The sequence below is a fragment of the Acomys minous genome (assembly GCF_964271855.1).
Source record: "Acomys minous genome assembly, chromosome: 1".
NCBI lineage: Eukaryota > Metazoa > Chordata > Mammalia > Rodentia > Muridae > Acomys > Acomys minous.
Genome location: NC_140483.1, coordinates 60,970,909 through 61,092,804, shown reverse-complemented (window position 1 = coordinate 61,092,804; position 121,896 = coordinate 60,970,909). Strand labels below are relative to the sequence as shown.

The 121,896-nt window shown below is 42.7% G+C and overlaps 1 protein-coding gene across 1 annotated transcript; it reads right to left on the bottom strand.

Annotated features, from left to right (window-relative positions):
• Nucleotides 1-3,966: 3,966 nt before the first annotated feature.
• DARS1 (aspartyl-tRNA synthetase 1) lies at nt 3,967-56,204 on the bottom strand. The gene is made up of 16 exons (XM_084793239.1): nt 55,963-56,204; nt 54,176-54,233; nt 52,633-52,725; nt 43,835-43,937; nt 25,227-25,329; nt 22,277-22,357; nt 20,974-21,033; nt 15,129-15,240; nt 14,385-14,519; nt 12,286-12,433; nt 11,222-11,368; nt 8,898-8,940; nt 8,065-8,145; nt 6,449-6,560; nt 6,229-6,300; nt 3,967-4,609 (listed from the first exon to the last, which is right to left on the bottom strand). Exons 1-16 carry the CDS (start codon nt 56,026-56,028, stop codon nt 4,518-4,520), a joined length of 1,506 nt encoding a protein of 501 aa, XP_084649365.1. The 5' UTR covers nt 56,029-56,204; the 3' UTR covers nt 3,967-4,517.
• Between the last annotated feature and the right edge of the window lie 65,692 nt (nt 56,205-121,896).

Here is a 121,896-nt window from a genome sequence, read left to right as displayed (position 1 = left end):
CCTGTGGAGTTCAGATGCCCTGAAGCTGAAATTACAGGTAATTTTGAGCTGCCAGATATGGGTGCTGGAAATCAAATTGTGGTCCTGTGTAAGAACAGTACAGACTCACGAACCTGAGCCATCTTTGCAGCTTTTCTGTATTAGATATATAACTGTATATTTCTGGTAGTCTATATTATTATAAAGGCTGTTCATGTAGTTAGTGTATTGCCTCTGGACCCACAGGGCTTCGGATTAAAGGCATGTGCCACCATGCCAAGCTTTCATGCAGTGTATTTTTTCCAAATTTAATTTAAATATTAAGATTTTAAGCCTGGTGCAGTGGTGCACACCTTTAACCCCAGTGCTCATGAGGCAGAGGCAGGCAGATCTCTGTTGAGTTCAAGGCCAGCCTGGTCTACAAAGTGAGTTCAAGGACAGCCAGGGCTATACAGAGAAACCCTGTCTTGAAAAACAAACAAAACAAATATTAAAAAAAAAATTAAAGAGAGAATAAGGCAATTTTCCCAGTTTTGAGACAGGATCTTGCTATGTAGCCCTGGCCGGAATCAAACTTTAGACAATCCTGCCTCAGCCTTCCTAGTGTTAAGATAAATTATATAAAGGTGTGATCCCAAACCTGGCTAATCAGAGGAAAAACATCTTTTAGCTCAGGCTGCCCTGAAACTCCCTTTGTAGCTGAGGATGGTCTAGAATTTCTGATCTTCCTGCTTTTATCCTTAAATGTTAGGCTACAGGCATACACCACCATGCTTGGTTTGTACAGTGCTGGGGATCAAAACCAGGGCTTCACATAAGCACTCTACCAATTGTATTGTAGCTCTTAACCTTCGACTGTTGTGGTTTCTGCATGAGGGGCCTAAAATGGCAGAGCAGAACAGTACCTTCACATTTCTGGGGGCTCTGATGGTGTCTCCTAAGTAAAGTGTTAATTCTTAGGGAACAGAGACATCAAGAGCCACAGACTCTAGTGACAAGGATAACAAAATTCTCAACTGAATCACACTCACTCCAAGAGATGGTAAGCAAAGCTACTCCTTCAACTTCTGTATCCCGGACCCCTGAAGTTGACTTAAATGGTGGTTATGTATTATAAATTGCTTACTAAGGTATACGGTGCCCCTGCCATGTACAATATATCTGTCATACTCTGGGTAAGCCTTCAAAAGTCATACTCTCTTTTAAATAAAGTAGGAGTGTTCTAAAGTTTTGATGTTTCTATTAGTTATCATCTACAAATGAGTTGGGCCACATTCATAACTATTCTGGGGTGCAATATGGGTTTCAGGTTGGATATAGATTCTGGGTGGTGGGTGCAGTATATTAATAGGATTAATGTCAGAAGGCAGCTAAGTTGGGAGAGAGCTGTCAGAGACCATGACTGGAGTGAAAGAGTAAAGCCTTTAATGACTTACTGCAGCGTTAAGAGCAGAGGTCTAAAGCCAGAAAAGCGCTGTTTCACTTTCTCCATTAAATGGCACAGTTCCTGCAGTGAGGCGCCCAGCAGACAAGGGGACCTTGGATAAAATGCTCCGGTAGTTTCTTGGCCCCATAAATGGGGAAGATGAGAAATAAGAATAATAAGTCATAGTGGGCAAGAATCTCTATTCTGAGCTGGGTAGATGGCTCAGCTGGTAAAGTGCTTGCTGTGTAAGCGTAAAGATCTGACTTTGATTTTGAGAATCCATGTTTAAAAAAGATGTGGCTAGGCGGTGGTGGCATACACCTTTAATCCCAACACTTGGGAGGCAGAAGCAGGCAGATCTCTGTGGATTTGAGGCCAGACTGGTCTACAAAGCAAGTCCAGGACAGTCAGGGCTGTCTCAAAAGACCCTGTCTCAAAAAAACAAAAACAAAAACCACAACACAAAAAAACCACACACAGACACACACATACACAGAGAGAAGGGGGGGGGGGAAGCTGGAGGTGGTGGTGTGTGCCTATAATCCCAGAAACAGACAGGCAAAACCAGGCTCACTGGTTAGTTAATTTTGCAAGACCCTGTCTCAAAACAAATTCAACACCCAAAGTTATCTTTAGCTTCCAAGCACACATATATGCGTGCATACCTATGTACTTTTGGAGCCACATGATTATATGCATATACTTTTATATGCATAAATCCACATACACAGATTCCCTTTTTTCCCTCTACATGGTCTCTCAGTAGAGGTCCCTGAAGAGGTGGAGATGAAAGAACGTTAAAGGAACTCTTACTCATCTGAAGTGATTGTTGTCTCAGAGGCTTACTGCCTCCATCTGTTAACCTGGGTCTAGCCCTGGAAGCCTCTAGCCTTTGTAAAATCTAATCTAAGCCTAGAATGTTTTCAGCCTCTGAGATTCACTGCTGAGTAAGTTCACCCTTTCTAGCCTTTTTTGAACTCTGGCTTGCTAGTTCAACTCAGCTGTTCTGGCTCAAACTTCTCCAAGCTGACTGTTTCCATCTGGCTTCTCCCTCTGGTACTGACTGAATTGCTCCGCTTGGCCTCAAGCTAATTCCAGCACTCTGTTCTAATCTAGCTCCTTATTCTCTTGCTCCTTCTGTCTTCACCTGTGTCTAGCTTGCTCTCTGCAACCCATGAACTGAACTGCCATGAGGTCAACTCCACTGCACTGCCTCATCTGACTCCTCTGACCCGACTGAACAGAGCTCAGAGATCTGCATGCCTCTATCTCCTGGGTGCTGGGATTAGAGGCGTGTAGTTATTACCACAGCTGGACCTTAGCGTTTCTTTTGCTTCCTTTTTTTTTCTCTTTCCCCCAGACAGGGTTTCTCTGTGTTAGCCTGGCTGTCTTGGAACTCTCTTTGTAGACCAGGCTGGCCTCGAACTCACAGCAATCCGTCTGCCTCTGCTTTAATGCTGAGTGCTGGGATTAAAGGCGTGCACCACCATGCCTGGCCCTAAACTTTTCTTGAAACTTGCTGTACACCAGGCTGGCCGTAAACTCAAGAGATCGGCTTGCCTTTTTCCTGGTATTTAAGGCCTGTCTGTATTCCAGCCAGGGTAGCCATGTTGCTGAATTAAAATTTCTCTACAAAGAACCTAAATTCACTTATGGTCCAACTTGAGAAAGCACATATAGAAGTTTAGCTAAAAGTTGGCTCCTGATCTGTAGATCCCAAGGTATTGTGCCTTTGCTTTGTGGTAATGTGGGACCCAACCTAAACTAGCACAGGGTTCCATATTGGTATATAAGTCTGATTGGTCCTAGGATACTGTCTCTAGAATAAGCTTCATAGGCAGGAGGGAAAATGTAATTGGAACACATTTTTTTGTTTTGTTTTTTGGTTGTTGTTTTGGTTTGGTTTTTTGAGACAGGGTTTCTCTGTGTAGCCTTGGCTGTCCTGGACTTGTTCTGTAGACCAGGCTGGCCTCAAACTCACAGAGATCCACCTGCCTTTGCCTCCCAAGTGCTGGGATTAAAGGTGTGTGCCACCATGGCCAGGGAACATGTGTTGTGTCTAGGCTAAGGTACACTGTAACCTCTCTCCAGAAGGGAAGTGTCACCAAGCTTCTATAAAATGGATGTTTTGTCTCTAGGGATGGTGCTATAGTATAGCATAGCATTAACTCCTGCTGTTGGCAGACAAGTGACTGCACAGTCAGAGAAACTAGCACAGGTACGGTGAGTATACCCTACCACCTGGCTATTCTGAGTCAGCTGTGCTAGTGCACAGTGACCACGACAGACTAACTCATACTGTCTGCCAGTGCACCAATATATACCAAGATATTTACATGTTTCTGTAGATTCTCCACACGCTTACTTTTGAGGCAGGGTCTCATGTGGCAGAGGATAACCTTACACTGCAGGCTCCCGTCCCCACTGCAATGCACTCCCCACTCGGTATCACTGTTCACGTCTCATATTTATAAGGCTAGTTTGCTTTTTATTTTCTTAATGTATATATACCAACAAGCAGTCACAAAATCAGATTTCTACAAAGTCACACGAAACTATCATTAGCTTTAAGTTTTTATTGAATTTCAGCCTTAAGAAACTGTAACAATGTTTCAGTGTTATTGTTTGTAGCCAGTGTTCTCAGTTGCTTCACATGATTTCTGAAGGTAACTTTTAAGAACTCGTACTCTAATTTTCTATGACATACCAATTTATATTTGTTAAAATATGGGTAATTTCTCCAATTCTTTTTTCCCACAATGTCAGGAGTTAAAAGTTCAAATATTGAAAATTTAGGACATTAGTACGGTGGCCACCATAATGTAAAAAAGAAAAAAATCATACAATCTTAAACTGTTTAAATTCTCCTTAACATTTCCTGTAGTGAGAAACTACGAATTTCAACTACAGAAATTTCTCATTAAAAGGTTCAAGCACTTCCTATTGAAGGATATCTGAACTTCTAAAATGTTTTTCTTAAATTAATTTGTACTGAACTACTTAAAAAATAGTTGTGGCTCTTTAGTAAGACATTTCTTCTGCTGCGTATCTTAAGTACCTCAGGTATAACATGATCAGCAGCAGGTTACTGGAGAGAATAAAAAGTGTGGCTTTAAGGCGTGAGTCGTTTGGGGTCACGAGGAAACATGGAGGTCTGACGTACATTATGCAATCCTAAAAACAGCATAGTCACTCTTTCCAAGCCTGTGGACAAGAAAATGACAGTTAATCCCTATTTGAAAACCTCTCATTTACAAGTTCTAATAGCTGTTTGGTGGAACATATTGTTTTCTTTTATAAAACTGAAACTGTATGTATGAAATATTTTTCTTCCTCCCCCAGACATAGGCATTCACTAATCTATTCTTTGCTTCTAACCCTAACCATTCTACACCAGCAAAGTAGAATCGTACATAATTTGCCCTTTTGAGACTGGCTTATTTATTCACTTTCTTTTTAAGACTACTGGGCATATAGGTTGAACATCTTATTCCAAAAACCCAAAATATTCTAAAATCTGAAGTTTTGGGCGCATCAAACAACACTAAAGGATTCTCAATGGTAAAGTCTATGAAATTATTCCAAAATTCAAGACAATACAAAATCTGAATTACTTCTGGTCATGAACAGGTCAGACAGGATCCTTAGCCAGTACTACAGTCTGCTGGCCCATTTATCTATATGGATACCTGGATGGATATTTATAAGCATAAATATTTCTTTGAATATTCCAATTCTTTTGGGCACATACACAGAACTGACCTGCTAGGTAATGTGGCAATTCTTTCTTTACTGTCCATACATAGAAATTGACTGTTGGATCCTATGGTAAATGAGTCCTTATCTTAGTGAGGAACTACAATCCTGCTTTCTGCAGTGGGCATATTGATCCTCCACGTTTCCCTAGTGGTTATTATTTCAGCTTAAGGAGGCAGCCCCCCAGCCGTGTGAAGGCGTGCCTTGCGGACGGTTGGTGCTGCTGAGCACCTCTGCTCATGCACTTGCCACCCAACTGCACTGCACTCTCTTTTGGAACCTGAAATTTCTGTTCAGGTTCTTTGTCCACTTTGAACTTGAGTTTTTTATTGTGGCTATTCACCTCTTATCAAATATATAGCCTGTAAATATTTCTTCTTATGCAGGCTGCCTTTTTACTCTTATTTTAACTTCAGAGGCATCCTCAGATCCGTTGAAGCTGAAGTTTTAGGTGACTGTGAGCCCCCTGATATGGGTCCTAGGAACTCAATTCCAGTTGTCAGAAAGAGTAGAAAGTACTTTCATCTCAGCCATCTTTCCACTTGCCCCCTCCCCCACAGTTCGTGCTGGGGATCAAATGCAGGGACTGTGCTGACAAGACAAGCACTGAGCACTACACTCTAATTGCCTTTCCCTCCTTTAAGTGCTAGGAGTCAAACCCAACCTTGTACACACTAGGCAGATTATGTTAGCCTTCTCATTACGTCCTGGATCCATTTTGGGTTACTGTTTTTATATGGAGCTAGGTAACATGTAACTATCAATTTTGTACTAATCACTGTGGAAACACTGTTTTAAGGCATTTACAATTTGTTTATTTATTTACTTGTGTATGTGAACACATGTGAGTTTATTGCACTAACTATTATGTGTGCAGGAGCCTGCTGAGGCTAGAAGATGGGATCAAGTTCTGTGAAACTGGAGTTATAAATGGCTGTGGGCTGCTCTGTGGGTATTGGGAACTGAACTCAGGTCCTCTGCAAGAACAACAAGTTCTCTTAATCACTGAGCCATCTTTCCAGGCCTCTTATAGCCTTGACTTTACAAAATTAATTATAAGCAATTACCAATGCCTCCACCAGCATGAGGAGGGGCTCCAAAGCGGAAGGAATCAATGTAAGCTTTGATTTTCTCCAAATCTATAAAAAGAAAACACAAATTATTATCTATTATGAAACAAAGCAATCATTAAAATGAAGATTTGGGGGCAAGTCTTATGAGACATCTTTAAAATGCTTATAATGTGTCGTTTGTATAATATATAGTTTAGATATTTAAATTACCTACCAATTCCATGGTGTAAAGCCCTCTCTGTTAGCAACTGAGGATCATGTATTCTTTGTGCTCCAGACAGTATTTCTTCCCCTCTCATGAACATATCGTAAGAGTTGGACTGTTTCTGCAGAATAAAAGTGAGTGAGCCACCACCATTCTTCACGTACTATGTTATCACAGTTTTCTCATGATAAACATGTGGATTAAAAAAAACAAAAACAAAAAAACTATGCTATCTTTTCCAAGTTAAGGATTACCCTTTAACATAATTTTCTCTCCATGGCAGGATTGCTAAGGGCAGAATAGTTTTTGTTTTCTCTGTTCAGATTTTCATTCTCTCTTTACTACACCTCCCAACAATCAGAACTTCATCTAAAGCAATGGTGCTTGTTTTTATTTCACTTTATTACCTGAAAAGTTTTTTTTAAATTTAGGTCACTTTTTAATGCAAATTGTCAATAGATATTTAATCCATTTAAAAAAGCTCTTTTAAGCTGGGGCGCCGTGGCCTATGTCTGTAATCCTAGCACTCGGAGAGGGAGAGGCAGGCAGATTTCTGAGTTTGGGGCTAGTCTGGTTTACAAAGTGAGTTCAGGACAGCCAAGGCTATATAGAGACCCTGCCCCCTGCCCCCAGAGACCAAAAAATACAAGGAAGCTCTTTTAAGGAGTTAAGCTGAAACTGGATTAAGCTGCCTTAACTTGTTGCCTATCAGGCCTTTGATACTATCAGTTTGCCTTTCAGATAAACAGTGGCTCTGATTCCCAGATCATTTCAGCATCACTCTGAACTTCTTGTTACTGCTAATCTCTAAACCCTGCCCCAGAACAACGATCAGAAACCGGCAGAGGTCAGCAATGCCATCCAGCCTTTTGCTGGCGATGTCCACTTGGGGAAGCAGAGGCAGGCAGAGCTCTGTTTCCCATGCCAGCCTAATCTACCCAGCAAGTTCCAGGCCAACTAGAGATACACGGTGAATTAATAAATTAATGAATTAATACACATGAATTAATAAACAAACAAACAAAGCAAAAACAGTCAGACAAAAAATAAATCCCAAGCCCTCCAGATGGCTTATGAGTTCTAAGGGATGAGAACTATTGCAAAGCAAAAGCTGTAAGGCATCTAGATTATTAACTCCAAAATACAATGTAAGCTTTGGTTTTCTTCAAATCTATTAAACGAAACCACAATTTACAGGCTGCAGAAATGGCTCAGCGGTTAAAAACAATGGCTGCTCTTTGATAGGATGCAGGTTCAATTCCTAGTACCCATGTAACAGTTCACAACTGTTTATAACTCCAGTTCCAAGGAATCTGACACCCTCACACCTATGCATATAAAATAAAATTATAAAAAGAAGAAAAAAAAAACACAATTTGCCAACTTAGTGTAAAATTTTTTAAATGAACCCCCAATCCAAAGTCAACAATGAAATTCTCACTAAACTCCAAGTACCTAGTACTATTTAGCATTTATAACCTCTACCTCAATAAATGTTTAGAAAAAAAATTACCCAGAAATTTAATTTAGGTTCCCATGACTAATTTGCTATAACATTCAATTGTGGTTACTAAAAAGTTCTCTTTCTTCCCCACAAATAGGTGATTTGAGATCAAATTACTCACAGGATTTCTTGGGTCAGGCATGGTATAGAAAGGTCTTACAGCCAATGGATATTTATCAAGGACATAAAAGTCTGTATCATACTATTAAAAGAAGAAACTATGTTAAATTACATAATATTTTGTGGAAATTTTATATTAATAATTATGTCAACATAAAACCCCTGAATTATTTTCCTCATAATCTAGTTTTTGGTTTAGATACCTAAATACAAATGGGTAATGCTCTTCAAATGGTAACAAACTAAATACTGTTAAAGTGCTTGACATTTTTTTTTTTTTTACTACTTCACAGGATGAGTTAAAAAGCAATTGCATTTCAGCTCTTCCTTGACTACATAGTGACAGGATTGCTGAAGCAGCTGCCCTAAGTGTGTTGCTAACCCTGCAGGGCTTCCAGTAGCTTAACCGGGTCACGTGCAGCCAGCAGGAGGAGCTCAAGGACTTTGTAAACTTCATTAAACTACTGTCCTCTTTAATAAGAACACAGCTAAGAGAAGCTTTCATCTCTGTTGGTTTTTGTTGTAGAAAGTAAGAGCAAGAGTGCGTAGGTAAGACTCTTACAGCCCAGAGGCCCCTCACCACCTGGGAGCCTGCAGTGCCCTTTAGGGAGGCACTTTGGTGCGACTGCACAAATGTCACACCCTGAACTCAAACAGCTGGTCAGAATCTGCCTAAACATATTTTTCTTTTTCTAAGAACAAAAATATAGTTCTCTTTACTAACTCTGGAAACATATCACTGTAGGAAGATGGCAGAATATTCTGCTATTGTAGTCTCCTAAGGTACAATTAAAACAATTAAAAACAAAAACCCAACACATATATGAATCCTACCTTTTCTTTCACCAAACGACCCAACAGTTTTTCATTTGGTGTACTGAAAAAGAAACATGAAAGTAGTGTTTGAATGTGAAACAGAAACTCCTTTATTTTTAAGATTTGTCTTTAAATGTGTGGGTGTTGGGTCCCCTGGAGTTGGAGTTACATAGGCAGTTGTGAAGCCATCTAATATGAGTGCTGAGAACTAAACTCACAATTTTTAGAAGGTCAGTCAGAGCTCTTAAGCACTGAACCATTTCTCCAGTCCCCACCAAATAACAATTTAAAATACTTCTTAAATTAACAAAGCTCCTTTCTATTTGAGGTTCTCAAAGGATAATGAACTTTGATCTAAACATACTGTCAGCTGTCCACCTAGCTTCTTTTCTAAGACAAGCATTTCAGGAAGCCACCTACAAGTGCAGCGCCCCCCTCACCCCCACCCCACATAGTGCACATACAAACACTGCTCTAATGGTTAAAACCAGCAAGAGTTTAGTATTCCATTGAACCAGGAGAGATAAACTTTACTAATTATGTAAAATAAAATCCAGTGGGCCAGAAGGTTTTGTCATTAAAAAGTCTCCCTTTTCATTACTCCACAAGGGTTTGTAATAGAATAACCAGTATATTCAAGTCTTTAAAGGCAACCTGTGGTCAAAAGGTGCCTTCTCTAGTGTCTATGTTCCTTAAAAACAATTCCCAGGGGCTGAAGAGATGGCACTGTCTACTCTTTACCACAGGGCCTGGGTTCAATTCTCAGCACCCACATGGCAGTTCACAACTGTCTCTAACTCCAGTTCCAATGGATTTGACACCCTCATACCAATGCACATAAATTAAAATTAAATAAATTATTGAAACAAAAACAATTCCCAAAGCTGGGTGTATTCAAAAAATGTATTAATTGAATTGAACTAATTATAAAATCTATGGCTTCTTTTAGCAATAAAGGATATGCTGAAAGTTATATTTTTTCTTTAATAAACAATGGGCTTAGAGTTAATATATATTTTTTGGATAAAAAAATAAAAGCAATAGAGAAAGGCAACCATTACCTTTCAGTTCTCTATATCTACTACATACTGTCATGATGACTTAACTACGTTGGCCAGAAATCTATGAATGAAATGCATGTCAAAAGCAATTTTCTTTCTATCTTTACTATGTAATTAAAAAAATAAAGATTTGCTTATTTATTAAGTACACAGTGTTCTGCCTGCACACCAGAAGAGGGCACCAGATCACACTATAGATGGCTGTGAGCCACCATATGGTTGCTGGGAATTGAACTCTGGGCCTCTGGAAGAGCAGTCAGTGCTCTTAACCTCTGAGCCATCTCCCCAGTCCTTTACTATGCAATTTATTCCTAAATTATAAGGAGTATGAATTAGACTTAGGTAACAAAATATGGTATATTGATGAAAATTTTACATTCCCTTTTTTGTTCTCTACCACTAGGGATTGAGGCTAGGGTCTTATATTAGATAAGGCTCTACACTGAGCTGTGCCCTCCATGGCCCCTTTAATTCATTATACATGCACACACTTTTGTTGTTGCTATCTGTCTGTTTCTTGAGATAAGCTCTCTCTTCATAGTCTTGGCTGTCTGGGTTTTCACTAAATAGACCATGTTAGCCTTGACCTCACAGAGACCCACCTGCCTCTGCCTCCTGAGTGCTAGGATTAAAGGCTATGAAGAATCTTTAAAAGAAGCTTTTTATTTTATGTGTATGACTGTTTTGCCTGCATGTATGTATGTATGTGTACTACATGAATGCCTAGTGCCCTGTAAGGCCATGGGTCTCCTAGAAGAGAAGTTACAGATGGCTGGGAACCAAACCTGGATCCTCTGAAAGAACAGACACCTCTCCAGTTCTCAATATATATATATTTTAAAGATTTAAACAAATTGGTAGTGTGTGATTGTTTGCATGTGTTCTGCAAGAACAGCAGTTACTCTTATATACAGAGCCATCTTTCCAGATTTCCTTTCCATTCATTTTGAGGCAGGGTCTCACTAAACTCAGGCTGGTCCAGAAATTGTTCTGTAGTCTAGGGAAGCTTTGCATTAGTAAACTGCTTGCCTCTTGAGTACTTGTGATTACTGCTCTGTGCTACCTGGTTTGTCTTCCTATATTCTTCAAAGGGTTGTAAGTTGGGAGAAAAATGAAAAGTTACAGACAAAATTATTAAACATAGGCAGATAATACTAATATAACATTTTACTTTTTAGTGTGTAAAGTAGTAGTATACAAAATACCAAAGTTAATAAAAGTTATCAGATAGGTGGAATACATTTAACCTAAGCATCAAGAGCAAACAGAACAGAGACTGACCTTAGATCTTCCTCGTCACCCATGTCGACTCCTGCTTCTCTAAGCATGGCCAGAGCTTCACAATACTCCAGTCTTAGAGTTGGCTCCAAAAACTTGAATGGCTCACATGGGAACTGTTTATTTACAGTTTGAATTTCAGTCTGAAACCTGTATGTAAAATGCTTTAGTTAATAAGATGTTAAATGTTTCTTCCACAAGAGGTCACTATAAGCAATATACAATATCAGTCTTTGAACCTGTGACTGTACTAAGAAAAGCATTATCAAATTGTGAAGCATTAGCATGCTTAAAACATTTAATTCCATTTCTTGGTTTTGTGGTTTAAAAAAAAAAAAAACAATCACACTGACAATAAAGGATGGCAAGTGTAAGGCTAATCCGGGTATCAGAAAAAAAGAAAGCATTTTCCACAACAGAAATGCAGTTCTCTGCAGCTATCATTTTTCTTGGCCTACCATGTAGAGAGTAGGCACTGGACTGTGGGGCTATCACAATAGGAAAGCAGCAGCCTTCCTTAAATAACTCAGAAAGCACAGTAGGAATGGGAGAACAAGGCAGACATCTAAAAGTTGTAAGCCACCATACCTGGCCCAGAGATATTTCAATAAGATTTAAAAACTGACTCGCTCTTCTAGACTCTGAGGACACTTGCACTCACACATGCACAGACCCTCATAGATGCATAATTCAAAAGCAAAAGAGGTCTGTACTCCCACATGGGATTACAGGTGTATGCACACCTGGTAGAGTCACTGATTTGGAAATGACTGTCGCTTTGGCTGCTGACCCCGCTCATGTCTTAGTGCTTTGAGTCACTGACAGTCCTTATCTGTTCTGCAGCATAAACACAAGTGGGATGTGGCACCAGCCTGGTCGCCCAATTACAAGGGTAAGAAAAACAAATGTTTCTAAATAACTGGTAAAATAGAGAATGGCTATTTTTCAAACTGTTGACCCAATCACCCCTCCCTCAACCAAAAAACAAACAAACAAACAAACAAACAAACAAAAAACAAGAAGCTTCAATTGTTTTGAAATTGAGGTCATTTTAGGATAATTTTAACCTTTCTTGAAGTCCTTTGAATATTTGCACCAAGGTGTCAGCAATTTCTTCTACAACTTCATGGTAATGATAATTAAAAGCCATTTCAATATCCAAACCAACAAATTCAGTCAGATGTCTATGGGTATTAGAGTCCTCGGCTCTGAAAACTGTTAACCAAAGAAAAACACCACAGTGTTTTAGGTCTCGGGTAACTGATGACTTAAATGCAGATATCTACTTGCTAGTGCCAAGTGGTCCTATTGTCCCACCCCCACGAAGTGGGACAGGGCACTGATAGGCCATCTGTTTCAGCATTCTCCCATATGACAAATTCACTACAAACTCCCAAGTCCTAGAGAAAAACAGAACCAAATGCAAGTGAATAAAAGAGGCTCTTGAGAACCCCCAGGGGATGCAAGATCCTGAAGCACAACCTCAATAATTAAAAACAGACTTAATTATGACCGTTACAGTGAGCTTGTCTCCATTTTATTAAGATAGAGCACAAGCAGAATGAGGCTGCATGAATGAAGTAACACCAAACACTTCCCAGCAACCCCCTGCCTAGCTCCCACGATCTCTGCAGCTCCCTGCAACCGGCCGACCAGCTCGACTCACCTTTCACCACACTGACACAGTAGGATTTATATGCTACATCCCTGCTTGGAAACTCACAAGGGCTCCCAGAAGACTACTTTCACAAGACATAAAATGACAAAAGTCTGAAACCTTTATACTTTCTAATTTAATCTTAGTCTATACCTACAATTTCTAACCACTCTTATTTCTGTTTTCTCTGGTAATCCATGCTTTTCACCCATTCTGCTCCTTCTGACTAGAACAGCACCTCAGTTTCTCCATATCCTACTATATCCTGAAAGCCCACTTTAGTTTGAATTTTATTTCACAGTGATTCCAGCAAACACTCTTTCTACACTCACTGTTTACTGTACAGCACATTCTGATGCTTATTTTTCTTTTGAGACAGGGTCTCACTCAGTAGCCCTGTCTGTCTGGAACCCACAATAATCCTCCTGCCTCAGCCTTATGAGTACTGGGTTATATGGTTCCCTAACACAGACTTAAAGATTATGTCATTTACATATATATAATCATGGACTTATTTTGTAATTCATTTATGTATTCCCTGTGACTGATCTATGCATGCATGGCTTATTAAGTGTCAGAAGTGGGGATAACATTTGTTTCCTTTTTACTCAAGGCATGGTCTGTAAACCAGGAGTACCAGCAGTTATCGGGATGTTTGTGAGAGCCAAGACCCAGCATCTGATGAGTGCTGCTGACTCTTTTATGGACATAGCACCTACACAAAGTACACATGTAATACATGTCTGGCAAATAACTGTTTAGTAATTTCAGAAAGTTAAAACATTTAAATTTTGGGCCAATTCCTCTATAGTAAAAGCTTAAACTTTAACTATCAAAAAGCTTATGTAAAAATAATTTGGTAAATTTAAAAGACAATTTATTTTATATATAGAGAGAGAGTTTTGCCTGCATGCGTATCTGTGCATCATGTATGTGCAATGCCCACAAAAGGATCAAATCCCCTGGAACTGGAATCTTAGCTGGTTGTTGGCTATGGTTCAGCAATTAAGAGCACTGGCTTCTCTTCCAGAGGATTTAGGTTTGATTCCCAGCACCTGCACGAGAACTGCTTGACATTCATTGCCTCGGAGTCCTGAGATTAAAGGTATGTATCACTAGGCATGGCTGGTCCTCAAAGTACACATTTTAGAAATGAGATACAAACACAAACACACACACACACACACACACACACACACACACACACACATACACACACACACACAAACACACACACACAAACACATTGTCATTTCTACCTTGAAGAAATTGAGAACTGCATGGAAAGCTTTTTACATACTAACAAATGTTCTAATACTGAGCCAGCCACATCCCCAGCTCTTAAATTCTAATGTTTGCATAATTAGTAAAGAAAAGGATTTAAGCTTTCAAAGTATCTAACTGCAGCGTTTTAAATATTATAACTACTCTATAATTAATGGACTTATTACAATTACTTAACTCAATATGATTATACAATTAATAAATATATAAATGACAATATCTTACCTGGTCCAATGCAGAAAACCTTCTCAAAATCAGCGCAGATGCACATCTGCTTATACAGTTGTGGGGACTGAGCGAGGTAGGCATTATTTTTAAAATATGACACAGTAAAAACATTAGCTCCTCCTTCACTGGCAGCTGAAATACAAACGTTTGTATTATCAAATCAATTGTATGTTAATCCATGTAAATTCCTTTTTAAAATTTATTTTGTTTTTTGTTTTTCTGAGACAGGGTTTCTTTATGTAGCCGTGGGCTGTCCTGGACTCACTTTGTACACCAGGCTGGCCGCCAACTCACAGAGATCAACCTGTCTCTGCCTCCCGAGTGCTGGGATTGCAGGTGTGTGCCACCATGCCCAGCTCCCTCCATGTAAATTCTTAATTTAAAAAAGTAATTCACTTAGAGAATAAAGAAAACCTAGAAAAATCAAGAATTGCAGGTAAATGTTCCTTTTTCTGAACTGATTTCATATCTATTACTTTAAGGCTATATAAACTAAATGAATAAATAAAAACAAAAAAGGTATTCCTATTCCCTTCCTTCCTTCCTTTTTTCCTGAGACAGGGTCCCATCAAGAACGGCTCTTGGGGGAAGAATATGGACACTGTAGATGGGGTATTACTGACCTTGAAATAAACAGTCTCATGGCACTAAACCTTAAAGCAACTCTTGGGATTATTCAGTTTTAAAACAACATAAGCAATAAGAAAATTAAATTTTTTATAGGAGAATTATGAAGCATACCTGAGATAATTTTAGGTGTTTGGATTTCCACAAAACCTTTGTTAATTAACGTTTCTCGGAAGAGATGGCAGATGCCGGACTGGAGACGAAAGATGGCCTGACTAGTTGATGTCTGTAAGACAGCATCAAAATCTACTTAAATCAACCTGACACATCAAGCAATGACCAAGAGCAAGTCATATTATTCCTGTTCAACAGTTTTTAAGTCTAGTAGTACTGGAAAACATGGAACATGCAACCACCCAAGGCAGAAGGTGATGAAACATGCTATAAGCTAATGCATACATATGAGCACACCGAGCCAATCGCACTAGAGAGGCTTCCTGAGCAGATGCTCTCATTTGTAAGATTCCATTTGAGAAAAATAATCAAAATTGCCTGTAGATTCTCTTGGGTACTGCTCTTAAAGGTAAGCCATTGAGTGAGATGTTGTCAATATCTTTGTAGCATACAAAATACTCTCCTAAGAGTTTAGCATGGAGTAACAAATTACTGAAGACAGCACGGATGTTCATCTTCGTCATCACCAACTATATACTAACTGGAGATAGCCATGCATTTGTTCCACTAAACTAAGAAAGCGAACACACAAAAGGCACATGCATTTCACAACTCTGACCCACAATGGCACATAAAGCAGTGTGCAGCAGTCCTCTAACAGTTTGCTACTGTCACTTTTTCTATTTTCTTTCATTTTTCCTCTTTACCTCCTCAATTACCATGGCCCCCTTTGCTTACCTTCAGATTTAATCAAGATCGATCATAGCCAGAGCTCTCTAAAAATTACCTGTGCTCCAGTCAAAAGAAGTGGCTTATCATTAAGTCTTAATACATTTTAAAAAATGAACTGGGCGTGGTGACACACGCCTGTAATCCCAGCACTCAGGAGGCAGAGGCAGGTGGATTGCTGTGAGTTGGAGGCCAGCCTGACCTACAAAGTAAGCCCTGGACAGAGAAACTCTGTCTCGAAAAACAAAACAAAACAAAAAATGTTATAACCAAGTAGGTGTTTGGTAAAATGCCCGGCCTTAAACCACACCAAGGTAGCCACAGACTGCTGAGTTGGTATGCAGGCATTTCAACAAACTGCTCAATGGCCACAGCTATCTCTGCCTAGGCACACAGCACTCAGACACAGACACTAAGGATCAGGTGGCCACTCTGCATCTCCTCTACAGGAAAGGAGATCAGGACTAATTTTTGTTTTTCTAGAGAGTGTTTCTCTGTATAGGCCTGGCTTTCCTGGAACTTACTCTGTAGACAAGGATGGTCTTAAACACACAGAGATCCATCTGTCTCTGCCTCCCCGAGTGTTGGCAGTAAAGGTGTGTGTCACCACCACCACTGGTAGGCTTGGGACTTATTTTTCACCTTTTATTTATTTAATTTTGTGTTCATGTGTCACACCTTATGTGTGGAGGTCAAAGGATAACTTCAGGGCATACTTAATGTTATTTTATAATTTAATCTCAAAGATACAAATTAATAATTTCTCACTGTATATAATTTCTATTTAAAGCCTCTAAATAGTTATTTATTCACTTTTAATACATTTACATTTAAACTAGAGAGGATTGTGACTCTACTTTTTTATTTACTTGCTCATGGACTTTATTCATCTATTTTTTTTTTTTGTGCTATGCGACTTAAGGAAACACTGGTTCATTCAATTACCACAAACTATATTCTTCTGCATTCAAAACATAACAACCTATAAATCAAATACTGCTACACACACAGAGACATAGTTCACTGTAGTGTAATATACTCTGTAAGCGCCATTAGTATATTTCATAGCTATTTATTTCTTTTAGCAAGCATAACTCAATCTAATTTTTTTATTTCCCTGATTTTTAAATGTAAAACAAGCCCCCACACACCAAAAACAAACAAACACACCCCACCATATACTAAACCCCATTCTTGGCTTTCTGATTCTATCAAGTCTATCAATGTGTGTGGAAAAGGGATCCATGTTGTATGTAAGAAAACACATCTCCTTATCCCATTGAGTTCCTCCAAGTACCTGTTAGCTATTAGAAAAACAAGTATCTATTGTATTAGAAGGAACTGAGGCTATAGCTCAGGGCTGTATCATTTGCAGAGCATACTAACATACTCAAAACCCTGTGCTCAATTTGCATTACAAAAGGACACAGGAATGTAAGTCGGCAGTGGAGTTTTTGCTTGGCATGCACAAGACCCTGGGTTTAATCTCTAACACCACAAAAACAAAACAAAACAATACCAAGAAACTGAACACAGTTATTTAGATGATAATTCCAGCAGTTCCCAATTTCTATTTAGCACCTATAACCTAGAGAATATTCTCTGGGAAATTCTACCTTTTAGATGGTTCAAGATGATGACTGACTACACATGTAATGCCAGCTCTTAGGAGGCCGAGGTAGGGAGTGAGGACAGCCACAATGAAGAATGAGGTTGGTGAGAAGAGTTAGTCAGAACTTATTTTTTTTTTTTGAAACAGGGTTTCTCTGTGTAGCCTTGGTTGGTCTGGACTCTCTTTGTAGACAAAGCTGGCCTTGAACTCACAGAGATCCACCTACCTCTGCCTACCCAGTGCTGCGATTAAAGGTGTGTGCCACCACACCCGGCCCAGAATTTACATTTTAAATATTGGGTATTTTTGAAGAGCAATAAGAAAGAAAAAGCTTCAACGGAAATCCTCAATTATTTTGATTATCTGTAAGGCTGAGAAAAATTTTTACAAAGAGAAGCACATTTGCTACTGAATGTACGCCAGCTACTTTTGTACTTAAGACATAAGAAATGGGCTGGAGAGATGGCTCAGAGGTTAAGAGCACTGCTCTTCCAAAGGTCCTGAATCCAATTCCCAGCAACCACAGGATGGCTCACAACCATCTATAATCAGATCTGGTGCTCTCTTCTGGCATACAGGTGTACATGCAGGCAAAATACTGTGTACATAATAAATAAATAAATTTTCCCCCTGAGACAGGGTTTCTCTGTGTAGCCCTGGCTGTCCTGGACTCGCATTGTAGATCAGGCTGGCCTTGAACCCACAGCATCTACCTGCCTCTGCCTCCCAAGCGCTGGGATTAAAGGCATGTGCCACCACTGCATGGCAATAAATTTTTTTTTCCCCAGACAAGGTTTCTCTGTGTAGCCTTGGCTGTCCTGTGGCAATAATTCTTTAAAAAAAAAAAAAAAAAAAAAAAAAAAAAAAAGACATAAAATGTTACCACTAAGAAGCTTGAATATCTGTGTATGGAAACTTATCTAGAGGAAAACACTGTCCTCAAGAGAAATTGTGCTCAAGAGACCAAAGCAGAGCCAGAGAAACTTTTAAGTCAACTGCAGAGTCATTCCTCAGCATCCACTCTTCCTTCACAAAGCATCCTTAGGATATAAAAGGGCAGTGTGGAGTAACTAAAGTCTAAGCAACAGTAAAGGGAGTTTCTTGACCTTTGGTCAGAGTCATTCCAGAGGGAGAACTATAAATAAATAAATAAATAAATAAATAAATAAATAAATAAATAATTGGGCCAGGCAGTGGTGGTGCATGCACGCCTTTAATCCCAGCATTCAGGAAGCAGAGGAAGGTGGATCTTTCTGAGTTCAAGGCCAGCTCGTCTACAGAGTGAGTCCAGGATAGACAAGGCTACACGGAGAAACCCTGCCTCAAAAAACCAAAACCAAAACCAAAACAAACAAAAAAAACCCAAACAAGTCCAAGTTTACAATGAAACTGTTAATGGTACTGAATTTTTCAACATTCTGACAGTATTTTTCTGTTGTGTTTGGCTTGTGGCTTAAAAACAAAAACCAAAAAAACTCGATTACCACCTCAATTGAACCCACTATAGCTTTTGCTTATGGTCTACAGACTTCTTGCCAGCTAATGGCTTGTTTATGAAGCCAGTTTACAGAGACGGTTGTAAAGCTGGACTGAGGAGTGAGAGATGCGATGAACATTCCTTACCTGAAAATATGAAATAATCTAAGATCAGAATCTTTCTGGACATTGATATGATGCTACAAGCAAAGAAATCCACACCTAAAGACTAAGCTTTATGCAGAAAGTTAATTTATAACATCATATATAAAATTACCTTCAGACTATGTATACATATAGATTCAGTGAGTTTCATATTTAGACTTCAGCCCCATCTCCAAAGTATCTCACTACATACAAGTGCATAATTCCTAAATCTGAAAAGACTCAAAATATTTCCAGTTCCAAGCACTGCAGACAAAAGACATTTATTCTGTCATAGAAATTGGATAGAAAGCTATTTCTAAAATTATACCTCTTTCATTCCAATGAGCTTTTTTAAAAAAAATCAGGTTGATAGCTGGGCGTGGTGTCACACGCCTTTAATCCCAGCACTCGGGAGGCAGAGGCAGGCGGATCGCTGTGAGTTCGAGGCCAGCCTGGTCTAGAAAGTGAGTCCAGGACAGCCAAGGATACACAGAGAGACCCTGTCTCGAAAAACCAAAATAAATAAATAAATAAATAAAATAAAATAAAAATCAGGTTGATGTAGAATTTATAATCAAGTACAAGTAACCTGTGTAATAAAACTGGAGTCGCTGCTAAACTACAATTACATTACTATAATAAGGAAACCAGCAGAGCTCAGGTTAAATCCCAGCCAAGATACTCTAGCATGCAGGCACTATAGTATATGATAAAGGTGTCGCAGATTGAGAATGGGTGGGTTTGCAGCACCACAGTGTCAGGCACCCCTATAACACTCTGAATGAGTCAGGCCAACAGTTACCACACACCCAGAACACTCCTTGGACTACCTCAAATCTATGTTAAAAACCCATTAACACATGAAATAAAAGGTGTTTATAAGAATCAGACAAACAACATGAATGAAATAAATGCACAGTACTTCCTGGTGGTGTAGAACAAGAAGGGAACATACCCTACCTCGTATTTTAGCCAACATGGCCTTAGTACTACTAAGATCTCCAACTTTACAAGAAAAGTCATCTGGATATTTTATTTATTTATTTTGGTTTTTTGAGACAGAGTTTTTCTGTGTAGCCCTGGCTGTCCTGGAACTCGCTCTGTAGACCAGGCTGGCCTTGAAGTCACATAGATGCATTTGCCTCTGCCTCCCGAGTGCTGGGATTAAAGGCTTACACTACCATGCCAGGCTGACACTAACTGTGAACTTTCTAGGAGATTAGATTTTTCCAATATAAATTAAAATGGAGAAGATTTAAAAAAAAAAAAAAAGGGGGGGGGCAGAAAGCAAATAGTAAGAGACACTAAGTGTACTACACACAGAAGGATCAAAGTCAGAAAAACTTGGGGCAGCAAAGAACCCAAGCATGAGATAAAACACTTAAGCAGGAAGATGTGGTCAAACGTTAAGATAGAAAGATGACAGACCAATGATGAAACCACTGAACTCTTTCACTTGCAACCAAACCAAAGGGAAACAGAAGCCCCATGAGAGGACAATGTAAGCCATGACAGATAGTGACTTACTCCTTCATAACAATGCCTGTCCTCACCTGGTTGCACTAAATTGTATTAAGTTTCTTTCATGTCTCATAGTGATTTAATGCTGTCTAAGCCTGTATAAAACAGACATCAACTGGAAGCCACCCAAACATTGGCCTTATAATCATCTGTTATTTTCAAACAAATCAAGTCAGCACCCGGTGAACTGGTACTCACCTGCTTGTGTTACTGGCAGCTCTTTATAGGAGAAGGGTCAGTCAGAGAAGTAAGCTAAGTCTTGCATCATGATACTTACACATAGGCAAATGGCAATTAGCTTTATGGTACCCCACCCATCTCAGTGTTGACATACCACAACAACAAACAAATGAGGCGTACCCTGAGATCAATGACTCTGTTGTCTAATCTTGTATCCTGGTTAACAGTAGCTCTTCCTTCCTAAAAAAAGGAATGGGATGGTAGTGAGAAAACCAGATTTTACCAGTATTTTGAAGTACACAAGCATGTATACACCCCACTCTTAGAAGTGGTATTTCCTTTTTAGTGAGAGATGCTCTCTATGTTATGTTAATATTGTACATGGAAATCAAGGAGCTAAGATAATGAAGAGAATAAGAGGAACCCAGGGAAAAGCTGCTGTTAGAAGGCAGAGACAATGCTGGTGATGGTGTGGCACACCTTTAATGCCAGCACTTGGGAAGCAGAGGCAGGTGATCTCTGTAAGTCTGAGGCTAGCCAGAACTACATGTTAAGACTCTGTCTCAAATACACACACCATACACCAACAAAAGAGAGAACGGAGTGAAGGTGAGGGAGACTTAGACTAGATATGGCTCAGTGGGTAAAGTATGTTATTAAGGTATGAATATTGGACTTAGAATCCCAATTATCCCTGGCTGCACTATTGTGGAGCTAGCTAGACTAGCTTAATCTGTATATCCCTGGATGTACTGGAACTTGCTCTGTAGACTAGGTTAGCCTCAAACTCAGAGCTCCTTCTGCCTCTGCCTGGAACTAACAGTGTCTCTTTCCATTCTCACTCATGAGTGTGCTAGGAACTTTGTAAAAGCTATATGACTGATAATTTCTTAACACCATAAATCCACCATATGAAAACCTAGATGTACACATAGGCAGACATTTACAAACTTTGTCCATATCTAACATGATGTCCCTTATAACAGGAAAGTTTTGTTTTGGAAAATATGAAGTATGTTTTGGCCACTTTTATTTTTTATTTAAAATATATTCAATCATGCAATATATTTATACTAAATTTTAATAAAGTAACGCTTTAAATACGGTTTTAAACTTCAATCCTATAAATATCGATAGACATACTAATAAGACATCCCAGGTTAAGGGGGTTATCTTTTATATTTTTAAGAAAATAAAAAAGACTTGCTTTCCTCCTGGATTCTGGGACTCTGACTGCTAAATAAGCCTCTACCACTGGGCAATATCCCTAGATGTAAAATAAATCAGGACAGCAAAAGAAGCCTGGGATATGCTGGTGTAAGAGTAATTTAATTGAACCAAGGCCTCCCAAATGCTAGATAAATCCTCTATCACATCCCCAGGCCCTGACTCAATTTGTAGGTACACTTAACGCAGCCAGGGCACTGGATCTCCAATGTTACAAACTCCCCAGAGCACGCACATAATGTGACATAAACTTTACCTCTTCTCCTTCCACTTCAGGGCGAATGGCATCATCCAGCTGCAAGGGCAAGCGAGGTTCAGCCAAACTGATCACATAAATCTGAAAATGAGAAATTGATAAACATATTAAGAAGTAAACAACCTGGGCAGTGATGGCGCACACCTTTAATCCCAACACTTGGAAGGCAGAGGCAGGCAAAACTCTGTGAGTTTGGGCCAGCCTGATCTACAAAGTGAGTCCAGGATAGACAAGGCTACACAGAGAAACCCAGTCTCCAAAAAAACCAAAAAAGTATATAAAACCTGCTATCTTCTGTTTAAAAGGCAATCTACGTGAAACGATGTTTGCATACATCTTTAACTGAAACCACTTGATGAAATAAAATAAGATGATAGCCCACCTCCACATACAGGGCTTCTCTGTGTGACCCTGACTTTCCTGGAATCATTTTGTAGACCAAGATGGCCTCAAACTCAGAGATCCACCTGCACCTGCTTTTCTCAGTGCTGGGATTACAGGTGTGCACCACCACACCAGCAAGGATAGCCATTTTAAAGAAATATGTTTCTTTTGTTTTGTTTTAATGTGCACTGATGGTTTGTCTGCATGTATGTCTGAATGAGGGTGTCGGGTCCCCTGGAACTAGAGTTATAGATAGTTTTGAGCTGCCATGTAGGTGCCAAAAATTGAACTGGGGTCCTCTAGAACAAGTCAGTGCTTTTAACTCCTGAGTCATCTCTCCAGCCCCGATGACATCCATTTTTAATCTATGTGACAGAGATAACATTGTTGGCTCTATGGGTTATCTGAAGTCAATTAACATAACACAAATACTTTATAAGCCCTAAGTACACACCAACGTAATAAACAAGGCCTAGCTGTATCAACAAAAGCTGTGATTAGGGCAATCAACCCAAAGCATCAATTAAAATGGGATCTGTCACAAGAACCAAAGTGTTAACGTAGGAGTTGCTATTACTGCTGGCAGTACTCAGCCACTGCTACTACTATGACCAATTTCAGCCCCGCTAGGCCACACCCACCTTCCTTTCTCTATTCTTTCTTGTCCCCCTGACAGTCTCCTCTCATCAAACATCACACCTCATTTCCTGCTGTCTGGTCAGGAGCTGCCACAGAGGATGCTCTTTTATGTTGTTCAATACTCACACATGCTAATTTTATATTTTAGTGATAAAAATCAGTGAGTTCATGGCTAAGACAGGATTTTCTGAGCACCTTTAAAAACATATTACCTTACCACTTGCACCTGAACTACGGTTAGTAAACCTGGTGAGTCACAAAGGGGAATTACCTTCATTCAGAGACGTGTCAGAAGGCTTTACTGCAGCCACACTCAAAAGTAGAATTAGCTATCATGGTTCCCTACACCCAAGTTTTAGGCTTCCTTTTGTTAACAGAATTTTGACCTTCAAATCCAAAACTGGAGAACTCAAGAGCTACAACTTTCATAACCAGTGGAAATTCACCCTTTCCTTCACTGAGTTTGAGTTCACAAAGTACTTGGCACAAAATAAATACAAGCAGTAACTGTTGGTTGAATACATAAGAGTAAGAGACTGTCAATTCCTTATGATACAATTCAATACTTTGGAAGATATGAGGCTGGAAAGATGGCTCCAAGGTTAAGAGCACTGTCTGCTCTTCCAAAGGTCCTGAGATCAACTCTCAGCAACCACATCGTGGCTCATAACCATCTATAATGAGATCTGGTGCCCTCTTCTGGACTGCTGGCTCACATGCAAGCAGAATACTGTTTACATAATAAATCAATCAATCTTTCAAAAAATGATACTATATTATGGTAAAACTAGTATGTCCCTAAAAAAATTTTATTATTGACACTTTTAATGTGAGATATGTGCTCTGCCAATGAGATAGATCCCTCCCAGTAAGAACTGTAAAAAATACAAGTTTTTTTAGTTATTAAGTTTTCTTTAGTAAAGTACTGAAAACAGGTCAGCTGGAAGAGAGTGGTGGGGTATCTTTTCAATATAAATGGACTTAGACTCAACCAAGAACAAAATAATGTGTCAGCTCAGCTCAGCCTAAATACATGATTTTCGATATTTCAGAGTTTCATGACAATTAACTCCTATCAAATATAATTTCATTCCCAAACCAGTGTGGGCATAGATGTGCTGCTCTCTCTGGAATCTGCCAATCTGTCTGTCTTCTGCATGCAAATGAGTACTGCACTCCACCTCTGCAGGAAGGAGTCTCTGTGGATATGCTCATCAATTCCCTCAAAGTTGAGGGACGGAAAAAACCATCCCGTCTTGAAAACTACTTAAACAAACATACACTGATTTATTTATATGAATGTGTGCCTCATATGAGCACTTATGCTTATACCACAGGACACAAGTGGATGTCAAAGGACCATTTTTAGGAACTGGTTCTTTCCTTCTATTAAGTGGTTCCCACAGCACAAACTAACTGATTCAGTAATTTTATATTTTATAAACAACTTGTTGTTTTGGTTTGTTTTCTTCCAAGACAGGGTCTCACTATGTAGAACAGGTGGCCTCAAACTCACAGAGAGGTCTGCCTACCTCTTGCCTCTCAAGTGCTGGGATTAAAAGTGTGCACCACTAGGAGCAACTACAACTATCGAGAATATACAGAGCCGGGTGTGGTGGAGCACACCTTTAATCCCAGAACTCAGGAGGCAGGCAGGTGGATCTCTGTGAGTTTGAGGCCAGCCTGGTCTACAAAGTGAGTTCCAGGACAGCCAAGGCTACACACAGAGGAACCCTGTCTTTAAAAAAAAAAAAAAAAAAAGCAAACATACAGATTTGATATAAAACGATGTAATAATTACTGAAATTTATACATAATATTATATGCTCCCTCTTATTCTTTTCTTGTGGTGCTGGGGGGCCAAATCCAGGGTACCATGCAGGCTAAGCTCTATCTCTAGTTAGCACTGTACTAGAAAATGAGTTACCTTTTGGACATGCAATTCAACGTCCTGCTGTGTACAGCTTCCAATTTTCTGATTTACTTTTCTCACAATGCCTTCTACATCAATAATACTTTCTTTGTTGATGCTGTCAAGATAAAAAAAAACACTTCAATTTTAATAATCTCATTAGAGGCATCAGAATTCACTTGGTATTGAAGCAGCAGAGTGTGTCAAATCATTCTTCAACACAGGAGACACCTTCAATACAGCCAGCTTCTTTAACCTATTTAAAACAAACTGTACTACACAGTGCACCTTGTGAGACTCCTTTAAAGAGATGACTTTTTTAAAAAAAAAGATGCCACAGTTTAGTAACCATTTATAAGAAACTTGAGACATAAAAAGCAATAGGACCAAGTGAACTGTGAAACGTAGTAAAATCTCTGAATTATTAAAGAACCCTTTCCTTCTTATGCTTGAGATTCACTAAGATCAGCATTTCCTATAATAAGAAACAGTGGCTTCAATAAATGCAATTACTGTTATATAATGGAATTAAATAATAGAAGAAGGTCAAAACTAAAAAGTTTTCTAAGTAATAAGAATATTAGGGTGTTACTCTGCATCGTACCTTCACTGCCTAAGGTTTTTATGCTCACCTTGTCCCTGGATTGTAACTAATAACCTGACTGTGTTCTCACACTTAAAGAATGCTTGCATGACATTTAATATAATACAAGTATAAAACATCTGCATCTCAGCTGGGTAGCAGTGGCACACACCTTTCATCCCAGCACTCAGGAGGCAGAGAGATCTCTGTGAGTTCAAGGCCAGCCTGGTCTACTAAGTGAGCCCAGGACAGGAGGGCTATACACAGAGAAACCATGTCTTGAAAAGAAAAAAGAAAGAAAAAAGAAAAAGAAAAACAAACAAACAAAAAACCCCCAAACCAGAAACACCTGCATCTCCTAGGCGGTCCTTTAACAAGCCTGAGTTGCAAATACTAGACACTGAAATTCTGAAGCAGAATTTTAGTAAGTTGTCTATTAAATACCCAACCATTTTCTGATTATTTCATACATAGACAAGAAAAGGTACAATTTTAAATGATGATCTCAACTAGTTTTTTGTTTTGTTTTGTATATTTCTCTGTGTTGGAATGTGATAATGTATTTTGTTTTTTAAAAATGTAAAATTTAGTGGTGGTCATAAGCTGGGAGACAGAGGCAGGAGGATCTCTGTGAGTTTAAGGCCAGCCTGGTCTACAAAGCGCATCCAGGACAGCCAAGGATATACAGAGAAACCCTGTCTCAGGGAGAGGGAAAAAAAAAAGAAAGAAAAGAAAAGAAAAGAAAAATTAGTGGTCATAGAAGAGTTTCCTTCATTTTGATGGAGAATTGCCTCTTAGTAGTTGTGTTGTTACCAGACAATCTGGAAACCACACATTGCTACCTTTACACCAGAACACCACAGTGCTACAAGGTAATCTGCAAACTACCTTTTAAAAAGAGTTAGCAGGCCAGATAGTGCTGGTGCCTCCGATCCCAGCACTTAAAAAGCAGAGGCAGGAGGATCTCTGAGTTCAAGGCCAGCCTGGTCTACAGAGTGAACTCCAAGAAAGCCAGGGCTACTCAGAGAAAATGTCTTAAAAAAAAAAAAAAGAAAAAAGAAAAGAAAAGAAAGAAATTAACGGTACACGTGTCTTCTCTCTTGAGTATCCTGGACCACAGCCATCACTGAATTCCTAGCTACAGAAAAATCATAATTTGTAATTAAAAAGTAAGTGGTTACCTCTAAACCTGGATCAGGATCTCTTTACTATTAAAAGCATTTCCTGCCAGGCGTGGTGGTGCACGCCTGTACTCCCAGCACTGGGAGGCAGAGGCAGGTAGACCTTTGTTGAGTTCAGACCAGTCTACAAAGTAAGTCCAGGACAGCCAGGGCTATACACAGAAACTAAACAAAACTAAAACCAAAACAGAACAACAATAAAAAAGCATTTCCTGACATTGGCAGTGCAGTGCCACTCTGTCTTCTAACAGCTGCCTCATCTGCATGCATGAGCCAACCTGATCCCTGAACAGATTCAGGGCTTGTTTCATGTGTCTCCAGGAGGAAAGTTTTTTCCTTACTGATCAATATAGTACACTGGTAACCAAGCTACTCCAACCATAGTGCCAATCAATCTTCCTGCTGTTCCTAAGCTCATGGCTCTTTGGTTTTACATACTCTGACTCCCATGTACAGGCCTTTAATAATCCTCTGGACCTTCTGTTAGCAGAGAGCCTTCTTCAAAGCTACCTTTTTCCCAAACATGGGGTTTCATTATGTAGACTGACGTGGTTGTCCTTGAACTCAGAGAGTGCCTAGTAACAGTGCTTTAATAAAAAACAAAACAAAACAAAAAAACCCCACCACATTGACTTATTTTATATGCTTGTGTGTGTGTTGTGTGTAAACCTGTAGGAAGCCCTGGGGTAAGTCCTAAGTCAATGTGTGTTTGCTGACATGAACACAGCCGTATCAAGGACCTCAAAGCCTCAGACTCGGGAGAAAATAGCAAAGTCTTCCTCTGGTCCATGTGCAGATGTTGACAGTATGTACAGAAAATGTTCATCACAGCTTACCCCCCTAGGTATTTAGCCTGAAGACGACTCCTCCTAAGATGAGCTAACCCTCTCTCCTGGATCCAGCTATATACTATAAACCTTTCTTCCTGGATTAAACTGTATAAGCTGCCTTTCTGTTTACCTCTATAAAACAAACATGCTAAACTAACACCTGAGTGCTGAAGCTTTTCCATCAGAGTCCAGTTCACCCAATCCAAGCTTTTCTTTTCTGTGTCCCTGTGTTTGTCTTTCTTTATTCCCTCACCTCCCCAGCCAGGCCAAATACCTGGGACCATACAAGGACTCAGGTTATACAATAGCATGAGTGTAGAAGTCAAATGACAACGTGGGGAAGACAGTTCTTTCATGACCATGTGGGTCCAAGGGATCAAATACTGGTTGTCAGGCTTGGCAGGAAGGACCTTTCCTCACCAGACCACCTTGCTGGTCCACTCACTCCACTTTTTTTATTTATTTTTTAATATTCATTTGTGTGTATGAGTGTTTTGTTTGTTTGTTTGTATGTATGTATGTATGTGTGCATGCATGCCATGTGCCTACCTGGTGCCTGAAGAGGCCAGAAGAGGCCAAGTTACAGATAGTTGTGAACTGCCAGGTTGTGGGCACTGAACCTACCTGGTTCCTCCGGAGAGAACAGGTAGTCTTATTTACTGAGAAATCTCTCTTAACCCCCCAACTCTTAACAACTGAGTTTTACAAGTTTCCTTCCAGAAAGACACTGAAATGTGGGCAAAGATCCTCTGCTTAGAACTGGCTGGAGATTTCCTTACTAGTGCCAGATGCTAGGTCTCAAACCTCGGACAGATGGCTGAGGTGCCTATTTAACATATCAAAAAGAACCTGTTGGCCAGGAAGCCAGTTCTCTGGCTTTTTCCAGGGCTATCCTGGCAGGCATCCCCCACCTCCTACCATGAACTCTCCACTGCTCTTCCCTATATAATCCAACCATTTTGGTTACTCTTTCTTTGTATCTTTGGGCCTCTTGGCTGCTGCAACTGGTTACCCTTTCCCCTCTCTCCCGTCCTCACATGACACGGTCCCAGATGTGTCTGCCTCTGGCTATGTCTATAATAAATGTTCTCTCCACCATACCTAGGAGCAATCATGTTCCGTTTTTCTTTAGGATAATCGGTTTCTAGTATCTTTATACACCTAAATTTATGCCTTTACTTACCCCTATTGGCAGAAATCAATGAATTTATCAGGGGAAAAACCCACAAACAACAAGAAAATTCACTTATATCAAAGGACTAGCTTTAAAACTTGCTAGTAGAACCTGTAAAAAATATTTTTCTGTGGATTAGTATGTGTATATGCACATAGATGGACACTTACAGTCAACACAGAACTACCACCAATATAATTTTTATCGGGGTGGGTTGGGGTAGGGGAGGGTGTTGTTTGACACAGTTTCACAAAAGGCCAGGCTGGCTTTTAATCATTATATAGCCTAGGTCTGCCTCAAACCCCTTATCCTTCTGCCCCCATCTGAAATTACTGATGTATATACCACTATACCCAACCCCAGTTTAACCATATGACTGTTCACTGACTGACAAGTAAAAAGTCAGTGTACATGACACAGTCTGCTCCCAGAAAGACAATGAACTAGGAAGCTTTCCATTTCACATCTAAAAACAAACATGCCTCTATGCCCACATTTTGAGAAAGTATTTATCTATCAGGTAACTAGAAAGCTTGCATTTTACAGAGAATGTGCAATGCAAAATAATACCTGGTGGAAAGCAAAGGAATTCCCAGGAGCTGTTTTAGTACAGGAGAAATGGATGAAGTAAATTAAGAACATGTTTTCAAGAGCTAAGTCAGCTGTTTTATTATTAATGGCTGAAACACACTCACTGCATTGTATTCTATGCCTTTTTCATTTTTCAACCACTCTTTGTCTCTATAATTAGTCAATAGGTAAATAAGATAAATTAGTACAATCTCAACATCAAGATGTTCTTAAGGAATAGGCAAAACAGATTTCATGCCATCCGTTAGGAACGGCCAACCACCAACTTAAAACTTTACTTATAACCAAAACTTTCCATAGAATAAAATTGCAAAAAGGATCATTCTCTATAGTTTATAAAAGCCTTCTATAATTATTTTGATTTTGTTTTTAAAGTATTATTATATAATCTATGTTGGCCTTGAGCTCATGGCCCTTAGTTTCCTGAGTGCTAGGATTAAAGGTGTGTACCACCATTTCCCATTTTTTGGCAGATCAATTTATTGAAACACAATCCCCTGTCCTAGTTAGGTTTCTGTTGCTGTGATAAGCACAATGACCAAAAAACAAAAACAGAAACAAAACAAACAAACAAACAACTACTCGGGGAGAAAAGGTTTATTTCATCTTTTAGTTGTAGTTCATCAAGAAGAGACTCGTGGTAGGAACTCAAGGCAGGAACCTGGAGGTAACCTGAAGCAGACCACGAGGAGTGCTGCTTACTGGCTTGCTCAGCTTGCTTTCCTAACACAACCCATTACTATCTGCCCAGGGGCAGCACAGTTCACAATGGGCTGGACCTTCCCACATGAATCATCACTCAAATAAAAAGCCCTGAAGGCTATTCTGGTAAGGGCATTTTCTCAACTGAGGTTCCCTCTTTCCAAATTATCCCTGTAGAAGTCTCGGTGACTACCATGGCCAGCAGAGTAATCATCTGTGGGGAGGCAACATGGGTAGTTCAGTTCAGTAGCTGATGCTGGTTCAAACTCCAAACTTCAGGAATCTGACACTGAGTAGTTTATTTTAGAGCTATGTAAGCACATCAATTTGGTGAAAGTTTTCCTGGTGATAATTAACTCAATTGTTTTTTTGTTTTTGTTTTTTGAGACAGGGTTTCTCTGTGTAGCCTTGACTATCCTAGACTCACTTTGTAGACCAGGCTGGCCTAGAACTCAGTGATCTGCCTGCCTCTGCCTCCCGAGCGCTGGGATTAAAGGCGTACGCCACCACGCCTGGCTATTAGCTCAATTGTGTATGCACAATAAAGCTTAAGTTGTGACTATATTGAGACTCTTTATAAAGGACATGTGACATCCTCCATAAAAATGGGGTCTATAGATTGACAAGCTCAAGATAAGGGTCTGGGGGACCTGTACGGTCTCAGCCACACAGACAGCACAAAGGTGACCAGGTTATTAATCATGTCCTCTCCCCGCCTTCTGGGTGGACAAAGGGTTATGCACCCCTCCACTCTGAAGGGACAGCCCGTGTGTTTAATGTTCCTGGTTCCCTAGAGCTTATCTGTGAGCACAAGGACCTCAATCCCCCCACAGACACTAGCTTGTACTGACAAAAATTGAGTTGTACAATTGATCTCTTCTCAACTTCATACATAAACATACCACCATTAAGTCATAACCTTTCTTTGTCCCCAAATCTCATGTTAATATTAATATTATAATTAATATAAGACAAAAATAACTTTAAATGTCCCAAGGCCTTAAAACTTTCAGTTATAGGGCTAGAGAGGATATACCTCGCGGTTCTTCTAGAGAACTCTATTTAGATTCTAAGCACCCACATGCTAGCTTACATCTGCCTGTAGTTCTTGTCCAAGGTGGTCCAACCACCTTCTCTAACTTCTGCAGGCACCAGGCAGGCACACAAACATTCATGCAGACAAAACACTCATACACATTAAGTTAAAAAGAAAAAAATCCAGTTAATTAAGCCCAGTAAATTGAAATTGGTTATAAGACAAGTGCCAGTGAACCAGAATATGAAGGTGTCAGCATCAGCTCCTTCTCACCACTGGGATCTTCAGAGACATCAAATGCCATAGGTGACACAACCTTCTGAGACACAACACTGTAAGAGGCCCTGTGTTTACCCAAAATTTAAACAGTGGAAAGACTCAGATACTTTCTCATCCTTTCAGATAAAAATAAAATAAAACTAGGAAGATATAAATGGATTGAAGGGAGGTAGGAAGGAAGGAAGAAAGAAGAGAAGGAAAGGAGGTAAAGAAGCAAGGAGGGAGGGAGGAAAGGAAGAATGAAGACAGGACGGACACAAAGATGGATTAGTGAATTTTCTTTCCCCTTAGTAGGTCAAAGTACCCTGGAGATCATTGGGCTAAAGAATAAAACTCATAAATGCCGTGAAAAGGCTCCTATTGGAGTATACAATCGGAAAGTCATTGCTCAAATCTTCACTTCTGCATAGGAGTTAGATGAAAAATTATTACACAGCACACAGCTCTAGTCAAAGAGATGTTGATACTGCATGCATATCAGAAGAAATAAACCCAGCAGAGAAAAAGACTGCCAATCTTTCTTACTGCTGGGTTATAGGGCCAAGAACTAACTGTCCCACCTGCCTGCCTTCCATCCATCCGTATTTTCTGTATTTCTTTCCGGAGTATAAAGAATCACTAAAGATAGGTATTGCAAATATTTGTAATCACAGGTGGCTGAAGTAGGAGGACTAATGTGAGGTAAAAGACACCCCTGAATTACAAAGTGAATTAGATGCCAGTCTGGGGTATAACATGAGATCCTGTAACCTATCTGAAAACATCAAACCAAACAAAATCTCCAATTTAGACAGACACTCATCCATGAATAACAGAAGCAGCACAGTTTATTCTTAGGATTTTAAGCTATTTACTGGTTGTGCTGGGCTAGAATCTGTGGCTTCATCATTCAAACTGGGGAAGTATTTTATTTAATACTGAGCCCCATTCCCAGCCTTTAAGCTTTTTTTTTTTTAAAGTTTAGAAAATAAGGCTTCAACACTTTTTTTTTTGAGTCGGGCGTGGTGGTACACGCCTTTAATCCTAACACTTGAGAGGCAGAGGTAGGAGGATCACTGTGAGTTCAAGGCCAGCCTGTTCTATAAAGAGAATTCCAGGACAGCCAGGGCTACAAAGAGAAACTCTGTCTCCAAAACCAAAAACCAAAGCAAAACAACAACAAGCACTTATTTTTTTGGGCTCAGTAGTTGAGAGGGCTTGCTGCTCTTGTAGAGGACCCAGGTTCAGTTCCTAGCACCTACCTGGTGGCTCACAGTTCAAGAGACCCACCACACTTTATGGCCTCCATGAGCACCAGGCACACACGTTGTGTAGTTAAAAGCATGTAAGAAAAACACTCATACACATAAAAAATAAATTTAAAACTTACTTTTTTAATTATAAAAGAATACTTATTATCCAGATTCAAATGCTAATCCAACTTCATCCTCTATGGTCAATGTTTTCTATTTGATGCATAACTCTTCCACATTTTTTTTCTCATTTGCAGAGAATATGGAACGCTTTATAAATTTTATGTCATCATTCCATGGTGTTTTGTTGAACTCATCTGTATTTTTTTAAGTGCTGAAGAAGCTTAATAATACACTTTTATTTTGTAGCTCATAAAAGTCATCTTACTATGCAAATCTCTAAAACACTGCCCCGTTCTTGCTCAGCCATTTCCTTCTAAGTCCCAGTTACGTGTGAAGTGCTTTAGCATGTGTATATCATTCACATTACACATGCTGATAAGGTGGGTAGGCATTATCATTTAAAGATGGAAAAAATAGACTCTAGAGGTTAAATAATTAGCTGACCACAATGTAGCTAGCCACAAATAAGTCAAAGGTTATTTGTTACTGTCTCAAAAGATAGCACTAAATTTAAATATCTGAGTACATCTTCACCACACTTGCAAGTAATACACTTTGATTCATAAGACCTTACAGGCTTCAATATTCCTCTAAAGCTTATGTGACACTCAAGTAAATGGGCTATTTGCTAAGAGTTTTCCAATGTCCAAGAATCATAATATTCCCTTCCGCAATAGCACTTAATACAGCTTGATGCCCTAATGTCACCAACTTTAGCAGAGCTTAGCAGACTCTTTGTATGAAATGGTAAGTCACTAGTTATATTTAAGCTAGGTGAGTTAATGCCATAAACCACCCGGGAATTTCTGACTCCAGATTTTGTGTGTGCAAGACCTTACCATGGTGCTCATGATGTTACAGAACTTGGGAATGTCAGTCTTTGCCTTCTAGTTTGTTTGAAACAGGATCTCTTTATATAAAATTCCCTGCTTTGTACATCAGGTAAGCCAGGCAGAACTTTCAGGGACTCTCCTGTCTTTACCCTCCCCTCTCCCTGCAGGGTCACAGCCTGTAGGATCTGGGTCACTTTTCACATGGGTGAGTCAAATTCAGGCTCTCAAGCTTGTATGTATAGCAAGTGCTTTATCCATTGAGAAAGCTTCCTAGTCCTAGGTTTAATTTTTTAAAAAATTATGAAGTGCTACGTCCAAGGGTGTGTTGCCTGCATACCATGTCTGTGCTTAGGGGTCAGAGGGCAGAAAGGGTGTCAGATGCCCTGCAACTGGAGTTAGAAATAGTAATGAGCTGCCATGCAGGTGGAAATCAAACCCAGTTCTCTGTAAGAATAACCAGCTTCCTTAACTGTTGAGCCACCTCTCCAGGCCTCCTATACTTTGTTTGTTTGTTTGTTTGTTTGAGACAGGGTTTCTGTGTAGCCCTGGCTGTCCTGGAACTGGCTCTGTAGACCGGACTGACCTTGAACTAGCAGAGCTCTGCCTGCCTCTGCCTCCCAAGTGCTGCCTATACTTTTCCATTTTTAAAAATTAATTAATTAATTTTTAAATTTTATGTGCATTGTATGTCTGTGGGTGTCAGATTTTAGAGTTACAGACAGTTGTGAGCTGCCATGTGGGTGCTGGGAATTGAACCCAGGTCCTCTAGAAGAACAGTCACTGCCCCCAACTGCTAAGCCATCTCTCCAGCCCCTTAAAGTGTTTTTTACAAGTACATCATTATCAAAAATTTCAGTGTTGAAGTGGACAGGACTACATGCAGTCGTTTCTTCCCTAGCAGCTAAGCAATTTGCTCCAACAAGGAATCACAGCATGTAGGTACAGTGTTCAAGGAGCAGCAATCAATTACCATGCAAAGGCTCAGTCTAAGCCGCCCACTTACCCAAGTGGACACTTAGTTCTTTGAGCCTCAACTCTAGATGGCATCCACTCTTACCAGAGAACTTCTAACACATCTCTGCAGTTTTTAATCTCTTTCCCCTTGTTGGCCCAGGTTTAACCAAGTGTCTGTTCCAGAGCAGGTCCTAAGTAAGTTTTCTAAGTCAGCAAGGCTTCTGAGTACTATTTTTTTCTATTTCCCAGCTCTAACAATTAATGTGGTAAACAGAAATTTTACATCTACCAACCAGTGAAATATCTATTTTAGGTGAAATATCTCAAAGGAAAGAAAATAAACAAAACTAGTATGTAACTAGGTGACTCATTAGAGAATGAGGAATATACTTATGACTCACCAGCTATCAATAAATCATTTGACCACAATGACTAATACAAAGAAAAATAAAGTTAAACACATGTATTTGTGCACAGAATAAGCTGTTTTCAGAATCAAAACAGCTTGATGTTTAAGGTAAAAGGAGTGATGGTGAATAAGCATCGAGAGCAATACATAATTTTAACTTTAAAAACCACCAAAGAGAGGTTGGGGGATCTCTGAATTCAAAGTAAGACGCAGCTACATAGCAAGTTCCAGGCCAGCCTCAAACAAGACCCACACCCAAACCACTAGCCCTATTAGCTATAGTTCTTTGAGCTTGTTGCTATAAGCTCAGTCTTAAACCTCAAAAACTTGCATTTATATTAACTGCTGTCCTCTATAACATCGAATACTGAAAGGCTTCCCGGGCACTTTACCAAAAATAAATAAATCTGACTGTATAAGACTTAACTGTGGGGGCTGGAGTGATGGCTTAGCGGTTAAGAGCACCATCTGCTCTTCCAGAGGTCCTGAGTTCAATTCCCAGCAACCACATGGTGGCTCACAGCCATCTATCATGAGATCTGGTGCCCTCTTCTGGTGTATATGTAGGCAGAACACTGTATACGTAATAAATAAATAAATCTTAAAAAAAAAAAGTTAACTGCAAGCCAGGCAGGATGACGACACCTGTAATCCCAGCACTAGGGAGGAAGAGGCAGGTGGATCTCTGTGAGTTTGAATCCAGCCTGGTCTACAGAGTGAGTCCAAGACAGCTAGGGCTACAGAGAGAAACCCTGTTTCTTAATTTTAACCAAATACAAATTACTCTGTAACTTTTAAATGACACTGAATTAAGAAAAAGTTTGACTTCCTGCTCAACTCTTTCAAAGAATCAGGTGACAAGGTAAAGTGAGGTCTAAAGCACAGCCTTGCATAAGAGAACATCCTCTGCTTACAGAGAAATTTCATTTACAGAAAGACCATCAACCATTTCAGACACTCAATTAACATTCTAGCCTTAAAATCCCTATGGAGTCAGATGTGACAACTTCCCTGTGTAATTCATGCGGTTGCTTCATTTTTCTATTCATTCAGTCACAAGAAAATTGATCTTTCCAACAGATTGATTAAAATGATCTGCTCAAGCATCCTACGGCACTGAATCTAATTAGTGAACGAACTTTTGGGTGCGAATATTGATAAACTAGATGATCTCAGGACACGTTTTCCTCCATGTTAAAGGGCAGTGTTTTGGGTACCCCCCCAAAAATTCAAAAGCTCAAAATTAGCAATACATTTTAGTCAATAAAGTGAAAGACAAGAAGCTCAGATTTAATATCTAAAGTAAATGCTAAGATCATTATCTACTTAAGATATTAAAAAGGACCTTGAATTTTGCCTTTTAAGTGATTAGGAAACCCCAGCTGGAACTATCTGATTTGGTATTTTTAATAGTGGAGTCCTAGCTTTTCTCCACCTGGTAAAAGGCCAAGGGGAATAGGGTTAAACGTAGGGCTGTATGGAATTAACATATAAATGCCATTCTTTCTCCCACTGTCCTGTATAAGAGTTCATGTTTTATTGTCCAGTGGCCTTGGGCTGCAGTCTTCAAAATGGAAACACCTAAAGAGCCAACAATGTTCAGGTGCTCTTTCTGCAGTAAAATCAGCCACAAGCATTTCATATGTAAAAACTGACCCAGGAGAGAATGAAAATCAAGTGAAGATTAAAAGTAGCTTTTTCCTCATACACATATTTTTGGGTATTATTTTCTAAACCAGATTCTGGCAGAACTGTTAGCTGGCCCACTCCCTAAGCAGCTGGTTTCTCCCAAACAATGTGCTACAAAATACTCTTTTCAATCACTTCATTTTTCAATGACCCTCACATTTTTATGTCAGCTGAAATCATAAGTACGCTTTCCTTTTATTTAAGCACAACCTCCAGAACTGGTTTAGAAGCTGGTCATGTGCTGTTTTGATCTTAATAAGCAGCCACTGCATATTTTGCAGAACTCACTGTTTCCCAATTTTTTTTTCTTGTGTTATAAATTAAAGGATAAAAAGGAAAGAGTCTCAAGAATTCTATTAACTATTGAAAGTACTCAAGTCTGTAAGTCTTAAATCTTGAGTGCCACTAACTAGGCCCAGCTGAGGGACAGACCCTGTCACACTTCACCCGATGCCCTCAGTGTGAGATAAGCACCACTCAGAGCAAAGACCTTACAGGTAAGAGGAAGCAGCAGCAGCAGAGGGTAAGGGAGTTGTCTAGGTGAGGAGCAGGATGATGGGGAGCAACGCAGGAAGAGTTCTAAGATCACAATGATGGAGCAGTAGCGTTATTTCTACTCAATTCCCAAAACGTTGAAGCCATCTTCCACTCCTATTATTTTCCTCATTTTCACATGGGAGTAGTTAGTTAGCAGACAGGTAAGACCTTTTCCAAGAAGACAATTTTAATGTGACACTTGTTCAAGAACAATGTTGACAAGATAATTTTGGGGTGTCTATGCTAGGCATCACTGATAAAAAACACAAGGCCAAAGACCCCAGTGGTACTATGGGTGAGCTCAAACATGAAACATTTGGACCACATGCCCTGTGGCCTGAGTTATTAGCCATACCCACTTGCACTTGATGGCCTACCTTCCCTCCAATTCCAGGCTACTTCCATAACTACTTACAGTAGCATAAGCTACATCTCTTTCTCAAAAAAACAAAAACAAAAACAAAATAAAAACAGATATTTTTTAAGGCAAAGTACCATATTTACTATTTGTGTATTTATTAACTACCCAACATTTGTAAAATTGTTCAACCTACCTTTAAAAAGTCAAATTCTTACCTTTTAAAACTGTGCTATTAGCCTTATTCATAATAGCCAGAACATGGAAACAGCCTAAGTGTCCATCAGTAGAAGAATGGATAAAGAAACTGTGGTACATTTACACTGTGGAATACTACTCAGCTATTAAAAACAAGGAATTCCTGAAATTTGTGGACAAATGGATTGAACTAGAAATGATCATGAGTGAGTTAACCCAGAAGCAGAAAGACTCAAATGGTATATACTCACTTATATCTGCATATTAGCCCAAGGGGCATGTCCCACGAAAGCCTTCACTTACCAGGAAACTGAGACAGAGGGGAGGACATACTATTGGGACTCTAGATGAGAGAAGCATGGGAGAATGGCAAAGTAGAAGGATCCAGAGGGTCCTAGAAACCTTCAAGTAGAACATTATGATAGGCAGATTTGGGCCCAGGGGTCCCGCTCAAACTAAGGCACCAGCCAAGGACAATACAGGCGGTAAACCTTAAACCCCTACCCAGATCTAGCCAATGGACAGAACACTCTCCACAGTAGAGTGGAGAGTGGGATATTACTTTCTCACATACTCTGGTGCCTCACCTTTGACCATGTCCCCTGGAGGGGGAGACCTGGTGGCACTCAGAGGACGGACAGTAGGTTACCAAGAAGAGACTTGATACCCTATGAGCATATACAGGGGGAGGTAATCCCCCTCAGGAACAGTCATAGGGGAGGGCAATAAGGGGAAAATGGGAGGGAGGGAAGAATGGGAAGATACAAGGGATGGGATAACCACTGAGATGTAACAAGAATAAATTAATAAAGGAAAAAAATATTGATGGAAAAAAAATAAAATAAAATGAAACTGTGCTATTGATTAGTTTCACATTAACCTCACTACCCCATAAGCCATGATCTTATCGTACAATTCACGTTCATTTTAAGGGGTGTGGATGTCACACAACAGAACTGACAATGTCTTAAGTCCCACTTTAGAAAAAAATGTAATTTTGGGCTAGAGAGATGGCTCAGCTGTTAAGAGTACTGACTGTTGTTGGTCCAGAGGACCTGGGTTCAATTCCCAGTACCCACATGGCAGCTCACAACTGTCTATAACTCCAGGATCTGATAACCTCATACAACTTGCAGGCAAAGCATCAATGCACATATTTTTTTTTAAATTTAAAAACAACAACAACAACAACCCCCCCCCCCCCCCGTAATTTAAAAGGATGCTAATATCTGAATGCACCCGGAACACTTGCTCTAGGGGGAAGATAGAACAATTTAGGAGGTTTTTGCTTGTACAGCTGTGCAACAAATACTTGCAAGGCAGTACAGAGAACCAGACCAGTCAGCCAGCAGACACTCTGTCTTACGGAAGCTTAGCAAAAGGCAAACCATTACTTTGAATTCTAAGTCCACAGTTGCATTTTCCCCAGTAGTCACATTACTACACAGCTGCCTCACTAGCTGATTCTGCACATCAGTCCTCACAATGGGAGAGAGAGGAATTGTAAAGTACATTGCTGAAGGCCATCCTGGAAGAACAAAGGCCAAGGCCTTAACAAAAGTATGTGGGATTATTAGATCTACTTGGTAACATTAAGGTTTCATGTTTACAACTATTAAATTTTTTTATTCCTGAAATTATACACACAGTGACTGTCACTGTAAACAAACTCAGTCACAACTCCTTTTCTTCCATTGTTTTTGCAGCATGCTTTTGAACAAGATGGTGAGTGCCTGGGAAGGCGCTTATGCTTTATAAAAGAAACAAACCCATTAGTATTAATGCTAGAAAACTTAATTCCTCCTTTGGAACTGTCTTTTGTATCAGTGAATTAAATATATTTTCCTTTACTGTGTAAATCAGAGTTCTAATGCTGTGACAAAATATTTAACATAATAACTTAAAGGACTCTGCAGTGGGTTTCAGCGTCCAGGCCACTCTGGTGGGAAGGGCTTCTCCAGGCGGTTGTCTCCCCCAGTCTGTCTCCTCTACAAACGCCTGTACTGTAAGGTGTTTGCCTCATCTAGAAATGGGCTTCACTTATTTCCTGGTTCTTTACGTCAAAGACTAAGCATGTCAGTTACTACACAATTTTATACATGTATATGTTTTAATCTTGGTTTTGGAGACAAAGTCTCACTGTGTAGGCCTACAACTTATTGTGTAGGCCAGGCTGGCCTTGAACTCAAGAGATCTACCTGCCTCTGCCTCCTGAGTTCTGGGATTAAAGGCGCATGTCACTCACCAAGCCTCACATGATAATTATATTTTTGGAAGCTTCCCTCTGATTTGGCTCTGAATAACTTAAGAGACAGTGTCTAACAAGGAGACTTACACTGTGGAGGGCTTTGAGCTAACACCATGAAGAAGCAAATTGATACAGAGGCTACAAAGTGAGCTTTTGTAAAACCTTGGTTAAAAAAAAAAAACAACAAAACCCCCGTTCCCCGCCCCCAAAAAACCCCTCAGTTATTTTAATCCTATATTTCCTTTGTCAAAGAGACAGAGACAGAGACTCCAAACCAAACCAATGCTATAACTCATCTGGAGTCTGCACCAATGTTCTTAAGAAAACTGTCTTATCAACAACCCAAACAACTACCAGTTATCACCGTGAGACTTAGTCACAAGAATCCTCATTTCTTACAAGGTAACAAAAGCCATCAATACACCTACTATTAATTGTGCTGGCTTATCTTCTTTTTTTTTTTTTCCAGACAGGGTTTCTCTGTGTAGCCCTGGCTGTCCTGGACTAGCTTTGTGGATTAGGCTGACTCTGCCTCCCAATGCTGAGACTAAAGGTGTGCGCCACCACGCCCGGCTCAGCTGACTTAATTCTTTAACATAGCAAAAGTGCCAAAAGTTATGCAATTATATATAATCTAAGTACAAAACTGGCTACGTCACTTGTATATAACTAAAGGCTTTAAACTGCAATAGCTTACCTTTCCCCACACATCACTAACTGTATAAAGTCTAATTTTTAACACACATTAAATAATAGATACATCCTTTAAAAAATATTCAACTGTTGGGTGGTGGCGGCACATGCTTTTAATCCCAGCACTCGGGAGGCAGAGGCAATAGGATCTCTTGGAGTTCGAGGCCAGCCTGGTCTATAGAGTTCCAGGACAGCCAGGGCTATGTGGAGAAACAATTAAAAACAAGAAACCAAAACCAAAACAAATATCCTACAGTTTAACTGTTAAGAATGCATGCTGTCTAAAGCTTGATTGAGTTCTACTTCATAAACTATAGATATAGAATTATCTACATCCTCTGTTTAAAATAAGATCCATTTCTTGCATTTGTGAAAAGGTAAATGCCCATGGGGTCAGAGGACAACCACGGGATCACTGCTCCAAACTCATCAAGCACTGTTTTGAGAAAGGGCCCCTCATTACTCAGGGTCTTGCCTAGTACAACAGGCTGATCTGCGCGCCTCAGGGATCCTGCTGTCTCTGCCTTCCTAGAGTTGGTATATTAAGAATACACCATCATGCCTGGCTTTTCTCAGTGGGTTCTGGGGAATGAACTTAGGTATTCTCCAGGGACTTTATCAACCAGCCAGCCTAATTAACCAGGACCCAGAAGGGCTTGTGGAGATTAAACACCAACCAAGGAGCATGCATAGACTGGACCCTAGGACTCCTATACAGATGTAGGCGACTGGCAGCTCGGGCTTCACGTGGGTCCCCTAGTAAGGGGAGTGGGGGCTGCCTCTGACACGGATTCTGTTGCCTGCTTTTTGATCAGGCCATAAGGAAAGAGGGTGTGCTCAGTCCTGCTGTGACTTCATGTGCTGGGGTTTGTTGGGGAGGCTCCCCTTTTCTGAGGAGTAGGGGAGGTAGGGAAAAGAGGGTGGGACTGGGAGGAGGAGAGGAGGAAGGGGGATATGGCCAGGATGTAAAGTGAATAAATAATAATAATAATAAAAGAATTTTAAGAAAAAGCCACGGGGGGGGGAAAAAAAGAAAGAAAAGAAAAGAAAGAAAGAAAAATCATTCTTGACCATGACTTCTACAACAGAAGCCTGGCCTCTCTTCAATTTATAAATACAGGACGTTGGTAAACTGCATTCTGTTTGGGAGACTACTTGTAAGTACTTCTACCAGCTAGTTAAGTTATGGCTGACAGGTCAATTACTTGTTCAATTACCAGGAATGCCTCAAAGGTCCAAACAATGTGAATTCTTTTTTGTTAGCTATCACATATACTGACTGCCCATAATCAGTGAGGCCCCTGAATGAATACTAAGAGTCAATGGATTTTCTTTTAAGACAGAGTTTCTCTGTGTAGCCTTGGCTGTTTTGGTACTCACCCTGCGAACAGGCTGGCCTCAAACTCAGAGATCCACTTGCCTCTGCATCCTGAGTGCTGGGATTAAAGGAGTGGTGCCACCCCCACTCAGCTAGGGTTAATGGATTTTCAAAAGACTTTACAACTACAGTATTTTCTTTAAAAATCTAATACTGTAGTTATAACAACTTAACAGAAGAAGTATGTGTTATGTAAAACCATCAGTATCATTTATTAGTTTTCCCAGAACTAAAAAATATATAAAAGGCAAAAATCCATAGATCTTTTTGTCTGAGGTTGATTTTTATCTAGTTTACCTAGTACTATTTTAAGTATATTAAATATAATTTATCATGGCCATCTGTTATATCCATGGCCATCTTTTCCATTTGTACAGAAGGTTTTCTACATAGATACAGCTTATCTTTAGGGACCAGAGCCATTAATTTAGGTGTGGACACACTGACCCTAGATGCTGGGTGGAAAAAGTAGTTCACAAGCACTCAAGCCTGTGAAAACAAACAAACGTCATGACCAGAGAGGTGACTTGAGTGGTCTCTGACAGCAGGCCTAAGACCAAGGAAGAGGTAGGGGCTACCACACTAATAGAACTAACTACTAAGTTTACCAGTGAGCTATGAAATTCACAGCGCTGAATTTTTAAAACATAAATACAGGTATTACTATGCAATAATAAAACTGATCTAAGTAAATCTCTAAACCAAACCCAGCTGCTGAGCACTCGACCATCTCGGGGCAGCAGGTGAATCTCTGTGAGTTCAAGGCCAGCCTGGTCTACAGAGTGAGTCCAGGACAGTCAAGGCTACACAGAGAAACCCTGTCTGGAAAAACCAAAAAAGTAAAGATCTTCCATGCATTCCCCATGTCTCTTTTAATCATTTTCATGGGAATACTAAATTAAGAAGAACATGCTAACAAAATGGCAACATTATGAACCATAAACAAAACTCTCATTATCTTAGAATCAGAGCACGCAACCACCCTTCTTTCCTATCTCAATGTTGTCCTGCTTAATGCAAGCCAAACAAAACAATGTGCTTCTTTAGAGCTCTGAGCCAGACAGCAATTCCGTTGCAGCTAGGGAAAAAGCAAGTTTTATCTCCTTTTTCCCCTCTTTGGTGTCAAAGTTAAAAGTTGCAACACTGTTAATACATGCCTGACTTCCTTCATAAGAAAACCATCTGCAAAAACAATTGTCTTATTTTATGTACTTTTATTAGTTAGAAAACTTGTTGCTCATTATGCAAATCTCAAAGGGGTGGGGGAAGGGAGGGAACAAAGCTCTGCAAACAGCAAAATCAAGTCGCTGGGCCCTGTTGAGGATGCCAGGCTCTTTGTTGCTCTACTTGAAAGTAATGTGACTTGTCTGTGAAGAGTGCAGCTTCAGCACTTCCAAATGAATCACAAGCCTGTGCTCCATATTTTCTCCTTTGTGAGTTTAATGTATTCAAGCAACACTGAACTGACAATTTAAATAACTACATTTTTAAACAAACGAAGCATTGATGTTAATGTATGAAAATGGTCCAAACCCCTGGGAGTCTTGGTTCCCACCATTGTTTATTCTGACAACAGGATATAATTGCTTACTTACTTGGCAGCAAATTTAACCATCTGCTTGCTCGCGTGGTCTCCCACCGCCACAAGAGCCTGGACATTAAACTGCTGCTGCCTCAGGACTAAGAAGCACTGTTTCCCTGCAAGAGACAAAGAGACCACAGCAAGTTAGGGACATATTATTTCAGAGTATACAAATGAAGATGCTTCTCTACTGTAAGGTTAGGTAAAACTGTACACACCCACCAGGTATTTGCATATGTTCATCTATCAGCTTCCAAACCCAAAAGACCCACATTCAACACCAGTTTCTATGACAACAGAAAGTGCATTTGACAGGTTTCTTTTGAGAACATAGGTAAATAAATCAAGAATTTAAAGATGAGACACATAAACCTAGAAGGTTATTCTGTAACATTAAGCAAATTACAAGTTATTTCAGATGACTTGCACCATTAAACCAATCACTTCTATATTCTACAGGCAAAGACACTGAGCTAATGACCATGGAAACTTCAATCATGCAATCACAAAAGTGCTAATGAAGTGTTTACTAGTCAGAACACAAGTGCTCTTTGGGGTGGTCCGTCTACAGAGGTCTTTCTACCGAAGGACATTTTAAAGAGCACATACATTAACACGCTAGCTCCTTTCCATTCTATTTTCCCAGGCCCTTGTCCTTTGCAATAGTCCCACATTTTAGAACCTCAAGCAATTTTACTTCTGTCAGTAAAATGCCATTTTTAAAAAAGTCCTATAGTTTTATATTTTCTCATGTTCTGATCTCTTGCTTCTCTTCCTTTCATATAGAGCTGTATTTTTCCCCCAAGACAGGGTTTCTCTGTGTAGCCCTGGATGTCCTGAAACTTGCTCTGTAGACCAGGCTGGCCTCAAATTCACAGCAATCTGCCTGCCTTTGCCTCCCAAATGCTGGGATTAAAGGCGTGCAGCACCACGTTTCGCTAATTTCTTACTTTTTTTTTTTTTAAGATTTATTTATGTATTTATTAGTATGCAGTGTTTTGCCTGCATGTGTGCCCACACACCAGAAGAGGGCACCAGATCTCATTATAGATGGTTGTGAGCCACCACATGGTTGCTGGGAATTGAACTCAGGACCTTTGGAAGAGCAGTCTGTGCTCTTAACCTCTGAGCCATCTCTCCAGCCCCTCATTTCTTATTCTTAACCTGAAAAATATTACTAATGCATCCTTATGCCATCTATCTCTCTTACTCCAAAACAGGTCACTTTTAAGTATCTGATCAAATTTTAGAAAACTATTTCTTCATAAAAATGAATTAATCTTTCCAAGACTACTTTTCTCATCAGATTGTCTAATAAGATATCCCAAGGGTATGATTTTTTTATTATTCTTTTTTACTAAGTTAGCCTTGCCAAAACAAAAAACAAGAAAACCCAACCAACCAACCAAACACACAGCTGGAAGCAGACAGGTACTACTTTCAACACATAGTATTTTCAAATGTGAGCCGGAGTGCAATCATGAAGTTAAAGAAGATAGCTTAGCCAAGCATGGCAGTACACGCCTTTGAACCTAGCACTCTGGAGGCACAGGTAGGCAGGTCTCTGTGAGTTTGACACCAGCCTGGTCTACATAACAATAATAACATTTTTAAGAATTAAAAAGGCAGGTTGCAAGGAAAGTGTCAATGGATAGAATTTATTGACTCTGCAGTCACATAACTGACAAATTTTTATCATGAAAAGACACTACGGTTCCGTGTTTCACAATGATTTAAACAAAACTAAACAAATTCAAAGCCACTTAACGTATTGTTTGATAAAAATTATCTCCGAAACTTGCACGTGATCAAAATGACATTATCTAAGTATATTACGACAGAACCCACAGCTGGACCCTGTCCTACTGAGAACACAATGTAGTAAGAACCAGAAGATGGTGTACTTATATAAGCCACTGCAGGCTCAGAGGAAACGGCATTTCAGCTGCTGTGGTAGTCCAGACAGACGCAGCCCAGTCCTCAGCACTGTAAAGCTACTTAACAATAAGCACAGCGGTAAAGCAGTACAAAAGACTGAGCGAATGGAGTTATGAGGAGCTCACAAATGGTCAGCACTACCAGCACTAAGGATTCACACTCCACCTAATGGTTTCATTAAAGACTTTGATACCTGGTTTTTTGTTTGTTTGGGTAGGTGGGTGGATTTTCCAAGTCAGGGTTTTCTGTGTAGCCCTGGCTGTCCAGGAACCCCCTCTGTGGACTAGGGATGGGCCTGGGATTGAAAGTGTGGACCACTGCTGTCCCGGCAACTTTGAATTAGGAAGGCCAGGGATCATATCCTATTACTTCTACAAAGTGGTCTCATGGGAAAACTATTAAACCACTGTAGGTCTCTATTCTTCATCACAAAATGGAATATGCCTATGTAGACACATGTGGCGGCCAGAGGCTGATATCAGGTTGTTTTCCCTCAATACCACTCCCTCCCCATATATATATATGTGCGTGTGTGCTTGTAAGTTGGAGGGCACCCAGTAGGAATTGGTTCTCTTCTAGTGTGGATTTCCCAGGATATAACTCAGGTGGTAAGGCAAGGCTAGTAAGGCTCTTACCCACCAAGCCATCCCGCTGGCTGTCCATCTTATTTTTGAGGCAGTTTCTGAGCCCAAAGCTTGCCATTTTGACTCTACTGGCTGGCCAGCAAGCTTGGAGGAATCCACCTGCCTTCACCTCCCTCATCTCAGGGCTGGAGTTACAGGTGCACACCGCAGTGTCTGGCTTTTAAGGATGGGTTCTAGAGACCTGAACTCAGGATCTTATGCTTAGGCAATAAGCATCTTATCTACTGAGTAGCCTCTCTAGGCCAGAAAATATTTTTTTCTTTCCTCTTCTTCCTCCTTCTTCTCCTCCTTTTATATTACACAATCACAAACAAGGTACAGAAGGAAAGGTAGGGAAGAAAACAAAACACATTCAAGATGCCACCCTTGGGGTATGGAATTTAACAGACAGAGTAAGGAGAATGTAGGAAAGTCTAGATTTAACACAGAAGGACACAAACATCCCAAGATCTCACACATCTGTAATTAAAGAGAAACTATGAAGGGGCAAAGTATTAGGAGAAAAAAGAAAAAAGAAAAGTCAGGCGTGGTAGTGTGCTGCTTACCTTTAATCCTAGCACTCTGGAGGCAGAGGCAGGTGGACCTGAGTTTGAGGCCTGCCTGGCCTCCAAAGCAAGTCCAGGACAGCCAAGGCTACACAGAGGAACCCGGTCATGAAAGGAAGGAGGGATTGAAGTAGTGAGAAAAGTCCCTGGCACACTCTCTTCTAATCCTAGAGTATACAGAGTATACCAGCACAGAAGAAGAGTATACAGAGTATACCAGCACAGAAGCTACCACATCTTTGAAACAAGAACTAAGAGACTCTAAACAAAATCCAGCAAAGTAGAAAAAACAGAATAAGGCTGGGTGTGGTGGTAGACACCTATAATCCCAGAGCTTTGAAGGTAAATAAGAAAATCCAGTCACATGGTTGAAGTTGAGCCCCTCCTGGGGCTACATGAGATCGTATCTCCAAAAATAGTAACAAAACCCTATCAAACAAAAAAGCCACCCCAACCAGCCAGGCTCAGAGACACAGGCGATGGCTGTGATTCTGAGGTCAGCCTGGTCTATAAAGTGAGTCCAGGACAGCCAGGGCAACTCAGAGAAAACCTGTGTCAGAAAAATACAAAAAACAAACAAAACAAAAGCAAAAAACCTCAAGCCCCCAACCAACCAAAACAAAGAAACAAAATAAAGAGGGACAAAGTACTTCACTGGTAGAGCACTACTTGCTCCAAAAAGAAGCACTAAGACTGAGTACTGAATTATACAGTAAAAGAAGAACTGCTATCTTTAAAATGGCAGGACAGGAGCTGGACAGACAGCTCAGGAGCTCAGACCACTGGCTGCTTTTTTCAGAGAATCCAAGCTTGAGTCCTACCACCCACATGACAACTCAAAACTATAACTCCAGCTCTTGGGAACCCGAACAACAGTTAAAAGGATTAATATATAAAGTGCTTAAAGATTTATAAGATAAGAACATTGAATTGTCCCCCCATCCTCCCCCCCCTAAAAAAAAGAAAAAAGAAAAGAAGTCACTGGGCATAGTGAGGCATGCCTTTCCTAGTACTTAGGAGGCAGATGTAGACAATCTCTGAGTTCAGGGCCAGCCTGGGCTATAAAGTGAGTTCTAGGACAGCAAGGGATGCACCAAGAAACCCTGTACTGAAAAACAACAAAGTTAATTATAAGGAACAGGATGCTACTGACTATAAGGTTAACAGAAGTTGAAGTAAATGATGGCAATATATTATTTCTCACATGAGCAAATTCCTTTTAAAAAAGAATATCCAACGTTCAGTAGAGTTAACTAAAAAGCATCCCACTGTAACTGGCAAAAGTAAACTGGACCAATGGGTTTTTTTTGAGACAGGGTTTCTCTGTGTAGCCTTGGATGTCCTGGACTTTCTCTGTAGACCAGGCTGGCCTTGAACTCAGAGATCTGCTGGACTCTGACTCCCTGAGTGCTGGGGTTGAAGGTGTGAGCCACTATACCCAGCTGTTTGTTTTTTGAAACAAGGTTTCTTCTGTGTAGCTTTGGCTGTCCTGGAACTCACTCTGCGTACTAGGCTGGCCTTGAACTCAGAGTTCTGCCTGCCTCTGCTACCTCAGTGCTGGGATTAAAGGTGGTGTGCCTCTATCACCTGGCTCAATAAATACATTTCTTAGGATGTATGTTAAGGAAACTAAATATGGAAAAAGTCATAATGAGAAAGACATTTATAACATTACTACTCACATAGAAGAATGAAAGTTCTGTTATCACTCATTTCATGTTTGTAGGCTTCATTAGCACAGCAGGTCTACATTCAATTCCTGTGCCACAGTCTCTAAGCTTCTCTGTGAAAGTGTTTCTAAATACTACAGCTTTAAAAACAGTCTGCTCAGAGGGATTCTGAGAACCCACAACAGAAAAGCACTGGTGTCTTGGCACAGAACTGTCCACTCAAACTACCTCCATCAGTACTTATGAGAGCAAGTTCTTGCCGTGTGCTAACAAACACAACCGTCCATTCTTTGGTTGTGGCAGTGACACTGAGGGCCATGATTTACTTAGTTCGGTGTTTTATGAAGCATTGCCTTACACAGAGAACCCGGAGCAGAACACACCATCCTTCTGCATAAAGTTAAAAAGTAACAGTATGGTTTGAGTGTGGTGAGTGTGTGTGTGTGTGTGTGTGTGTGTGTGTGTGTGTGTGTGTGTGTGTGTGTATTACACATGCCTAGGTTTAAGCTCCAGCACTACAAACAATACACAATAAATCACTCAGTGAGTACCTATATGCTCAGACATGGAAAGGTCAAAGTGTGGGTTATAAAATTGAATATTATAAAACTGTTGACTCAAACACACTGTTCACACTCAGGGTCATGAAAATCAGTCCGAAATATTTATGGTTGTTATCTTACTTATTTCTGACTTAATTTCATATTGTTTGAGTTTGTGAAATAAGCTATTATTTCTGTAATGAAGAAAACAAATTAAGAATATTGTAGACAGAGGATTACTAAGGCTTGGCTGCTCCTAGCCCAGCTGAGAAAGTGTGAGCAATCCCACCCTCAAGGGAGCAGTGAGAGGGAGAACACCTGGTGCCTTCTTTTGGCCTCTGTCAACAGTGAACAGATACTTACATAAATATATACATAGAAATCAATCTTTTAAAAGATATTGGAAATGATATAAAACTAAATGCTGTTACATAGTATGAAAGAAAAAAAATCAGATTTATCTTAAAACAATTTCAAACTATCATTTCCAATTTTCTCTTTTTCCAAGTCAGTCTACATGCCTGGCTGGTCTCAAACTGGAATCCCTATTTTACTGGATCAGAGATCTCAACTTGACTGATGTGTTTAAAAGCGGAACAGAGAAGCTAGAGAGACGGCTCAGTGGTTAAGAGTTTGTAATGAGAGTTCCATTCCCAGCATCCATATCTGGCAACTCAGAACTATGTGTAATTGCTAGGAATCTAAATGCCCCTGGCCTCCAAGGGCACCTGCACCCAAAAACCACATAATTAAAAAGAAAAGAAAGACACACACACACACACACACACACACACACACACACACACACACACACACACAAACCTAAGAGACATGGAAGAGATCTGTAAGAGGGGAAGGGAATAGGTCTGAAGGGAAGTCTTGGCTAGGGCTTACATGGGCATACATTCATTTTACCTTTCCATTAGCTAAATAAAGTTGGGGCTGGACAGATGGCTCAGCAGGCTAAGAACACTTGTGCTTTCAGAAGAACAGAGTTCAGTTTCTAGCACTCCTGTTAGGCAGCTTAATAAAATAAAATAATCTTAAAAGAAAAAAGAAAAAAGGAGGGGGAAAAAAACCCACCAGGCATAGTGGTATACATCTTTAAGCCTAGCAAAGGGAGGTTCAGTTCTGTGAGCTCTAGGCCAGCCTGGTCTTCATAGAGTTCCAGGCAGCCAGGACTACAAGGAAAGACCCTGCCTTCAAAAAAAATGAGCAAAAATAAAATAAAATAGAAAAGAGGTACCAGAGCTAGACACAATGGCTCACACTTGTAATCCAATATTCATGTGCACATACCTACACAAATACATACAATAAAATAAATCTTTAATAATTAAAAGAGAGAGAAAAAAAAAGATTCTCAGTCTTAATAAGAAAAAGACTGTAGACTACAATGTGATTATCTGTTGGTAGAATAAATGGCCCAAACTTTCACCAATGTAAAACTATCAGTACACTTCTCAAAGTCCAACATCAAAATTCATTTACCTAAAATTTTGGTATTAGAATGGACAAATTCTTTTTCTTTTTTTAAAATTATTTTTTATTAATTTATTCATATTACATCTCAATTGTTAGCCCTTCCCTTGTATCTTTCTATTCCTCCCTCCCTCCCACTTCCCCCTTTCTCCCCTCCCCTATGTCTGTGATTGAGAGAGACCTCCTCCCCCTATATATGCTCTTAGAGTATCGAGTCTCTTCTTGGTAACTTGCTATCCTTCCTCTGGGTGCCGCCAGGCCTCCCCATCTAGGGGATGTGGTCAGAAAAGGGGCACCAGAGTCTGTGTGAGAGTCGGATCTCCCTCTCCACTCAACGGTGGAGAATATCCTGTTCGTCGGCTAGGTCTGGGTAGAGGTTCGAAGTTTACTGCCTATATTCTCCTTGGCTGGTGCCTTAGTTTGAGGAGGACCCCAGGACCCAGATCCGCCTGTCATAAAGTTCTTCTTGTAGGTTTCCAGGACCCTGTAGATCCTTCTATTTCCTTATTCTTCCATGCTACTCTCTCCTAAAGTCTCAATAGGATGTCCTCTCCTCTGACCCACTTTCCTGGTAAGTAAAGTTTTTCATGGGACGTATCCCTTGGATTAGTGTCTCGATATAAGTGAGTATATACCGTTTGTCTCTTTTTGCTTCTGGGTGAACTCATTCATTATGAAAATTTCTAGTTCAATCCATTTGTCCACAAATTTTGGGAATTCCTTGTTTTTAATAGCTGAGTAGTTAGAATGGACAAATTCTTAATAGTAATTAACGGTACTGGGAGGCATGGGTACAGAATGTCAGAATTTTTAAAATTATAGGCATATATTAATCTGTAATAAAATGCTTTAACACACAATTTTACGAAATGTTGTACCACATTAAATAAACTTTTGGAGAGACAAAGATGTCTTAGCTTGGGGTTGGAGACATGGCTCAGTGGTTAAGAGCACTGACTGCTCTTCCAGAGGTCTTGAGTTCAATTTGCAACAACTACATACTGGCTCAGAACCATCTATAGTGGGTAGGATCTGATTTCCTCTTCTGTCATGCAGGCATACATGCAGATAGAACACTCATATACATAAATAAATAAATCTTTGAAAAGTTTTTTTTAAAAAAGATGTCATAGCTTTTTAAATTCTGTTCATATTCTACCAATTACTATGAGACTGGGTAAGCACCTTTATCCTTCTTCATAAAGTGAATTAGCAATATCTGTTCTGCCTACTTCACATACCTATAGGCATGATTAAATCTGAAAAGCAGGAAGATATATAAGTGTCATTAAATTTTTAGAAAATGCTGAAGAGCAGGCCAAGACCATCTGTTGAGGCCTGCTCCTCTTGGGTAGTGTAACTATACATATTTTTACTTCAGGCCCACCAGCCCCATCATCTCAGCTTGTTGCCGATATAAAAGAATCTCCACACAAGGTCAGGTTGACCACAAACTATGTTTATGATCAACCTACCCTATGGCCGTATTGATCAGCAGAAATTCCCCAACCGCAAGCACAGCTGCCCCCAACTACCAGGCACACTTTCAAGGTTAGCTAGACCTTAGAAGTTAGAAGTTAGGAGTGTGTGCGTACTGCCTCTGCTCAGGACCCAAGCTCTGTTCCCAGCACATTAAGCAGTCAAATGCCTGTGACTCCAACCCCAGGAGATCTAATGTTCTCTTCTGGACTCTGCGGGCACCTGCCCTCATACATACACACACCAAAATAAAGACATACATGCAGGCAAAACACTCATACACATTAGGTTGCTTTTTTTTTTAAACAGATCAAAAGAGTTAGAACCGCCGGGCGTGGTGGCGCACGCCTTTAATCCCAGCACTCGGGAGGCAGAGGCAGGCGGATCGCTGTGAGTTCAAGGCCAGCCTGGACTACAAAGAGAGTCCAGGACAGCCAAGGTTACACAGAGAAACCCTGTCTCGAAAAACCAAAAAAAAAAAAAAAAGTTAGAACCACTAAGCCAATCTTACCTTTTGCTCTGCTTGTATGAACTCTTGCACGGACCCAAACAATATCATCAGCCTTTTGTATTGTCAGGTCCTTAACTCGAACCAAAACTCTATCTGTAATATACAGTAAAGCAATTTTAAAAAGCAGATTTAGTCACAATTATTAGTCGGATAGACAGCTTAAAATTTGGCATCACCTTAGTAACTCTCTTCGACAATGGATTTCCTTCTATGCACTCTGCCTCCTTTATGAACTGTACTTCCTAAATATAACTCTCTACGATCTTCACTGCCACTATTGCCACTATCTTAAATCAAGCTACTACTGTCTCAGGCCTAAACTTCAGTAATAGGCTCCTAATTTCTCTCTTTCTAATACAGTCTATACTGTAGTCATAATTTACACTGCAAATCTGCTGAACATTTCAATGCCTTTAAACGGCCAAGTACAATGCAGCCTCACCTGTCCTGGCCAAAGCTAACAGGATGATTGATCTGTATACATGCTGTGAAAATGGCCATATGACGTAAATAGGTTAGTAATAAACTCTAAGCATTATGCGCCCTACCATTAAACAACATACTATATCTATCGAATCTCCCAAATAGAAAAATGGTTACGAAGCCACTATTATGTAGAAATGGTGTTATGAAATAACATTCAGAAGTCATTCTTATTGTTTTAAACATATACTAATTTGATTAGAGAACAGTTTGGCTATGAAGTGAAAACACCAATAAATGATAATATGAAGAGTAATGCCTTTGAGAATGCTCAAAAAATCAAATTATAAATGTATGCTACCTACTTTGTCTAAATATATTAGTCTCACAATGCAAAGATGCAGCTGTGGCACGCCTTTAATTCTAGCAATCAAGAACAAAGGCAGGCAGACCTCTATGAGTTCAAGGCCAGCCTGGTCTACAATGTGAGTTTCAGGACAGCCAGGACCACACAGAGAGACCCTGTTTCAACAATTGTAGGTAATTTGAAAATGCCAAGATCTTGGTGGACGCTGGTTAAATCAGCACACAGAAGTATAGAAGGTCAGAAGTTAAAGGTCATTCTCGGCTACACAAGAGTTCAGGACCAGTAGAGACAGTGTTATGAAATAACATTCAGAAATAAGTCCTAAGTTTGGGTATTAAGTAAAAACAGCAATAAATGACGCAATACACATGACTCTGTCTCAAAAACAAAAATTAGAAAAATGAGGCAGGCGGTGATGGCACATGCCTTTAATCCCAGCACTCAGGAGGCAGAGGCAGGTGGATCTCTGTGAGTTCGAGGCCAGCCTGGTCTACAAAGCGAGTCCAGGAAAGCCAAGGCTACACAGAGAAACCTTGTCTCAAAAAACAAAACAAAAATTAGAAAAATGTCTTCTCCAGATTAGAAACTCCAAACTGACAATGTTTACAGAGTGAGGTAACATCTACTGGCTTATGAATGACATTTAAACTTTTCAGAGTTATTCCTTTGGAGTATTGACTTTATTGCTTTAATTTTAGATCCCATTTTAAACTTCATTAAGTATTCTCCTAGAATTACAAAGAAGACACCAACCTGGTTTTTCTTGTGACTGTATCATAGAGGATACCCCATATCTCTCTTTAGCATAATCCTAGAAAAAAAAAGTGTTTTTTTTTTCGGTAATATAACTTTTCATTTAAACACATAATACAAGCATCTAGAACTATAACTACATTTGTATTAATTTTCAAAAACGTTATTAATTTGAACTCAGCCATTTTAAATTATGGAAATAGAAAAGCACCCAATTATATATACATATAATATATGCACGGATGTATCATGCATAATAGCACTCTCAGGTATAATTTACACACACGCATAAAATGCATCGTAACTGCCTTATTCAAAGAGAAGATTACTCTGCTTCAAAGGAGAGATAAACATGTCCGTGAAGGGAGTAGGATGAAGTCCTACAGTTACAGGAAGAGATGTTCAAAGAGGACCAGTGCGTTGGGTAAGGTTTCTGAGCACCAGATGTGCGGTTCTTAGAAATCGGAGCTGTTGGCTATAAGCTAACTAACAACAACTTTCCTTCTGTAGAATGTGATCAGAAGATTCTCCTGCTTCCTACTTCTAAAACCCAGCCTTACAATAACAGATGACATGAGTTCAACAATGGCAGTAATATCAGCTTTCATGTTATAAAGTTAGGAACAGGAGCCTCCGTTCAGGCCATGAACTGCACTTAGGATAAGCGGTCTTTCATTTCATCTTACGCTACAATGTCTACCTTATATTATATTCATTCTTATTCCCACACTACTTACAAAGGGGCACTGATAATTCACATGATTACACACACCAACGCGCAAAAATAATTCCCTTAGATTTTTGTCACGTAGTTTTGGACGATCTGTCTGGAACAGCTTCTGTTCTTCTCCATTATCTTGTTGACATTCTCTCTTTTTTTTTTTTTTAACAAATATACCGAAATATAACATATTATGTGGCTTACTAAGCAATCATTTGAATGTTAATAAAATAATTTAAAGAGAAATAACACCTGGACCACACTAGAAAGACACTGTCACATAATGAAATCTGAAGTCATAATAAATAGGTGACAGTGTGTGAACCAAAGGGGAAAGAAGTGTTATCTTTTCTACTTAGTATTCGCATTTCAGATTTAAATATTAATTTAATACTCTGAGTTATGAGGTAGTTACCACAATTGCTGAATTCTTCCACCAAAAAATTAGGAGCCAAAGATTAAGGCTTAAGTATTACTATAATACACCTAACTTGGAGGGTTTCAACTTTTGATTTCTGAGAAGTGCTAAAGGCTTATCTCTGAGAACTGCATTACCCACCTCACCGGGTCACTGAGAAAGGAAATTAAAGAAACATCTGTTCACAGCTGTCACAAGGAAAACTCATTTACATACGCTGGCAGCCAGTTTTTGCAGAGGGCTGTCATGACTTGCCAGAACATTCTGAGTGCTAAGAGGATATCGATTAGTAGTACTTTATCAAAAACTTCCAAGGACTGGAGTGATATGTTACGTGCAGGACGTGCTATATAACCTAGGGAGGCTCCATTGACCTCCACCGTAGTTACTTCCGGTTCGCTGAGCGTGACACGCTGACACGCTCACCCGTCCCCCACCCCGCTTCCAGGAACATGTTTCTTCTAGGCCAGGGTTCCCAAGAAAAACAGTTCTAAGTTGTTCGGGCCGCGCGCTCAGGTGGGCTGCGGCGCGACACCCCAAGCCGGGGCCTGCAGGTAAAATGCTGACAGGAGCTCCCAAGACTGCGCCCCGATCACCCAACTCCCCCCCTTCAGCGCGCTCCCAGACCCGGGGAAGGAGGAAACCCACTTCCGCCGCGTCCACGATCTCCCGCGGCTTCTCCTGACCCTTACGGCTGGCGTTGGCGCTGGGCATCAGGACACTGGACTTGGGGAGTGGATACCACCCTCCCTCGCAGGCTTCCGTAGGACAAGCTAAAAAATCGTCTCCCTCCCACACCGTTTTGCCCTCCTAGCCCTTGTTTCAAGCACCGAGATTCCGCGTGGAGCCGACGCTTCGGAAATATCGCGAGAGCAACGTCGCAGATCCCGAGCGCCGTCGCCAGCTCCTCCCTCCGCCCCGCCCATAATGGAGCAAAGGGAGTTACCCAGAAGTGGGTGTGGTTTCGTAGGTTTGGCTCTGAGCTATCTTTCCTGTGCAGTCTCTCCGCTTACCTACCTCTTGTTTTAACTTCATTCCCATTAATTGTCTTCCCCTAAACTCCCTCTTTTAAATTTTATTTTAATTAATTAATTTAAAGACAGGGTCTGTGTAGTGCTGGTTGGCCTAGAACTCACAGAGATCCTCCTGCCTCTGCTCCCTGAATGCGAAGATAAAGGGAGTGAAACACCATTATGGGCTTGCTTTGTTTACTTATTTATTCACTTTGATATGGGGTGGGTAATCGCTGTGTCCTTCTTTTAAACACAGACCCTTGTCAAAGCATCTCTGCAAACTCAGGACTGGATCTCTGCTTTTGGACATTAGTGCCTTCACAGCCCTATGGAGGCACATCCCGTGGGTCGGAGGATGCTCTGGGCAAGCCAGCCTTTTATGAGGGAAGACAGAATACAGGGCTCCTAAGGCAGGATGAGCTGCGAGTGTAAAAGCGATAACCTACAGGTTTTCCTTAACATGTTGCATTGTTAAAGGCAACGCATAATGTTGGTTGTCTAGTGGATGAGCCTCTCCAAGTTAGACTTTTAAAATGGCTCCTTGCTGTGAGTTTGAGGCCAGCCTGCTCTACAAAGTGAGTCTAGGACAACTAAGACAATACAGAGAAACCCCGCCTCAAAAAACAAACAAACAAACAAACAAACAAAAGCCATTGTTTTATTGAATATGGGGATTGGTGTTATAGGTCTGCAATTACAGCAGTCAGGAAGCAGAGGCAGGAGAGTGAGGCCAGCCTCATTGGCATAGTGAAACCTGTGTGAAGGACTGTAAGCTTTGTCACAGGTGAAAGCAGTCTTGGCGGGCTTTGCTCTTGGACACACCACGGATGCTCCCTGAGATTAACCTTGAGATAGACTGGGTGCAGCCATCCTGGGGCTGGAATTCAGGAAGAGGACAGAGGGTCTCCACCTGGACTGTTATGTTTCTAATCAACCCTCGATAGGAGGAGGAGACCGGTCCTTGCACGTGAGAGACAGGCAGGTGGAGAGGATGAGAGGGCCAGCAGGTTCAGACCGGTCTTGAGCGCACGTGGGATCGGGAAGAGGCCAGAGACACCTAGGGACCCATCCCGTGGAACGGATACCAGAAGGTTCACTCTTGTTTCCCTTTAACCTTATTTCCCTCTTGTGTAAAGTAGTGGGTTGTATAATAAAGTTTAATTGTTAAGAAACAGAGCCAACAGAAACCCTGTCTCAAAACAACAACCCAAATAAAAAGTCTGTGGGACGAAATTTGAAGACTTGATTGCATACTACTTCCCTTGCTGAACATCAAGTTTCAGCTGTCTGTAGTATCTTAACTTAGCATAAAATATCAAACTCAATACTTGTTAAAAGATTCAAGTGGACACCGCTCCCTCCCGCCTCCTACTTCATCCCTTCAAACGAAAGATCTCTGGGACTGACTTTATTTAGGTCTTGAAATGCGATACTGAAATAGACCTGGTGGCACTGGTGTGTGTAGTTTACTGTGTAATTGTAGGTAGGAAAATATTGTCCACTTTATTGATTGATGACTATAAGTATCTGTTTTTGTGCTAGGCATTATATAAAACATTGGCAAGACAGCACTTGGGAGGCAGAGGCAGGAGGATCTCTTGTGAGTTTGAGGCCAGCCTGGTCTGCAGAGAGAGTTCCAGGACAACTAGAGCTGTTACACATATAAACCCTGTCTCAAAAAACAAACAAACAAACAAACAAAAAATCACACACACGCAAAACATTGGCAATAAAATGATTACTGATGGTTACTGATGGTACATGTTCTTAGCTCTGGTCAGGACCGTAGGCTAATCTTCCATCTTGATGCAAGCTGGCTGCCTAGAAGAGACGCTTTGTTGTTGTTATTATTATTATTTTTTTTAAAGATAGTTTCTCTGTTGTTATTTTTTGAGATAGTTTCTCTGTGTAGCTTTGCCTGTCCTGGACTCACTTTGTAGGCTGGCCTCGAACTCACAGAGATCCACCCGCCTCTGCCTCCTGAGTGCTGGGATTAAAGGCTGTGCCACCAACATCTGGCAGAAAAGACACATTTTAATACTATGCTCCTGTTTGCTCACAACAGGAGAATTTATTCATTCCTTAGGGAACGGTATTGAATACTTATGATCAATAACACATTCCATTATACTCAAACAATTCCAACTCAGAAAGCATCTGTAAATTTGCTTCATATTTTTAAAAGAAGTATTTATTCCCTCAGGCTTAGTCCTATGAACTGATTGACAGAAGTCAGAATATAAATCCTGTTTCTCTGTGTAGCCTTGGCCATCCTGGACTCACTTTGTAGACCAGGCTGGCCTCGAACTCACAGCGATCCGCCTGCTTCTGCCTCCCGAGTGCTGGGATTAAAGGCGTGCGCCACCATGCCTGGCTCATGTACTTCTTTTTGTTTGTTTGTTTGTTTGTTGTTTTCTCACATATTTCTTACTATGACCCTTTTTTGCCTTGATAGAGTACTCATAACTTTGAAGGAATGATGTAAAAAAGTGTAAGAAATATCAATTCTGACTTTTTAAAAACCAAATACTATAAAACTGATGTTTAGGATAAGGAATTCAAATCTTTTTATCTTCCCCTCCTTGTAAGACTTTTATGAATTTTTTTTTTTAATCCTCCCCACCAGTAAAACACTTTTACACAAAAAGCCCCATTCTCTGTTCTAGAAACCTGATGGCCTGGAACAGGGACGCTTTTCCCCTTGGAGCAGTGACCCCTTCCCTTTCCCCTTCCCATTTCCTCTCTCATTTCCTGTGCACCAATTTTTTTCAGACTAGCCAAGTGAGTATTACCTAAAATTACATGGATATTACCTAAAATTACACTTAAAAGTCCTATAGAATTTGCCTTTATGGTTTTTACAGGTAGCTCTTTGTCTTAGGGTTTTATTGCTGTGAGGGAACTCTTATAAAGGGAAACATTCAGTTGGGGCTGACTCACAGTTCAGAGCTTCTGTCCATTGTCATCACGGCGGGAAGCATGACAGCGCACAGGCAGACATGGTGCTGGAGAAGGAGCTCAGAGTTCTACATCTGGGTTGGCAGGCAGTAGGAAAAGCGTGATGCTGGGGTTGGCTTGAACACCTGAAACTTCAAAGCCCACCCTCAGTGACGCACTTACTCCAAGAAGGCCAGACCTACTCCAACACGGCCATACCTCCAATAATGCCACTCACTATGAGTCTACAGGGGCCATTTGTGTCAGTCTGGATGGAGCCCAGGGGCCATTTTTTTTTTCCCTTTGGCACCAATGTGCACAGGTGCTGGAATGAAGCTTACCTAGGGGTGTGGGCTCTGCAGGGAGATTAACCCTCACGGGGTAAATCTAATGCTGTTTGGCAAACAGATATTACTCATATCCAATAGTACTCAGAATTTGTGTGTTTAAAGTTCATGTAACGGTTGCTATTTTTGTAATATGGTTGTTGCTTCTGCTCACAGAGGTGAAATAACTTTGGATGCCATTAATCGTTTATTATATGCCTTTTCCTTCCTAGGACTCCTATAATAACTAAGAACTGATGGTGGTCTTGCTTATACTAGAAAATGCTCTTAATAATTTTGCAATTTTTGGAATATTAATAATGTTACTATTGTGGAACTTTTATAAACCACAGGATCAGGGTATTGTGGAATGACATCATCAAATAATTAAATGGTATATTTTAAAAATAAAAAGGAGAGGTGGGTGAGGTGGCTCATACCTGTAATCTGCTGGAAGGCAGAGACAGGTGGACTGCCGTGAGTTCCAGGCCAATCTGGGCCACAAAGTAAATCCAAGACAGCCAAGGCTATATGGAAAAACTATTTTGAAAAACCAACAAATGAGCCGGGCATGGTGGTGCACACCTTTAAGCCCAGCACACAGGAGGCAGAGGCAGGTGGATTGCTGTGAGTTTGAGGCCAGCCTGGTCTACAAAGTGAGTCCAGGACAGCCAAGGCTACACAGAGAAACCCTGTCTCAAAAAACCAAAAACCAAAAACCAAAAAAAAAAAAAAAAAGAACCCCCCCCAAAGAAACTCAAAACAAAACCAACAAATGAATGAATGAATGATGAATATGTGAAGGGGCTATGACCCCCCACCTAAATCTCTACACATTATACCAAATTTAACTATGCTAACTTTACATTTCTTCACAATAAAGGATAATGGTTCTTCTGCTGCCACAAAGCAGTTTTGCCCTAAAGAAGACATGGCTTAAAGTATATGTTAAATGGAAAGATCTAGAAACTATTCAGTGGGAAAACCCCAGTGTTCTATTAACATCAGGGCAAGGTCATGCTTATGTCTTTCCAGAAAATGAACGAAGTCCCATATGGCTCCCACTATGGTGCGTCTGGCCAGGACAACATCCCAGAGACCACCAGACAAATGAAATGTGCAAAAGTGGATGACAAACCCATCAGAAGGAGACAGATATCTCTAGAGAAAGAGGAAGCTAATAACCTGCAGAGACATCAAGACTTCAAACCGTGAACCCAAGACCTTGGGGAAGCAAGGACATAATTCTACTAACCCAAAAATGATATGTTTGTTATACGTATTGACTATATTACATCTTTATTCTCAGCTTGTCAATGCAGAATTTAAATGCTTTTTGTCAGGGGCGGATAGAGGGCACACTTGTAATAGGAGACAGTATGGTGTGTTATTTTGCCATTGTTTTTAGGCTTGTTTTGGTTTTTTGAGACAATGGTTTTTTCTATGTATGGCCTTGGCTTTCCTAGACTTGTCTTGAACTCACAGAGATCCACCTGCCTCCCTGAGTGCTGCGATTACAGGCACTGCCTGTTTTTAGGCTCCCCTCCTTTCCCCCAAGACAGGATTTTTCTGTGTAGCCTTGGCTATCCTGGACTTGCTTTAATAGATGAGGCTGGCCTTGAACTCGGGGTGATCATTAACAGTCCCAGGAATGATTACTGGAATACAAAGAGAGGTTTCAAAAATGGCCTCTATGATTAATAAATCTACTAATGAAGGAGAGAAACCTGTTTTTTAGGATCCCAAGCTCCTGCACGAGGTGGTTGCTCTTCTTACTAATATCACAGCAAAAAATATTAGCAGAAATTAATCAAGCAATGGATGAATTGAAAACCAGTTTCATAAGATAGAGCTACTATAAATTATTTGTTGCTTAAGTATAATCTTGGTTGTTAACACTTTCTTGATATGTATTGCTGTAATTGTCAGATTTTTCTCATACTATCAACGGTCAAATTAATTATCTCCATAAGGATAAGCAAAATATCTCAAGTGACCTTTGGATGGCCATTATGGTTAAGATAGCTTCCCTTTCCTTGATCCGCTATTCTTATATATTGTTATTCGTGTCTGCATTAGAGTAGCCATGCAGCAATGCAGTCAACCTTGGCCTCTATTACAGCCACGATTTTCTCTTTAACAAATGTTTTAAAAATGTGTGCGGGACCAGGGGGGTGGGTAGGGGAGATATTGGAGGTACAGAGGTTCTTGTGCTCACAGAGAACCTGGATTATAAAACACACAGGTTTGTCCCTTCAAAGGGAGGGGTCTATAACCTATTTTCCTCCCAGAAGGCTGGGAACAGACGTATCATGCATAGCCTGGTGATTTTTGTGCTATCTATGTGGCTGAGACCACACAGGGTTTTCCCTTATCATGAGCTTGTCAACCTATAGAACCCATCTTTGTGGAAGATGTCACATGTACTTTACAAAGAGTTTCAATGTGGTGATGTCTTAAACTTTATTGTACACATGCGATTAAATTGTTTATCATCAGGAAAACATTTCACTCAACTGTGCTATGCTTAAATATGTGTAAAATAAACTACTTGGAGTCAGACTCCCCAAGTTTGAATATCGGCTGCTGAGTTGTGCTGAGCTAAACCACCTTCTGGCCTCTGGTAGATCATTACTCTGCCGGCCATGGTGGTCACAGAGACCCCCATGGAGTACAAAGAGAGAGATCATGTGGAGACAACCATCTTCAAGACAATAAAAAAAGGCCTCTGAAGAACCTAACCCTGTTAGCATCCTGATCTTGGACTTCTACCTCCAAAAATTACTAAAAACAAACTTTTTTTTTTCTGTTGTTAAATCATCTAGGTTACAAAACTTAGTTATGGAAACCTTGATAAAAATGCTTGGGAACTTGTTCAAGATGTAAAGTCCTTAGTCTTGGTCTAGTCAGAAGCTCAAGGGTGAAATCCAGCAATTTGTTTTAAAGAGCACGGGATTCTTAGGCACGCTCAGTTTGCAAAGAGCTGGCCTAGTCGTTAAATCTGCAGCATGCTGCATCCATGCTCCATCTACCACGTACTACCGTATATTTGAAGGTATCTTTATATACTCTACTGGGTTCAAATTTCCTCACCTGTAAGCGTGTCTAACCCTCATCTCTTCTTCTGTGAATTCTTGGCAAGGCCTCTACCTTTGAGGTAGTCCTTGGCCTCCCTCTACATTTTAGGTCTCATGGTAATAAAGGAATCCATCCAGGTAGAATTTAGAACACTGTGAGATATTATTCTTTTAATAATTAATAATAATAAGATAATAAGCAATAAGAAGGCAGGCAACAGATATTAGATGAGGAGTTATTTATTTGTTTTTGTTTTTTTTAATAATAACACATTTTTATTGAAAATTAAAAATAATTCCTATTACATCTCAAGGAGTTTTTTTTTTTTTTTCCAGAGCTGAGGACCGAACCCCTAGCAAGCGCTCTACCACTGAGCTAAATCCCCAACCCCCTCAAGGAGTTTTTTAAATGAGCGTGGGGAGAGAAGGAAAGGCGGGGGAGGAGTACTCTAGAGAGGGAGAGAGACAGATAGAGACAGAGGAAGAAAGAGAGATAAGAAAGAGAGCCATGAGGAAGGTGTGGCCTTTTATAATTTTGGGTAGGGCCACGCCTCCATGGCAGGTAGGCAAGGACATCACAGCCAGGCGGACTGAAGCAGAGTCCTAACAATTATAGTAGGTAACATGTAAATGTTAAACCTAGAATTAAAGGCATTTGAGTTTGTAAAAGTAGAGTATATTGACAGTATTTGCAAAGGAGGGCCTGAGGAGTCCTAGGAGTGAGGTAGACTCTTCCAAGCCCCATTTTGATTACTTGAAATTCTTTTTTAAGTTATTTTTGTTTTATTATGTTATGTGTGTGTGTATTTTGCCTGCACATATGTCTGGATCCTCTGTAACTAGAGTTAGAGTTGTAAGCTGCCGTACGGGTGCTGGGAACCGAAACTGGATCCTCTGGAAGATCAGCAAGTGCTCTTAACTACTGAGCCATCTCTCCAGCCCCCTCCTATTTTTTTCTTATTATTTCCTGGTTGTGACTGGGACTCGGAAAATGTAGATGGTGCCAAGATCTTTGGAGTGCATGCAAATAATGCATAACGCACATTGTTAGAGGCTCTCCATCCTCTCGGAAGGCCTATTGTCATCAATTTTATATCCTGTTCCCACGAGAACGTCACCTCTTTTCTCCTCCTTGCGTTTGCTTCATCTTGTGATGCTTAAGGTCAAGCCCTGGTTGTGGTGCTTGCCAGACATGCTCTGCCACTGCGCTCTTACACCTGCAGCCCTCTGTAGTCCCTTTCCGACTGATTGCTAGTTTCTCGCTCAGACGGCTTATTCTCATTCTCTGTTGGCCTGTTTGAATCCCCCTTCTTTTAAAGTAATTTCCCACCAAGTCACCTCAACCCCCCCTTTCCTCCCCACCCTCTCTCTGACGCAACTGTGTTACTATGCAGCTGTTGCTAGAGCCCAGGAAACTTTTCACTGGATGAGCGGCACTGCTTAGCCTTGTTTCTGTGTATTTGATTGTCTTTAGTAGTTTATGTAAGTTGTAAACACACTGGGTAGAAACAACTCAATAAATGACAAATAGTAAAACGAATAATAAAAAAGTTATAGTCTCATAAAATAAAAATGGGAAGTGGGGGATGGGGGCAGGGGAGCTTTCCCAAACAGAAGTAAGCTGTCTGACAATACTGGATGGCTGCTACTTCACCATAAAATAGTTTTTGAGTCCCAGACTTGTTTTTGCAATTGTGTCCTGTTTGTTTCCCTCCCACTTACTTTCCTGATCACTTGGGATAACCATTCCTTTATCTTATAGCTCCCACATTTCAGTGCTGGTTTGTTTTGTTTTTTTGTTTTGGTTATTTGAGATAGGGTTTCTCTGTGTAGCCTTGACTGTTATGGACTCACTTTGTAGACCAGGCTGGCCTTGAACTCACAGAGATCCATCTGCCTCTGCCTTCCAAGGGCTGGGATTAAAGACGTGTGCCACCACTACCCAGCTCAGTGCTGGTTTATACTGTTTCTTCCCAGTGGCCAAATATCCACCTAGATTTTTTTCCCCTGCTTCCTCTTAAACATTATCCATTTCTAACATCTCTAAGTGTAAACTGTCTACAATTATGAGGCCCTGGAGAATTTAAGGTAAGTCATAATTCATCTGGCTGGATTGTGGCTGATCTCATTTTGTAATTCTGTATGTAACTGTAATATCTAGAAATTCTGCAAAGGCCTCACAACACCCCCCATACACATGCATGCACAAATTAAATGTAGAATATAAAACATTTACATTTATTAAAAGCTCTGTATACTGAGGAGGTGGGGAAATGATGCAGCACTCAGACTCTTGTGCTGTCTGACACTTGCTGGTCATTATTCAGGTTTTCTCCTATAGCTTTATGTGTTACTTATTTTAGTGTAGAGCCTTCTGCTTTTCACTTATATGCCCACCATCGTCACTAGTCAGGTAGTATGTGGTTTTAGTCTCTATCTTGCTTTGGGTTAATTATTGTCTTTAACCCAATTTATCTGTTTTCATTAATGGTTTTGATTATGATTTAGACCAGAAGGCACTATCTTCCATGCTCTGGACAATAACCATATGTTAGGTATATATAAATATGTTATACTCATTTAAAATTTAATTCTATTTCTTGGTATCTATAGCACAAACTCCGACTGGTTTTCCTTATTGAGTCACTCAATCTAAACACTGTTAAAACTCAGGGGCTGGAAAGATGGCTCAGTTGGTAAAGTGTTTGTGATACAAACATGAGGACCTAAGCTCAGGTCCTTGGAACCTCCGCACAGAGCTGAGCTCAACAACATGCTCTTATAATCTCAGTGCTAGGAAGGCAGAGACAGGAAGATCCTCAGGGCTTGATGGCCAGTCGTTCTGGCTAAATTGGCAAGCTCCAGGTTGAGGAGAGGCTGTCAAAGGATAAAGTGGAGAGAGGTTGAGGAAGAAAGCTTATATTGGCCTCTAGCCTCCACATGCACATGGACACATTTGTATAGCCCTCAACACATGTGCATGCACATGCACAGGGAAAGAGGAAGATGCACACACCCAGAGAAAGAGGATGAGTCTTGTTCCTTATTGGTCACTTAGATTTGGTAGATTTCCAAAGATGGCCCCAAGAGAATCTCTGGACCCACTTGTCTTTTTCAGTTTGAGTAGATTATGTTTTTCCTCTCCTGTTGACATTGGACTGGCCCACGACACATTTTCGTCAATACGATGCAACCAACAAGACTTCTGCCTTTTATGTTTTGGGACGTTCTTTCCTGGGATCAGCTGCTGTTGCCATGAAGAGGCTCAAGAGGCCACACAATGGAGAAAAACTGCAGCTGAGCTTCCAGATGGCTATGACTGCGGTCCACTTTGGCGTCCCAGCCTACTCCATAGAGCAGCAGACAGTTCGTACGGTGGAACTGTACAGCCACGAACAATAACGGATTGCAGTTTTAAGCCAGTGCATTCTGAGGTGAGCCACACTGTCCCATTCCTGACAGGAGGACTCCAGGTCACCTAACTCATTGTCACCCACAGACCTCTGCAAAGAGAGATAACTTCCGTTCTGGGTCTGTAACAGACACTTTTGGCTCTATTCACAAAGTGGCTCAGTGATGACGAAAAATGGCTACAGAAGAATCATTATACTGTTCGCAGCCTTTAATGTTTATACTGTGGTAGTTTGAATGAGAACTGTCCCACATAGGCTAATGTATGGGGACCCTTGGCCCCCAGTGGTGCCACTGTTGGGGAGGTTATGGAGGCTCTCAGTCCAGTCTTGCTGGTAGATGTCAGTCATGGCGATGGGCTTTGAGGTTTTATAGGCTAACCCTACTTCCTGTTCTCTCTCTGCTTCTTGTTGTGGTTGGAATGTGGTCTCTCGGCTTCCTGCCCTGGCCATCATGTCTTCCATGGACATCTGTCCCTCTAGAACCATGAATTGGTTGGTTTTGTCAACTTGACAAAGATGAATTTCAACTGAAGAATTGTCTCCATCAGATCGGCCTGTCAGTGAGTCTATGAGGGTGTTTTCTTGATTAATGGTTGATGTGGGAAGGCCCAGGCCACTGCAGGTGATGTACACCAAGGCAGGTGGCCCTAGATGGCTCAGCGCTTAAGAGCCACCTAGAGATCCTGACTTCAATTCCCAGCAACCACATGGTGGCTCATAATCATCTATAATGAGATCTGGTGTCCTTTTCTGGTGTGCAGGTGTACATGTAGGCAAAACACTGTATATGTAATAAATATATAAATCTTTAAAAATAAAGAAATCAGGCTGACCAAGCCAATAGAAAGTGCTCCTCCATGACTGCTGCTTTCCTGCCTCCAGCTTCCTGCCACGGCTTCCCTCAGTGGACTATTTCAGGGATATTTCAGTCATATAAACCCTTTCCTCCCCATGTTACTTTTGGTTATGGAGTTTTATCACAGTAAAAGTAACTAATCCATTCACTAAGTCAGGCACTACTATATATATTTTTTAACATTCTTAGTTTTTAGACAATCTTTCTTTTTTTTTAATTCATTGATGGATCAACTGATGATTGTAGATCTGGAAATGGAAGCCTAGACTCTATATGTGAGTATTCTACCACTGAGCTAAAACTACTTTTTATTGACTTCATTTCACACATGAGAAAATGAGGCCACAGAGAGTCAGAAATAACTTGTTCAAAGTCAGAGAGAAAGGAGTGAAATCACCATGGGAAATGCAGGCATCACACCCCAGAGCCACATGTCAAGCCACTGAGGTCCCCCTGCCTGAGTGAACCAGGTTATTCTAAGGGGACCTACGTGAACTGAGCATTTACTTCTTTAATTTATGTTGCTTGATTTACATAAAAAAGGTTCATTAAGGCTTCAATGAGTCCATTCATTTATTTTCCATTCCAGGCTGTGCACCATGCTACAAGCAACACTTAGAGAAGTCTAAAAGTAGCCGGGAATGGGGGCACACACCTGTAATCCCAGCACTCAGGAGGCAGAGGTTGATGGACCTCTGAGTTCGAGGCTAGCCTGGTCTATACAGTGAGTTTCGAGACAGCCAGGACTACACAGAGAAACTCTGTTTAGAAGTTATACCATTTTTCCTGTTCTTGGTTACCCCAGAACACATTAGATTGTGAGCAAGCCTGGAGTCCCAAAGGCTGGCAAATGGAGGGCTGGCAGAGCTTTTTATGAAACATACCCCACCAAATGAGGGTTTTTCATCTTTTTATAGAAACAGGGTCCAGGGCAGCCAGAGGCCTGCTGCTCAATGCTCCTTGCCAATTCTGCTACTTCCTTCAAGGTCCACAGCAGGCACGGGCTGTTCTGTAGCTGCCTGTGGTCTAATTTTTGTTTCAGTCTACTTGCTTCCTATCTATCTGGAACTATCTATCCCAAAGTCTCTGAAGAACATCCAAGATTCAGTTACAGTAGTCAACAGGTCCACATCCTCATGGGGTGTTGAGAGCAAAGCCTTGCGAGGTCAACGACCCTGAGCAGCCTCCATGTCTGCTGTGCAGCTGTAGGAGACCTGCTTCTCCTCCCTGAGCATGGATGTCCTGATCAGTTCGTGTTCACTCTGTATATCTGTTGAGAATAAATATGTCCCGTAGAGTCCAGATGAGACTTGATAGGCTGAGGTCGGATGTTAGGGGAGGAGGGCTCCCTTTTCTGAGAACTAGGCGTGGGGGGCGAGGGGATATAAGGGAGAGAAGATGGAACCTGGAGACATTGAGGGAGCAGGCTATGATCGGGATGTAAAGCGAACAAATTAAAAATAAAATAAACAAATTTGGTTAAAAATAAATGTCCTGTAGCCAGAGTCTTTGGCCTCATATAAGCCAAGCAACCATCAGGGTGGTGATTATTCTCAGAGTGTGTATTGTGTGTTTGTGGGATCATAGCCTCAAGTAAATTTACAACTGTAATAAGTCTAGATGAAACACTTGTAATAGTCCCAGTTTTCAGAGTCCTTGATTCTCTTAATGTCAGGTGAAGCATCATTTGTGTCTACACATATGTCCCACTTTGAGGGTATCTACATGTGTGCCCCACTTTGAGGGTGTCTACAGATATGCCCCACTATCAAGGTAACTACATGTATGTCCCACTTTCAGGGTATGTACACTATGCCCCATTTTCAGGATAACTACATGTATGCCCCACTTTCAGGGTATCTACATGTATGCCCCACTTTCAGGGTATCTACATGTATGCCCTCACTTTCAGGGTATCTACATGTATGCCCCACTTTGAGGGGCGATGATTCATAGTGACTGATAGACTTAAAAGCATCCGTGTTTGGACAGAAGACTAAAAGCTAAACAAAAACATTCTTTTGGTTTTTTGAGACAGGGTTTCTCTGTGTAGCCTTGGCTTTCCCGGACTCACTTTCTAGACCAGGCTATCCGTAAACTGAACTCACAGCAATCCCCCTACCTCTGCCTCCCGAGTGCTGGGATTAAAGGCGTGTGCCACCACACACTGCTACTTTTAGAATATTCTTTTAAACCTCCTAATGGGAGTAATTTGCAGGACTTCCCTGATGTAAGACAAAGCAAGCACAGCTTGCTAAGTGCGGTAATAGATCCTGTCTTAGCCAGGGACCAGACTCTTCCCAAGATGCTTCTGACAAAGCGACACCCACCCCATTCTTACCAGCACAGGTAACACACAGGCTCTAATTATGCCTAACAAAGCTCCAGGCCAGCCTCAGCTGCACTTCTGTCCCCGGGAAGTGACTGATGGAGCTTACCTGTAATTACAGTCGTACTTGAAACATAATCCTCAGGATGACAAAAACCTAAATGATGTCCCCCGACAGGCATCTGAGGCAAAGCCCTAAGGGGCCGATGGTTGTGAGGGGTACATGTGGCATTCTAGTCAGAGGGGATTAATAAACAAAAATGACATCACTCCGAATCTCAAAAGGGGCAAGTGTCCAAGCGGTCCTTCTGGCTTCTGTAGTGGGTCCTAATGATTTGTGCCCAAGGCTGTAGCATTTATGTCCGCAGTGCACAGTCAGCCCAGCGCGGGGGAGGGTCACAGCAACAGTTTGGGGATTTGAAGCAGCTTTCTTGGCTCAGTTGGTAAAGGTGATTGCCACCCAGTGAAAACCTGAGCCCAATTCCCGGGACACACATACACGATAGAAGGAGAGAACCAACTTCAGAAAGTCAAGCTGTCCCCTGACTTCTATGTGGGCATTTGGCATACGTGCACATGTACACATGTACCCACACAGACACACACTAAATGTTAAAAAAAAAAGCTTGTCTTGTGTGTGTGTGTGTGTACACATGCATATAGAGGCTAGAGGTCAACCTCCAGTATTGTTCTACAGCTCTTGTTTATATTATTTATTTGTTACTATCATTCATTCATTCATTCATTCATTCATTCATTCGTTTGAGACTGGGTCTTCCTAACTTACAGGCTAGGCTGGCTTTCCAGTGAGTCCTAACGATCTGTTTGTCTCCTACTTTCCAGCACTGGGCTTAGCAGCATGTACTCCCTCACTTAGATATTTCTGTGCAGCTTCTGGGGGTCTGAACCCATTTTTATGCTCGTGAGGCAATCACTTTACTGACTGAGCCAGCTCCCAGTGCAGAATTGCAGCATTATGGGATTTGCTGCTGCTCTCTCTTAACTTGGAGACCCCCTTGGTCCAAACTGTAAGAAGGATTCAGCTTATTGATTTCATCGGATTCTTTAAGGAAAATTACTGCTGGCCTGTATAGCAAATGAAGATTCCTACGGAATGAGGAGGGGAGTGCGGTGTCAAGTAACTTAAGAGTTCAATGGATGCCGACTGTTTCTGCTGTTGTCTTTAGTTGATAGATAATTCGTGAATTAAGGCGTATACAACACAAGCCTCCTGGAACCTGGGAATCAGGGAAATGTTTTGGACCCACGGAAATAATTGAGATAAACTGAGTGCACCTGTTCCTAGTCTTGTCTTGGGAATACGTGAACCAGCCCCCCCCCCCCCACCAGCACAGGATGAGCGTCTGTGAGTGTCAGGCTAAGCACAACAAAACAAAGTGGGCAGTGGACTAAGGAAGTCCCCGGGGTGCGGCGAGCCGCAGCCCACCTCGTCCCCAGCGGCTGGCTGTTTGCTGAGGCCGGTCCACCAGCAAAGGGGGGGTGGTGGTGCTGAAGCTTCCAGATGACTTTACTGCACCCGCCCCTCCAAAGCTGCTGTGAAATAAAAAATACAAATCCTTCCTGCATATTTCCAGCTTTCCTTCCTGGAGGAAGTGTCCAGTCAATGGGAAACAAAGCCTCATTCAAAGGATTAAAGCTGGAGTCCTTCCATTGTGTAAGGCTTCAATAACAGCACTTTCCTTCCACTGACAGAATTTTCAATTCACAAATCATCTTAAAAACAGGAAATTTGGGGGGGGGGGGACACGTGCTTACGATAACAAACAAAGATCTGTCCTGCGACGTGGATGGCTGTTTTATTTAAGCTCTCCCACCCCCATGCTGCCTTCTAGGAAGAGGATTCCTTAAAAGAAAAAGCCATGTGGCTTGTAACATCAAACTTCTCTATTCCCACCCCACCCCCTCCCTAGAACTGCAAGGAAGAGGGGGAGGAGACGACTTTAGTCAACTTTTCATAGTCTCACTCCAAGGCAGTACAGTACCATCGAGGTAGTGTGAGTTCTCTGAAATCTGTCTCATGTGGCTATCTCTGCCTCTCTGTTTCCCCCTCACATCCGATCCGAACATGCCTGGCTGTTATTTAGTAGACAAAATGAGTCAGGTCAGCAGGTCTAGAGAGAATGCTTCACCAGGGTGTGCGTCAACGGCAGCTAGTAGCCATGGGGGCGAGGGGGAGCTTGGATGTTAAAGAGATTGTAGAAACGGATACTCTCCTCCTGCAGGTGATGCTGATGGGCCTGGGGCAAGTGATGCTGATGGGCCTCGGGCAAGTGATGCTGATGGACAGAGCACTGTGTGCAAACTCAGTTTGCTTCTGAGTAAACTCCTGGGTAAGGTGAGGAGGGTGGCCCCAGAGTCCAGAATGTTTTCTGATCACGAGGACCAGAGTTTGGATACCAGCTCCCATGTCCTGCAAAAGCTTGTAACTTAGTCTACAAGGGATATGACGGTGTTTCACTTCTGCATGCACATAGGTGTAGGTACCCACACAGACAGACACACATACATCTTTAAAAAGAAATAGACTTCCATGTCCCCACAGAAGTTTTTATTTTCAGATTCCTCATCTTAGTGACTACCTAATCTCTGATATGTATGCTTTAAAAAAAAATCATCCTTTAGGATTTAGGGCTACTAGAAAAGCAATTTTCTGTGTCCACAATTCTTCAATACGAGATTTCTTTAGGCTCTATCTTCGCTCAATCCCTTTAATTCTGTTGCTGTTTTGAGAAACGGTCCCTTGTATCCTAGGCTTACTGTTAGTATTCTCCTTTAGTCCGCCTACTGTGATGTCATTGCCTACCTGCCACGGGGGCGTGGCCGTGCTCAGGGCCATATGAAAGACAGACCCGGCACCTGGTGTCTCTCTCTCTCTCTCTCTCTCTCTCTCTCTCTCTCTCTCTCTCTCTCTCCCTCTCTCCTCCTCCTCCTCCTTCCCTCCCCTCCCTCTAACTTCTCTCTTTTTCCTTCTTTCTCTCTCTCTCTCTCTCTCTGGGGTACCTCTCTGGCTTTTCCTTCACCACCACCCCCCCATGCTCATTTAAATAAACTCCGTGTAACATAACATCTGCTGCCTAGTACCTTCTATCTATCATTGCTTTAATTATTAAATATAAAACTTAACAGCTTGAAATGTAGCTGAAGATGATGGTCAAGGTCTGATCCTCCCTTCGCCTCCCCCAGGTGCTGGGCCCGCAGGTGTACACCACAGCACCCAGTTTCTGTAGTGCTCCGTTCCCCTCGGCTTCTCAGATTCCTAGTCACCCAGCTGTGCTTCCAGCTTGCTCACTCCACAGGAAGAGGCACCCCTATGGTTGTTTGAAAGACATGTCCCCAAAGTCCAAGCCTTTGAATACATGGTCCCTAGTTGGTGGCTTGTTTGGGAGGCTTAGATGATGTGGCCTTGCTGGAAGAGGCATGTCATGGGGGGGTGGGGGTGGGGTAGGGGGTGGGGGTGGGGGGGCTTTGAGAGTTGAAAGACTTCTGCTATTTCCCATCCTTTTTTCCTGTATGTAGTGTAAGATGTAAATTCCCAGCTATCCCCACTGCCTGCCTGGTGCCTGCTGCCATGCTTCCCAGCCATGCTGGCGCTGAGCTCTAACTGGAACCATAAGCCCAAAGCAACCCGTTTCCTCTATAAGTTGCCCTGATGACGATGCTTTATCACAGCAATAGAAAAGTAACAAATACAACCGGAAATCCAGACTTTCTACCCGTTATTCTGTTTTCCTTGTAACTTAAAAATTTGAGACAGAATCTCATGTAGCCTAGGCTGTTCTCAAACTCACTATGCAACCGGGACTGGCCTTGAACTTCAGATTTTTTTTTTGTCTCTACTCCTAGCGCTGGGATGATTAGAAGTGTGTTCCACCATGCTTGGTGGTGGCAGACATGGAACCCAGGATTCATGAATCCCAGGAAAAAGTCTACCAACTGAGCGAACTTCTCAGCCCTCCTTACTCTCTGAGCTATTTCATTAATTTTTATTTGACTTTGCTTTGTTTAGGGTTGTGTTTCCAGTGCCCAAAAAAGCTTCTGGAATGTTCAATAGTGCTCAGCAAAATATTTATTGGACTAATGAATCAGGTTTTGGAGAATTGGACTTAGCTTTCATGTGTGCTAGCCAAGCACTCTACCAACTTAGCCACATTTCCTTTTTTTGTTTTTGTTTTCTTTTTGTTTGAGTCAAGGTCTCACTCTGTAGCCCAATCTGGCCTGTGGGCTGGTTTCAAATTCCCAGTGATACTTCTGCCTCCGTCTCCCAAGTGCTGAGATTACACGGATGAGCTACCCCATGCAGCTCAAAAGCAAATACTCTTTACTTGGTAAGACAGAAATGTAGCAGCATACAGGCCTCAATGAAGCACTAACTAGGTATGATAGTGCCTATCTGTCACTCCAGCACTGGGAGACAGAAGATCAAAACCTCAAGACCACTTTTGCCTACCAAGTTCTGGGTCACCCTGGATTATATGAACCCTCATCTCACAAACAAACAAAAAAGAATGTATACTTTGGGCTTCTACTAGTACATGCTGTTAGCATACACTCAGTTCCACTGGCCTGCTCTCAGGGACCTAGCAACTGCTTACGTCATTACATGCTGCCCGTGCCAGGTGTGTGCTACCGATAAAAAGGAATGCCAACCACCCCAGCTCTTTCTGTTCCCTGCGTGTGCCCCATTTTTCTCCTTCGATGCTCTCTCTCTTCTCCTCCTTCAAGGCTATCTCACTGCTCCTTGTCTGTCTGCCTGTCCACATGCCCACTGGTCTGCTTGTATACTTTCCTCGGGGCTTTGCTCTTCTCCCCTCCTCCAATAAACCTCTTTTGCACTGGATCTGTCACATGGTGTAATTTCTCAGGTGTTTACCTTGGTATGGGCCCGCCAAAGATACCCCCTTGCTGCATTATATTTCATAACTCCCTCCCCCGCCCCCGTAGTTTCCAGGATCAAACCCAAGGCCTTGCACATACTAGATGATAAGTGCTTTACTGCTCAGCCTACAGTCCTACGGATTAGCTTGTCAACAGCCTTGATCCGAGTTTGATACCTGCAACTCACAGAGTGGAAATGGAAAAACAACTTCCAAGATTGTCCTTGGACCTCTGCACCAGCACGGAGACAACACACACACACACACACACACACACACACACACACACACACACACACACACTGAAAAAGAAAGTAAATCTTGGAGCTGGAGAGATGGTTCAACAGTTTAGAGCACCAACTGTTCTTACAGAGGAGCTGGGTTCAATTCCCAGCACCTGATGATGTTGGGCTTCTGACCTGGGACAAGCAGCTGAACCAAGGTGGTCCTGACCTCCAGGTTCTCCCAGCATCCCTGGGGCCCACCTGCTGCAGGCTATGGCTGGCACACCCCGCCCTCTACCCTGAACTCTCCAGCCCAGAGGTGGGAGCCTCCTCTCACCCAGAGGTTCTTCACTATATAATCCGGGCATTTTGGTTCCTTCCCTTCTCTCTTTCCACATTTCCTCTTCTCCCTCTCCCTCTCCTCCTCGCCCCCCCTCCCCCCGGCAGCCTCTTTCTCTGCTTTACCTCTTTCTTCTCTCTCTGTTCTTTTTTTTTTTAAGATTTATTTATTATGTATACAGTGCTCCTGCAAGCCAGAAGAGGACGCCATATCACATTACAGATGGCTATGAGCCACCCTGTGGTTGCTGGGAATTGAACTCAGGACCTTTGGAAGAGCAGGTGGCGCTCTTAACCACTGAGCCATCTCTCTGTTCTTGCATCTTTTCTTCCCCCGATTTTCTGTCTCCTCCAGTACGGAGGCTTCCCTGGCCTCGTTCCTTGGGACTGGTGAGCCGGCTGAGAGTTTATTGGGAGCGCTCAATAAGCCTGCATTTAAATACTTTAATGTATCTTGAATTAGCTCATTTCACCAGTGGAAAGAAAGATAACCTACCACCACATTTTGGTTTGCAACCATCTGTAACTTCCGTTCTACAGCATCAGTGGATTTCTGGTCTCCACAGTCACTGCACACATGTGGTGCATAGATATACATGGAGACAAAACACCCCCTCACGCCCCCACAAAACAATAATAAATCTTTTTTTTTTCAAGATTTATTTATTTATCTATCATATACATGGTGTTTTGCCTGCGTGTACACCACAAGAGGGCCTCAGATCTTATTATAGATGATTATGAGCCACCCTGTGGTTGCTGGGAATTGAACTCAGGAACCTTCGGAAGAGCAGCCAGTGCTCTTAACCTCTGAGCCATCTCTCCAGCCCCAATAATAAATCTTAGAAATAAGAAAAACTTAGAAACACACCTATAAACCAGTGCTATCCCTTCTACATATATGATGGATCTCAGAGTCAAAGGAAAATTTTACTATACAGTCTTACATAGTCCAGCCTAGCCTTGAATTCAACACGTAGCTAAGGATGACCTTGAACTTCTGATCTTCCCGTCACCACCTCCCAAATGTTGAGATTTTAAGTGTACAGCACCTCACCCAGGGCCGCAAGCATGGTAGACAAGCACTATCAACTGAGCTACATCTTCAGTTTTTAAAGAAATGACCTTATAAATATACAGCTTATAAAACTTCTCTTATTATTATTATTATTTTTCTTTATGCAAGGATACTCTGGCCGGGCATGGTGTTATATGCCTTTAATTCCAACACTCAGGAGGCAGAGGCAGGAAGATTTCTGTGAGTTCAAAGCCAGCCTGATCTACAGAGCAAATTCCAGAATAGCCAGGGCCACATAGAGAGATCTATCTCAAAAAACAGAAACAAAACCAAATACCCTATAATAGAAAGAAAGGGTAAGGTAAGGTCCAGGACAGCGAGGGCCACACAGAGAAACCCAGTCTCAAAGCATAAAAGGCAGATTTATTGGGTGCAGCTCTAGGACACGTTCACTGGTCCCACAGAACAAGGCCATGGATGTCACCTTGGGGAGGGAGATAGAGAGGAGGGGGAAGAGAAGAGAGAAAACACGTGTGCACTCAGGGAGAAAGAAAATGCAGAGAGAGAGGGAGGGAAGCAAAATGTCTGGATTATATCTAGAAGCCCAGCCCCTGGGCTAGGAAACTCAGGGTAGAGGGCAGGGTATGTCAGCCATGCCCTGTAAATGTGTAGGGACTGAGGGATGCTGGGAGAACCTGGAGGCCAGGTCTACTTTGATATGTTAAATATGCACCTCAGCTGCTTGTCCTGGGGTCTGAAACCCAACAGGAAATCTAATCATGATTCAGTTAAACACCAAATCATGGATTAACAAAACGCACCAAATGTGAATCAGGATTGAGCAGAAAGCCAACCATGAGAAAACCAAACCAACCAACCAACCAACCAACTAAACAAACAAAAACAAACAAACAAACTAAACCCAACGAACAAAAAGCCAAACATGACTCAGCAAAATTCCCACCCATGACTCTGCAAGATGTTCTCTTGGCAGGAAAGAAAAGCAGGAACCAAGCCACCATGACCTAGCTCTATTAATAGAGACAGTTAAAGAAAAGCAGTCTCAAGCCGGGCATGGTGGTGCACGCCTTTAATCCCAGCAGAGGCAGGCGGATCGCTGTGAGTTTGAGGCCAGCCTGGACTACAAAGTGAGTTCAGGACAGTCAAGGCTACACAGAGAAACCCTGTCTCGAAAAAAACCAAAAAAAAAAAAAAAAAAAAAAAAAAAAGCAGTCTCAAGATCACAGAACCTACGGGAGAACACTTCTCTATTTTATTAAAAAAAAATTCAAGTATACAGAAAAATTAGAAAGAACACTGGCAGGGAATGTTCACGTCTCCCAGTGTACATAGCTGAGCCATGTGGCTCTTTGTTTCTGAAGCCAATTCAAAGCTGATTATCTGTAATGGATACCTTGAGAGACGACTGCCAATGATCCCTTGATGTCTGTCATCTAAACCTTTATGTGACTACAGGGTCCCTGGCAGACTGGCTGGCTGGAGATTTGCATAGCGGACTCAGCCAGGACACAGACGCTAAGGTTAGGCTATGCGAACTGTGTGGTTCCTAGAGGAAATCGGCTCCTGTCTGAGAAAAACAGCTGGAGCGAAATCCCATAAGCCAGGAAAAACAGACACGCAATCACAGGAACAGGTGGCTGGCTTCAAAACAAGAATTCAGTCTGGCTGCTCGGCACCTGCTTTAGAGCCACAGCCGGCATTGTCACTCTGCCCCCGGTCCACTTCAGGTCACCCCTGACATGCTGTAAGGAAGATGAACAGAGCAGAGCCAAGTCACGGTGGCTTACAGGACTCCGTGGTGGTCACCTTGAAGTTCCCTGTCACAGAAGAGAGAGTGAGAGAATTTGGAGGCCAGAGGGACCTGGCAATTAACTATTTCAACACCTCTTTTAGCAGCCGAGCAAGGCTACGTCCAGGCAAATTAAGTAAGACCTCCAAAAAGATCTTGGGACCAATAAAAAAAAAAAAAAACACCTCTACTCCCTTTTGTGGAAGAAAAAAAATTTTTTTAAGCACACAGGAAAGTTAACCAATTCTTGGATTCTGTTGTGAATATTTATGTATCTTCTTTTCCTTCATCCCATCTTTAAAAATATTTTTTACTCAAAAATGTTGTTATGTTTATAAGTGTGGGCACTCCTAACTGCTGAGCCATCTCTCCAGATCCTTATAGCTCTTTTTACATGACTTTCAGAGTGAACTGTTGACATTTATCTCCTTTTCCTCAAAGTATTTGTTTTTCTCACCCAATTCCTTCCTTCCTTCTTTTCTTTTTTCTTTCTTTCTTTCTCTCTTCCTCCTTCCCCCATTTTTCTAGACAGGGTCTCACTATATAGCCCTGGGTGGTCTGCCCCTCCAGTCCTTGCTGTCCTTTGTACTAGAACTCTCTTTGTAGACCAGGCAGGCCTCGAACTCACAGAGAGCCACCTGGCTCTGCTTCTCGAGTGCTGGGATTAAAGGCGTGCACCACCACACACAGCCTATTGGAGAAAGAATTTCAGAGATGGCAAAAATCCTGGCCAACAGGTGCCATTGCTTCTGCTATTGCCCCCTCTTCCCAGAAGCCTGTTCTTGTCCTTGTCACCACACCTGCGTGGATCTTTATTCCTCCAAGACTAATCTCAGATGTCTACAAAGTCACCACGTCTTCCTGTTATAAGAGTGAAGAATACTCTCAAATGCCACCTTCTTCCCAATGCCCAGCATTTTTCCTAATCCCAGATTTCTTTTTTTTTTTTTAGTTTTAATTTTTAAATTACAATCTTAGGTTATCATACAAAATAATGGGTATTGTCATGGTGTCTTTAAACATATGTGTCACATTATGCTTTCTTCTCATTCACTCCCCTCTTTGCCCGCACTCACACTGGCCTGATCCAGCTGGCTCCGGCTCGCTAGTTAACCTTCTTATGCTTTTTGCTTACACATCCCACATTCCACACATCTCTAGTCTACCATGCTTAAGAGCTCTTTCTTCCCTCTCATGATCCCCTTTCTAGTTTTGTGACATACAAACACATACACACACAAACATACACATATACACACGAACACACACATACACACACAAACACACACATATACACATGAACACACACATACAAACACATACACATACACAAAAATAACACAAACATACACATGCACACATATACACACGCACACGTATACGCACATACACACATGCTCATACATATATACAAATTTAAAACATGGCATTTGTCTTTCCGACAATTGTCTGGATTATTTCACTTAACATAATTGAATGGGAAAAAAATGAGCTAAAGGGGGGAGGACAGGACTTCTCCTAATGTATGGAGATTTGTATTGTAGACATAAGGGAGAAAGCAGCTCAAGGGAAGCGTGTAGGATGAACAAGGCCAGCCGACCAAGCCGCTTTCTGAGACCTAACAAGAACTGCTAATTGCACCCCCCTTTTTTTTTTAATGTCATGATTTCTTTTTCTTCTTTCCAGCTGTGTAAACTTTTATTATCTGTATGTACTGAGTTTTCTTCAGCCATTCATCTGTTGGTGAACACCTAGGCTGGTTCCATTTCCTGTCTCTTGAAAACAACGCAGCTATTAATGTGGCTTTGCAAGTATTTCTATGGTGGATTTAGAGGCCCCTGGGTGCGTTTTTATCAACCTTACCGTACCAACCTTAACTTATGTTAGGTCTTCAATTACTTATGAATCAACAGCTCTGATTCGCCCCTTTCCTCTTTCTCTTTCACTTGGAGATAGGGTTTCATCTTAGCTCAGGCTGACCTTGAACTCAGGATTCAGCTGGGGAGGCCCTCTGCCGCTGGAGTGCTGGGATTACAGCTGTGGGCTACCATGCCTGGCTCTGTGCAGCACTGGGGTGGAGCCTGTAGCTTCATGAATGCTAGGCAAGTGCTCTTCCAACTGAGCTGCACCCTCCGCCCTCTGCTCTCTTTTTTAAAGAAAAATTTTCTGTTTTGTTTTTAAGTGTGTGTGTGTGTGTGTGTGTGTATGAAAGTGAGGGTACCCTGGAAAGCCAGAAGGTATTGGAGGCCTGGAGCTGGAGTCACGGGACATTGTAAGGTACCCCACATGAGTCCCGGGAACCCAGCTCAGGTCCTCAGAACCAGCAGAATACGCTCTCAGCGGCAGAGCCGCCTTTACAACCTGCTCTATCTCTTGAATGGATTCCAGATAAAGGTGTGGTGAGCTAGGTGCCTTTTACTGCAGGGTGTGACAGCCAGGACATCCTCTCACCGCATCGTGGGCCGCTTTCTACCACTTCTGCCGTTGCCACCAACCCCAAGTTTCCCTTTGTCACTTCCTCCTTGCCACCACTAACTTCCATCACCCTGGTGCTCCTCACTTTCCAAGGCCGAGTCGGATCCAGGGGGAGCGCCTGAGGAAGAAGGAGATGGACAGTTGTGTTCCCCTTGTTCTACGGTCACAGTTTTGTGCCTCCGAGCAGAGGACCAGGTTCTGACTCTGGATTCTTGAGAGGAGAGTCTGCAAGGCTGGCTAGAAAGTTGAGCCTGCGGTTTGAAGTTCCTGCTACCTTTGATTTTACAATGAGTGCAAAGTGAAGTTGAGTAATAGGTTTCTTGCCCAAGCAGTGAAGGTCACCACAAAGTATCTGCAGGGCAGCTGGTGGCTGGTCCATCCTCAAGGTCAAGTGTCTCTATACAGGAAGTGCAGGCTGTTGTTATCTGTGCTGCCTGACCTTAGAAGGATGAGTGTGTTTGTTGTTTGTTTGTGTGTGTGTGTGTGTGTGTGTGTGTGTGTGTGTGTGTGCAAATGGAGGTCAGAGGTCCATACCAAGTAGTTTCTCTATCTCCAGCTTACTTAAAAGAAACCAGATGTATTGTGTGTACACTCTTGCGTGTGAGTGTGCACACATGTGTGTGTGTGTTAGTGGGCACCGATGGAGGTCAGATACCATGGGTCTGGTGTTACAGGTGTTTGTGAGCAGCCTGATACGATTGTTGGTATCTGAACTCCAGCAGTACGCGCCTTCACTACTGAATCATAGCTCTGGCTCAATGGTTCTCAAGCTGTGTGTCACCACCTGTTGGGGAGTGTTGAATGACCCTTTTACAGGAGTCACATATGCGATATCCTGCATGCCAATGGGGGCTGGAGAGATGGCTCAGTGGTTAAGAGGACTGGCTGCTCTTCCAAGGGTCCTGAGATCAATTCCCAGCCACCACATAGTGGCTTACAACTATCTATAATGAGATCTGGTGCCCTCTACTGGCATGCAGGTGTACATGCAGGCAGGATGCTGTATACATAATAAATAAATAAATATTTTTAAAAAAAGACTCATAACAGTAGCAAAATTTCAGTTATGAAGTAGCAACAAAAATAATTTTATGGTTGGTGGTCGCCACAATATGACGAACGGTTGTTAAAGGATCGCAGCATCAGGGAGGTTGAGAACCACTGCTCTAGCTCAGTCCAGAGTCTCCTATTGAACTTGGATTTGACCAGCCTAGCTGGTGCAGAGGTTCTTCTGTCCCTACTTCCTCAGTGCTAGAATGACAGGCACACACTGCTATGCCTGGCTTTTTCTGTGTGTCTGCTACAAACACTTTACTGACTGAGCCATATCCCAGTCCCTCTCCACCTCTATTATTATTATTATTATTACTATTACTATTATTATTATTATTATTATTTAGATTTATATGTATGGGCACCACACACGTGCCTGGTGCCCTCAGAAGTCAGAAGAAGGCACTGGATCCCCTGGGACTGGAGTTGTCGGTGGTTGTGGGCCACACTATGTGGCTGCTGGGAATGAAACCTGGGTTTCCTGCAATAGCAACAAATGCTCTTAACCACCGAGCCACCTCTCCATTCCACCTTATTGTTTGAGATCAGAACTGATTGCTTTGGTGAGATTGGCTGGCCAGCCAGGCCTGGTCTCCACTTCCTCCGTGCTGGCATTAGAGAGCTTGCATAGTAGGGCAAGCACGAGACTGACTGAGGCATCTCCGTAACCCCAGAATGGTTTCCACATACTCAGCAACTGGCAGCGCTGGAGTGACCAAGGACTACAGAGCTCTTTCATTAGGCATGGCCTGCTGTAGGTTTTGAATGTAGTACGCTCGAAGGCAGCTTTTCTGAAATACCCCCCAGCCTTCCCATTTACAACTCATCAGCGGTCTCTCTACTGCAGTAGTTCCTAAACTTTAGCCATCCTCACTTGTGCATCCAAAAGTCTCAGCTTTCTGAGCCCGAGGTGATGGTGCCTGCCTATAATCCTAGCACTCTGCCTGAGGAGGTAGGAAGGTGAGAAGGTCAGGTTATCCTCTGCTACACAGTGAGTTCCAGGCCATCTGGGCTGCATAAGACCCCATTAAAAAAAAAATAAAAACAAGCCCAGGCAGTGGTGGCACACGCCTTTAATCCCAGCACTCAGGAGGCAGAGGCAGGCAGATTGCTGAGTTCAAGACCAGCCTGGTCTACAAAGTGAGTCCAGGACAGTCAAGGCTACACAGAGAAACCCTGTCTCAAAAAACAAAAAGAAAAATGCCAACCAACCAACCAAACGAAAACAAAGACAAGACACTAATTCTGCACAGGCTCTTGTCTCCCACTCAGAGTTTTGAGTTTCTTGGTTAGTGTGGAGCCCAAGCTAGAACATTCCAGGTGAGTGGTTAGAAGCTGCTGCTGGTCAAATGAGACCATCAGCTTGAAGGGGATCCAAAATGACAGTACTTACCAGGGCACTCGCCTGTCTGTCTCCTTCCATCACTGGGTGGCAGCGGATCTCAGTCCTAGCTGTCCATTAGAACTACATTGAAGCTTTGATATACAGGGTCTCAGTGGAATGGCCAGACCCTACCTTAGACCCAATTAGGTCCCCAGCTGTGGGGATGGGACTGGGAATTTTGAACAAAGATCCTCAGATAACGTTAATGAGGAGCCAGGATGAGTGAACCGCAGGCATATAGTGAGCTCAGGCTCCATTTGGCATTAACATATGTTTTTCATTTGACAAATAGATGTTGACCACTTACTATATGTCCTGGGAAAATGATAAAGTGTATATATGAGAAATGGTCCCTGACCTCAGGCCGAGATAGATCGCGTACGCGAATATTTAAGCAGAAAGCTGGTGTGTGATGAGTGCCAATTAGAGGCCTAAGCCATTATTGGAAGCAGAAGGCCCGACGATCCGAGGTAAGTCAGTGTAGCGCTGGGCCCCCACAGCGTTGTTTATGATAAGCTATGTACGCCTCTGCCACGCATGAGGCATGTCCCTTTGGTGTGGGAAATTGCTCATTTGTTGGTTCATTGAGGATGCTCTCACTGATTCACCATGGCGGGTCTGATTGAACTGTGGAAATGACGGAACATTCAATCAATAGCTAGTCAGCTGGCGACTATTCCTTTGCTAAGTATGCTATTAAGGCTGCTTTCAAAGTCCCGTGCTCAATAGACTCGCGCCTTCTCCAAAGGTGTACAGCACACATTAGGATTTTAATTTCAGGATTTTAGTAAACATTCCTTAAATATGTGAAAAAGAATCAAATTTACTTGTGAGTCAAAAGACAAAATTATTTGCAAAAAACTGAGCATGTTTAATTCACTTTTATACTATAGTCTTTTAAAACAGGCAATTTGTTTAATAACATTACTTTTCTAGCTCAATGATTTTCATTGTGATATTTCCATTCAAGTGTACACCATGTTGAAAGTATGTTCTTGTTTTCATGTATTAGAATATAGAAAAATCTAATGATTCTATAACAGCTGGCCCACAAAAGATTAAGTTTCTAAAAAGGGGGGGCGAATAGACTCTTTGGTGTTACTGATATATTATATACCATATGTATTAATTATATTAATATTATATTACTATGTATTACTATAATCATATACTATATTATATTATAATAATTAACTCACATATTAATGATGATATGTTAAGGGCAATATTCAATTCACTGTGTTGTTTATTTGGATTATAACTTCTTTTGTTGTTTTGAGATTTTATTTTCATACCAGGGAGCTTTCTCAAGAATAAAAGATCCAATGAGAACAACAACAACAACAACAACAACAACAACAACAACAACAACAACAACAAAATCATTTTGAAGAAAAAGAAATAAATGCATTAAAAATTGTGGCATTTATTTTCATTTGAAAATACCAGAGGCATCACGTCAGGCGCCGAAGGAAAGAACTGGAAGGTGAAAGAAATGCAACCTGGCAGAAGGGAAAGATAAAGTGCCTACTCGAGGCAGAATATTACACGTGCCTTTAGAGAGGAATAAGTTTTAGATGAGCCTCTGAGGAGCTGAAAGGGGAGTGGGTCAAGGTTCAGCGAGCCCAGGAGAAGACAGAGCACTGGAGCTCTGACACAGTGCATTACTGCGTGGCCAATTTCCCAAGGCCAGCTGTTCCCAGTCAAATGTAGGTCCGGGGATGGGAGAGTGATCAATAGGAAGAGCAGGCCACCCTTCCCCGATTGCCTGGAGATGCAGTCTTCGGATCGATAGTTTCACAGTCTCAATCTAGGGAAGAAAGTCAAAACCGCTCTGATGGCTTTTTTAGTTCACTCTTACTAATAAGGTTCAATTTGAGCCGTTTTCTACATTGGCTAGGTGGCCACTGACATCTGATTTTAAAACTTTAGCAATATTGTGTATCAAATAAATAAAAATTAGAATAGTAATGAATCGTTGGTCTTTTAAGCCAATAACTTAAAATGACCAGCAGGGAGTGGGAGAGGTTAGGAGCACCAGGCTTCTGTCAGCAACACATCCCTTGCTTTACTGTGGTTGGAGGGGTGTGCACATTCCAGCAAGGCTCCCTCGAGAGATGCATTCCAAAGTATGGATGCGCCCCAAAACTCCCATATGAAGTGCTCCTTAGAGCTTGGCTTCTGATTGGGGACCGAGGAGAGAGAGAGAGAGAGAGAGAGAGAGAGAGAGAGAGAGAGAGAGAGAGAGAAGAGGAAGAAGAAAAAGAAGAGAAGGAAGGAGGGAAGGAGGGAAGGAAGACAGAAAGTAGAAGGGATGAGTTAGGAAGAAGGTATTAGTGTGAGGGAGACAAAAGAGGGTAATGGAGGAGTGTATTAAAACACGTTATATATATGTATGAAAATGTCGTAAGGAGACCCATTTTAGTATAACCAATACATGCTAATAAAAATAGAATTCAAAACATTGAAAGAGAAGGAAAGCAAGCAAGCAAGCAAGCAAGCATGTCCAGTGACCTAGAGAAACATCTTTCTGAGTCATTTCTATCTAAGGTCTGCCTTCCCTCTCCTCCATTTTCTTCTCTCCATGCCACCTGTGCTCTGACAGACGGGCTCCCTTGCTGTTGGTGCCCTGAGCTGACCCTGTGCGTGTCCTTGCTTCCCTGCCTTTTCCCATGTTCCCTCATTTGGAATGCCATTCCTCCACCTCTGACGTCTGGCTTCTCCACAGTCCAGTTTGTTTGTTTGTTTGTTTGTTTGTCTTTAACTGTCTGGGTGCTTTGCCTGCATGTATGTCTGTGCACCACATGTGTGCCTGGTGCCCACAGAGGCTAGAAGAGGCCATCATGCCTGGAACTGGATTTCCAGAGTGGTGTGAGGTGGCATGTGCAGGCTGGGAATGGAACCCCATTTCTCTAAGAGAGCATGAACTGCTGAGCCATCTCTCCGGCCCCTGTAGTGTAGCTTTGGAGACACTTTACATGTCACTATCGTATTCCTTTCATTACTCAGCCCGTTTCTGTGTTTGTCATAATAATTGATCTTCTCCAGTTGTCTCATCTGCATTAGAAAGACCTGAGTGTATGTTTTACCTTCTGAGCCTACCATGTTTAGCTTCGTATACCTCGTGGTACGAAGCATGTGGGGGTAAGCGACTGAATGGGCTGCTTGCTAGACTTGGTGCCAGATGCTAATGCTCTCTACAGATGCGGCATGAACTTGTCAAAAGGGCCAAAGCAGCTCTTTGACTTTTGTGGGGTTTGGGGACTGAGGCTGAGACTTCCCATCTGATCATGCGCGGGGATGTGGACAGACCCAGAAGACCAAGGCTAAGAGAGAGTGGGTGTGAGAGCAGGGTAAAGCAAGCTGCAGGCGTCCGTCTTCCAGCTTTCCCACCCGCAACAGTTAGTGGGTGGAGAAAGATCAGCTTTTTTTTTTCTCTTTTAAACTGAAACAGAGTCTCACATAGCTCTGGCTGGCCTCAAGCTCCCTATATAGTTGATTATGACCTTGAACTCCTGATCCCCCTGCCTCTACCTCCTGAGGGTTGGAATTACTGGCATGTGTCACATGGTGGCCCACAACCACTGATAAGTCCAGTTCCTGGGGCTCCAACGCCCTCGTCTGACTTCTGAGGGCACCAGGCACGTGTGTGGTGCACATACACACAAATCTAATTAATAATAATAATAATAATAATAATAATAATAATAATAGTAATAATAATAATGGAGAGGGACTGGGATATGGCTCAGTCAGTAAAGTGTTTGCAGCACAAATGGGAAGACCTGAGTTCAATCCCAAGCAGCCACTGTACTCGGTCATGAAGTGCTGAGAACGGAACTCAGAGCTTCATACATGTTACACAAGCGACCTATCAACTGAGCTGAATCCCCAACTCCAGCCCCTTGACTTCTTCATGCTTGCACAGCAAGTGTTCTCACGAGGCCATCTCCCCAGCTCGAGAGAGGCGTTTTCAGTGGAGAACAAGCCCTTGTGACTGATTTAACGATGCGCATCGATTGAACATGTTGCCTTAGCCGGTACGCAGCAAACACTCCGTTCGTGTCGATGGTACAGATACCCTGCCGGGGAAGGTATTAAGCTGAGCAGCTGAGCTAACTGTTCAAAGTCCACAAGCTTGTGCCTTGCTGAGGCTTGTTTTGCGCGCATCCAGCACAAGCTGTACCTATGTGTCTTACTATCCTTAGCAACGCACCTGCTGTGGTCCCTGACCCTTCAGGAAATGCCTCTGCTTCCTGATACACTGCAACGCAAGATACCACTGCAGCCAGCAAATTCCAGAACGAACTTTGGCTCCTATCCTGACAGAGTTATTATGGTCAGCTTCACAAAAGAAGGTCTTCTGCAAATGCGGGAGACTATGTGTGGCACGGCTTCTGCTGTGTGGATGAATCCTTCTATGAGGGTTGAAGAGGTGGTTCTGTAAAGCGCCAGCCACTCAAGCAGGAGGACCTGGGTTCAGATCCCCAGCGCCTCAGCAAAAGTCTAGTGTCGTGGTGCACGTCTGGAACCCCAGCTTGGGGGGAGGCAGAGACAGGTGGGGGCCTCACTGGCTAGCTGATCCAAAGGACTCTATGAGGTGGAAAGCAACTGTGGATGCCACCCAATGACAGCCTATGGTTTCCACAACGTGCACGTGCACCTGTGCGCACACAAACACGTGCGCCCCCCTCCCCCACAGATCCTTTTACGTATGCATAACTTTTAATTTTCGGAAAACAGTCCCTAACCGCGCTCAGATGGAATCTCATGAAAGCGTTATGGAAGTAAACAACGACAAAAAGACCCTCTTTCCTTCTGCCAAGTAGCAGTGACTTAGAGCCCCGACCGGGAGTGAATAGGAAATACTACGCTCGTTGAATAGCCTCTGAGGCCCTGAACGGCTCTCGGTTCCCACAGACTGCTATCCGTAGAGCCCTGCTCCGACTCGGAAAGGAAGGATTTGCCCCGGTTTGGAAGGAAGTGGAATAAATAGAAGCACAAGTGGCAAGGTCACCTTTAATATCCTACGAACAGCTTCTCAACAAGCCTCACAATTGCTTTGTTTCTTCCTGCTCCTGTGCTATAAACAGGCCGTGTGGAGGGCTCTCAGAGAGCGCACACCGTGAGCAGAGGAAGCTCCCAGAGTCCCGAGGAAGGGGAGGCCGTGGGCTCCCCGGGCCGTGTGTGTCACGACTGGGTTACAATTGTGTTATGCTGCGGTAGCCAGAAGGGAAAACTGCTTGTTTTGAAAGGAAGGGAGTTATATTGTCTTAAATTCCTGTGTATAAAATATAGGACAAACAAACTCCAGTGGTTATCTTCTATTGGGCTCTGGGGCGGATTGTCTTCCCACTTGGCTTGTCTCTGCTCCAGGTATCAATTCCACACAGTGCTTTAGACACACAAAGGTGAGACCTGAAAAAGCCCTTCTCAGGATTACAAACGCAGGGTGGGCTCGGCCCTGGGTTCTGCTGCAGAAAGGAGTTCTCTCTTTTCACTTTTCTTCCCCTCTTCTCTCTTTCTGTCTGCTTTCTCCTCCCCCTTCTCCCCCCCCCTTTCCTTTCTTGTTCCCGCTCCGCCCCTTTTCTCTTTTGCCAGTCTCTAGCTCAGATGGGCCTCAAATCCAACATGTTAGCTGGGGGTGACCTTGGACTTCCCAATCCCCTGCCTCCGCTTCTCAAGTGGGAAGTTGGGATACAGAGCAAGACCACTTTTCCAGCTTGTTTGGTGCTGGGAATGGAACCCAGGGACTAGTGCTTGCTTGACAGCCACTCTCCTGGCTGAGTCCCCCATCTCCCCTCCCCCATCTCCCCTCCCCCACTCCCCCTCCCCCCTCCCCATCCCCCCCTCTCCACCCCCTCACTCTCGTTCTTCTTTTGCTTCTTGGCTCCTGATGGAAGTTCCTGTCTCTCCTCATGGCGTCCTTTCCCTTTAAGCGTCTCCTTGTTGAGGGGAGACAGAGACAAGCTAGGAGGAATGCGAAAGAGTCTAAGGCAGTGGTTCTCAGCCTTCCTAATGCTGCTGCGGCCACTCTTTAGTACAGTTCCTCATGTTGTGGAACTGTGACCCCCCCCCCCAAATATTAAATTATTTTTGTTGCTACTTTATAACTGTAATTTTGCTACTGTTATGGATCGCAATGTAAATACCTGATGTGCAGGGTAGCTGATACGTGACCCTGTGACAGGTCCCTTTGACCCTTAGTGGGGTTGTGACCCACAGGTTGAGAACCGGTGCTCTAAGAAGTCTGGATGCCAAAGAGTTGGGCAGCAGGTCTGGGATGGCAGTGCTCGGGCACTTTCAGGAGTTCTTAGCATCTCTCTCATCTTGGAACACCATTTGAAGATTGTTATCATTATTACAAGAAGAAGAGCTATACACTTTAGACTGGGCTTTCGGTCCTGGAGAGATGGCTCAGAGATTAAGAGCACTGGCTGCTCTTCCAAGGGTCCTGAGTTCAATTCCCAGTAACCACATGATGACTCACAACCATCTTTAATGAGATCTGGTGCCCTCTTCTGGCCTGCAGGTGTACATGCGGGCAGAGCATTGTATGGCTGAGACTCAGGTTATCAGATGTGTAAACTAGGCAAAGTCAAATTGAATTTTGTGAATTGTTACTTGTCACTCCATATCAATTCTTTAGACTCAGCAAGGCATTAGATTATGTTTGCTGTGCTAGAGATTGAACCCAGGGTCTTACATATGCCAGGAAATGCTCTACCACGGAGCTGTATCTTTAACTTCCCGATACCTATTTGTTTATTTAACATATATTTATTTATTTATTTTTGTGACAGGATTGACTGTATCCCAGGATGCCCTGAACTTCTCTATGTAGCCAAGGATGACTCTGAATATTATTTATTCTATTGTTAGGGTATATGAGAATCTAATTTATTTATTTGTTAATGTATATGAGACACACTGTACCTCACTAAGGTAAACTCTCTCGGTCTCTCTGTCTGTCTGTCTCTCTCCCCCTCCCCCCATCTCTCTATAGATTTATTTATTTAATCTAGGGTTTCTCTGTGTAGCCTTGGCTGTCCTGTACTCACTTGTAGACCAGGCTGGCCTCGAACTCACAAAGATCCACCTGCCTCTGCCTCCCAAGTGCTGGGATTAAAGGCATGCGCCACCACGCCCGGCTTTATAGATTTGTATTTAGGCCATGTGTATGAGCTTTGTCTGCATGTGCATATTTACATCATGTGGAGTGGCCAGAATTAGCCATTGGATCTGTTGGAACTGGAGTTACAGATGTTTGTGAACTGCTCTGTGAGTCCTAGGGACTGAACCCAGGTCCTCTGCAAGAGCAGCAAGTGGTCTTAACCTCTGAGCTATCTCTCCAGCCTTAGGGTCTCTGTTTTTGCCATATTTTGTATTCCAGGACAGCTTGCTTGCCCTTCAGCTTCTAAGATTTTCTACTCTCTTTGCTCCCAATATCACTATAGAGTGCAGGAATTGCAGAGGTGCACCAGCACATTGGGATTTGACCTTGAGATCTGATCCTCACTTCTTCATCCTGAGCACTGGAATTACAGGTGTGTGCCACCAAGCCTGGTTGTTATGTGGTGCCAGGGATCGAACCCAGGGCTTTGTGCATGTTAAGCAATCACTATACCAACCGGGCTACATTAGTTAGTTACTTACAACTGCAAAATGATAGACATTCTCAGTATGACATATGACGGGTTACGGTGAGCTTCAGGGGAAACTGCTAGATGGAGCTAGAGCTGTCGAGCAGTCAGCTATTTCGAGCTGTAGATAACATGTCACACATGTCAAGAGATTCTGATCGCTGTCTGGAAAGTGTGTTAACTTCAGCAGACATTGTGGATTAGCCTAAGCGTCCTAACAGATGTGATCTACCAGAGTGCTGTGCTAGCATGGATCTGAACAGGCTGGTACTCCACAGTGCCTCCTGCACTACAGTAGCTAGAGGACGCTTCCCCCAACTGTGAGAAGGGTGTGGCGGGCGGAGGACCGAGCTCTTGCCTTTGTTCTCTGGCCGCCTAGAAGTGCATGTCTCATTTGTTTTAGGGAGCAATAGGGAGTCTCACAGTGTATTGGTCCTGAGGTTGAGTGCATGTGAGCGCGCACACACACACACACACACACACACACACACACACACACAGAGTGGGGGGCACATTCAATATATACCCACTTCAGAGCTGAATGTTTTATTTACCTAAAAAAGAAAAAAAAGAAAGAAAGAAAGAAAGAAGAGGAAAGAAAAATAACACACGGGCTGGAAGCTATGAAAGCATAGCTTAGTCATTACAGTGCTTGCCTTGCGGGTGGAAGGACCCGAGTTTGCTCCCCAAAACCCACATAAAAAAGCTGGGTGTGGTGATGTGTGCTTGCAATCCCAGCACCCAGGAGGTGAGGTCAGACGGATGCCTGGGCTTACTGGATAGCCAGCCTAGCCTAGTTGTCAAGCTCCAGGCCAGGGAGAGACTATCTCAAAAACAAGGGGGATGGCCTTGCCCAAGGAACCAAACTCAAGGCTGTCCCCACCCCCACCTGCGTGCATGCATAAGCACAATATGCAAGCATCTAATACAGACCCAGGCATTCGCCATATCATCTAGTCCCATATTCTGTTTCCTCTAAGGACAGCAGGACCTCATCCAAAGGCATCAGCTGCACTGTTGAGGGTTTATATCTTTTGAGATGTAGTTTCTTGCCTTCTATTGATGCTGAACCCTGGTTTCCCCCTCCTCCTTCCCTTTTCCTTTGTAGTTCTGTCTCTGAAGAGAATCCAACACCACTTACTCCTTGGTCAAAACCTGCCCCAAGTCTATGCTGTGTGATTGCATGAGCTCGATCCCTCCCGTTCATTAAGACTGCCCCACGAAACAGAATTGATGAGTGCTCAGGGGCCATTTGTAGCATTTGCAATCCACAGGCATCAGAGCTTGATGCATGACCCTCATCTCCTTGGCCTCCTGAGCAATGATGCTCATCTGTCTTAGTTAGAAAGTCAATTAATCTTGACCTTGGCCCCTGGGGTGTGGCTCTTCATTCTCTCACTGGTCTTCAATTCTCTTTCTTCTCAGAAGCACTTCCTGTTCGAGTCCACGCTCCCCCAATTTCAATCACACCCAGTCATTTGTCTTTAAATTATATTGCTTTGATTTTATACAAAATCTATATCTCTAGTGTTATATATTCCCAGGAAGTTCTCATTCTGAGCTGTAATTTAATTATAAGGATCATTAAAGCTTTGAAGAATGCTAACGGGCAGAAAGGGAGTTAACAGCACATAAGTTATTAGGAATTGCACATCGCTGTGCGTTTCGACATCTCTCCTAGGATGTGGGCATTTTGTTGAAAGAGGGTTTGTTTTGAACAGTGACAGTGCAGAAGACGCTCCTCTTTCTGCTTTGATTTTTGTTGTTGCAGCATGTGTCACAAATCATCAACTACATTAGTTAGGCAACAGATTTAGCAAAATTATAGGCCGGAAGTGGCGCATGCCTTTAATATCAGCACTGGGGAGGCAAGGCAAGTGGATTTCTATGAGTTCAAGGCCATTCTGGTCTACAAAGGAATTTCCAAGCCAGCTAGGACTGCACAGTGAGACCCTGTTTCAAAATCAAACCAAACAAAACTAACAGTAGAAAACTCAATGCATCAGGCAAACATTCCAATCCAACTGTTCACCTATATGTATTTAATTCATACTTTCTCTGCATGTGAATGTAATCGATACGTCACAATGAAGGAAAAATTCCCAAGAATACTTTTAAAAGTGTGTGTGTGTGTGTGTGTGTGTGTGTGTGTGTGTGTGTTAAAGAGATGTTTCAGTGGGTTAAGAGCAATTATTGTTCTTGCAGAGGACCTGAGTTCAGGTCCTGGCACCTACATCAAGTGGCTCACATCACCTATAACTGGAGCTTCCGTGGATCCAATGGCTCCTTCTGGATTTCAAAGGCACTGTACACACATGGTATACATGTATACATGAAGGCAAAACACCCCCTTACATAAAATGATAAAAAATTAATTAAAAAATAAGGTAGTTGGCATTGAAGGCTTCCTCTATTCTCCACACACATGCACATAGATATGCATATATAATACACCCAGGCACAGAGACACAGATACATACACACAAACAGGCATACAGACACACAGACACACACACATACCCAGACACAGATACATACACACAAACAGGCATACAGACACACAGACACACACACACACCCAGACACAGATACACACACAGGTATATAGACACACAGACACACAGACACATATACACAGGCATACAGACACACACACAGGCATACAGACACACAGACATACACACACAGTTATACAGACAGACATACAGACACACAGACAGAGGCACAGACACATACACACAGACACACATACATACATACAGATGCACAGAAACCGACACACATACACACACACACACACACACACACACACACACACACACACGCATACAGATGCACAGACACAGACACAGACACACACACACGCACACGATTGGCATATACAGACATTCCTACATAGTGTTCCCTAATGTAGCCAACTTCATTTAGGATGCTTCATGGGAAGATGCTGGCCTTCACACTAGTCATTAGTATGAATTTATTTAGAAAATAATGGGGTTTGTGGAGACTATTAATATTGAGTTGCAAGCCATGACTAGAACTAGAATAAGTTGCAAATCACGACTAGTACTATCCAAGCAATGGCCAAGTTCTATGATAACGTCATATCTCAGGCAGAGAGAAAGGAACGCAAATATACACAATGGCACACATGGGGTGCCATTATAGGGCCGGGGTGGTCAGCAAGTAAGCACTGAAGACTGGAGTTGGGATCCCCAGCAGCCATGTGCATGCTGGGCAGAAGTGTTGGCCTGCCTCTGATCCTAGTGACTGAGAAGCAGAGACAGGGGATTCCTGGAGCAAGCTGGCTGGGTTCAGCAAGAGACTCGGCTTCAAGATATAAGGTGGAGAGTACGCACATGCACATCACACACATGTGCATCACACACATATAAGAGGAGAAAACTAGTTTTACAAGTGCTAGTTGTACCTCTGGGCACATGAGGAGGGGAGAAACAGGAGCAATGGTGGCAGGAGACAAGGCGAGCAGGGAGGGACCCTGCAAGAAAGGGAATTGAGCAGAGTGGGAGCTGTGAGAAAGAGAGGGGAAGAAAGACATTCCCAAGTGCCAAGGCATGAGTGGAATGCAGGAAGAAGCCCTTGCACCCCCCTCCTGCCTCTGCTCCTCCCTCCCGCTGCCCCTGGTCCCAGAGCTGGCCCCTCCTGCTTTAGAGTGCTAGGGTGTAGGTGTATGCCACCATGCCCACTTTTTGCAGTGCTGGGGATGCAATTCAGAGCTTCCTGTGCTTGCTAAACAAGCCTCCTACCAGCCCCAATAGGAGAACGTCTTTTGAATTAAGAAATTCAGGTACCTTGTAAGTATGAAAGAAACATGAAAGGGAAAAGAAAAGAAAACAACTTGAAAGGGTGCACAGAGTTGAAAGAGGCAAAGCGAGTAAAGCCATGGCAAGTAACCTTCAAGAGTGACTTGCAGTTATTAATGTGCATATGTGTTTGGGGGGGTGGGGTGGGAGGACAACTTGTGGGAGGTGGTTCACTCCTTCCACCACGTGGGCTCCAGGGATAGGACTCTGGTGGGCAGGCTTGGTGGCAAGTCCCTTTACCCACTGATCCACCGTGCAAGCCCTAAAGTGACTCTTAATTGAGTGGAAGCTTTCTTTTATTTTACTTCTTATAACTTATTGCATAGAAAAAGGTCTCTGCTTTATTGATTCAGTGACTGGACAGCTAATTAAAGACAGCTCCCTCTGAGAAGGCATGAATTAAGCACCATCTTCTTTCCAACTGAACTGGTCTGATCAAGCTATTTAAAAATTGCACCAGAGGAACGTGCCATTTCCCTCCAATTCAAAATTCTGTTGAACTACTTTGAGGAACCAAGAGTGTCTGTCTGTCTCCCTCTCTCTCTCTCTCTCTCTCTCTCTCTCTCTCTCTCTCTCTCTCTCTGTGTGTGTGTGTGTGTGTGTATTTTTTTTAAACGAAGTCTACAAACTAGGGTAATCTGTGGAGCCCCATGAGGGAGATATGAGTTGAAGGCATCTGGCCTTGAAACACACGAAGCAGAGCAAGAAGCCACACTCATCATCGATCAGCGATTAAAAGAAGTGATTCCACTTGAAGGACCCAGTGTTCATGGAGACTTGTGGAGACAGGTCCCTCTCTCCCTGGAGGAGAAAGGGTAAAGGTGGGGGGGAGGACCAAGATGGAAAACAGTTCTGTGTATTGTGCAGGGTGACTGTCTTGTTGCATCTTCCACTCTGAACTTAGGGGTATTGACAACCCCATCCCAACATCCTCTTAAATCCATTCAACTGTTGAAGCCAGAGGCTGATTACTATGGGTGCTCACAGCGAAAGCTGCTGACCCCAAGGCTGAAAAGAGGAAGCAGACGGGAGGGGAGATTAACTCTAACCCATAGGGCACCACTGCATGGCTCTCTGTGTCAGCCTCATAGACCTTCGCAGGGGGAATCTTCCCCAGCAGCAAGTGCTCACTCTTGCCTGTTGCTGTTGCTGTTGCTTTGGTTTGCAGCCAGTTGTTCCTTCCCTGCTTCTCCAAACCTTTATGTACCCCTCCCATGGCTTCTCATGGCGTCTGTCTGTTAGCCTGCCAGAGAACAAGTTACCAAAGTGTTATATTAATAGTATGACTCCTGAAGTTGGGAGTGTAGCTCTGTTGGTAGAGTGCTTGCATGGAATGCATAAAGCCCTGGGTTTGATCCCTGGAGCTGCATAGAACTGGGCATTGTGGTGTGTGCCTGTAATCCTGGTACTCTGGAGGTTAGTGGGAAGATCAGAAGTTCAAGGTCATCTTTAACTACATAGGGTCTGAGGTCAGCCCGGGCTTCAGATGATGTTGTAAGGCAGAGACAAGACTAGGATGAAGAATCTAAGGCCAGCTTGGGCTAAATAGTGGACTCTATTTAAAGAGGAGAAAAAAAAGCAAAGCAAAACAAAACAAAACAAAAACAACAACAACAACAACAACAAAAAACCAAACCAAATCCAACCAAACCAACCAACCAACCAACCAACAAACAAAACAACAACAACAAAAACCAAAACCAAACTGTGGGTTTTGGGGGCCAAGGATGTAATTGTGGACAAGGCTCTGGGTTCTAGCCTTGGCAACACAAGGGGACAGGGAGAAGAGTGTCGTCTGCGGGAACAGTCTGCAGTCACACCCAAGCTCACCTGGAGCTAGAGGTACTTGACCTATGGGCTTGGGCAGCTCACTTCTCTCTGCCTCGGTTTTCGCACACACGGAGTAGCTCCCTCCTGGAGCTGCTGAAGGGTTCAATGAGCTAATGTGTGTTGTGTGCCTGGAAGACAAGGGCAATGCTAGCCATTTGTATTATTATTATAAGCCTATTTCCTTAGAAGATGAAATTCTGAAAGATAGGGCAAGTTTTCTATCCAATAATAGGATAGTAGGTGTTTATCTAATGCTACGAGATGGTTATGGGCTAGGATTTAGTCCTGCCATCCCTGCTTATTCATTTACTTTAGTCACTTACTCACTGCTTGTTTCAGACAGGGTCTCGCTATCTTGCCCAGGCTGGCCTTGAACTTACCATTCTCCTCTAGTGGTCTCCTGAGCTTTGGAATTAAAGAGCACGTGACATCACTGGTAGCTTAGTAAACACACTGTTTGTTTGTTTGTTTGTTTATAAAGGGTCTTAATATATCCCAGGCTGGTCTCAAGTTCATCCTGATGACCTTGCTATTTTGATCCTCCGGTCTCCCCCCAGAGCCCAGAGGGGTTACAGGTGTGTGCCATCACACTTGGTTGATGTGATCCTGGGGACCAAACCCAGGGCTTCATGGATTTTAGGCAAGCACTTGATTTAACTGAGCTTCCTTATCAGCCCAACAAATTCATCTTAAACACTCACTAGGTTCCCAGGTCTAGTTAAATGCTAAACATGGATTGCAGGCCATAGGGAGAAGATTAGTACCTTTTGGGAGTGGACTAATAGAGACTGCTATAAAGTAATTAATTAAAGAAGAAAGTTACTGTTTACCGTTTAAGTATTTTGGAGGAAAGACTAGAGGATTATGAAGGGAAAGGACCTTTGATTCCACTAAAGTCCCAGATCTCGTTATGTGGGGGAAAATGTTGAAAGGTGAAAGCGAACGTGTGCGTGTGCTCCTCATATTACGTTTAATAAATTAGAATGATGGTGTCGGAGGCATCCGTAAAGCAGAACTTTTGCTAATTCTTGCTAAGCCTTAGCAATAATGTCCCCTGATTATGAGAGAGGTTGGCCCATTTGGTTAGCTAATGAGGTCAATGTCAGAGTTCAGCATGGGCCAGCGAGCTTTCTTCCTTTGTCTGGCTAGAGTGCACTTTCAACCTCAGCTATCTTCCAGGTGTGAGTGTGTGCTCACAGGAAGAGACTGTGGATGGAGGAGGAGTTCCAAACCCATCCCAGACATGAGTATCTCTGATCACAGGCTTCCCCTGGCATACTTGTGTGCTAAAACACAGACTATTCTGGTTCCTGTTGTTTTTGTTTGTTTGTTTGTTTTTTGTTTCTTGTTTATTTTTTTTTGAGACAGGGTTTTTCTGTGTAGTCTTGGCTGTCCTAGACTCACTTTGTAGACCAAGCTGGCCTTGAATTCAGAGCGATCCACCTGCCTCTGCCTCCCAAGTGCTTGGATTAAAGGCGTGTGCCACCATGCCTGGCCTACTTATTCTGTCTTAATAAAGGACTCTCCTTCCATTTTTGGCCAACGTATTTATTACTCTGTATAATTTTTTTTCCATTTGAAACTATGGGATTCAGCTGACAGGGAATGGGTCAGTCAGTGAAACACTTGCCTTGCAAGCTAGAGAACCTACCTGAGTTCAGTCCCCAGGAACCACATTAAAAGCTGGGGCATGGTGTCTCCGTAATTCCATCACTGGGGAGGCGGAAACAGAAGATCTTTGGGCTCACTGACCAGCCAGCCTAAGTTGATGAGCCCCAGGTTCAGTGAGATGCTCTGTCTCAAAAAACAAGGTGGAGAGCCATCCAAGAAAACACTTAGCCTTTGGCGTCCACATGTGAAAGTGCACATGTACCTGTGCCAGACAGACAGATGGGCAGGCACACACACCTGAATCTTAGTTGTCCAAGGGCACAACTTGCTGAAACTATTTACTATTTAAGTAGATACTAAATTTGCTATTATTTCATTATCTTTAATCTTTCCACAAAGGCCCTTACCCTCTTTTAAATGGTAGGGAGAGTATAAAGAAAATTTTGATATACTTTCATTATGTACTATATAGGAAATGCTGAAAGAGATGGATCTAGTTTCATATGGTGATGCTTGCCTAGCACACACGGAGTCCTGGGTTTAGTCCTTGGCACTGAACAAACTGGGCGTGATGGCGTGCTCATTCAACTGCAGAACTTGGGAGGGCCATGCAGGAGGACCAAAAGTTTTATAGGTCATTCTTGGTAGTTGGTGAATTCAAAACCAGCCTGAACTACATACACAGGACTGTCTGAACACACACACACACACACACACACACACATACACACACACACACGCACACATTTCTTTTGTTAAAAAATTTTTTTTAGTTTTTAATTTTTAAAACTTATTCACTTCACACCCAACCATAGTCCCTTCCCTTCTGCTTCCCCCTATCTGCCCTGCCCTACTCCTCAGAGAAGGGGAGCCCTCCCCAACCCATCTCAGCACATCATCCTCTTCCACCGAGGCCTGGCAAGGCAGCCCTGCCAGGGGGACGTGCTGGAAAAGCAGGCAACAGAGTCCATGTCAGAGACTCCTTCCCCCCTCCCACCCGCTCCCCTTACTAGGGGACCCACACGAAGCCTGAGCTGCCCATCCGTGTAGGGGGCCTAGGTCCAGTCCACACGTAGTCCTTGGTTGGTGCTTCGGTTTCAGCAAGCCCCCCCCTGGGCCCAGGGTAGTTGATGGTCTTCTTGTGGAGCTCCTGTCCCCTCCCCCCCCCCCCCCGTCCTCCCCCAGTAGCCCCACCCCCACCCCTGCCCGCCTCACTCTTCCAGGAGACTCACAGCGTTCCACTTAATGGTTGGCTGTGAATTTCAGCATTTAACTCTGTTGCTGGTGGTGCAGCCTCTCAGAGGACAGCCACGCTAGGCTCCAGTCTGCAAGCATAGCGGAGTATCATTAACAGTGTCAGGGGGCGGCTCTCTTCCACGGGGTGGGTCTCAGGTTGGGGCAGGCATTGGTCGGACATTGCTTCCTTCTTTGCTCTATCGTTATCCCTGCCCATCTTGTAAGCAGGGCACATTTTGGGTGGAAGTTTTTGTTTCCCTCCTTCCACTAGAAGTCCTGTCTGGCTAGAAGGTGGCCTCTTCAGTCTCTGTTATAATGCAACACAAAATGCTGTCAAAACAAAGAAACCTTTTTCTAATTTGGAAGATGTTTACGCTTTATCTTTAACCTAGTCTCCCACTGGTGACGAGTGTAGAAGAAATCATTTGAGTCTTCTGACTTATTTCATAGTAAGAAAGGGAGACTTTCTTTTGCTGTCCAGCAGAGACCTCTCCTCCTGTGACACGCCTGTGAAGCTTGTATTGATCCTCAGAGGATGCCGAGCGTGGGGCTGCCAGAGACACCGCGTCTCCACAGACATTCCGCAGTGTGAAATCACGAGAATCAAAACCGATGGGAAAGCTCCTCTGATTGCCAAGATTCGCAGAAGAAAGAAACTGAAAATGTGATGATCTTCACAGCTTAGGAAAAAGATGCATCTCTATGGCCATAAGTGAGAAAGCATGTTCAACAGCGGCAGCAACAATAACAACAGCAACAGCTACAACAGCAGCAACAACAACAACAACTGTTTATTTCCTTTTTTTTTCTTCAAGCCCTTTGTTCGGGTTTATATCATAAAATCTAGGTTTTTAGATAATTAGTGTAATTAGCTTTTACATCCAATACCGGTAACTACATGGGTGTCTTTTACTTCCTTTCTGATTCTGTTAGGAAACATATGTGACTTTACATAATGAAACTATATTTATTGAGACTTTTGAACAAGAGCCAACTCTTAGAGTACAATTTTGAATACTGAATATACATGTGTATATCCCAGCCCTTTTCAGCGTGTCAACATTTTTGTCATATATTATACATAACAATAGGTTTCATTATGACATTTTCATATATTTTGATCGTAGTTGCTTACTTTTACTTTTTCTTGTCTCCCTCCTACTCCTGTGGATCTCTCTCTTCTTCCCAACTAGTCTCCTACTTTCATGTGTATGCATGTGAGTGTGTGTGTGTGTGTGTGTGTGTGTGTGTGTGTGTGTCCCCCAATGAGCTTCAAGGTGAGGGGGATTGTGGGTGACTTTTCAGTGGCTACACCATTGAAGGAAATGTCTTCTCTCTCCATAGCAACCTTTAACTGGTCTTGGTAAGACATTACATCCAAGTTAGAGGCAGATCCAGGACACAAATTCAAGTTTCCTGCCTTTCCCAGATGCACCTCCCTGCCACAGAGGCTTTTTAGATAGTCACGGGGCCAGAAGCTAAAGACATATAAATTTGAAGCACAAATTAGGGTCTGTACACAGATTTATTCCTCCGTTTATTGAAGCAGTCAGTCAATCAATGAATACTCAATTAGCTTCTACTGTGTGCCTAGCACTGTTTTACATAATGTAAAGTAATTTAATATTTACTTATTGGTTCAGATTTTCTGTCAGTGAACTACTGGGGGAGGGGGCGGTGAGCTGGGTGCTTTGTGCTGTGAGGTTAACCCTTGCAGGATCACTTGAGGACTTTTACATTTTAGGTGAGATTGGGAGTGTTCATAGTGGTATGGCCTTAAACGGAGCTTTTATTTTTATTTTTAAGTCTTGGGGCGGGGGGGGGGGGCCAGGGGGAGACAGAGAGATGGGAAAGCACTTGGAGATCAGAGGACAATCTTAGTACATTGCCTTGTCTGGGATACGTTGCTTCTTGTGTGTGGCTGTTCTACAACAGGCTGCCTTGGCTTTTAAGCTTCCAGGAATTCCCCTGTCTCCACATCTCATGTCCCATGTAGAACACTGAGATGACACACGCATGCTATTGAATCCGGTTTTATGTAGGTTCTGGGGAATCTGAACTCAGGACCTCAAGCTCGTGTGCAGGAGTTTTACCCAGCGAGAGAACTTTTGCTTATTACAAGCTTCTGCACACTGGAACTCTCTCCACTGCTTTTGCCTCTCTTGTCTCACATCCTCCGCACAGAGCAGTGGCCAAGATTCTTTCCCAAGACCCTCTTACATCACTTCTTTTCTTTCCTCATCTTCTTGTCTTGAAGGCCCTGTTTCCTAACTGCCACCTCTGGTCTGTGGTTGAGACTTGGGCCCCTCCCACAAGGGATCCCCAATAACACCAACATCCCTCTCCCCCTTTCTGAAAGCATAGTTACTCTGTTTTGCTCCTTTAAGTTTGCTAGGCAACTACCATCACCACCCGTTGACCTTTCTAGAAGTTTTTGGTGTAGATTCTTTTAAAGTTCTCCTGATCAGTGTTTTTGTTTGTTTGTTTTTGTTTTTGTTTTTTTTTCTTTTCCACAGGGTCTCACGTACCTAGGGAGGCCTCCAGAAGATCTTGAACTCCTGATCTGCCTCCTCCTCTCAGCTCCTACCTTCTGTATCTGGGATTACACATGCACTCCCCTAATCCCACTTTATGTCGGGGCTAAAGGCAGAAGCTCAGGGCTTTGTGCATGCTACTGGGCCAGCACTCCACCAACTGAGCCACACCTCAAGACCACACTCATTGTCTTGATCCCAGCTTGTCTCCATTTTATTTGCCTGACATATGGCTGCTAAATCTTTTTTTCCCCCCCCTTAGGATGAGGTTCATGTGGTCATCTGTAGGCATGCACTACCTTGCCTGGAACTATCCCTCGAATCCTCCAGGCAATTAATAAATACCTTATTTGTCTTTTTCACCTGTCTTACACACATAAAAATTGGATGAAGTCAGGTGTGCTGGGCGTACCTGTAATCCCAGCATTTGGGAATTTGAGCAGAAAGATCCAAGTTTGATGTTAGTCTGAGCTACATAATGAGACACTGTCTCAAAAAACAACAAAACAAAACAAAACAAAAAACAAACAAAAGCAAGCCAGGCAATGGTGGTGTATGCCTTTCATCCCAGCGCTTGGGAGGCAGAAGCTGGTGGATCTTTGAATTGGAAGGCAGCTTGATCTACAGAGTTCCAGGACAGCCAGGGCTACATTGAGAGATCCTGTCTCAAATACATAAATAAAAACAAAAACAAAAACAAACAAACAAGAGTTGGGGGCTGGAAGGACGGCTCGGTGGTTAAGAGCACTTGCGGCTCTTGTATAAGATCAGGGTTGTGCTGTCATCTCCTCATCAGAAGGCTCACAACTGCCTGTAAGTCCAGCTCCAGGGCGTCTTCTGGCCTCCATGGCTCACACAAGGCACATACTTACACACACACACACACACACACACACAGAGACACACACACGGCTCACACAAGGCACATACTTACACACACACACACACAGACACACACACAGACACACACGGCTCACACAAGGCACATACTTACACACACACACACACACAGACACACACACACAGAGACACACACATGGCTCACACAAGGCACATACTTACACACACACATACATACACACACACGTCTCACACAAGGCACATACTTACACACACACACACACACACACAGACACACACACACAGAAACACACATGGCTCACACAAGGCACATACTTACACAGACACACACACACACACACACACACACACACACACACACACACACACAGAACTAAAACAAAATTTTTTAGTTTCCATACAGGCAAAACAGGAATACTAATTTTAGGGAGCTGTTGTGAAAGTTTAACAACTAATGAGGAAAAAAATTTTAAGCTGTAAATGATTTCGTTTTCATTTAGTATTGATCATCATTTAGTGCCTGCTGGCTTTCTATTATTTTTAGCTAAATAGTACATAGGCATGAGGAAAAGGCAATGTTTTGGGCTTCCCTTCAGCCTGCCCACTTGTGCAGTGATTGCTCTAGCATCATAGCAGTATATCCCGGTTCACTCTCAACCCTGGGCAGAGCCACTGCCAATGGCGGTAAGTCTTCAGAGATGGGGGAATACTGTGCTATACCGTTGACACACATTTTGATATCAGACCTACCTGGCTGGTACGACAACTGGTGTCTGAAGTAGGCTAGTTAAAAACTTAAACTGGTGGGGGGGCACTCTTGATGGCATGCTTTCCTTGAAGCAAGCACAAGGACTTGTGTTCAAGGTCCAGATCCCATGTAGAAGAGCTGGGTGTGGGGGTCTAGAGCTTGTAATCCCAGCGCTGGAGAGACACCAACAGGTGGCTCTCTAGGACTTGATGGCCAGCCAGCCTAGTTTACGTGGCAAACTCCAAGCCAGTGACAGGACCTGTGAGGAGGGAGGGACATACACACATATACACATACACACATAGATAAGTGTTCACAAGTGCACACACACACTTAAATAAAGGACAGGCCTCTGATTCTCTCTCTCTCTCTCTCTCTCTCTCTCTCTCTCTCTCTCTCTCTCTCTCTCTCTCTCTCTCTCTCTCCTCCCCCTGCTTTCCCACGCTATGGACTCTTTATAGAAGACTGATAGAAGGCTCAGAAGAAGCCAGCAAAGAAGAATACTTCTGACACAATAAATAGAATTATTCTGTAACAGAGGCCTTTTTGTAGGATGGAGGTATGACGGCCTTGATAGGTCCCTTCACGAATGATATCTTGTCATCACTGATGTATGGTTAACATGTTTGCTGGAAGTCCTTTATTAAGCTATAGTCCCACACAGTTTGATTCTCTCTTCTGGCTAAGGATGCTTTCTTGTGACTAAAGTTTTAACAGCGTCTTGTGAGAGGATGGTGAGACTAATGAGAGAAACAGAGATGGCTGGACATCGTTGCCCACCCATGGTACCCCTGGATCTCTCCACTTGCCAGTAAGTGCTGGGATACCAGTAAATGCTGTGCTCCCGCTCCCGCTCTGCACAGTTGTTTCTGTGAGTTGGACCCACGTTTTTTCACACTCATAATATTACTGAACATGACAGTGAGCTTAGTTTTGTCTTCACAGCCTCATCCCTCAGCAAATAAGGAACACTCATTGAATGACGCAACAACACTTTTATCTATACTGAAGAGAACCCTCACACATTCACGGTGTCTTTGTTCTTGGTTTTCTCTTTAGAGGGAGACCCTTTCCAGCGTTTATACTCAATAGCTTCTAGGTATGACGTAAAACTTCTTTTCCCAGAATCCAAACCTGATGCTGAACCCTGAGTCACAGAGTGGAAGGTGATGGGTTAAATGCGATCCCTGAGGCTGGAGGACAGGGCAGCATCGGAGAATCAGTCTTCATTCTGTGACTCTGAGGGGTTGTCAGACACCAAAGAAAGCCTTCCAGGCCCCTGTGAATTCCATGGCAACTGCAGCCTAGGAAACTTGAGAGGCATGGGGGCGGAGAAGGAGACAGGGCTGGGCTAGAGATAAGACGATTCAACTGGCTGGCATTTGATGCCTCGCGCTTGGGTTGAGAGTGAAGGGCGCAGGCGGGGGAGGACGGCCCACATCAGCGCAAGAATGACCTCATACCAGCCAAAAGGCTAGCCAAGGGCCTGGCAACCAGCTGGCGGAAGAACCGGGTGGACAGGCAGGGATTCTGGGACACTTCACTGGTGCTGTGGGAGTTCGGCCAGGAGTTCTGGTCCTTCCTGGGATAGACTGTATCTTTATCCACAAAAGCTTTGGTTCCAAATAGTGACCATGCGTGTATTGTAATGCAGGCGCGGTGACTACACTGGCTTTGTAACAGCCTTTTGTGTGAGCGACAACAATGGAGGGGGGAGAAACCAGGACAGGGTTCCCAGGGCAGACTGGCTGGTGCGGATGTTTCTCCAAGCTGGCTGCAAAGTGAGCTGTGGGGCCCGGTCGTTGCCAGGCAACCAGACGCTGCGCGCTTGCGCCTGCGGAGCGCATAGAAAGCTCAAGACTCCGGGAAAGCCAGAATACAGCGTTCACAGGACTGGCACCAGGAAACAAAGCGCAGGGGCTGAGGCAGTGGCTACGTGAAGCTAGGGGAAGGTCTTGTATCCTTAAGGGGAGGTCATTAGGAACTCCTTTTCCTCCGTCGTCTGAGTCAGTACCTTGCTTTGGGCTGGCATGTTGGCTGCTTGCACAAGCGCTTCCTCCACTTGAAGCTTACAAGCCCAGATGTTGCACTCAATTGTCTGCCTATTGTATGAAACGCGTCAGCAGTCCCAAACAAACAACAAAAACAAACCCTCTTCAAGTGGCCAGCTGAAACTCATTTATTTAGGCCGGAATATTTTCCAAAGTAGGACTAACATGCACCTGGAGGCCTGCTTTACAAAAACAGCTGCTAATGCAGTGCGGTTCTTGGATCACACAGAGAAGCACTAGAGGAAAAAAAAATGGAGACTTTGGAATTGCTGGAGGAAAACATAGAGGAAACACTTAAACTTATAGACATAGGCAAAGATTTTCTGAGAAGGACTCAGCATAGGAAATAACCTCAAGAAGTGAAAAATAGGATTATATGAAATTTAAAAACCTCTATACAGCAAAGGAAATAATTACCAGAGGGAAGAGGCTGTCTACAGAGTGAGGAAACAAACAAAAACAAAAAACAAAATGAAACAACCCAACTTTGTGAACTACACACCAGACAGTGGATTAATACACAGGATTAAAAAAAATTGCAAGAATTATATGCACAACCCCCCAATCTCCCAATCTCCCAATCAATAAATGGGTTAACAAAATAGCTGCCAAAAGATGAAACAGAAATGGCCAAAAAATACTTGGAAAAAGTGTCCAATGGCCTTAGCCATCAGGGAAATGCAAACTTAAACTACTTTGAGATGCCATTCTCTCCCAATCAGACTGGTTATTATCAAGAAAACAAACAACAAAAAATGCTGATGAGGCTGTGGAAAGGGGAGCCCTGATCACTGCTGGTGGGAGTGTAACTTGTGCATGCTTATAGAATCAGTATGCAAGTTCTTTTCTTCCACAACCAAAATAGAACTACCATATGACTCATCTGTACCATTCCTGGGCATATACCCAAAGGACCTCCAGGTAGAACACCACAGAGATGCTTGCACAATCATGTTTATTGCTGTGCTATTCACAAGAGCCAGGAAATAGAACCAGCCTAAATGTCCATCAATAGATTAATGAAAAATTAAAATATGGTATATCTATATGTATGTGTTTGATTAAAACTAAAGTGATTTTATTTATATGTTTTAGTAAAACTCATACATATATATTTTTTCAAAAATGAAAACAACTTTCGTTATTTTATAACTTTGAGAATGTGTCCTTCCTGCTCAGATGGGATTCGGGAGGCCAGGAACCACACAGCTCTGAGATAGGAAAGTATTCCAATGGAAGGGAACCTGACATACAGGGGTCCAGGATCCGCACAGCTCTGAGGTGGGACAGTATTCCAATGGAAGGGCATTTTGAGACACAAGAGCCCAGGAACCACACAGATCCAAGGTGGGACAATGACCCAATGGAAGGGCATCCTGAATAGATAATTTTTTAAACAAAACATACATTTAGATATAAATAAAAGTATTTCAGTCTATATATATATATATATATATACACATGCCATGAAAAACAAAAAGAAATAATGGCTTTGCAGGGCAATGGATGCAACTAGAAATTACCTGAAGTGAAACAAGCCAGACTCTCACACACAGGATCTAAATATAAAATTATATATCTATGTATATGTGGATAGGTGTGTGTGTTTATATATGCTTGTAAGTTACAAACCTCTAAAGTGGATTATGAACCGGGTGGTGGTGATGCACACCTGTAATCCCTGCACTCTGGGAGGCAGAGGCAGGTGGATCTCTGTGAGTTCCAGGCTAGCCTGGTCTACAGGGTGAGTTCCAGGATAGCCAAGGATACATACACAGAATAACCTTGTCTTGAAAAACAAAACAAATAAATGAGAGAGAGAGAGAGAGAGAGAGAGAGAGAGAGAGAGAGAGAAGAAAGGAAGAAAATAAGAAAGAGAATCTTGATGGGGAAGAAGAGGTCTTAAGGGAGGCAGGACTTAGAGAGGGTAATGGAATATACGTAATGAAAAAGGAGACGGGGGCTCACTAGGGTAAGGGGACCAGCAGGAGGTGAGCATGGGCGGGGAGGTAGCTAGGTGAGGAGAACGAATGACAACAAAGTATAATGCCTCAAATGTATGAAGATTTCCTGACAAAACAAACAGAGTTTGTTGTGGTATGTGTGTGTCTCAGACACAAAGGGTGTATTGTTGACGTACGGTTCCAAGACCTCCCAAAATGAAGCTCTCTCCTACAGCAGCACCCTTCCATTCTGGTAATTAAGCAATTAACATCACACAGCTTGGAGAGAAAAATAACATTCCAAGAAAGAACACAGAACTCTTTGACCCTGAGGGTTGGAGAGAAGAATTTTCCCAGTTTTTATTAAACAAGGAAACACCAGCACAAAGAAACGAAAGCCATTTTTGTCCTAATAGGGAACTGGAAAGTTCTTGATCAGCTTATGTTTAACCACACGCCCATATTTGTGGACACACACACAGACTCCCTCTTCCTTTGCTGGTCTAACATCTAGACCAACCAGGGCACGTGTGAGGCTTAGCTTTACACACCAGCACTGCTATTGCTTCCCTGAGTTTACTGCTCGGACAGATAGAGGTGTTTCTTTATATTTGTCTAAAACCGATGGCAATATTTCAGGCAGAGCACTACAGATTATTAAGAAAAGTCAGGGAGCGCAAGGGTGTTTGGCTTAGTTGGTAGAGTGCTTGCCCAGCACAAAGTGACTCTCTGAGTTCCATTACCACTTGTCATCCCAACACTCAAGATGTCGAGGCAGGAGACTCAGAAGTTGAAGGTCACCTTTAGCTAGCTACATAGCAAGCAGCTGGGATGGATGTGACCATGTCTTAAGAAGGAAAGAAAGAAAGAGAACAGTTAAGGAGTTAGTTCTAGAAATCTGTTGTATGGCTGGGTGGTGGTGCTGCATGCCTTTAGCCCCAGCACTTGGGAGGCAGAGGCAGGTGGAGCTCTGTGAGTTCCAGGCCAGCCTGGTCTACAGAGAGTGTTCCAGGACAGCCAGGGCTACACAGAGAAACCCTGTCTCTAAAAATAGACAGACTGACAGACACACAGATACAGATCTTACTTATAGCGACACTGTATTCTACATTGATATCTACGTATGTATATATTTGTTTATAGACAGAGTTTTTCCCGTGTGGCACCGGCTGGTCTAAAACTGGCAATTTTCCTACCCTGGACTCCAGAGTCCTGGAATTACAGGTGTGCTCTGTCACATCTGTCTAACGTAAATTAAGAGGACAGAGCTCATGTTAAGTGTTCTCAGAAGAAGGGGAAAACAACAACAATAACAACAACAACAACAAAGTGTTTGGAGATGATGCCTTTAGTTCCTTGCAGTGATGACGTCATATATGTGTGTGTGTATGAGACAAACACCTGAAGAGAAGCAACGTAAGGAGAGTAGGGCCCATTATGGCTTACAGTATGGAGGGACAGTCCACCAGAGAAGAGAGGTGACGGTGACGGGAGTGGGAGGCAGCTGGTCACGTTGCCTTCACAGTCAGGGAGCAGAGAGAAAGATGGAGGCTGGTGTTCAGCTCACTGTCTTCTTTTCATTCAGTCCTGGACCCAGAGCACGGAATGTGGCCCACCCCCCACCCCCATCTCCAGGGATCATCTTCCTTCCTTAGTTAGACCTTTCTGGAAACACCTTCACAGATGTGCCCAGCTGTGTGTCTCCATGGTGACTCCAAGTTCTGTCAGGATGAACCGCATGGTTAACCATCAGAGCAGAGGTCCAAACTCAAGATGTGTCCACATTCCTAGTTACTTGAGCAAGGGAACCTACTTTACATCACATTGCTTCTTCTCCCTCTGTGTTCCCTGTACACCCAGCACGTGGAGTGAAGATGTGCTTCAAGTCCAAGGATGGTAACAGGTAAGGGCTTCTCAGGCTGCCTGGACCACTCCACTTCCAGACGCAAGCATCTGGGCAGTTGCCCCGTTTTGATTAGAACAGGGATCCAATCAAGCCTTGTGGTTTGGAACCGAGGGAGGATATGAGGTGGGATAACCTTTGACACTTTATTTCTTCCCAACACAGGATTTCAAGTAACTCAGGCTAGTCTCAAAGTTGTTATGTAGCCCAGGGTGGGGATGTCGGGGTGGCGGGGTGGGGGGAGGGGAGGCTTGAACTTCTGATCCTCTGTCTCCCCTGCCAAGTGCTAGGACTATAGGCATGCACCATCATGCCAAGTTTAGTTAGCATTGGGAATTGAATCCAGGGCTTTGTGCATGCTGGGTTATCACCATAGCAACTGAGCCACGTGTCTAGTTCTACCTGTGGTACTTCTGAAAAACAAGCAATGCCTGTGTTCAGAGGGGACCGATAAGGCGTAGTTAATAAGGTGCTCTGGTTTTCTTTTTTGCTGGTGTGATAAACCCCATGACCAAAACTCGTGGGCAGAAAGGGCCTATTTGGCTTATACTTCCACACCACAGTCTGTCACTGAGGGAAGTCAGGACAGGAGCCCAGGCGGAAATCCAGAGGCGGGATCTGACGCAGACACCATGGAGGAGCACTGCTTGCTGCCTTCTTCCTTCAGTTGTCTTTCTTGTACAGTCCAGGCCCACCTACCTAGGAATGGTGCTGCCCACTCTGGGCCTTTCTATATAAATTAGAAATTGAGAAAACATGATGACCACACTCCTGCACCCACGCTCACAAGCCAATCTGGCAAGTCTTTGGTTGAGGGTCCCGCTTATCAGGTGTTTCAAGTTGACAACCAAGACTAGCTATCACTTATGGAAAAATAGTGTGTCCGTCCCTTATCTAGTCCGGCTTGTTCCCAGAAGCCTCCATTAGTGTTTTGTTTGTTTGTTTGTTTGTTTGTTTGTTTGAGACAGGGATTGTCTGTGTGGCCCTGGCTGTCCTGGAACTTGCTATGTAGACCAGGCTGGACTCAAACTCAGATTCACCTGTCTCTGTCTCCTTAATGCTGGGCTTAAAGATGTGCACCACGATTTCCCAGCTTTTTTCTCCTCACTTGACGTTCCTTTTCCTGGACTTCAGCAGGTGACCTTGGCATTATAGCCTTATAATGCCAGAATTATAGCCTTATAATGCCAGAATTGTAGTCTTATAATACAAGCATCTTATAACAAATTCTTCTGAAAACAAGCCACAGAGACCAAGCTTATCCTCTTTTCCATGGTCTCTTCTCTCCTTCCTGGCTGATTACATTTCTTTGACAATCCAATTTTAGGAATTCACATTTTGCTAGGTCAAATGTGTATAAGTTGAATGAAGCTGGGATAGCTCACACACACACACACACACACACACACACACACACACACACACACACCACTCCTCAAATTTCGGAAGAGCTGCAGAGACCATTATCTGGGTTGTTTTTCTTTAGCAGCTGGGAAAGCAAGTCAACTCGTGAAAAAACAGTTGAAGTCACTTGAAAAGTGACCATTTGGCTCCTGGAGGAGACCAACATCTGCTTCTGGCTGCGAGTAACCCTTTATATCTTTTGGTAGGAAGTCATGGAGCACCATGGTGATGAATTATAAAACAAAGTAGCGAGGGAGGCGCTGAAGAACAGAGAGCTATGGGAACACACAAGTCCACCTCCTACTTCTTCCTTATCAGCCCCACTCGGGCCCACAGAGCGCTTGCAAAAATACATAACTGTCACTCAGAGAACTTTAACCTTACAGCTATTAATATGTTAAGCAAGATGATTTCATTATGCATGGTGGTGTTGTTCTGTGTCTTGTGTGTGTGTGTGTGTGTGTGTGTGTGTGTGTGTGTGTGTGTGTGTGTTCTGTGTCTTATAGGATACTACTTGCATTGTTCTAAAAACCAACTGAGGTAAGCGGCCCTCCTTATAAGCTGGGTGGCAGTGGCCCTGGCTGCTGTCTACCACTAGCAGTATCAGTCTCTCCACTCTTAGGACAATCAAAATGGTTTCCGAGGGGCTAGGGAGCTGGCTCAGTGAGTAAAGTGCTTGCTATGCAAGCAGGAGTTCAGAATCCATGTTTACAAAGCCAATGTGGTGGCATGTCCTTGTAATCCCAGTATTGGGGAAATGAAGGCAGAGGTACCTTTGGGCTCAGTCACTAGTCTAGGGGAGTTGGTGAACTCTAGGTTCAGTGAGAGAGCTTATCTCAAGAAATAAGGTGGAGGGTGGGAGAGATGGATGGCCCAGCCCTTACTGCTCTTCCAGAAGACCTGAGTTTAGTTCTCAGCACCCACATCAGGCAGCTCACAAGCAACTGTAACTCCAGCTCCAGGGGGATCTAATGCCTCTTAGCCTCTGCACTCATGTTCACACACACACACACACACACACACACACACACACACACACACACAAAATATTTTTTGATGTTACCAAAAGCAACCATTCCAGCAGAACTGCTTACCGCATTAAACAATTAGGCAGGATCCAACATTTTTATGAAAAGTACAGGGAGGCTTCAGTGACCACATAGTTGTGGCTGGAAGCTCTCATAAACAGATCAGGCTCAACTGGACAAGGAGCAACGTTTCATCCAAGGAATGTGACAACCACAGCTGCAAGGGAAGGGTAGCCCATGAGTAGACTATCCGTCAATCCTCTGTTTTCAGAAGTGACTTCAAAGCCGTTGTTTATTCTTTTGTGTTTCTCTTTCTCCTTCTGATATGGTGTGTGGTTGTCATCCTCAGGCACAGGATGAAATTCCTCACAGTTCATTGGGAGTCCTAGAGAGACTCTTTTCCTCACGGAGTCTGTAGGCCTCACTGGTGATACACCGAGAGTATCAAAGAGAGGTGTTCATTTGGACGTCTAACTTGTGGTACCTAGTTTTACCTGGAGTCAGTAGAAGTTTTACTCTAGGCCTCATCTGTGTGATGGTGAGAGTTAAGTTATCAGCTGTGTGTGTGTGTGTAGTTGTGTAGTTGTGTACATATGAACTCACACACATTTGGGCGTATGCATGAGGAGGCAGAGTGGACGCCTTACCCACTCTCCACACTGCACAGTTGTTTGTTGACTTATAGCAGTCCTGGGGATTGAACCTAGAACTTCATGCGTGAGAAGCGAGTGCTCTACCACTGAGCTCTAGCCCCGGCCCCTCTACCCTAGTTTTTGAGACAGTCTCTCACTGACTCAGGACCGCATCCATTTGGCTGGAATGCCTGGCCAGTGAGCCCCAGGGGTCTCAAACTCTGGCAAATGGCTGAGGCAGCTATTTAACATAACAAGGTGAACCTGGCCACTTTTCTCCACCCTCCTCAGTCCCTACTTGCTAACTCTCCAGCCCAGGGGCTGGGCTGCCCTTCCCTATATAATAAAGCCACTTTGATCACCTGCCCTCCTCTGGTCTACCCTTTCCCTGTTAGAGATGACCACGCTTACTAGTCAGGGATTTTGCTGAGTTGGCCATCTTCCTCAGCCCCTGGGCTGGTCTTTCTTCTGCAGGAAGTTCCCATGGTTCGAGGCCCTCAGGGAGGGTCCCTGGGCTGGTGTTGCAGGAAGTCTATGCAGCCCTCTCCCAGCTGTGTGAAGGCTTTCCTTTGCTCTTATCAGGGTGGCCCTGCCCTTTCACACAATAAGACCCAAACAATGGAAAGGCAGTGGTGAGATTTAGACCCTAAGACTCACAAAGGAAGGAAATTCTGACTTATTGCTTTCACTTGGGGTCTCATTGAGCGGGTCCTGGTATTATCAAAAGATCAGGGAATCATTATATATCCCACAATGTATAATTACCAGTAAGGATGTCATTACAGGCTTAGATTCTTAAAATAACCCCACTTTTGAACTTGCAGGTGAGATGAAATCACCAAGTATTAGCTAGGATGTCTTGGAGCTTTTGGAGTGACAGGTAAAATTAAATATAACAACACAGTTAGATTGGTGGCTGCAATGCCTTTAGTCTCTGACCAATTTAAGTTTGCTTAGATATCCTGACCTCTTTCCATTTTTATTTATGTATCACTTATTAGCTATTTTTGAAACATACTGTAATTACGTGTATGTGTATTTTGGTGTCTAGGTATGTGCATGAAAGTTCACCTGTCCCTGGAAGCATATAAGGCATTTGGATCCCCTGGAACTGGAATTAGAGGCAGTTATAAGCTGCCAGATGTGGGTGCTGGGAACAGAACTCAGGTTCTCTGCAAGTAATGTGTGAGCTTTTAACCACTGACATGTTTCTCCAACCCCCACTGCTCCTCTACCAATTTTTTTTTTAAAAGGTGGCTTGAATGTATCCTAGGCTGACCTTGAACTCAGTATGTAGTGGAAGATGATCTTAACTTCTGTTCATCCCGCTTCCACTTCATCTTTGGTAGGATTACAGCTGTGCGCCAGCATGCCTGGAGTAGCGTTAGCCGCCGACCCCAGGGTTTCATGCATACTAGGCAAGACCTTTACAACCGAGCTACGTCCTAGCCCTCTTTCTATTTTAATATTACATTGCAGCTGGATATGCATGGGTGTGTGGAATAGTCACTCTGCTTTTATCTTTTCAATACATTAGTGCATTAGTCTCTTTCTCATCTCCTTTTGAAACTCAAGCTGACCTTGAACTCTTGATCCCACTGCCTCAGCTACCTAAGTGCTGGCATTGAAATTACAAGTATGTGCTACCACGTCCGACTGTGAAACCTTCATTTATATTTTATTTTTTTGTGTGTACGTGTGTGGACATAATGAGTATATGGAGGTGTCTTAGTTAGGGTTTCTATTACCGTGAAGAGACACCATGACCAAGGCCACTCTTTTAAAAAAAAAAAAAATATTTATTTTTATTTTATGTACATTGGTGTTTTAACTGTATGTATGTCTGTGTGAGAGTGTCAGATCCCCTACAATAGGGGCTACAGACAGTTATGAGCTGTCATGCGGGTGCTGGGAATTGAACCGGGGTCCTCTGGAAGAGCAGCTAATGCTCTTAACCCCTGAGCTATCTCTCCAGACCCTACCAAGGAAACTCTTATAAAGGAAAACATTAACTGGGGCTGGCTTACAGGTTCAGAGGTTTAGTCTATTAACATCATGGCAGGAAGCATGGCGGCATGCAGGCAGATATGATGCTGGAGAAGGAGCTGAGAGTTCTACATCTTGACCCAAAGGCAGCAGAAAGAGATTACTGTGTGTGTCACACAGTATGTGTGTGTGTGTGTGTGTGTGTGTGTGTGTGTGTGTGTGTGTGTGTATATATCTCATATATAACTTCAAAGCCCACCTTCACAGTGACACACTTCCTCCAGCAAGGCCACATCTACTCCAACAAGGCCACACCTCCTAATAGTGCCACTCCCTATGGGCCAAACATTCAAACACACGACTCTGTGGGGGCCATGCCTATTCAAACCATCATAGGAGGTCAAAAGACAGTATTGTCCTTTCACAGTGTGGTTCTGGGGAATGAATTCAGATCCCTCCAGGCTTGGTGGCAAGTGCCCTTAAGTGCTGAGTCCTCTCTCAAGCCCCAGTTCTGTCTGTTTTCTTCTTGGAAGTTGGGTAATTCAACACTGCAGGGTTTACCTTGGCACGCGAAATAGTCATACTAACATCACATTTCAAACTCTCTAGGACAAAAACTAGGGTTTGAGTTTCCCTAACTCTGCAGATTTGTAACCTCCTGGAAAATTACATTTCACTCAGACATTCTCTAATGCTCTGAGGTGTTGCAATAAATGAATATGAAAATGCAGAGCACGCCCCATCCCAGCCCTTCTTATTAGGCGTATAACATTCCTGAATGAAAGTAATATCACAAAGTAATTGGTTATTAAGGCAGTAATAGCATATCTTGTCCTGGTTATAAAGTTACCTTTTGCGAACAGTCCACTCCCCCATTTTAATAGCCGTATCAAGAAAAGTGCATAATGAAATTTTTTTTTTCTGAAGAAATTGCCTGCTCTACATTTGCTCTTCTATCTGGTCTTACCATTATGCTAAAGAGTTGATAGCAAAGTCTCATCCTTGGGGCTCATGAGCCCAAAGATTTCACATAAATATTTGAAAAGCTGAGTCTTCTCAAGTCACATCTAGAGGACATATTCTAAGTGCCATTCCATAAGTGGTAGGATTACAGTTGATTAAATACATTTTTCCCTTAGGGACTGGAGGTATAACTCAGTAGCAGACATCTTGTCCAGCATGTACAGGCCTTGAGTTTGATTCCCATAACTTCAGAAACATTTTCTTTGCACTATCTTTTTAACCTTTCAGCAACTAGTATATTATTGTGTTCTTTCCTTCCTTCCTTCTTTCTTTCTTCTCCTCCTCCTTTCTTTCTTTCTTTTTTTTTATTTTTGAGACAAGGTTTCTTTATGTAGCCTTGGCTGTCTTGGACTCAGTCTGTAGACCAGGCTGGTCTCAAACTCACATTGATCCACCTGCCTCTGCCTTCCAAGTGCTGGGATTAAAGGCATGCACCACCACACCCAGTTCATTTTGGTTTTTCAAAACAGGGCTTCTCTGTCTGTGTATCCTTGGCTATCCTGGAACTCACTTTGTGGACCAGGCTGGCCTCAAACTCAGAGATCCACCTGCCTCTGCCTCTGCCTCCGAGTGCTGGGCTTTATTGTGTATTTTGAAATCATTATCATGAGAAGGTGAATGGACGTACCATCCTGGCTGTTTCAATCTAATAGACCACAGAAACCCAGCCTATATGTTTTTGATCCCATGAAAGCATGTAAAATTTTTATTTTGGCCTAATAATATAGTTTTATTGTATCAATGAGAATGTAACTAATAGAAATGGCACCCAGAGATTAAAAGAAATACCCATCCCTCTGTAGCTAACGAAGACTATCAGGTTGCTTTCCTCATGGGGGCCTGGTGGGCAGTGGCTGCAAAGAGCAGCCTCCGTGATAGTACCCACAGCCTGCTGCCAACATGAGTTGCCCTAAGGGACCCCGGGCACAGTTTTCTATTGGGTATTCATGACTCTGATTTCAATGCTGTCCCCATGTCAGGCTGCCTTTGGGAAGCTCCAGGGCACACTGTCCAGGGTACACGTTGGTCAGGTCATCATGTCTACCCACATCGAGCTGCAGAAAAAGGAACATGCCACCGAGGCTCTGTATAGAGCCAAGTTCAACTTCCCTACCCGACCAAAGAGTCACAATTCAAGGAAGCGAGGCTTCACCAAGGTTACTGCAGATGAGTGAAAACACATGGGAGTTGTGAAGTGGCTCATCCTTCATGGCTGTTAGGCCAAATATAACCTCAGTCATGTTTCCCTGGGTGAATGGTGGGCCCTGAGCAGCCGAGGGCTTCCACTGTGCTCTCCTCCACCAGGCCAATCAAGTTCAGTAATAAATCTCATATCCAATGTGTCTAAGGAAAAAAAAATCTGTCCTCATGTTGGTCTACACCAGGTAGAAACTGATCCTGGATCCTGTTGCTTTAGAGCCCCTGGTTTTGTTATCTTGGTCACTTCTGATCGTGCCCCCCTCCCTCATACCTGCTTATGTTATTGGATGTGTCTGTTCTAAGAATATGTTGGGTGTACTTATTATTCATCAAAGAGGACAAAATCTTCTGCTCAAAGCTCTCTTTATTCTTAGCAATGGGGTAAGCTTTTACACTTATCCTGAGAAAGTGGTTTGATTTTTTTTTTTGCCTCATTTTGCAATGATTTGTGTATCAGGTTGAATTATCTTCACAGCATGAAATATCTATAATAGCCTCAATTTCTATTTTGCCTTATTTTGTAACCATAATTTTCCTTTGTTCCAACTTCATCACCAACTTTTTTGGCCACTGTGGGTGGTGCCATCCCTGGGCTGGTGATTTGGGGGGGGGGTCTATAATAAAAGCTGCCTGAGAAAGCCATGGCGAGCAAGCCGGTGAACAGCATCCCTCCATGGCTTCTGCATCAACTCTAGCCTCCAGCTTCCAACCCTGCTTCAGTTCCTGGCCTGACTTCCTTCAGTGATGGACTGTAATACAAAGTGTAAGCCAAATAAGCCCCTCCCCCCTGCAGCTTGCCTTCGGTCATGGTGTTTCATCACAGCAATAGAGACCCTAACCAGGACACACAGTAGGTTCTTTACCAACTGAGCCATCTTCTGAGTACCATCCTTTCCCTTCTTGGTGACTTTCAGTTGTTCTCCATCCTTTCTAGTCTGGGGCGGGGTAGCGGGTGGGGAGTGGGGATCCTCCTTATTCCATCTCTTTGGATTTCTGTAATAACTCAACAGAATCTTGAGGTTATTGCCAATTTAGGCACCGAAATGTGGTGCTTTCTCTGTGTTGGCTAAAGATGATGTGGTCTCCTTAGCTGGTTCTTTGATTGCTTGCTTAGCCTCTGAAGACACTTTGAAAAAGCCAACATTATTAAAACATTTATTCCACTCTCCTCACAGTGGGTCAAATGAGGAAGATGAGACAGAAATAATGTGAGAAGGGGGGTAGAGTGCTGGGCATGGCATGGCTGTGATGCTTCTGAAAGCGAGACGTGACAACCTACACATGGTTGGTCCATCAACAATCTGTCATGGGATGTGGGCCAGTGAGGCCCTGCCATTTCCTCAGGACCTAGAGGCAGTTATTGGTTGCCAGGAAAGAGACAATTTCTTCAATGGTGTAGCCACTGGTAAGGTGCCCATGCTTCTGTAAGTAACTCTAATTAAAGTCGCACAGGAAACTGAACCAAAGTATAAGGGATCCGTAGGAGGAGAAGGGAGGCAAGAGAGGGCCATAGGGAATATATATGTGAAAAATTTGTTATATGGCATATGGAATGTCACGATGAAGCCAACTGTTATATATAATTGACATATGATCTTTTTTTTTCTGATTATTTATTTGTTCTCAGACTCAGAGAAGTAGAAGCTCTCAGGGAGCCTACATCTCTTGACAATCTGTTCCTGGCATCTTTCTTTGTATTCTAAAGTTTGGCCAGAAGGCTGGCATACTCTATAGCCTTCGCCTTATTTTCCTTAGTGCATTGTTTCTTCAGAGCAACAAGTCCACATTTGTGCTGCAGGATGCATGGAACAACAAAATTCCAAATATTGGTGCTTTGGGTCCTGGACTTCTTACCTTCTGTGCCTAAGGGCTTTCTGACAGCATATTGGTGGGCATCAACTTGTTTAGCGTTTTGAAAAACTTTTGGATTCTGCGAGCTTGTTTGGGCCCCAACTCCCTAGGCACAGTACTATCTGTCAGCCCAGGAATATCCTTCTCCTTTTTAATTTTGATTTTTTTTGCAATAACCAAGTTTATAGCATTCATATTGGCATCCACGACGCATCCATGAGTAGACTCGTGCCTTCTTTCTCCACTTTTTTCTTCTTCTATATAACAAGAGTGTCCTTTATTCCAGCAGGTGCTCTGCTGTAGGTCAAGATGCCTTGCCTCACGAAAGCACCTTGGTTGTCCTTCCCACCACTGATTCGGCCCACATAACCCTTCGGCTCTCCACACAGAGCACGAGCAGCTACGTCTGGGACCGCGAGCAGACAGAAAGATGCTTTCGTTCATTGTCCACTTCCGTGAGTGTCTGTCAGACGGTCATTCAGCTTCGTCTTGACATGGCTGACTGCCTAGGAGGTGCCATAAAAACCTGTTTGAAAGTGAAAATATATGCTCAATATCAAGACCCAAAGGTGCACTCGTTACCCTGCCTTTGGTAAACTCACAATTTCTGGGAGAAAGGCTCTGTACACAGCAAGGTGAACGCTAAGCGCACTCGTGCCCATTCCGTATGAGAAGTTTGGACAGCAGGTAAGTGGATTTGGATCTTCAATATCCCCCAATAGGCTACATGTTGGAGGCTTGGCCTCCAGTTCAGCATAAGATGCTTATTTTACTCTCCCCAAGGTGGTAAAACGAGGACGATGGGAGCCTGAGGACGCACTGTTGGGTGAGGGGGAAGGACTTTCAGGAGGGGATGTCAAGGAGAAGGAAGTTGAGAGTCTGCCCTTGAAGAGGATATTACATCACTCATCCTTCTGTCTTTGCCTCCTGGCCATTATGAGGTGGACAGCCCTGCTCCCCCACCGTGATGAGTTTCTTCCTTGAGTCACACCTCCCTACACCCAGATGGAGCGAAGCAACTGCATGAAACTATGAGTCCAAATGGGCCCCTCCCCTTTACCTTGACTTTGTCACGCTGAGCAGCCTAATGCTAAACCAGCCGCTTCAGTGAACAACTTGCGGCACTTACTACGCATGTGTGGAATATGTTAATCTTCGCCTCTTCCTTTTCAATGTAGGGAAAAAGGTTTAAGAGACATGGCTCAGTCAGTAAAGTGCTTACCATGTAAGAATGAAGAGTTCGGATCCCCGCCACATCCGCACAAAGCCAGGGCCAGCAGTGCACCCCTATAATTCCAGCACTGGGAAGGCGGAGACAGGAGGGTCCCTGGGGCTTGCTAGCTGTCCAGCTTAGCTGAATCCCTTAGCTCCGGGCTCAATGAGAGATTCTGTCTCAAAACTTAAGGTAAAAAGTGATCGAGAGAAACATGATGTTGACCTTTTCCCTTCATATGCATTTACCCCTCCCTCCCCTTTCTCTCTCCCTCCCTCCCTCTCTCTCTGTCTCTCTCTCTCTCCCTCCCTCCCTCCCTCCCTCCCTCCCTCCCTCCCTCTCTCTCTCTCTCTCTCTCTCTCTCTCTCTCTCTCTCTCTCTCTCGACAAGCTGCAGGCCTGAGGAGCAGAGATCATATCCTTAGAATCCACATAAATGCTCACTGGGCACTGAAGCGTGTAACCCCAGTGCTCAGAAGGCACAGACAGGACCGAGCTGCTGACAAGGCTAAGTGTATTAGTGAGCTCTGAGAGACCCTGCCTCAGCAAATAAGGCAGACAGTGATAGAAAAGACTGCTTTTGTCAGTGTAGGCCCCCCCCACATGCACTCATGCATGCTCACACATACACACACACACCACACCGCACCACTTATCAAAAAAAGTTAAGGAGAAAGGAAAACATCTAAAAATAAGCACTAATTTGCCTAATCTTTTATCTACCGAGCATGGGTAAAACATATTAATATCCCACTCTTCCTTCTCCGTTGACTTGAATAGACTTAAAGCACAAGCTGGTGATGTTTAAAGGCTGAGGCACAGTAAAGTCAGAGTGAGCCATCCCTTGGTTGAGAGACTTTTAGTGAAGAGGTCACCAGCAAAGGTAGAAGGGCTGTGATTGATGAGGACATAAGCAAAGGCCCACGTGCCCAGAATCTACAAGACAGATGTACAGAGGATGCCTCATGGCATTCAGATAGTGTCTGAAACAATGGGCTATCTTGGCTAGGTCTCATTTTTTTTTTGAATCCTGAAAAGCCACACTTGTTTTAAGCAGCTGCAAAATAACTAGATTTTTAGAGCACAATCAAGATTCTGTTGGCACATCTTTGTTCTCATCAAATAGCCTGTTTCAGCCCAGATGCTCTGGGAAATACTCATAAATAGAGCAGCTTTTGTTTCCAGGAGCCAATATTTGCAAGTCTGAGCTCACAGAGAGGGCAGATATAAAGTAGCTTTTCGTAGAGATACAGTGTATTGTCTTTTGGTTAAGAGGACAGTGCTTCCTGGGCTCAGTGGCTTAAGCTTTGTAAACCCAGCACTCCAGGAGGCAGAGGCAGGCAATCTCTGTGAGTCCCAGACCAGCCTGGTCTACAAGCAAGTCCAGGACAGCCAAGGCTACACAGAGAAACCCTGCTTCCAAAACAAAACACTGAGAAGCTAAGTAGATGGCTCAGCTTAAGGCATTTGTAACCAAGCCTAATGACCTGAGTTCAGTTCCTGGAACCCCTATGGTAGAAAGAGGGAACCAATGACTGCACATGTGCAGAAAATAAATAAATGTAGCAAAAAAATAAAGTACTGAAATCTATGACACATAGCTGAACCCCGAAGTAGGCAAATCTGTAGAGATGGGACAGATTACTGGTTCCTGAAACTTGAGGGGTGCGGTGTGGCTGACAGATGTGGACGATGAATGTTATGAAACTGAGTGCACAATGGATGCAGTATTCTGTAACTATAGTAAGAGCCATGGAATCATATACTTAAACTGGGTGAATTGTATGGCATGTGACAAAGCAGATAGCCTACATATCAGATATTTACATTATAATTCATAACAGTAGCAAACTTACAGTTATGAAGTAGCAACAAAATAATTTAATGGTTGCTGGGGTCAGTCACCACAGCCTGAGGAACTGTACTAAAGGGTCACAGCTTTAGGAACGTTGAGAACAACCTGGTGCTTTATCTTCCACCAGCAAAGCTGTTTTGTAAGTCATACTTAAGGTTCAAAAGAGAAGTACATAATGCTGAAAACAACAGTGTGAGCCTGGCAGTGGTGACTCATGCTTTTAATCCTAGCACTTGGAAGGCAGAGGCAATGGGATCTCTGTGAGTTCAAGGCCAGCCTGGTCTACAGAGAGAGTTCCAGGACAGCCAAGGCTACACAGAGAAACTCTGTCTTGAAAACCCAAAAAATCGAGCCAAACCAAACCAAACAAACCAACCAACTCAAAATAACACTGTGTATAAACAACGTTGATAAAATAAAACTGAAAAAAATTAGCAAAGATATTTCCTTGACAAGAAGAAATTTTCTCTGGTTATTTACAAATATGTTTGTGGATTTTAAACAGGTGGATTTTAGTTGGGTAAATGCAATTATTATTTTTCTTTTATTTGATTGTATAAATTAGCTATTTTTAATTAAAATAATTTTTCATAAACTATATTCTGATTCTGATTTCCTCTCCCTCATCTCCTCCAAAATTCTTCCCACCTCTCTGTCCATTCAACTCTAAGTCTCTTTCTCTCTCTCTTTAGAAAACAAAAAATGCCACACCCCTCCCAACCCCAAACAAGCCAGAGAAAAACTAAGCAAATAGACAAACAAGGGAGAAAAACTCCAACCAAACAAAAATAACAGCAAACAGCAGAAGGACAAAAACCACATGGGAGGGAGATCAGGTGCATGCTCACATATAAAACACACACACACACACACACACACACACACACACACACACACATACATGCTTGCATGCATGTAGACACATGCACACAAACATGCAGACATACACACATATACATATATATGCACACGCATACATACACACACACACACATTCAAAATCCATAAAAACACAAACTTACCAAATTGGAAACCATGATACACAAGCAAAAACAAAT

Bases quoted from the DNA above. Each gene is read 5' to 3' on its own strand.
- DARS1 (XM_084793239.1), bottom strand. From the start codon at position 56,028: ATGCCCAGCGCCAACGCCAGCCGTAAGGGTCAGGAGAAGCCGCGGGAG. The intron at 52,726-54,175 runs GTTGGTGTCTTC...TGTATATTACAG, and splicing joins ACAGTCACAAGAAAAACCAG to ATAGAGTTTTGGTTCGAGTT. The intron at 8,941-11,221 runs GTCAGTCTCTGT...TTTCTTTTTCAG, and splicing joins GGTGACGAGGAAGATCTAAG to TACACCAAATGAAAAACTGT.